Source organism: Cheilinus undulatus, linkage group 4, assembly GCF_018320785.1.
Source record: "Cheilinus undulatus linkage group 4, ASM1832078v1, whole genome shotgun sequence".
Classification (NCBI taxonomy): Eukaryota; Metazoa; Chordata; class Actinopteri; order Labriformes; family Labridae; genus Cheilinus; species Cheilinus undulatus.
This window is the reverse complement of record NC_054868.1, coordinates 49,380,778-49,506,873: the sequence shown is the minus strand read 5'-3', so window position 1 is coordinate 49,506,873 and position 126,096 is coordinate 49,380,778. Positions and strand designations below refer to the sequence as shown.

General features: G+C 38.2%; 7 protein-coding genes across 19 annotated transcripts in view; 3 read left to right on the top strand and 4 right to left on the bottom strand.

Moving 5' to 3' along the window:
* LOC121508393 (cytokine receptor common subunit beta-like) overlaps positions 1-25,841 on the bottom strand; it is a 41,277-nt gene extending 15,436 nt beyond the window's left edge. The window contains exons 1-9 of one of the 8 annotated variants that reach the window (XM_041785216.1): positions 25,560-25,579; positions 25,336-25,387; positions 23,604-23,863; positions 23,441-23,510; positions 22,901-23,113; positions 22,678-22,780; positions 19,252-19,345; positions 19,012-19,102; positions 18,784-18,920 (exon numbers count right to left, since the gene is read on the bottom strand). In XM_041785216.1, the coding sequence (XP_041641150.1) occupies positions 18,784-18,920; positions 19,012-19,102; positions 19,252-19,345; positions 22,678-22,780; positions 22,901-23,003 (528 nt within the window). In that variant the 5' untranslated portion in view covers positions 23,004-23,113; positions 23,441-23,510; positions 23,604-23,863; positions 25,336-25,387; positions 25,560-25,579. Of the gene's footprint in view, positions 1-1,683; positions 1,806-18,783; positions 18,921-19,011; positions 19,103-19,251; positions 19,346-22,677; positions 22,781-22,900; positions 23,114-23,440; positions 23,511-23,603; positions 23,864-25,325; positions 25,514-25,559 lie in introns of those variants that run through there. The other 7 variants (XM_041785214.1, XM_041785211.1, XM_041785213.1 and 4 more) reach the window with 7 other exon arrangements.
* A 3,881-nt stretch (positions 25,842-29,722) lies between these two features.
* On the bottom strand, positions 29,723-36,185 carry LOC121507721 (3-mercaptopyruvate sulfurtransferase-like). The gene is made up of 2 exons (XM_041784038.1): positions 35,467-36,185; positions 29,723-30,170 (listed from the first exon to the last, which is right to left on the bottom strand). Exons 1-2 carry the CDS (start codon positions 36,044-36,046, stop codon positions 29,872-29,874), a joined length of 879 nt encoding a protein of 292 aa, XP_041639972.1. The 5' UTR covers positions 36,047-36,185; the 3' UTR covers positions 29,723-29,871.
* Positions 36,186-36,653: 468 nt separating this feature from the next.
* Positions 36,654-42,816, top strand: rps19bp1 (ribosomal protein S19 binding protein 1). The gene is made up of 4 exons (XM_041785562.1): positions 36,654-36,818; positions 38,041-38,217; positions 38,879-38,976; positions 41,496-42,816. Exons 1-4 carry the CDS (start codon positions 36,764-36,766, stop codon positions 41,640-41,642), a joined length of 477 nt encoding a protein of 158 aa, XP_041641496.1. The 5' UTR covers positions 36,654-36,763; the 3' UTR covers positions 41,643-42,816.
* Positions 42,817-44,482: 1,666 nt separating this feature from the next.
* Positions 44,483-49,195, top strand: atf4a (activating transcription factor 4a). 2 transcript variants are annotated; one of them, XM_041785462.1, is made up of 4 exons: positions 44,483-44,648; positions 45,671-45,841; positions 46,124-46,444; positions 47,472-49,195. In XM_041785462.1, exons 2-4 carry the CDS (start codon positions 45,802-45,804, stop codon positions 48,467-48,469), a joined length of 1,359 nt encoding a protein of 452 aa, XP_041641396.1. In that variant the 5' UTR covers positions 44,483-44,648; positions 45,671-45,801; the 3' UTR covers positions 48,470-49,195. The 2 variants fall into 2 exon arrangements, with proteins under 2 accessions (XP_041641396.1, XP_041641395.1); XM_041785461.1 differs by having other exon boundaries at positions 47,469-49,195.
* Positions 49,196-72,390: 23,195 nt separating this feature from the next.
* LOC121507967 lies at positions 72,391-78,674 on the top strand. Its single transcript, XM_041784399.1, has 3 exons — positions 72,391-72,617; positions 75,137-75,401; positions 75,668-78,674. Exons 1-3 carry the CDS (start codon positions 72,589-72,591, stop codon positions 76,337-76,339), a joined length of 966 nt encoding a protein of 321 aa, XP_041640333.1. The 5' UTR covers positions 72,391-72,588; the 3' UTR covers positions 76,340-78,674.
* Positions 78,675-80,750: 2,076 nt separating this feature from the next.
* On the bottom strand, positions 80,751-82,786 carry LOC121507793 (G-protein coupled receptor 4-like). The gene is made up of 2 exons (XM_041784133.1): positions 82,409-82,786; positions 80,751-81,251 (listed from the first exon to the last, which is right to left on the bottom strand). The coding sequence occupies exons 1-2, from the start codon at positions 82,784-82,786 to the stop codon at positions 80,751-80,753; spliced, it is 879 nt and encodes a 292-aa protein (XP_041640067.1).
* Positions 82,787-98,441: 15,655 nt separating this feature from the next.
* On the bottom strand, positions 98,442-125,723 carry si:dkey-92f12.2 (SUN domain-containing protein 1). Of its 5 annotated transcripts, none has more exons than XM_041786194.1 (17): positions 125,435-125,723; positions 124,314-124,388; positions 110,872-110,980; positions 110,589-110,704; positions 107,863-108,240; positions 107,723-107,782; positions 107,424-107,504; positions 106,770-106,909; positions 103,767-103,817; positions 103,508-103,567; positions 102,609-102,803; positions 102,346-102,483; positions 101,474-101,570; positions 101,104-101,219; positions 100,734-100,907; positions 100,112-100,201; positions 98,442-99,689 (listed from the first exon to the last, which is right to left on the bottom strand). In XM_041786194.1, the coding sequence occupies exons 2-17, from the start codon at positions 124,384-124,386 to the stop codon at positions 99,573-99,575; spliced, it is 1,995 nt and encodes a 664-aa protein (XP_041642128.1). In that variant the 5' UTR covers positions 124,387-124,388; positions 125,435-125,723; the 3' UTR covers positions 98,442-99,572. The 5 variants fall into 5 exon arrangements, with proteins under 5 accessions (XP_041642128.1, XP_041642130.1, XP_041642133.1 ...); XM_041786196.1 differs by lacking the exon at positions 124,314-124,388 and adding an exon at positions 115,629-115,722; XM_041786199.1 differs by lacking the exon at positions 124,314-124,388 and having other exon boundaries at positions 125,375-125,723.
* Between the last annotated feature and the right edge of the window lie 373 nt (positions 125,724-126,096).

Here is a 126,096-nt window from a genome sequence, read left to right as displayed (position 1 = left end):
AATGCTAAGGCTAAAAAAATAGCCCGGCCCACAGGATGTCTCATTGGAGCTAATCCGGCCCCTCACCCTGAATGAGTTTGACACCCCTAATCTAAATTATTCTTAATTTTGTTACCAAACCCAAAGATCCAGAAGGTCTCTTTTTGAAGCAGTTTTTAAGACGGTCACCACCTGTAACTCAGCCATTCTCAACCTTGGGGTCCCAACCCCAACTGGGGTCGTGAGGTGATTTCTGGGGGCCGCCAAATCATTCTTGAAAAACATAAATGCACATACTTAATATTAAATTACATAATTTTAGACAGGGAGTTGTGTTAGTTGTTTACTGATTCATTATTTGTCAAAAATTCATTGTCTCGACTGAGTTTGTACGATCTGATCTGTGCATGGGAGATTCTGTTCAGTGACACACAGTGGAAAAAAAGAAACAAAGAGAAAGAAAAAAAACTCACGCATTGTTGCCTTAGCCGCAGCTGCAGCAAGTTTGCTAGCTACCTGATGAAAAATGAAGCGATAGGCTTCACAGAAAAAGTGTTCCAGCTCAGACCTGGGTCAGCAGCAGCAGAAGAGGTCTCAAGGTAAGTCACCAGAAAGCCTAACAGCAACTCCACCACCTGAGAAACGTAAGGCTCTGGGGCTGACACCAGCTGATATCACCGTTTCGAGTTCCGTAATTATCAGCCCCACTTTTTGAAATATGGCTTTTCATGCATGAGCAGAAACAACACGGAATACCTGCAGTGTGTTTTCATGTTAACAAGCTCTCAGCAACAGAAATGTTTAAAAAATTTCTCCCCACTGTGTTTTCTTAAGGCTTTAATTAGTATGCGTTAATGTTGTTTTCTTTAATTTAAAAGAAAAATAAAGTTTGCATTATTTGTATACATGTTAATTGGCTCAACTACCAGCAATATGATGTGATGTAGCGACCATTGTTGGTCTGTTGGTCACGTTAAAGAGTTATTGTGATGCTGCTACATGTTTCTTAATAAATCCAAAAGCAATTTGCCAAAAAATATTATTGTGCCTTTGGGCAAGATCTGTGTCTCAATAAGAAACTGATAGCTTAAGCTTCTAGACGTCTTATCTTTGCATCATCATTTTCAAGATTAACCATTTTTATCCCCTTTTATTCCCTAAAACCAATGTGTAAATTTTATTTTATTTACATTATCACATGCATTCCTTAAGTTCTATCTGAAGGACAGCCAGTCCATATTGTCCTCCTTTTGATACATCCATAACTGTTATCCACAATCCAATTCATAGTTGCTTCTTATTTTACTTTTTTACAAGCAAAAGACCGCCACAATCACACCGAGCGCTTCTGTTGTAGAGTGAATGACACTCTTTGGCCCGCCCCCGACAACCTGTGAACAACTCGCATGCAGTCATGGAGACGATGGTGATGTCAGCATACAGTGAGCGGTCAGGATCATTCTTGTAGTGTGGCCAGGCTGTCGGCCAAGGCAGGACAAGATTTAGTAGCATAGTCTGGCATGGTGCCATCGTGATCGACCTAAAAAACTGTGTAGTCTAAACCGGCATTAAAAGAAAGCCAATGGAAACAACGGAAACCACAGACCATTTTGTAACAATTCTCACGGGTCTGACTCACTTCAAAAGGAAATGTTGTAATCCATCACTGGCACTGTTTAATCAGAAGTTTGAATCAGAACTCACCCGTCCACTGTCGCTTTATCTTCCCTTGTTGTGTCCCATCCATTCAAATGACCCAGCAGTTCTCCCCATGTCTGTTTACCCGTTCTCAATGTGATCGTAACTCATGTCTCTTCACAGGCCAGATGTGGGTTTGAAAGACGCGCAGAGGAAAGAGAAAAAAAACATGGTTGTTGTGGTTCCCCTCACGTAAGCACTGCTTAATGTCGAGAAGTGTGAAAAGAGGGTAAACCACCTTTCTCACTTAGTTTTTCCTCTGTTCTTCTCAGATGAAACAGAATTGGAAACGTGTGTTTTAAAGCCTTATTGTCTTCTATCACATGTTGACAGATAACAAAAGCATGATTCTTTAAGCCTGTTCTAAGTGTAATTTTCATTTTCCTAGTGAAATGAAATAAGAACACTGATACCAGCTTTACATAGAGCTCAACAGTGTGGATCCAAAATAAAAATCTCATTCCTTTTCTCCATTGTGGATCTATTATAGTCCTCATGTCATAGTCATCAAAGTTAGACTTACCCTGTCCTGAGTGTGAGAACAATGTTGTAACAGCCTCCACTCTTCTTGGAAGCTTTCCACAAGATTTTCGAGTGTTTTTGTTGGAATTTGTGCCCATTTATTTAGAGGTCAGGCTCTGATGTTGGATGAGAAGGGCTGGCTCACAATATCTGTTCTTCTTCCTAAAGGTGCTTGATGGGGTTGAGGTCAGGGCTCTGCGTGGGCCAGTCCAGTTCTTCAACACTGAACTCATCAAACCATGTCTTTATAGTCTTTGCTTTGTGCTCAGGGGCACAGTCATGTTGGAATAGAAAAGGGCCTTCCCTGAACCAAACTCTGGAAAACAGCACAAACCAGTATCCCTCCTCCATCGAACTTCACAGCTGGCTAAATGGAGTCAGGCAGGTAATGTAACCTTGCACCTTAGCATTAATCCTGCTCTCTGATTTTACAAAGTCTTCTGCTTCATAGCTAAGTTGCTGTTGTTCCTAAACGCTTCCACTTTCTAATATTATCACGTACAGATGCCATCTAATGGCATCCATCACAGTGACACCCTTGAATTCCCTGAGCTCTTCAGAACGACCCACCTTAGCATGGCTAGGTGTTTGATTTTATACACCTGTGGAAACAGGCCTGATTAAAACACCTGAAGTTAATAATTAACAGGTGTGCCCAAATACTTTTGTCCACATAGTGTATGTGGGTAGTCATATTCTGTGAAGACCGGCGGTCATGGTATCTGGACATCGACAGAATTCCAGGTAAAGCTGGAGAGTAATACAAGGAAAAGCAAGTTATAAACCAAACTTGTGGAAGTGATGGCGAAGGCTGGGTTCACCAGAATGCCAGACCAAATCATTTAAAAACTCCAGAAATGGGAGAAGGAAGAAAGAAAGACTTGAGCAAAAGTGAGCCATTTTGCCGGTGTTGTGTGTACTTACGCCTGAGTAACGTGGGGTAAAGTCCTCACTTTAGTTCCACTTAAACTGGTGTGAACACAGGGTCAGAATGGAACCAGAGTCAGAACCACATCTGTCTGAAAGAACTATGAGTTCCAGAGATCCTGAGGGAAGTTCGATAGGGACAACCATCGCCAATCAGGGCTGTAATTATGGCTATGCTTTAGGCCAGGGGTTCTCAACCTTTTCAGCCTGCGACCCCCAAAATAAAGGTGCCAGAGACCGGGGACCCCCACTGTACCTGAAGATGGTTGAACACAGCCATGCACATTCAAGAATAGTCATGTGGAGACAAGGCCGCCCATTAGGGGGGAAAAAAGGGAGAGCTTTCTGGGGCGCAGCCAAACTGGGGGCCCACAAAATCATGGTCCATTGTAAAGTTAAGCTTTTGTATTTCATATTTAACCTGAATAATAACCACTCTTATCAAATTTTAACTCATTTGTGTAGTAAAAATGTAAAATGTAAAATGTAAAAAAATGTAAATCCTTTCATTCCAAACAGAATTAAAATACATTAAAAACAGCTAAAATGGGTTAATAATGGCAAAATTGGAAGTTGAAAGTAGATGACACAAATAACAAATAACCTAAAAATGGCAAAAATGGGCATATTAAGTGGTAAAAGGGGGTTCAAAAGTGGCTGAAATGGTGTTAAAGTGGCAAAAATAGATGGAAATTTGGTGAAATGAGATGAAAATTGATATAAACTGACAAAAAAGGGTAAGCAGAGGCAGAAATATTTAAAAACTGGCAAAAATGGGCATATAAAATTGTGAAATTTGACTTAAAAAGCAATAAAAGGGGTTTATAGTGGCAAAATTGGTGTAAAGTGGCAACAGTGTTGTAGCAGACAGGTGATTCCTGCTGCACAGCAGAGCAGTGAGAGGGAGGGGGTGTGGTGCAGCAGAGGAGAGTGTGTTAATTGTAGACACCTGTGAGCTGAGTGAGGAGAAGAAGGGAGACAATGGCTTTCTGGAGGATGGGTGAAAGAGAACAGAAGGAGTGCAAATACCAAACAACTAGTATAAAGAAGTGATATATCTGCTAAAAACTGGCAAAGAGAGCACATAGAAAGTCCAGAGTGGGTGAATAATTAGCCTTTTACTTTGGAGCCTTCTAAATATATGAACCGGAAATCCTGGAGCAGTGTGAGATCCTCTGTGGTGGCACTGAAGTCTTCTGGTGGCCGGATTACCCTCCAGTCTTGGATTGTTAACCTCCTCATCTGACTCAGACTCTTCTAACCACAAGTTTACCCCATTACCTTCCCTCCCACACCTATCTTTCACCTTTTATTTCCCATATACCCGACATTCAAACACATACACCATTTTGGTTTTGGCTGAAGAGGCCTTGACCACTGAACATTGGGTTTTGATTTTGTTTGAACTTGGGGAATATTTTATTTGATTTTGCTGAACTTTTGGGGGAGGGGGGACATTTGAATCATGGACTGTTTGCGCTTGGACTGATGAATCTTGAGAAACTGAAATTATTTTGTTTGTGCTGTGAGGCATTTGAATTCTATTGAACTGTTGGGACGATTTGGGTCATTACCTGAGTGAACTGATTTATGTTGTAAATTGATGAAATGCATGAAGAAATTTGCCTTAACTGAAAGAGTTTGGTTATGGTATTGTTATTCATGTCCTTAAAGGTGTTACCCTGAATTTTGGTTAAAAGAAAGACAAAAGAAGCATAACTGATTGTTGGCCTTCATTCCTTATTATATTATATTTAAGGCCTATTTTCTTTAGGCCTTAAATATCTTTTCTCCACCCTGAGATTTTAAATGATAGACTTAATTGTCTGTCTGGCACCCAGTTAAATTAAAATATTATACATATCTCTGGCCTTTAGTTACATTACAGTGTGATTCAAAAATGTTCTTAGTTTTTTTAAGGCACCTGGAGACCCCCTCTCAGTGTCTTGCGACCCCTAATGGGGTTCAGACCCCAACGTTGAGAACCCCAGATTTAGGCTACTGTAAATCTGAGCTTAGAGCTAGAGGTGTCCTGATCAAATACTGATATCGGATATCGGTCCGATATCAGCAAAAAAACGACTATCGGATTATATTGGATTACGTCTAAAATCTCCGATTTAAGCACCCCGATACAAGCAGTCCATTCCAGACTCCGCTCCAGCACTTCTATCCAGCAGCGCCGCAGGATCCAGCATGTAGAGCAACAACAGCGTGCTTGAGTGCTAACCGGTGCTAACCGCTAACACAGTAGCAAGGAGTAGGAGTGATGTCGGCCGTGTTGCAGTATTTTTCGTTAAAGTCAGATAAAGACGTTGCAGCTGGGTGCAAAACTTGTCATGCACAAATTCCCCGTGGTGGCAAAGAACCGGGGAAGTTTAATACGACCAACCTCATCGGGCATTTGAAGAAGCATCACAAAAAATGAGGATTTTCACAAAACCACGAAGAAACAACAAGGCTCTGGCTCCTTCAGACAACAGACGCTATCCGAAACATTTGGAAAACGTGATAAACTCCCACGGGACGGCAAAAAGGCATTAGCTATAACAGAAAAGATCGAGGACGAGCCCCCGTCAGTGGTGAGTAATGTCGGGATTGAACCTCAAGCCTATTTTTAACCAGTGGGTTACATAAATTTTGACCTTAAACATAAGCATATTCTACAATTGAATAGAATACATCAAACATAAATTAGACAAGCCTGAAAAATGACCTCAATAAATCCAATAAAAACAAATCATACTTTTAAAGTGCAAAATAACAAATTAAGTTCACCTCGGTTATTTTTTACTGCCAGTATATGGTGGGAACAACTGAGGGCAGGGAAAAAAAACACAATATTGTCTATTGTCCAACAGGCTTGTCTAATTTATTTTTGATTTATTCTACTGTAGAATGTGCTTATGTTTAAGGTCAAAATTTATGTTACCCATTGGTTAATAATAAATGGGTCAGTTTTTCTTGTACCTACTGTTGCTGACTTGTTCTCTGAGTAATATCACTTGATCAAGCCTTTTCTAACATTCCATACTACAAAATAAGTAATAAAAGTATGTATGATTCGTGCTGATATCGTATCGGCCGATATCGGTATCGGCCAGTACTCAAGGCTGGAATATCGGTATCGTATCGGAAGTGAAAAAATCTGATCAGGACATCCCTACTTAGAAAAGAATACTGGTAGCCCAGGATAACGATACTACACCGACATCTTGGTGCTTCCAAAGTAAAACAAAGAAGAAAATTAAGTAACTTTCAACAAGCATTGTAAAATTACTGGGTTTTAAGCACTTTCATGTTTGACCTGTAGAATTTAAAACTATAAACACCAAACTGTTAGCCTAGCTTAGCATAAAGACTGAAAACCAGTGGAAAGTTTGCCAAGAAGCCCAAAAAGCACCTCCAAATAACCAGCTCAAATAACTGAACATTAGACCTGAAAACACTTCATATCTCAGCTACAGACAGTGTTTGACACAGCGAATGTTAGCCTAGCTTAGAATTACCACTGGAAACTTGTGGAAATGGTTAGCATAGCTCCATCAAAATTTGAAGAAAAAATGCCAAGAATGCACCTTTAAATACCTGGTCTATAAGGAGATAGTTTGTCATGTGATCTGTACCATAAATTATGAGGCTAGAAACAGAAAAATGCAGATTAGCTGAGAGAAACAGTTAGCATGACTCTACCAAAGGAAGGAAAAAAAAATTTAAAAGCTTAAAAAATGACAACAATGGGTGATATAAGTTGTTTCTAATATCAAAAGTTATCTCAGGAACCACTACCAACAGTAAAGTTTTCCTCTTAACATAATATTTCGTCTGTAAGAGCTGGACTGAGGTCATAGCCCTCTTTCTGTGAAAAGTGCAAAGTTCAAACCGAGCCTTTAAGAGTCAGAGTCAGTTTCCGTTTTAAGTTTGTTTCCTTTAAAGTTAGTCCAGATTTCCTCTGTGTTTCCCCATATGAAAATCCATTCACATCATTTTTTATCCACTTCCTCGAAAGTCCAGCAAAACCCGTGGTGTAATGGTCATGCTTTCTGTGTGTGACTTCACAAGAATCAAACCATATGCTGAGTAAAACTGTTGTAGTGATTTGCTGCTCTCTAGTGGACATTTTGTACCTAACACGTTGATCTGAGTTGTTTGATAATCTGCATAAACCACGCCCCTATTTCTCTATAAAAGGACATCCGTTTGATGCATCAAAACGAAATCGGCGAGAAGGTTTGAAGTTGCGAGGGATAGCCCCAAAAATTAGAGGAAGGAATTTAACAATGGCGGAAATTGAAGTTATCGTGTCAGTGGTGGAGGCAAGGAAAACGACACTTTTTCGAAGTGTTTCCACTGGAGTCTTGATGATAAAAAGAATACCTGATTCAAAATACCACCTGAGGTCTGCAGCGTGGCTCAGGTGAAGAAAAAGTGGTTTGATATCAAGGTGGATTCAAAGAAAAGGATTTCGAGCCAGAGAGGAGGAAGGAAAGAAGGAAACCGGAGGAGAACTCCACAGAGTGAGCCATTGGCTGCAATAATTAGAAACTCATCCATCTCTGGCATATGTCAATGGAACGAGGGTGAAAGTGATGACATTCATCCGTCAGGTTACCTGTAATTATTTATTTGTTTATATTTGGAATTCTTAATCTCTTGCAAATGAGTGAAGTCAATCAGAAAAAAACAACTTTATTTAACTGAAATTGCCAATGCTGACTGCAACAATCAGTTAATCTGTAGGCCCAGATGATGGTGGCGTGTCAGAGTCAAAGTTGTTTTATTTCACTTAAATGCTCTTTTTTTTGTTTTTGGTAAATGAAGTGTTAAATTGAAGATTCAAGATTTTAAGTATATGAACAATGGAAAAGTGTCCATTTCATGGTTATTTAGTACATTTGATCAACTCATTAGCTAATTCCTGGTTTTAATGAGTATCTTTAATCCCTTTATGAATTAATGTAGTGTCAATACACTGTGCATCTTGGGTTAAAGATATGTGTTTAAAGTTTCTGAAAGCTAATCCTTCATTATTTGTGCGTACGCATGGTCTGAGGAGGTTCTAAATTTATTCGCAGAGTAAGAACAAATTAAAGTAAGAACATATTGATGAATCACAGATTTGTGTGTCAAACGTTCGTACGCACAAATTTGTGTGTACGCACTGTTTGTGAATGAGGTCCAATGTTCACATCAAACTTTAGCTGGGAATCAAACATAGCTCTTAAATACTTGTGTGAGTCAACAATCTCAATATCCTTACCATGAATAAAGCTGGCTTTAGGTTTAACACAGTTTCTCTTAAAATCAACAATAAGCTCTTTTGTTTTTGACACATTTTTAAGGTCAAAGAAATTTTCATTACATCGGTCGATAAAAGCAGGAAGGGCGCTACCATGGTCTGACTCTGAACCTTGAAGAAGGGATAAAAGTGCTGTATCATCAGAGAATTTGACCAGGTAGCTACCATCTTTACAAGACCTGCAGCTGTCTGTGTAGAGAATAACAAAGAGGAGACAGAACACAGCCCTGAGGAGAGCCTGTGTTAGACACCAGGACATCAGACATGACTCCATCAACAAAGACCTGCTGTTTCCTATCAGTTAAAAAGTTCACAATCAACAATAAAAACTGATCAGGCAGCTTAAAAAAAAGTGGAAAGGCGGTCATTTAGAATATGTTGTTGCATCTTGTTAAAAGCTGAAGAAAAGTCAGCAAATAAGAGTCTAGCATGTGACTTTGGCTTCTCTAAATGCTTAAAATTTTTTATCTAGAATCAAGACTTTTGCATCCTCCAGTCCTTTACCAGCTTGATAGGCAAACTGTAAAGGGTCAAGATTTCCAAACACCAAGGACACAAGTTCATCGTTTAAAATTCTCTCAAAGGTTTTTGTTACCAACAATGTTAAAGCAACAGGTCTAAAGTCACTCAGTTCTTTCGGATTTTTGGATTTAGGAACAGGGATTAGAAATCTTCCAGGGATTTTCCGTATTACAGGAAACTGGCAATGATCAGCACACATCTGAAAAAGTGGAGAGAAAACTCCACTGAGCTGGTCAGCACGGTAACGAAGAGTGCGACCACAGATAGAATCAGGACCAGCTGCCTTCCTAATATTAGTTTTCTTCAATAATGCTGTCACCTGATCCTGAAATATTACAAAACCACATTGAGGTACAAGAGAGTCTTTCAACATGGTAGGATTGTGAGCGGAGTCAGACCTTTCAAACCGAGAGAAAAAGAGATTAAAAGTGTTTGACAACTCAGCATCAATGACTCCATTAATGCTGATGTGCTGCTTTTTCTCATCAGCATTCTTATTAATAGAAGCCATTGTCTTCATACCTTGCCAGGCTGCTCTAATGTCACCAGTGCTCAACTACATTTCTATTTTATTTTTATAATTAATTTTGGCCCTGGCTATTTCTCTCCTCACCTCTCTGGAGACAGCCTTTTTCTCAAGAGGATTTCCTGTGTAAAAAGTCCATTTCTTTTTTCTTTTGTTATTATTATTATTATTATTAATAATAATAAAAATAATCATTGTTAATTATTACTACAATATTTTTGATATTTTTTATTTTCATTTTAATCAAAATAATAAGTAAATAAGTCAAAATCCTGAGAGAGAAATTTATAGTAAGTTCATTTTGAGATTGGAAGCTCCATGCTAGCTTCTAACAAATTTTTATTACTTAAAACCTTCCAAAATTAAACAACCTCAACCAAGAAAAATAAATTTAATTTATTTTAAAAAATATAATTTTTTTTTTCAGCTTTGTTCTTCAACTGTGAGATGTTCTAACGGTAAGTTTCACTCTCTGCTCCCCTCCTGTGGCCAAAGCCAGGGACTGCAACCACATAAATCAGGATGGCAGCATCAATATAAACCAAGCAGCAACCTCCAGTCCTGAAAAATGAAGCCAATGCGGAAGGGCAAAAAATTGCAATATTGCGAGTGTCCACTTGAAGCTGGCTGCTGGAATACCGGAAGTCCCGCCTGGACACTTGTTAAACAGCCGGTTTTGATACTAGAAATAAACTGGTTTACAGCCTGGTTCAAAATACCAAACGTGTCTCATTAACTAATGTCTTTATATGCTCTCACCGTACGGGGGGTGAATTTTTTTGTATAACAATCGTTTAGATTATATTTATGAAAAACCTCACTGCAGACTGATTGGCGCGCATTTGATTGAACTATACATGCTAAGCTAAAAACAACGGCTATAAAAATCCAGAAAAATTAAATAAAAACACTTCCCAGATTTTTTCTGTACGTAAATGGATGGACAACACTGTAGCATTGTTTGATATTGACCAGGGTATGACGTACTTCTGTATACTGGAAACCAGCTAAACCGGGCCAAGCACACACAGTAACGTCTGATTGGCAGTCATACTGCAGACGGCTGGTGTCACAAAGGGTTTGTCCAGCCCTTTTTACAGTCTATGATAGAAACCTTAAAGCAGATAATACTTTCACTGAAATTTTACACAAGAGGTAATTAAATACATTTAGTAGTAAGGTGGAATTCAAATAGGAAAAGAAAAGAAATCAAATCCCACCATAAATAAGAATGTTATCGTCTACTGAGAAGAGCACTGTTTAGCTGAACATCTTATGCATGTGAGAAACCCAAAACAAAGGAAAATTTGAACAATGTACAGGTCGTAAGAAAAAACCAGGAACCTACAGACCAAAGAATTTGTTAACATTATGAACTGGGAAAAACTGAAGATGAAATCCACTTTCTCCTTATTTACCTACTGTATGAAGCTGTAAGAAATAAATTTTGGAGCCAAATTATAGCAGCAGGATCACATGAAGAAATAATGTGACTATGTCTAGCAGAAGAATCTCATCATATACAACTAGCTGCACGTTTTGTTTCTGACTATCAAGACATTAGAGAGATTAATAAGTTTAATAAGTCTAAAACTTTGTGTTTTTTAGTATTTTATTATTATCAGTATTATTATTGTCAGTTTCATTATTAGCATTTTTTTTTATGTACTCTGATTTGGCAACAAAGGTGTCCACCATTCATGCCATTAACCCATTAAAGCTTGAAAACACAAATTATAGCCAGAAAATTTTTGTTTTTTGGAGCTGAAATGTTCATTTAACTTTCTACTGAAATTCAAAAAATCCAAATTTCCATAAAGTTTGATACTTTAGGTGTTTTCTGGTAACTGATAATCCACTTGAGGGCATTTTTATCATTTATCAGATTGTATTCAGAGGGTTTTTTTGTAATTTATTTATCATATTGATCAGATGGAGGTATCATAAAAGTATGTATCAAAATGATACAACAGGCTTTGAGGGGTTAAAGCATATTTTGAACTTTGAACTTGAACTTTGAACATCAGGGCCCCATTATATTAGTTACATGAGACTTCTGATTACCTAAATCAGTTGACTAATATTGCACTGAGTATATGTTTCTATTTTCATCAGCTCTGTGAGAGTGTCACTCTCTCTTTCTCTCTCTCTCTCTCTCTGTCCTCTGCACCCAAAGAAGGAGAGCGGATAGGGATAAATTGTGCAGACGGGCTCCACCTCTGTGAAGATCAATGTAACACACATCCGGAACTCGTCTCTCTTTTTGGCCCTGCTGTGGTGTGAGAAAGAGGCTCAGCTGATAATTTACCTTGCACCAGATCTTTGGAATAAAGTTTGAATCTGGAACTGAACTTCATCCTCTCTTGTCCTTCTGTCCAACAAAGAACTGACGCTATATCTAACATATGTATGTGCAAGAAGAATACATGTGTGTGAGAGATGAATATATGTATGTTGGAGAAGAATATATGCGTGTGAGAGAAGAATGTATGTATGTGAAAGGTCCAGAATGAATTATGTCTTGCACGGCCCCTCATACGGATCAGACAGCGGCAACCGTAGTGCGCATGTGCTTTTTCAGAAACTGTTGTTTTTCCTGTGTACACAGAGTCAGGCTGTTTTGAAAACCATTCACTCTGGAGCCCAATTCCAAATTGTTCCTTTTTCAGGCACCCAAAACACCAAATATCCATCCATCCATCCCAGTCCAGATGAGACATAAATCCCTCCAGCGAGTCCTTAACCTTGCAAAGCAGATGGATACGCCAGTTTTCATGTTTCTCACTGGCAATCCATCTTGCAAAGCTCCCGTCTGAACCCGGTTAGAAAGTGACAGGACCAATCAGCAACAAGGGGCAGTACTTTCGGGTGTGCCAGAATGCAAGCAGCAACAAGAGGCCGGTGCACTTATGGCGGAAGAGCTTAGCATGGATGCTGTTAAGCGCCAGTTTTATCAGAACTTAATGACATTTCTTCATTAAAAGAAGAACAAAGAACAGCATTGAGTTTGTTTTCTTTTCAAAAAGGACAAAAACCATATACTGACATGTTTACAGTCACCATAGTTCGTGTTATGCAGTTTCATATGGAGTTTATTCCTCGGTAGCTGCACAGCGCACGTCACGTGTTTTGTTGCTCTTTATTATTGTTGTTATTATATTATTATTACTGTTGCAATGTTGCTCTGACGTGATTTTTCATCTGCCAAGTCACTGTTCATGGTGTTAAAAGGTACGCTGATGAAAAATCAGATTTCAAACATGAGTGTTTGAAACTTTAAGTGTCTTCCTTTGGGGAATTGAAAATATGGTCACCCTATTCTAGCAGCTGGAAGTTGGTCAGTCTACTTTGCTTTGTAGTTTACTGAGACCTACAGTATAATCGGATAAAAGGAGCATAAAAGACATCCTTAACTCTTCAATAACATGCTTTTACTTACTTTATTTAACAGATCAGTACAAAAATATCCCACAGAGCAATATAACAAGTATTCTACAGTAAGCACAACAGAATTACACAATGAGGTGATATGATTTATTGCATGAGTTTATTGATATGAATTGTAGGTTATCTGATGTGTCAACAGAGCTAAAATGTAGAATTTAGACCAGAAAAATCAGTTAAAGCAGTTATTCATAACTGTGCATGATCATAAATAAGTGCATGCTATAACACAACCGTCATTGTTAATATATTTTTGTACATCTGTTCTGCTGGTGTGGATGTGAAAATAATAATTCCACCAGAGGTCGCTGTTTCACACGACCGACACAACTCCTACATTGTAGCTCGGTATACCTGCACCCACAAAAACAAAACAAAAATGATGCCCTTTAGGTAGCAAAACTTCTCCACACCAGCTTAAAACAAGTCAAACATGTTTTTTTTTAACATTTGTTCAGAGATTCTTTATTTTCATAAAATAAACATAAAATATGTCAAACGAATTTTTGATTAAAAGATGTTCAACATATTGTCTGAAAATGTATTTCATATAATGTCATGTTTAAAAACACAGTGATAGAAAAGAGATGTAAACAGTTAAGGCAAAGGTCACAGCTGATTTGGGTTTTACATAACATTGCAATTAAAAAAAGAAACTAAGTTAAAGAAAATATTGCAGTAGCCAAGAGGATGCACATCCAAACATCTGTTACATCAAGCCCTGTTCATATGTAAGTAAATTCCTTGGATAGAACCATGGAGTGGTTTAAGCAGACTGGATGTCAGAGACAGATCATAGAACACTCATTACAACCATCCGAGACTTGAGACTTGACTTGGACTCGTTACCAAAGACTTAAGATTTGATTTGGATTCGTGACCAAAGACTTGATACTTGGCTTGGACTCGTGACAGAAGACTTGAGACTTGATTTGGATTTGTGACCAAAGACTCGATACTTGACTTGGACTTGCAAAAAATGACTTGTGTACATCTCTGGTTACAGTTCATGAGGATTGTTTTCTTGGGGATAGCGCCACGAGGAGGGGTTTACCTTTTTCTAGACTTAAATTGACTTTTGACAGATCTCCCAGTAGGCACAGTGAAGGAGACAGAGGGATGAGGCAGCCCAAAAAACTGGTGAGTGAGGTGGTGATTTCAGCCCAAAAGTGTTGTACAGGTGTGCAGTGCCAGAGGGCGTGAAGGTAGGTGTCTTGTGCGTTTTGGGAGCAGCGTGTTCAAGTGTCAGATTATGCTAAACCCACTTTAAACATCCTGTGACCTGTGAAGTGAACTCTGTGGATGATCTTGCATTGTATTAGCCAAATGTTGTTATTGTTACTCATGTAGAAGATGTCTTTGAAAATTTGGTTCCAGAAGTCAGCATTGGGAGTGATGACCAGGTCTTGTTCCCATTTTTGTGATGGTAGTGATGGTGTTGCATCTGAATAAGTGATGGTTTTATATATTTTGGATAGTGTTTTTGTTGTAGAGTTAAATTTGATTAAATTTGTAGCTGGGGGAGGTAAATCTAGATTGATGCATGTAATGTTATTTTTGATTTAAGAGCTGATTTAAGTTGTAGATATTGAAGAAATTGATTCCTCCAATGCTGAACTTTTGGACCAAATCAGGGAATGGCAGAATGGTGTTGTTAGTGAAAATGTGTCCCAAGTGACTGATGCCTTTTTGAATCCATGAGAGAAAGCTGACTGGTTTCTTATTGATGAGAAAGTCCAGGTTATTCCAAATTGGGGTGTATTGTGATGGAATGAGAGTGGAGTTTGAGATTTCATGAAATTTGCAAACTTGCACTGACTTGCTACATGCTCGGAAAGAAATTATTTGTTCAAATTATTCGCAGTCTACTTTATGAACCATTTTGTAATCAGGTTTTTTAAGTCAGGTTTTTCACTTTTAACTTTTGGTATCCTAACCCTTCCCTTAACCCTAACTCTAACCAGAATTTTAATTGGATTTTATTTAGTACGTTTTAGCATGAACTGTATTTCTATCCTTGCAGAGGCAGCACCTCGCAGTAGTGGTCTGTGAGGGGGCGCCTGAGAGATTTGGTCTGCAGCCAGACTGTCAGGTGGGTGTAAGTGGGGTTTGAGAGGCCAGAATTGGTTGAGTCGTAGCAGCCTTGAACTCTAATGTTCTCCAGCAGTACTGCCATTGGCCTGTAGGGGGGCGACAGGATCCACAGGGGAGGCAACCTTCAGTAGATTGAGGAGGGTGAAGGTCGGGCTCAGATGGTTCTGGTGGAAGAAAAGAAGAGCCAAAAGGTGAAAGAGAGAGAGGACAATTGTTACAAATACAGAAGGAAGTAAGGGCATGACTAGACCACTTAGATAGTAATGTCAGAGCTAAGCAATGATGTGCACGAACGTAAAGGTACCAGAAAAAACGGTAGACAGAAATAAGAAAACTTTAAGGTAAAAATAATTAAATAATAGCATTCATGGGTCGAAATTGGCCTAAATGTGTGAGAAGTGGCAAAAGTTGGCAAGAAAAGTGGTGAAAAGGGGTTGTATAGTGGCAAAAAATGGGTTAAAACGGGCACAATTAGTAAAAAAGTGGCAAAAATTAGTTACTACAATGCAAGGAAGGGGCAAAACTGGATAGGAAAAAATATGAAGAGGAAAAAAAGGTGCAAAATGTATCAAAAATGGGTTAAAACTGACAAAAATGTGGCATAAATGGCCAGAAAAACTAGTAAAGAGCAGTCAAAAAGTGGCTAAATGGGTCAAAATTTGATAAAATGTGGTGAAAAGATGCATAAATGAGAAACTCTGGGGAAGAAGATTGCCAAAATGGTTCTGAACAATCAGTCATTGTAGGAGAACGAGGCAGTAGAGTTAAGTTGTACTGTGAGCTTTTTAGCAATGGCTGCCTTCAGTGTAGCTGTAAGCTCATATTATGTAGCTTTAGTATAGTGTCAGTTTTTACCAGAACTGGACCACATTTCTTTATCAAATTATTTTCATGATGAAAAAGATGTTTTTGCCCTTCTGCTGAGCTGTTTCGGCAGGAGTTTGCAATTGTTATGGTTGAGGTTGACTTGTTCTGTAATCTGGTGTAAGCAATGGCTGCCACCACGGTAGCAATTAGCTCGGATGTAGCTGTAAATAAGCATCAGTTTGATCCCCTTCCTCAGCCACATTTCTTTATTGAAACAAGAGCAAAGACCCACACTGAAAGCTTCTCATAACAGAGACAATGTTTTCACGTTTTCCACTAGACATGAACTTTAGCCACCGACATGATTTGCCCTTCAATATGGTAGCACTAGCCTAGCTCAAGTTAGCACTGGAGCCACGTATGTCTGCTACCTCATTTTGTCTTGTCTCTCTAATTGGCACAGAATGGATATGACAGAGTTTAAAAGCCTAGAATAACCAAACAAATTTCTGTTACATTTCACATAAATGCAGATTAAGTTTAAAGTAGTTAATGGTTGTTTAAATGTTTTTGAAAACTGTTAACAGTTTAGCTGTGCTAGATTTTGCTGCAGCACCTGCAGTTTTTGATGGCCCAAACTTTATCATTTCTCTTCACTGATCTAAACACAGAAAGAATAATTAAAGTGTTTTTAAACTCTTTAAATGTTTCTCTTTAAATTTCACTATAATACAAAGCCTAAAAGAAAAAAAAGAAAGTTCAAGAAAAGCTGAATGGGAAATAATTTGCTCATGATTTTAGATTTTTTTTTTTTTTGTATTACAAGTAAGTTAAACATGTGCTCACCAGATGGTTTTGTTTTGATTTAAATATATGACAGCCAGGACAGCAGTGATCACTACTGCGCATACAGCACTGCCAAAGATAACTGCAGAATGATCTGGAAACACAGGACAGATCAGGGTACATCAGTGAAGAGGTACAAAAATGTTTAATCTGTAACAAAGAAAGTTGGGTTTTATCTTAGAAACTTATACGAGGTAAAAACGATGTTAGTTAGAAGTTATATAAGCTCATTTCCAATGATAAATATTAAAGACAAACTTTCTTTTAAAGATGTTTCTATACCTGCTACATTTACCTGTAGTTGGTTTTGTTCGTCTAACAGGTGACACCAGTGATTCAGGAACGCTCCAGTCGCTCCATACTGAATGGAGATTTTTTCCAATTCCCATCACTCGAACCCGGAACTCGTACTTCTCGTCTCGTATCAACCAATCAGCTTGCAGCTTTGTTTCACAGTCCCATTTGCACTTCCTTATCAGATTTTGACTTTTCTGCTGAAAGGCACCCTGGGGAATAAAAAAAAAGGTGGGGGTCACATTCAGGACTTTTCTTCTTTACTGAATTTCCTGAAACCAAACACAACTCTGAAAGTCCACAGGGTCAGGAGGAAAAATGGTGATCCACAATTAAACGATGATGTGATTTACAACTCTAAAAAGGTCGGGACATTGTGTAAACTAGACTCCTTAGACCCATATTTAACTGAAAAAAACCCCCCACAAAGACAAGATATTTAATTTATATAGATATTTTCAGGTGCAGACATTGGAATTTGACACTACAGCATTCACGATACTACCGCATAGGCAGATAGCCCAACTGTTAACAAAAAACATTCCTCACTGTGCAATCATAAAGAATAGTGCAGCACAATTAATCACAATCACAATGTCAGGCTGTGCAATTGCATAATTGCATAAAATGCTTAAAAATTATTTTTGTATGAGGTAGTGCTTGAAAATTTTACAAAAATGCCTGCAGAAAGGTCTCTTAAGTTTACAATCGCGATACTGTTTCATTTTATAGGAGTACCTTTATTTTCTGAAAATGAAAAACTTTAATTTTTTGAAAGCATAAAGGTATTTTGAAAGCAGTCCTTTAAAAAAATCGGGTTTGTTTTGTAATCTACTTGATATTTGCATGTTTTGAATTTTATGTTGTACAGCATCTCTGTGACCCCAAACGGCTAGCTTCAAGAGGAAACACAAGTAAGAGGCTGCGATTTATGGATCAAAAGTTACTTAACTTTTGATAAACTGTGTCACTTGTCATGTTCGACAGCGGTGGTCTGGAAGGCATTTTAACGATCACATTCAGAGAAAAACTGTCCTGCAGCCACCGTTCTTTGCTGCTGCAGTGGGTCCTTTGGTTCTTCTACGCTGCTCTAAACACAGTAGCTTGTGCATGCAGTGTTTGCTGGCAGCGAAGAAGAATTGATTTCCATTTTTTAATGCTAACATTTAGCATTGCCAAACTAAGTAAAATATAAAGTTGAACCAAACAGTACCGGATTGGTGCATAAACTTGTGTACTCACTGATACCAATACCTGCATTTTAAGCAGTATCGAACATATTACCAATGCTGGTATCAGAATCAGAACAACTTTACCATCTTCAGTCCAAAACATCCTCAGAAAATTCAGAGAATCTGGAGAAGTCTCTGCATTTAAGTGGCCAGGCTGAAAATCATCATTAAATGTCTGTGACCTTTGATTTCTGCATTAAAAACCTGCATAATTCTGTTAAAGAATCTACAAAGTCCTCTCAGAACACAACAATCAGTTATAACAATAAGTTGTTGCATCTTCAAATGTTAGTTAAGGCTCCACCATGCAAAGATAAAGTCATATATCAACAACATCCAGAAGCACCACAAGTGAGCCGTGGACTGACAGGTTCAGACTTCAAAGACGATGCAACTACTATACTCCGATGGCCTCCACAGTCACCACATCTCAATCCAATAGATGTTATGTTTCCAAAACCTTGTTGACACTTTTCCAGGAAGAATTAAGGCAGTTCTGAAGGCAAAAAGGGGTCCAACCTGGTACTAGCAAGGTGTACCTAATAAAGTGGCCAGCGAGTGTATATGAAAATAGAGAAGCAATGCATACACACCTCCCATGACTGATCCTTGTGTTTCCACTGCAGCTGGAAGCTGTGCAAACGGATTCTGCTTTTTCTCTTGTTGCCAGGAGGGAACCAGGACACGGTGCTGGAGTTGATTTTTGGTCTTTGTGGAGGATCCAGCTTTACTGCAGTGCCGCACACACAGTTTGATTGAGGTCACACTTAACAGCTCAGAAGGTAAGTTTAAAGTAGGATTGACAATTTGTAGGTACTCACTGTGACAAGCTGGTCTGTGGGAAATACTGGAGACCAAACCCCTCCCTGGGTTACAGATAAGATTGATGGGCACCACAATGAAGCTCTGAAACTGAGAGAATATCAAGGAAAGATGAGAAAAGATTAAATAAAACAAGATACAGTTCACTGTATGGGTTTTATCAGGATGGTTCTGTTTGGATATCAAGTTGCTGATTTTGGGTTAAAAGCCAGGCTACAGCTACTGAGATTTTTACTCACAACTGCTTCATCTTCGAACATCATGGTGCACTTCCTTGGTCCTGGTTTTGAGATGTCCACAGGCTTCAGGTCACAGGAGGAGCTGAAATAAAAACTACAGAAGACAACATTTTTATGTGGTTAATGATACACAAGTGCAATACCAGATATGAGGCAAGTATTGATTTAAAAAATATGTTTTCTTTAACAGAGATTGAGGTGTCTTTTTTTAATGATGATTGAGTGTGTCTATCTGGTCTGTTGAATATGTTTCTGAGAGTGTAGTTTGAATTTTCTTTGTAGTTTATTGCTGGGAGGGCATGTGCAATTTCATTGTATTTATGCAATGACAATAAAGGTTTCTATCTATCTTTGCCTTAGAAATAAAAAAAAGCTGCTGTCCTGCTTAGATCACTTTGAGTTTGGCAATTTAAAATAGTTAATATAAGACTAGAATCAATGCAACCAAAAAGCCAAGCAACAGCAGACTTTTCCCTCACTTAGCTGTAGAGCCTATATCAGACACCACTCACACTACCAAAGTCAGGGGTATATAACCAAGGGGAGGTTGTTTTTATATCCATAAACCACAACATTACAGTTCTACACAGATAAAGACAAAGCAAAACATGGTCTCAAATGGGTGGGAATCCTGGCTCGATATTGTCTATGTACAAAATATTTTCACACAGCTTAAGAAAGGAGGGGATTTCTGAGTCATCCTCTATCTTGGGTCAAGCTGTTACAAACTGCCTGTTTAGCACCAGCTTGCTGGACAGTTGGATGAAAACTGTCTAACAGTGGTGGAAGTATCAATACCAAAGTGTATCAATATTTACAAAGTACTCTTTTGATATCAGTTACTATAACAAAGTACTGACACCAAATAACTACTTTAAAAAAGTCTTGCCTCCACTTCTAGCTGAGTGCTTCCCTGCCTCTCTCCTCCAGACTGTGGGTCTGTTCGAAAAGTCCATTTTGCTTAGGAAGGTTCCTAACTGAGTGAAACGACCCAGAAGTATTTCAGTGTCGGCCATGATAAGGACTGTTCAAATTCTCCAGCTGAAAAGGAAAGGAACTTCATTATTTCCTTTATTATCTCCTTTAGCCTAGGAAACACTGGACCATCCTTTACCAAAGCATAGATGAAAAATGACCCACAATGCTTTGCGTAAACTTCATTTAAAGTGACGTACCTGTTGACCGCTCATCAGAACAAGTGAATAACTTGACTGTAACTTTACTAGCTCCAATTTAAACCGTAAAATTCAGTCAAACTTAAAATCCACCTGATAAACGGAAGGCAGTAGGGAACAGAGAAATATTACAGACATGAAAACTTTGTCATTTAACTTATAACGATTTCATTTCTTCTCATTTCCATTTTATCCAAATAGTAAACCGATCAGTCAGTATTTTAAACTGTATTTGTTTTGCTGTTTTGAAATATTAAAGTAAATGTGGTAAGTTTGTAAATCACAATTAATTAAAGCGATAAAGTTGGCATGTTGCTTTATTGTGAATATTATATCTATCATCATAACTACACAGGGAAGACGCAGTTTATAGAGCTTTTCACAGAATGAGCTGAAAGGAAGACAGAACCAGTAGACTCTGTAATAAAATTAACAGAGATGAGAGAATTAAAGAAAATGGATAGGTAGGGAATAAAACGAAACTATTTAATATCGTTGTGAAATAAAAGGACTTGAATATTATTCATCTAATCGTATTGACTAAGCAGAGAGCTCAGATTAAGAGAAAAGTTTCTGCTGTTCTAGACGTTCACAGTCACAGTTCCTCTTCCTGAAGAGACTTTAGGGTATAAAAATCTTAATGAGCTCATATCTCTGATGTTTTAGCGTTTCATTCGCAGCACATAGCAACACAGAGAACGCACCGATTGGTAGATGCGAATTTTGTAGTCCATCAACGTTAAATTGTAGTTTTTACACACATAACACACGTCATGTCCGGGAAAGTGCAGTCAGATTTCTTAATCACCCCAGTTCTCCTTTCCTATCCTCTTACTCCCACCTTTCCTTAACCCTGTCACATTTTTGTCGGGGTTAAGGAAAAGTGAATAGGAAAGGACTTAGGAGGTAATCTTTTGGACTTTTCAAACGGACCCTGAGTTGCCTTCACTGCTTGTTCCGGTCACATGACTTTGTAGACCAATCAGACATGTCTACCCTACCGTACCATGTGACTTTGGGGACCAATCATACACAAGTATCAAATCTCAGCAGCTTCATTTGCATGTATATGAACTCGGCCATCCTTCTCACTCAATGTGGCCTCCATGTCAATATCAAAATTTTAAGAAAATGTAACAAAAAGGACTCTGAGGCCAAATGTGATTTTGATTTTGAACCTGCATTGCTGCCATTCTTGGCCAGGTCCTCCTTGAAAAAGCGATCTTTGATCTCAATGGGGCTAGCATGGTTTAATGAAGGTTAAATAAAAATAAATAAATAAAAACGTAAATACCACAAAATATATGTAGCTCAAACTTTAGAAACATAAAAAGATAAATATTTCTATGAAAACCTTTGATGACGTGTATTTCTTAAATTCTCTAATTCACTCTTTCTGCATTTTAAAAAAAATAATTTGTAGATATTTTTCTTTTATTTTTCATCTATTTTATTTTTATCTACTTACACAAACTTTTTAATTAAATTAAATTTTATAAATTGAAATCAATTTAAATATTAGTTTTTAAGTTACATTTAATTGAAGCAAATAAATGTCTCAATGATGTGGATACATCATTTTATTTGCCTGAAATGTGTACCTTTTTTTTAAAGATTTAGTTTTAGGCCATTTTACACCTTTATTGGTTAGAGGAAGGACAGTGGATAGACTTGGAAACAGGGAAGAGACGTGGTAAAGAGCTACAGGCCGGATTTGAACCCCGGCTGCACATGGGTAGCGCCTTAAACCACTTGGCCATCTGCACACCCAGAAATGTGTTTCTTTTAAAAGACTGATAGTCCAATATTTTAGTCTTTCTTCAAAAATATCGGTATCAGTAAAATTACATGAAAATGATCGGTATTGTATTAAATCTTAATATATTGGTATCACTAATCCCTACTGTTTAACAGGTATGGGGAGGAATTTCAAAATAAAGCCAAAGCTTAAGACTTTCGATTTGACTGGATATTTGATCAACCATTTATAAAATGAATACATTATTAAATAGTTTCAATTTTGCTCACTTTTACCATATTTAAGTTCTATAAGCCCTGACTTTATATCACTGCAATGATTCAACAGAGCCAAAGCTTAAGTGTATTCAGTACTGAAATAATCTGGTAAGTGCAGCCAACATATTCGTTTCATTTGTCTGAAACTTAATGTTATTTTAGCACACGGTAAATGCCCACTTGCTTCTACTCAGTGAACAAATTCATCAAGATTTAACTGTGTGTGCATCCTTACTCAGGTCCTTTTCTGGCGTATATCGTGCACATTTGGTCAGACTCGTTCATGCTGTTCCACTCACAGGTGAGGGTGTTATTGTAGTTATTATAGCAGGACAGATCTGTGAGAAATAACACAAGCCAGGTCATTTTAAAAGCTTTGATACTGTAGTGATCTTGTGTAACTGTAAACTGATTGTGCAAGATGATAAAAGAGCATAAATTAACAAAACATCACCCACTTTTATCAGGCTGGCTGGGACATGGCTCCTCCTGTTTGACGACACAGGCATGAATCAGTAGGAGAGGAAGAATTAGCAGAATGGTTTTCTTATTTCTCTCCATTTATCCTGGCGTTGATCGTCCTTGTTTTGGTTTTCAAAACAGGTCTACTCAGGTTGAGGTGGGTTTTTCGTGGAGAGTTACAAACTCGTGGCTTCTGTTTTGTTTTTGTTCTGTGAGATAAATGATAAAGATAGATAATAAAGACGTTCACAGCTGTGTGTTTCTCTGTGTCTTTAAATAAAAGTCATGATACGACAAAAAAAAGAGGTGCGAAACCACCAGGAAATGGAAAAAAACAAATGGAAAGTTTCAGATTCTGCCTCAGAGTAGTTCCCTTCACATGCACTGTTAAAACATCTGTTAGATCTATTCAGCAGTGTGTGATAAACCACTGGATTAACCCAAGAATATCCAGGGATAATCCAGCTGTTCTCAACAGGTTGGTCAGAACCAGAAAGGAGGTGGAAAAACTGGAGAAAGTAAACAGAGTAAAACACCTCTGCATCAATCTGGGGCAGCTGTTGAGATGGTCTCAAGTGTTGAGTACCCAGGGGTGCTGATCACTGTCTGCCTCACATGGATCAAAACAAAGACAGCGTCTTAAAGCGATGTTTCCGTACACTGAAAATTCTTATAAACAGACCTCTGTAGTTTTCATACCTTGACAGTTTCGGCTGCACACTGCTGCCTTCCTCAGAAGTGTCACGTGATGTTGCAGTGACGCGTCTGGCCAGCTGATTTATACAGATTTCTTTGGCTCTGTCTTCCTACTTGGAGCAGTAGGATGGAGGAGGAGGCAACATCCTACTGTATTTGATGGTACATGATTATGGTGATTTTGGACCTGTCCCCTGAGCTGTCTAAGTTTTTTAAAGGAGCAGTGGTGGACTCATTCTGGCTTCAGGGAGACGCTGATGTGTCTGAAACATGTTTAGTGAAAGTGAAAAAAAGCATATGATTAATTTTAATAAAAAAGATTAGTGCTGTAATTGTGGATTGTAATTAATTGCGATCAATCTTGACAGCCCTACTTTAAAGCAGGCTTTTATTTATGTTTTTTTCTGTCCAAAACCTGAGACATAACTTGGATAAGATTACTGCACATTGTGGAACTGAAAAAATGGTGAAATTGATGATAAACTGTTCTGGTTCAGACATCCTTGCATCAACCTTGTCAAAATTTGAGCATGCTAAATGTAGCATTACACTCAAAGTCTAGAGTCATAGAGCCACAGAGCGACTGTAGACTTTTGTTGTTCTGCAGAAGAGCATTATGGACACCATGTGGCCTTTTAAATTTTTTCTTTACATTTTTCCCTTCATTTGACTTCCAGAGCTGTATGAACAATAAAAGTGCATGTAGAGCAGAATGAAACTATCTGGGTGTCATAAATCACGGTCTAATGTTACAGAAACTACACCTTAGAAGAAGCCACTGTAAGCAGTGGTAGATGAGGTACCTACACAGTGTTATTACTGGTAGGATGTCATTATCAGATTTGCGTGTTTGAATGAGAGCTGGCTGAAGAAGTGAACATTTTTCAACCCTTCAAGCTCTAAGCTATTTTTAACTGCTTTGTCTCTCCTGGACTTCATGTCTTAAAAAGCTTGTAAAACATCAAGCCTGTGGTGCACAGTCAAGCTGTAAACATGCAAAAAGGAGAGCTGTACCGCGTGCCCTTGTTGTGTGGTAAACTCCAGGTAAAAGCCAGCTGCTCTTGAAGAATGGCTCTTTAAATTGTCGAAAAAAGTGAGATGCCACCATGGCAATCTTCAGGCATTCTCGCTCAAGTCAAGGATAGGTTAAAAAGCCTTTAATGGTTCAGGGCATATCTAATAAAAAATAAAATCACAAAGAAAGCCGACCAGTTGTGACCACACAGGGTCTGCATCAGGGCATGAACAAGACAGACACATGTGAGGTCCATTTAAAGGAATCAAGTGATCTGAGGGCTGAACCAACACCAGCCTGGAGGTGCAATGCTAAAGAGATTCTCAGAATGAATATATAACCCCAATAATTTGTGGGGAAAAAAGCTAATGACAATACCAATGAAGAGTTATAAAAGAGAGTGACAAAAAAAAAAAGAAAAAGAAAATATGCTGTACATGTTAGATATCTACAAATGCAAAATATAAGCTAAATTAATCGAATGGTGCAGGACATAAAATATATATGTATATACATGCACACATACATACATACATATACATATGAGTAACCTATACAACTACACACATATATATAGAACACAGACATAGTGTTTGACACAGCGAGTGTTAGCCTAGCTTTGGAAACCTGTGGAAATGGTTAGCATGGATCTACCAAAATTTGAAGAAAACAAAACAAAACAAACAAACAAAAAAAAGCCAAGAATGCACCTTTAAATACCTGGTCTATAAGGAGATTGTTTGTCATCTGATCCGTAAAATAATTTTTGAAGCTAGAAACAGAAAACTGCAGCTTAGCAAACTGAGAGAAACAGTTAGTATGACTCTACCAAAGAAAGAAAACATACTTTAAAGGCTTTAAAAATGACAATGGGTGATATAAGTTTTTTCTGATATCAAATGTTATCTCAGGAACCACTGCCAACAGTAAAGTTTTCCTCTTACCATAATATCTCCTCTGTAAGAGCTGGACTGAGTTCATAGCCCTCTTTCTGTGTGAAAATGCAAAATTCAAACCGAGCCTTTAAGAGTCAGCAGGCTGAGTCAGTTTCTGTTTTGTTTCTTTAAAAGTTAGTCCAGATTTCCTGTTTGTGTTTCCCTATTTGAAAATCCTTCTACAGAATTTTGTGTCCACTTCCTAAAAAAGTCTAGCAAAAGCCATGGTGAAAAAGTCATGCTTTCTGTGTGACTTCACAAGAACCAAACCATGTGCTATGAGTAAAACTGTTGTGGTGATTTGCTGCCCTCTAGTGGACGTTTTGTACCTAACATGTTGACTTGTGTTTTGTAATATGGATGTAAATTTAACACCTAAATGAACAAAACTTCAGAGTTTTTGCATGCATTCATTACTTGCAGTGTATAATCTTTCTCTGTACAACCATTTCAACACAGTGGCAGATCTCATGTTCACAGCAAGATAAGAGCTATAATGTCTGTAACAGATAACCAGTGTGTCAGTACAGGCCATGATGAGACGGTTACTCCCTCACAGAGGAAGAGAAGACAGAAGGAAAGTAGTCGACTCATTTTCTTTAGAAATAACTTGACTCCAAATATGCCCATTTCAGTTCCAGTGAAGTGTTAGACATGGATTCTGCATCTTTCACTTCCTTTTCAGTTCAAGCTGACTCTTTTATTTCCTTCTTTTTTCTTCTTTCACCTTGTCAGAAAAGTTATGAAAGTTACTTAATTTTGCAGAAGTTCTACAGAAAATTAACAACTCCAATTCCAGAAAAGTTGGGGCGCCATATAAAATGTAAATTAAAACAGAATGCAGTGATTTGCAGATCTCATAAAACCATATTTTATTCATAATAGAACATAAACAACAAAGAAAATGTTGAAACTGAGACATTTAACAGTCATGAAAAAAAGGCTCATGCTGAATGTGATGGCTGCAACACATCTCAATAAAAGTTGCGACTCTGCAGATAAGGGCTAGAGAAGTGAGTGGTAAGTGGCGACTAATTAGGTTAATTGGCAACAGGTCAGTTTCATGACAGAGTGTCTCAGAAATAAAGATGTGCAGAGGTTCACCAATCTTTGAAAAACTTTGTCTAAAAATTGTGGAGCAATATCAGAAAAATGTACCTCAGCATAAAATTGCCAAGGCTTCAAACATTCCACCGTCTACAGTCCACAGAATCACCAAAAGATTCAGAGAATCTGGAGAAATCTCTGTGTGCAAGGGACATGGCTAAAGGCCAATATTGGACGCTTTTGATCTTTGGGACCTTAGGCACAACTGCATTAACAACAGGCATGATTCTGTACTAGAAATCACTGAATAGGATCAGGAACACTTTCAGAAATCACTGTCTGCCAAAACAGTTCCCTGTGCCATCCACAAATGCAAGTTAGAGCTGTATCATCTAAGAGGAAGCCATATGTGAACATAATCCAGAAATGCTGCTGTCTTCCCTGGACAAAAAAGCAAATTTTAAATAGATTAAGGGGAAATGGAAAACTGTACTGTGGTCAGATAAATTAAATTTTTTAAGTATTTTAGGGCACTACGAATGCTGTGTCCTGCAGGCTAAAGAGGAGAGGGACCATTCAGCTTGTTATTAGCACACAGTCCAAAAGCCTGCATCTCTGATGGTAAGGGGTTGCATTAGTGCCTATGGATGGGCAGCTGACACATCTGGAAAGACACTTCCAATGCTAAAAAGTAGGTTAAGAGTAACATATGTTCCTGTCCAGACAAGGACGAGGGGCTTAACTATATTATCAAGACAATGCTAAACCACACACCGCATCCATCACAACAGCATGGCTTCACAGTGGAAGCAGGTGTTGAACTGGCCTGCCTGCAGTCCAGACTTTTACTAATAAAAAACATCTGGAGCATCAGGAGGCAGGATAGATGCAGCAAAGAAGACACAGGGCTGATGAGCAAGAATGGGACAACATTCCTCTCCCAAAACTCTAGCAAATAGTCTCTTCACTTCCCAGACTGTTAGAAAAAGAGAGGATGCCACACAATGGTAAACATGGCTCTGTCCCAGCTTTTCTGAGATGTGTTGCCATGTTCTATTGTAAGTTAAATATGGGTTTATGAGATTTACAAATCATTCTGTTATCTATTTATATTTTACACGGCGCCACAACTTTTTTGGAATTGGGGTTGCACAGTTTCTCTCTCTTTTAATTTGCTAGTTTACAGGCTTGGTGGGGCTCAGAGCAGAGTCGGTTGTCTCTCAGTGGGATGAAGAGTCTTAAGGATGAACCTCAGTTGCTCCCACTTCTGCCTTAGTGACGAGTGAATGTGCATAGATGAGATAAGCTAATACTGATGGACACATTACAGCAGTTATCAGTATATGAGCAGGAGCAAATGGCTGCCTGTGGTCTGTGGTCTCAATCCTGCCAACGATCACCATGTTGATCCATAGGGTCAGGAAACCTAAAAGAACTCAGCTGCAGTTCAGTGACTTCTGAACAGCTGTCTGCAGGAACAGAATCTCAGGCTTAGATATGTAGGGTCTCTCTGAAACAAAACTAACAAAAGAAGGTATTTACAGGGATAAAATATAACTGTTTTCCTCTTTATTTTTTGCATTTATTCAAGTCACATCAACCTGTTAGAGCATTTGTTTTGTGGATGACATCTTTAAAGAGGAGAGCACAATGAAACAGTGTGTGTGTGTTTGTCTTGTGAGTTAGAAAGGCTAATCAGCATTGTTCAGTATCAGCTCACAGGTCTAAAGTCCAACAGTCAAACTCAAAGCACTTTATTACCAGCTTAACTCAACACAGCCCTCAACCTTAAAGGCTTCAAAAAGAAGACCTACATTATCAAATTTAGTTTATTTCCTGGAGTAAGTATGAACATGACATTCCAACTCACCCTTTTATACAGTTTCACTGTTTAAATCCAACAAAGGCTTTATAGCTGTTAAAAAATACAAAAATCCTCTTCATTTGACTGACAGAAAAGTCACTTTGTGATGAATGTATGTTACCTAGATTATCTTTTGATTAAATGTTAAAAAAGAGTTTAAAATCTTGGGAAAGTGACCACAGAACAGGGTGCACAGTGGTACAGTGGGTAACACCGTTGCCTCATAGCAAGAAGGTTTCTTCTTTCTCTGTGCTCCAGCTTCCTCCCACAGTCCAAGAAAATGATCTTTAGTGACTCTAAATTGCCCGGTGGTGTGAGTGTGTATGCTTGAATGTCTGTAAAGCCAGGTGTGCAGTGAGGGAAAGTCATTGTGATTTGTTGTATAGTGCATCGGGGGGCACCAGGGCTAACCACGGCCTAACAAGTTGCACTAATGGATGGATTTCTAGCTTGTTTGATTTTCATCTGAGGACTGCACACACACAACCTAATCCCCAACTTTGTAGCATTTTTTTTCCTTTGTAAACCATCTAGGTGTATTTTAAATCACAATGACAACATCAGAAATGTCTTTTTGATGTGCTTTCCCTGACTATATAAATGAAATAGGCCTACCTCTTGCTGACATGGAATATTTATGCAAGTTGTGGTTGCTGGCAATGCTGCATATGAGTGAGTGAGAGAGATGGTGAGAGCACTTTTGTTGCTGTCTGTTGCTATTTGAGCCATGCAAACCTCCATGTGTGAGACTTTTCAAAAGAAACTGACATTTGTCACAGTCCACCCTGACTTATAACTAATTACATTTACTCAAATCACTGTAACTGTAATTACTGTATTACAGGAACAAAAATTGTTTTATAAAACCATTTTCAATGGGACTGACTTGTGTGCCTTGGAAAAAAAATATGTGACAAAAAGTCTACGATGTGCTTTTATTTTGAAGGATGTTTCCATCTCTTTGCTCCATCACATCTCACGTCCAAAATGCCTAATTTTTTAGAAAAAAACATTTGGATGTGATAGAAAAGTTTAAGTGAGCTGGGTTGCACTTTGTCATTATAGTGCTGGTGGGTGCTGATGCTTCACCACGGAAAACGACTGACCTAGGCAACCTTTTTGTAGATGTATATACTATTGTTGTGATTGCACGTTAAGGAATAATTATTTCACTGTTCAGCAAGAGGTTAGCTTACCAAAGCATGTGAACATGTCTTTTATGCACGGTTAAAACATTCATGACACAGACATGAGACTGGTGTTCATCTCTTCATTTTACTTTTGACATGAAGGAAAAAAAAGAACTTCCCAAGATGTCAAACCTTTCCTTCAAAACACTGGACACACAAAAAAATCTAGCATTTCCTTGTACCAGCTTGAATCCATTCACCTCCTGCCATCCTGAACCGATCACAAGTGTTTCCCTCGTCCTTCAGATATAACATGTTCAGGCACGGCGCGGGTGTACCATTCAGACCACCCTCCGTCGTACACCGACACCCCCGGGTGCCCGCACTCATGGGCTGCCAGCGCCACATGACACGCGGTCACAGCTGAGCCGCACAGGACACAGATTGGACGGCTGAGGTCCACGCCCGCCTGGGCAAACAGAGCCTGGAGCTGCTCCTTTGGTAGGAAGTGACCCGACGGGGACAGGAAGGAGTGGAAGGGGACGCTGATGGAGCGGGGGATGTGGCCGGGCTCTGTGTCTGCCAATCAGAGAAAAAAAAAAACAGAATAATGTAAGTATACCAACATAAAAGTCATATACATATGGTTTTCTATTTTCAGACCACGGCTTTATGTGCTTTGAAGCATACGTTATTGACCTCGTGGGGGCAGTATAGCAGGGTACACATTTACATAACTTCCTGAGACCCTTTATGCACATATGAGGACATTTTTATATTTTTAATTTCCTAGAACAGTATTAAATTCAGCAGCCACTAGAATTTTAGAGATAGGTGTCCAGAATTTCCTTAAAATTTCAAGTGATGTGCTAGAAATGTCTGGACAATTCACTAAATTTTTCAGGAAATTTCTTTAACTTTTTTGGGAATGTGCCTGTGTATTTTGGAGATTTTGATTCATTTATTTTGAGAGGATTAGTTTGCTTTGAATTGTTTCAATATTTGCATGGGTATTTCAGGAATTTATTTGTGCAGTTTTGGAATTTTTCCCACAATTTTCCATAAACTTTTGGGGGAAATCATTCGATTTTTTTGGTGAATTTTAGCAGAATTGTGGGAGGAATTTGCTTATTTACTTGCTTGTAAATCTTTTGGCTTTTTTTTTTTTTTTTTTTTTTTTTAGAAAAGCCTAGCTAGATATTTGGGGAATAACTATTTTGGAGATTTTTATTCTTTTATTTTGAGAAGATTAGTATGCTTTGGATTGTTTCTATATTTTCATGGGTATTTGAGGAATTTATTTGCGCATTTTTTGTTTTTTTTCCCCACAATTTTCCATGAACTTTTGGAGGAAATTATTTGTTTTTTGGGGGGAATTTTAGCAGAATTTTGGGGGGAAATTGCTTATTTGCTTGCTTGTAAATCTTTTGGCTTTTTTTTTTTTTTTTTTTTTTTTAGAAAAGCTTACCTAGATGTTTAGGGAATATTTGAGGGCATTTTGACCTTAGAAATTTTAGGGAATTTAGGGGATTTTTTAATGTTTTGGGAATCTCTATCTAAAAGGGAATCTAGTGGAAATTTAGATCCTATCTGGCCTTAACAAGTTCTTTAGGTCTATCATCAGAACGAGGACTACACTGTACATCTTTGAATGACTGACACTATTTCTGACTGACTGAATGGCCCCCTTGCAACAACATGCTGCAACACACTTGGAATGTATAAACATTTTAAAAAATATGTGATTTTTGAGGTTGTAAAGTAAGATAAGCCTATTCTCTGCATATGCAATGCAGGAATCATTTTTTGGGTGAAAATTACTTCCTGTTCAAAGACGAGACTTAGGTTTTATGCTTACCAGGTCCTACTGGTCCTAAGAAACTATGAGGAACTTAAAACAAATTCCAAGCAAAAGCTTGGATCTCAGAGGATATCACATTAAATGCTGAAATGCTAAATCTGAGCCATTAAAAATTTGTTAAACCTTCACTCCTCTGTGACCACAGGTTAAGTCTGTTTCATCTCTTGCTATTTTTAGTCTTCCACTGAAACCAGTGATACAGAGCTTGTTTGGTCATTATTACTCTTTCCTGAAGATTGCATCTTTCTCTAAAATCTCCTAGCTGAAAGCTGACTCATGATAAAACTTCTTGCAGCTGTGACAAGAGCTGAGTAAAGAGGTCGGAGGGTTCAAGAAGTCTTACATCACTCCAGCTGCAGCAAACTTTCAGCTCAGCTTCTTACAAGTGGAAAAAGAAAAATCTGTACCAACATAAAGCAGAGCAGATGAAGTAAGCTGAGCATCACGGCCATAAACAAGAATAAAGATAGCAGTCAGCAGGAGAAGGAAGCAAGTCTGTGACTTTGAGGCAAGAGTAAAAACAATGAAAAAAACAGCAAACTTTGAACACAAACTGGTCATTTATTTAATTCTCTACAAAGTTAGAAGGGCAACTACACTGTATACAACCCTAATTCCAAAAAAGTTGGGGCACCATGCAAAATTTAAATTAAACAGAATGCAATGATTTGCACATCTCATAAATCTATATTTAATCACAACAGAACACAAACAACATATCAGATGTTGAAACTGAGTAATTTTAACATTTCATGAAACATATTAGCTCATTTTGCATTTGATGGAAGCAACACATCTCAAAAAAATGGGAATGGAGCAATAGTTAATTGGCAACAGGTCAGTAACATACCGTAACTGGGTATAAAAGGGGCATTTAAAAGAGGCAGAGTCTCTTAGAAATGAAGATGAGCAGAGGTTCACCAATCTAAAAGAAACTGCATCTAAAAACAGTGGAAATATTTCAGAAAAATGTTCCTCAATGTAAAATTGCAAAGACTTTGAATATCCCACCATCTACAGAATATGATATCATCAAAAGATTCAGAGAATCTGAAAAATCTCTGTGTGTAAGGGAGAAGGCCAAGGCCAATATTGGACGCTTGTGATCTTTGGGCTCTCAGGCAGCACTGCATTAAAAACTAGCATGATTCTGTACTGAAATCACTGCTCAGGCTCAGGTAAACTTCCTGAAATCACTGTCTGCCATCACAGTTCACTATGTCATCCACAAATGCAGGTTAGAGCTGTATCATGTAAGAGGAAGCCATATGTGAACATGATCCTTTGCTTTCTCCTCTGGGCCAACGCTGATTTAAAATGGACTAAGACAAAAATGGAAAACTGTTCAGTGGTCAGATGAATCAAAATTTGAAATTCTTTTTGGAAACCACAGACCCCAAGTCTTGTTTACTAAAGAGGAGATGAACAGGCATGTTTCTGTGATTTCCAGCACAGATGCATGCTTGTTATAATGTATTGCTGCATGAGAGCCCAAAGATCAGAAACATCCAATATTGACCTTTGGCCTTGTCCCTTGGCACAAAGATTTCTGCTGATTCTCTGAGTATTTAAATCTATTATGTTCTGTAGATGATGGACCATTTTTGGAAATTGTACCACCGTTTTTAGACATAGTTTTCATTGACTGATAAACCTCAACACATCTTTACTTCTGAGAGACTCTGCCTCTCATGTCACTGACCTGTTGCCAATTAACTGAGATGGTTGCAAAACTGTCCTCCAGCCGTTTTTTTATTAGTACCACTTACTTTCCCAGCCCTTTGTTTCCCATCCCTACTTTTTTGAGATGTGTAGCAGCCATCAAATTCAAAACAAGCTAATATGTGTCATGAAGTAGTAAAATGTCTCAGTTTGGACATCTGCTATGTTGTTCATGTTCTATTGTGAATAAAATATGGGTTTATGAGATTTGACAATCACGGCATGCTGTTTTTAAATACATTTACAGAGCATTCCAACTTCTTGGAATCGGGTTATACATAAAAAGTATATATTTCTAGTAGAACTGTAATTTGCTGATAAAACTCACTGCTAAGACTGCTTTGGCAAACAGAAGTGTGGATGGATTCTTTAATTGTTCATCATTTACGGCTTTGTGTATTAGTTCTCATGTCCAGTGTGTCTGCAGGACAATGTGTGTGTAGTTGGGTGTGGCTAAAGTGTAAATAACATGAGATAAGTCACGTATGCTGTGTGAGTGCTATCATCTAACAATGCCTTCTGTAAAGATCCACTTATCTATATGGTCTGACAGTATCTACAGTCTAGACCGTTGATTCCTCTGCAGACGTGTGTGTGAGCATATGGGTCAGTGATTGTTGGTTAAATGCTCAGTTATGCAAGCATGTCATGTATGCCCGCTCCGCGTTCGTGTTTGTGTTGTTCAGTGATTTAGGCCAAGCCCATCTGTGTGTTTGTTCAGGGTAAACTCTGAAAAACGCTGACACACACTGAAGTGGAGCAATGGATCATTACGGTTACAGTTTTTTCAGTGCATGCCTCTACCACGCTGAACACCAGAGTCATGCAAGCATGGATGTACAATATTGGATATTTCTGCTGATATCTGATATGCCGATATTTACAAATTAGTTTGAGCTGATACCAACCTAAAGATTTAGCCCATAAAACACACAATTTAAAGTCTGACATTGTCAGGATAAGGTATGATGAAGAATAAAGATAATACATCAGCTGAAGTAGGTCTGTAAGTCCAGCCTTAAAGTCCACTATCTTATTTGTTCAAACTGCCATCATTTACAGCTAATAAGGGCAGACTTTTACAGCCAAAATTTTAGTTTAAAATATTGGCAGAATTGTTCATATATGCTAATACCTTAATCATACTAAAATTATCATGCCGCCCTTCACGCAAGCAGGCACGTTTATATTTGACTTTACAGTAATTCTATTAATTTTTCTTAAACAAAGGCATTGACACTGACAGCTGTATGGTTTCTCCACTTTTTATAACCTCCCAGTTTTATGTGTAGTGTTTGTTGTCCAGTAACCATGATGCTCAATTAGAATAAAAAAATCAAAAATTCTTTTTTCTGTACTAACAAAAATATGTGCTTTAATATAGTGTTTCTCAACTTGTGGTTTGGGACCCAAAAGTGGGTCGAAGAGCAGTTTTCTGTGGGTCCCGAAAGAAACAGCGGCAAAAGTCTATGAAGAACATGCAGCCATACAATTTATTTAAATCTGTTTTATTGTAATAATGAGTACGTTTAAATGTTTTATCAATATGTAATATGAAATATAACGAGTTTTCATTTCCGTTGAGTTTTTTCTTTCATCTTTATAGTCCCATAACCTTTCTAAATCCAAGTGACAAAACTGCAGCATACATAATCTCAGGTTGTCCTGAACAAAAGGATGTTTAGAGCTTGATTGTGCACTACATGGTTGATGGTTTATAAGCGTTTTAAGACAATAATTCAAGGCGAGGCCAAATTGTTAGAAAAATGGATTAGGGCTTGAAGAGTTAAAGATATAATATGATGAATTTCTGCACTGAAATATACTTACTAATCTAAAAAGCGACCTTTCCTATATTATATATATGCACACAAATTTAAGCATTAAGTTTAAGTGCATTCATTTGGATTTTACAGTTGTGCAGGGAAATGTTTATATCCACTAACACTTGACTTTCAAACTGTTATCCATTGATTCTAAATTGTGCTGATTATATTGCATCCCTTTTCGTAGCAGCTATTACCATAAGCTGTTGATACATTTTTCATCCAGTTGAATAATCACAGTTCCATGTCCATCTACGTAAAGCTTGGCCTGTTTTGGCCCAGTCAAATGTAGAATGATTAAAAAAAAATGTGTGAAGTCGATCATCAACTTCCTATTATGCACACATACTTTCGTCTTAAACTTCTAAAACTGATAGACTGCTTTGCGCTCTTCCCACTGTAGCTACAGTGTGTTAGCTTGACTTGAAAGAGAGAACTGCATTTGCTACAGCTGCAGACTACTCACTGTCTCTGGGTTCAGGGTCCAGTCCTTTGAACCTGCCTGCAGGCCTGGCGTCCACCACCTGGAACTCCTTGGTGTCCAGGTTATCCAGCATATCATCATAGGTCTTGATCCAGGGGCGGTTCAGGGAAGCTTTAAACTCGGCTGGTGCTGGTTTCACATACTGGTCACTCACAGGTCGACCCTCTAGCTCCCAGTTTCTCAGTCCCCCGTTAAGCATAGACACGGACCTGTGCCCGAACACTCGGAACATCCACCAGACACGAGGCGCGGAGAACGCACCAAACTCACTGGCGTCATACACCACGACGTGCGTGTCATTTTCGATTCCTAAATTCCCAACGTAATCTGCAAAAAACTCCTCTGATGGCAGCATGTGGTCCAGGGGAGAGGTTTTATCACAGCACTGGTCAATGTTGAAGAAAGCCGCGCCAGGAATATGTTTCTTTTTGAACTCGCTTTTGGCGTTTCGTCGCAGCTTTGGCAAATACCAAGAGGTGTCCAAGATGCGCATTTTCCCCTGAGCCTTCATGGCCTCTGAGAGCCATTTAGAGGTGAGGACAGCTCTAGCTTGAAGCGCCATGGTGAGAGGTAGACTGGATACAAAGTTTTACTCAAAAGATCGAGCTTATCCCGTGATAAAGGTTGATGGTGGTGGACAGAGCAAGTGAGAGTAACAACAAACACGCCCCCAGTCCACTGTACAACAGCTGGAAGTGAGCTGGAGGCGGGGACGCTCCACACCAATGTGGGAAATTACGGAACAACCTGTGCTTTTTCTGATGAATAAAGTCTCATACATGGGTCTAGTTTATTCTCTCAACACTGGGTTATATTTGGAAAGTTCATATTACCATTCATTGCATATATTTATTTAAAGTGCATAGGCTATCTGCAATATTTAAGTACATATTGTTCAACAACGTTAGGAAAAAAATGACAATAAAAATCAAGCAATATTTAGGTTAGATTCGGTGGATAATTAAATCGTAAACCATATTATATTGCTTATTATTGTTATTACATTTCACGTTATTAATATTACTATTATTATATACAATTGTGTATTATAACAGTATTTTAAGCTGTAATACTCAAAGTATACGAAGTAGGTTTTGCTCCGGAGAAACAAGTTAGCTGGACAGAACTTGACACGTCTTCGCCTGTTTTCCAGTCGGCTGCTTTTAAGTGATACACAGGAAGTCTTTACCGGTTGTTGACAAACTCACATGTTGCTTTCAGGAAACTTCATGTGAATGTAGCTCGTTTTAACCAAACTTTTTGACTTTATTTACTCGTTATGTCGGCGTCGTTGATTAGAAGAGGACTGGAGCTGCTCAGTGATGACATTAAAGGTTAGTGTGGCCCGATAACTCACTGGCTAACAGGGGTTAGCTACATCAGCATTGGCTAACAGGGTCCTCATCTAACCCACTACCATGTTGTTGGAGAATGGGAATTATTTTACTGTTATTTTAATTTTTGGTGCATTTTACCGAATTAGTAGATTACTTTAAGATATATTTAATCACAATTTTTAGCCTAACTAAATAATAAAATAATTATTCATCTGTTTTCATGTAAATCAAGACATTCGTTGACAAGGCTTGAACTACCAACACTACGATAAAATGGAGATTTATTAAAATTTCAATCAAAAACTTGAAATCTTTCAATTTTAGTTTGTCCAGTACAGTTCAATTAAATTAGATTCAAAAGTTTTTCATTTTTGCCTCAAAAATTAATCATTAAATTTAGTCTATTACATCTTTTATATTGCCTATTATATTTAGCCTTCAGAGATGCCTTAATTCTTTGTGGCATAGTTTCAACAAGGTGCTGTAAATATTCCTCAGAGATTTTGGTCCATATTGATAGTATCACACATTTGCTGCAGATTCGTTGGCTGCAGATACATAATGTGAACCTCCTGTTTCACCACATGCCAAAGACACTCTTAAACTGAGATCTGGTGACTGTGGAGGCCATTGGATCACATTGAACTCATTGCCATGTGCAAGAAACCAGATTGAGATCATTTGGTGCATTACCCTGCTGGAAGTAGCCATCAGAAGATGGGTACACTGTGGTCATAAAAGGAGACAGGGTCAGCAACACTACTCAGGTAGCTCTGTGGCATTTAAATTATGCTCAATTGGTACTAAGGGGCCCAAGCATGCCAAGGAAATATCCCCCACACCATAAAACCACCAATACCAGCCTGAGCTATTGGTACAAGGCAGGATGGATCCATGCTGTCATGTTGTTTATGCCAAAATCTGACCCTACCATCTGAATGTTGCAGCTGAAATTGAGACTCATCAGACCATGCAACATTTTCCAGTTTTTTTTATTGTACAATTTTGGTGAGCCTGTGTGACTTGTAGCCTCAGCTTCCCGTTAACTATCCCTTTCAAACTAGACTTAAAAGATTTTTGTCCACATTTTTTATTTCAGTATTAAATAGTGCAAAATTACACATTTTAGAGCCTTAGCCAATATATGACCAAAATAAAAAAGAATTTCCCTGCGCAAATTTAAGCTTGCCTTCTGTCCTTTTTTGTCCTGTGTTGTCAGATGTCAGCAAAGCAAAGAAAAAGAAGCAACAGCAGACTCCCAGCTCGGCCACAGTTATGGAGCTGGTGAGCACCAAGCGGCAGGGAGTCACCAAGCAGGTCAAACGGCTGCAGGGTCGACTCGGACCTGGGAAGAGCAAAGCTACAGTCAAAGACAAGAGGATCAAGTCCGCCGTGGGTCAGTCACAACTCAACATTTGTATGCAAATACGTCCTTCATTAAAAACAGAAATAAAAAGGCCTTATTTAATCAATCTGAAGTTCAATTTTAAGTTGTGTATTTAATCCTTAAAAGAAGGACCATACATCTGTGTAGACAGTTATTTACAATACTGTCTGAAATAAGGTTGTCAGTACTTTTGATGATACATGTTTAAGACAATATCATTATTTATATTGAAACGTACAAGAGTTGAAAAAACATGAGCTCTTTTGTCATATTTTAAACTGGTAGAGATAACGCACTGTGTAATCTGTGCATATACAAAATAATGCTCATGTATTTTCTACAGTTTAGATGATGTGTAGGAGTTTGCCTTTATTTTTTTGGTAATTACAAACCAGAACTAACCCCATATTGGGTGGTGTGGACTTTTTTCTTGTTATGAGGCAGGTATTGATATATTTACCAGATTAGTCACTGGATACGTTTGAAATTCTGCTGCCATGTCAGCCAAAGTCCACAATTACTGCTATGATATACCAGTGTAAACATAATGACTCTGGAATTGTGTAGATTGTAGAATGTGATGTTACTGAAATATTTAGGGCTCACTGAGGCAACCTGTATTATTAAATAGTACCTTCTTGCTCTTACTAACTCTTGTTCTGAATTGCAGAGGAGTTCAGGAAGAAGCAGAGGACGAGCCAGATGAGTGCTAACCTCAAATATTTTATGACGACTGGCTACAAAGCAACAGACTCTGACACCCTGAAGGTGAGAAATGTAGAGAATGCTAACCCGTGACAACTCCCATCAGTAGAGATAGTTTAATTTCTGTTACTATGAGTCTAGTAGATCTCTTTTAAAGTAGCCTCTTTTATTACCAATAACATAAAATCCGGTTTACAAGGTGCACCTCTAATACCAATGTCATCAGCCAAAGGGTTGACTGCATCCTATTTACCTGTGTGACCACAAAACAATTTAAAGGTCACATATTTTACTCCTTTAAGACAAGTTTATATTTGTCTCAGAGGTCCCCAAAACATGTCTGTGACATTTGTTGCTGAAAAAACACTCCAGTATTGGATTTTTGCATGTGAAAAAAATCCCTCTGTTTCAGCCCTGCTCAGAAAGAGCTGTTTCTGTGTCTGTGGCTTTAAATATTAATGAGCTGTCTGACTCCACTCCTGATTACGCCCCTCTCAGGAATTGGATGTGACTTGATGGATGTGGTTCTTCTGATCCTCCTCTCGGCTGCCAGCTGGGAGGAGGTTCAGGAGAGGAGAGCTAGAGGAGGGCAAACCAAACCTGGGGGCTAGGCTAACTCCCCACATGACATCATGAGAGGAAAATCTTAGAATGCCTTGTTCCAGCTCACATTTTTTCAAAAGGTGGAGAAAGAGAGGGGGTTGGATTTTTCTGATTCTTGGGGGGCGGGGGGCAGGGGTGCATATTTTTTCTCGAAAAGCCTGAAAAAGTGTATTTTACATAATATGTGACCTTTAAGATGCTGAATTGTGTGTCATCAAGTCCACAAGTGCGAAAGCCACATACACCATGCACACAACCTGATGCCAGTGTTAATTTTGATGGTTATTTTTAACTTTAGTCTTAGTCTTATTATTGAAATACCTTTTAATTTTAGTCACATTTTTGTAATTTCTAACTAAAATTAAAACAAACTTTAAGTGCAATTTTCATTCATACAAAAATCCTACATTTTAGTCAAATCTTTCAAAAATTTTTCTCTCTGCCTTAATCTGGTGCCAAGTCATATTTCTGTTCTGTGCACCCTGAGGAACCAGGGATCACTCCTTTCTACAGGTCAGAGGCAGAAGGGCTACAGATAACCTCACGTTTTTACAGATTTACCCACAGGGGAAAAATATCATGGATTTTGGAAGTCCACCGAATAACAAATTACATTTTTTTTCTCATCTTGGTCTCCTTGAGGAAAACTAAACTTACTTTTCGTTAGAGTTTTTGTCATCAAAGAGCTGTTTTTAGCTAGTGTTACTTAGGGCTGAATGTTTTGGGAGAATAATCTAATCCCCCCCCCAGTATTGCAATTGCGATTTGATATTTCTTAAGTTCTCCAATAAATCATTCTATATTCTAACCAACACAATATTAGATATAACTAGAGCTGAACAATTTTGAAAAATATGTAATTGTGATGATTTTGACTCATATTGAAAATTGGATAGGAATTTATGTATGTATTGACGGGAGTGATCAATTTATGTCAGTCTCATATTTAATAAGAAAAATGCACAAAAAAGTAGGATTTTTGTAGACTGTCTTAAGCATTACCTGTGGATGATTGCATGAGCTGTAATGCATAATATCTCTGCTGCAAAAAACAAAAAATTTAATTGCTATCTTAAAACTAATTTCAGTTTAAAGAAATATTGCACCTTCTGCAATTTGAAAATTGGAGCAGGCCATATTGGGATTTAATTTTTTGATTGATTGTCCAGCCCTAGTGTTAGTCTAGTGTTTCTCATGGAAAGAAGGTAGCTGACTAACACTTTTAGTCATAGTTTTGGTCAATAAGATTAACACTGCCTAATGCTAGTGAAAATCAGCTCTAGTTATTTAGGTATTGCAAGCAGCTGCTTTCCTTCTCATAATTTGTTGATACATAGCAATGCAGACTACGCTTGTGGGATTGGTGCTACTTTGCAACAGCTTTTCCCCCAGGATTTAATGAAAACATCGGTACATTTTTAAGAAAGTAAACCTTGAGTAGCATCAGTTTGTTCACAGACTCCTCAGGTAAAGATGGCAGGTGACAAATGGAGATGGGAAGCATAGCTTTTAGGCTGTAGGTCTGTACTTTACAAGTCACTGCAGGCTGAGAGCTGAACTGCCATACAAAAGCTAGCTGAAGCACAAATTCCAAATGGTGAAATCAGATGGTGCTAAAAGAACAACAAAGCTGCACCAAAGCTGTGGAATGTTGTGGACTTTGGTGGACGTCATAGTGCAAGATAACAGTTGAAGCCGTTTTTTCTTAATCTCTGCGAGACCCCCAAAACAGACATATCCTACATACCAGTGTAACTTTCATGGTAGAGTTTTGAGTACAACTTGTAAAGAAGGATCAGACTGGTCTTGAAAGAAATCAGGACATTAATGCTTGTTAAAACGCACAACAAAAACAGTTTGTTTTTTATGCTGATTGTTTGAAATCACTCCTCTCTTGTTTTGTAATTCCCAATTCTTCTATTTTATGTGCATTAAGTTTTTTTGTACATGTTGTTAACTCACTTTTTCTGCTCTTGTAGATCCTCAATCACAATACAGGGAGACAGTCCAGAAATCGCCGCGAGCCACAAGTCAAGAAAGCCAAAGAGCCAGAGTCTCTGTTCACTGAGGAGGAGTTCCAGCAATTTCAGAAGGAATATTTTGGAAGAACTGTGGAGGAGAATTAACCATGCTTATTCAAACACATATACACTGCTGTTCATGGATAAAAGTGGATTTCTGGTCTGGATAATTATCTAACATCTGGTTTCCTGTTATCATGTCTCAGCAATGGAAAAAGACCAAGCAGGAGCCTCTGTGGTTGGAAAATGAAGCTAATGTGGATATGCAAACAAAAAAGCATAAAACAGGTTTCCACTTAGGGCTGACTGTAGAAGTACCACAAGTCTAATACACACTTGTGTTAAAACAATGGATTTTACAGCTGAAATAAACTTGTTTACAGACTGGTTCAAAAACAGTTTTCATCAGAATAGTTCATGTCTTTATGGGTGCACACTTTACTAAGGGGGATTTCTTTATTTTATAGCTCATCTGATTTTGTTTTAAGGAGGAGACTAGGGATGCAAGTTATGTCTGCATGCTAGCATATTGGAGCTGTTTGTCAAGATGCTAAACATCCATCTCAGCACTGTCTATTTGTTACTCAGCTGATCCAAAGTTAGTCTTAGACAGAATTTTCAATACCATGACCACAGTGGATTCACTTTGAAAGCCTCCTTTTAGAAACCAAACAGCTGATGTTGCTCAGATTTTGTCGTACACTTCATGAAAAAAAGCCTAAAGGTGGAAATTTTCAGCCAAAGTAACACAAATATGTGATTTTTCTGCTCATTAAATTTTTTAAACTTGAAAGTATGGTGGTGACTGCAGATACATTGATATTAATACAGGGGAAGTGTTGTTTATTTTACTGCCAAGAGTTTCACTTTTAATTGTCACTATTCTTGGTATATTGAGGCCTGAACTTCATACATTAATGAGGTATGGGCTGTATGAGGTACCTAACAGTAGTCGTGGCATTGGCCACCAGTAATCTCAATGAGCATTGCTTCTTTATGAAGGACTTGCTGGTTGTACCGGCCAGGAAGCCAGGCTATACAGTGTAACAGATGCAGCATTGCCAGGTCTTGGTGACAAATTTAACCCAATGGCCAGTAAAACTAGCCCAAAACCAAGGCCAATGCTGAAATTCAACATAAGCCATTAAAACCTGTGCCACACCACATATATTGCTTGTGTAAGAGCAGGTGTGCTGCTTCTGTATGTGGCACGGTGGATCTTCGGTTGTGTGCCCTGCTCTATGTTTTTCCTGCTTCTCTCTTGGTCGATTTAGTTGTATTTGAGGGTAAATAAAGTATTTTATTCTGGTTTGGATATTAAATACACATACACAAGACATCAAAAATGGGTCTGCTCAAAGCGCAGTAAAGAAAAAAATCCTGCAGCAGTTTGTAAAAAGTAGCCCAATGCTGCTGAAAAAGTGTGGGCCTGGCAACCCTGAACAGATGGGTACAGTTTCTCCTGGGATTTAAGTGAGTTTCTTGCAAAAGTGGGCCACAAAACAATGTTGGCTCAAACGTATGCACTATCAAAAAGTTTTGAAGCATTTTACTTTTTATCCAGGAAGCCTCTGTGTTTTTGTTGCAATGCAGGCTTTTGCTACCAATCACGTGCTCTTGCACCTAACCTTTATTTTAGGATTTTTCTTACATCTTTGATTAGTCCTTGTTTTATATTTCTCTCAGACTAACCTAAAAAACTGCTTAAAACAGATTACTGTTAGACTTCATATATTCTTGGTTTATGTGCTACATTCTCAGTTTTCTCCCACATGAAACCTCCTCTACCGTGGCTCTTTAAAGTAGTAATTTAGTCATTTAGATATGTTGAACTTTACATGAGAATATATTTTTAGTCATGATCTGTAGAAATGTGATATCCTGTTGAAATTATGTAAGAAATATGACACTGGTGTGCCTTCAAACACTCGTATGTAACCACCAGGGGGCAGTCAGACTCTGGACTTAGTGACCTGTAGACAAGTTCATTGAGTTTAACTGCAAAAACTTCTCAACAGACGGCACATTTAGTGTAAAAAGAACAGTAAGAAAACATAAATTTGGGGGAATGCATTTTTTAAAGTGCAAGAGGCAGTATAAAGTGTAAGAAGTACGTGCACTTCTCTTTCCTACTATGAAGGTTAGCTGCTAACTTGTGTTCAACCATCTTCAAAATTAACGGCACACTACTAACGAAAGGGAAATGACTATTTCTTCATTTACAAAGCTTTCATCAACGTGGAATTGATGTAATTGATGCGAAAGGAGAATTAGTTTATGAACAATATTTATTCTAAAACGATTTCCAGGATGAAAGATGTTTAAAGAGGTAGAAACAAGAGGAAAACTGCTTTTGACAAATAATTGTATTTACCTCTATTACTTAAAAGACATTTAAAAGCAATAAGTGGCCCAATGGTGTTAATTTGTGTCTATTAAAGTTTTGTTAAAAGTATCTTTCCAACAGGCTATATCTTACGCAATATGTTTTTCAATTAAAAGTGTTTGTACAGAGCTTTTCTCAGTAGTTATCATTTTTATTTACGTTCTTTAAAGTACATGCTTCCTCAATGTTTACATTTTGACTTTGACCTACATTTGCCTCGGGGAGGCACTCGTGTGTGTATGCAAAGCTCCATATGGATCTATTTTTTAGCTACATATTTTGCATCCACCAATCACAAATAAGTATTTGGTGTAGTAAGCACGTCATCTAGCGCGTTTGGGTTTACAAAATTACTACTACCGCCCAGCGACAAGGAACTCTTGTCGTTCTTGCTCGGAAATGTATTTTAATAAACGGGAACTCCTCTCACCCGCGCTGCTATTTACATTGACAACAAACGCCCCCGCGGAGTGATACCCATACACTGTAGAAAGAATTGTGATACCGCGGAGGAATTTTGGTAGCGGTGCTTCGGTCCTTTATATACTTGGGTGACTTTCCCCGCCTGTCTTTCGTTCCGTCAACAGAAGAAAGGATTTCAAACTCCAGGTGGACGCTCTCCAGCGCCAAAATGGCAGCATAAAGGCGTGCGGCGGCTTCACTTGCAGCGGCAAAAAACCGGCAGTGCAACGGCAAAGTGCACTGGCAATTTCTGGCAAAATGGCGTAAGTATTTTAAATTTGTCTTAATACTTCCGTGGTTGCCTGATGTCAATTCATGTTGCCAGACTTGTTGAGTCTTATCAACCTGATTCGGCGTTGCCCTCTCACACATAAGGAAACTAGCACATTTAAAGTGTATCCTGAATTTATTGTGATTGAACGGCGGTGTCAAATTACAAACTGTCAGTTAAAGTAGTACCAACCGGCGCGTGAGGCAGCGTCCTGCCCTGTGTTCAAACAGTAGCGAGCCGTTAATACGGTTTTACCCTGTCCATAACGAAGCCTTCTTGGGCTTCAAAAAATAAGTTATGTAGTTTTATAAAACTGCTGAAATTATTTTTATTATTCTAAAGCATTTTTGGTGTCTTTGTGTATAAAACACTGACAACGTGGCGCCTCCAAAATGGCGCGCACTGTCCTTTTCACTCAGCCCTCGCACAGATGGCTCTGTTGTGAAAATGGCGGTCACCCACCCACATCCCGGCCGTGACTCACTGAGATAGGCGGGGTTACCGGCCAAACTATGACCAAATTAGGAAATGTTATGCCCCGGTGGAGGGCGGAGTGTTTTACCGTCAACGCAGCGTTGACACTGAGTGGAAGGATTAGCCAAAATTAGCCTCCCCTCCCCCCTGTGTTAACAGCTTTAACTACATGAGCATACACCAACAGGAAAGCTGTATTGTTAACATGAAGGTAATTAGGGAGGAAATGTGTGTTTTTTCCATTATGTGTCTAAAACAGGGGGATTGTTTCTGGTTTAAAACTTAGCTCTGCCCATTTAAAGCAGTTGTGCCATAGTGCATCTATCTGGCTGATTCTCATTAGTCTTGTGGTCCCCCTTTATTACAAATAAAAGCAGATTATAACATATCTGGGAGCATTCTGTTGCAGGAAAAATCCAGTTCTTTACTGCCAAACTTGAATATTTTTACCACACTGTCCCTATGTTTTAACCTCATCAGTCTGCATATGATGCACATTTTCTCACCTTAACATGTCTTAAACGGGTGTCTCTATTCCAGGTCTCTCTCGGCAATCACCCTCAGCTTTGCTGCCGTCGACAGCACAATCGAACCGCTCGACTTGCTAACATCATCAGACTCGCCTTTGTATCTCCTCACCCTTTCACGGCTACCACTGACCAGCAGCAGCCATGACACTCGCCTTGGAGGACGTGGAGGCCCTGTGCTTAGGTTGGTGATGTGACAATGACACATGTTCCCAAAGCACCACTTCAGCATTTCTAAGTGACTGTTCACTCAGATAAGGGCTTAAAGCCTTAGTTTTTGCTAAGCACAGTGGTAATAGTAAACTGTATTTATCCTCATTTCGAAGATTACCGAGTTTTGCTGAGGATTGAAAACTTTTGCTGACATTGGATATTTTTGTATGCCTTGTCATAAATCAGGGGTATAATATAAATCTTTGGCAAGTCTGTAAGATCATAAACTCAAAGCCAGCGTCTATGTCTACAGGGTCCTCGTTTCTGATGGCTGACCCCATGGGGCCCCTTCTGGACCAAGATGAAGAAGAAACTCTTTCTCCCTCCTCCTCTCTAGAGGGGAAGGCACCAGCTTCGCCCCCCCTCTCTTTCTCCTCCTACGCCTCTTCCTTGTCTCCCTACCAGACCTTATCGTTCTCACCACTCTCTTCTGCCTCCCCACCTCCCTCTCCTCCTCTTACCCCCTCCCATCCCTCTTTCCTGGGAACCAAGGCCGGAGCGGACTCTCTGTCCCTCCCCTGGCTGGGCGCCAGCGACCTGCTCGATGCCCATATTGGAGCAGACGATGGCAAAGGTGAGTGTGAGTTTGTCTAAGTAATTTGTTGTTGTACTAAGGTATCATGAGGGGTTTGGAAATGTCAGCTTTTTATACATGGGTTTCCCATATATCTTGATTGTTAAGTGCAAAGTCATTTTGCCCTTTTTTAAGGTAGTTCCACATTATGACATTAAATGAGTCAGATTTTAAATGAGGAAAGTAATTGATCATTTGTAAGATACTCATCTAAGAGACTGAAACTTAAAGACTCTAAACAAATTAGTAGGTGTGGACGGTAATAAAGGGCAAACATTAGGTATCACAGGTGTGGCTTTACGTGTGTGGTTACAACTGGCTCAAACTAGTTTTTTTCTGGGTGTCATTTCACAATGCTGTGATTCCCTTTGTGTGATATCCTCTGTAAGGCTGACTGACATTGACATCTTTGTAGTTAGCTGAATTGTGAGACAGTGTCTCAAAAGTTTATTCAGGGTAATGTCAAAAAAGTCAGTTGGTTAAAAACAGCCAAATGTATATGAAAAATTACACAAAGTTATTTTTTTGCAGAAAAAAATAAAAACAAAGCTATGTAAATTATGTAATGTAAATAAATTGATAACCCCTCATTAAGACTAAACAAAACTTACTGTGAACAATGTCAACTGAGCATTAGGTCTGACATACTTTATCATCAACTTCAATTTAAAACATTTGAAAGTATAGTCTTATCCTATTTCTGGTTTGAAAATATATCTGTATATCTTAAGAACTCGGTACATTGTCAGTTTTCACAAACAATCTGTATAAGCAAGTCTTACTCTTGTCTTCTACATGGACAGAAGTCAGTTTAAGTTGATGCTGGAAAAAAACACTAGGATGCTTTTTGGCATTGAGCCTTCAGGAAATTAAAAAATGTAGACTTCCTTACAAGTGCCTGATGATGATGGCATAATCTAAGCTCATGCTTAAGAAACAAGTTGAAGAGAGGTTAATTCTAGGAAGTTAGTCACTGCAGAGTCATGTTGGATTAAATATTAATGATAAAAATCCTCTTTGTCAGCAGATGATGCTTTCGCGGGCCTGGACTGGATGTCAGAGAAAATCGACCTGAGTGAATTTGACCTGGATTCCCTCATTGGCTCCTGCTCATCTGATGAGTCCCCCAGCTCTCCCGAGGATCTCCTAGCCTCCCTCGACTCCCAAATGGATCTGGATCTAGACCCCTATGACACAACCATCCCAGTCCCCAGTAACAGCTTGGAGCTGAGCCTGCCACTGCCCAGCATCCCCGCTCTTCCTCTTGAGCTCCCCCTCCCTGGGGCGACTGAGGCCAAGACGACAGAGTCGGTTCCTTCTCAAGAAGTTGTTATGAAGTCTGAGCCTGCCTCCCCTGTTCCCTCTCCTACTCCCACTTCAGTCTACACGCTGGAGCTGGGGAGTGAAGTGGATGTCCTGGATGCAGAGAAAAACACACCCCTCACAGCCACCATCATTCCAGACCCCAGTGGAAGCCTTCAGACCGGCAGCCCTATTGTGCTCTCCCTGCCCTCCTCTGGCCACATCGTGGTTGTGCTCACCAACAAACAAGAGCCCTCCCTCGTGTCTCTTTCTGATCAGTCCGTTAATATCTCCCCTCCATCGACTGACAGTGACAGCGACTCTGGCATCGAGTCCAGTGCTGGCTCTCCTCCTCGCTTCCCTTCACCTCCTCCAACCCCCTCTCCATCAGCTGGTTCCTCCAGGACCAAACCCTACACAAAACCTGAACCCACTTCGCCCACCACTCCCTCCGCCAAGGTCAAATCTGTGTCTGGTGCGCCCAAAGTGGTTGAGAAGAAGCTGAAGAAGATGGAGCAGAACAAGACTGCTGCAACCCGCTACAGACAGAAGAAGAGGGTGGAGCAGGAGCTGCTCGGCAGCGAGCTGGAAGACCTGGAGAAGAGGAACCACGAGCTAAAGGAGAAGGCAGAGTCCATCAGCAGAGAGATCCAGTACTTGAAAGATCTGATGGAGGAAGTCCGTAAGCACAGGCGAGGGAAGACCAGCTCGGTGGCTCAGTAACCAGTGTGGTGTTACGTTTCTGCTCTAATGCTCGCATGACTTTTCATCATGTTTTGAGAAAAGAATGACATGCGAGTGTGGATGCATGAAACAGGCCAGTGATAGAAAAGAGGGAACAGTTAGATAAGAGAAAAGCCTCTGAAAGTGGAGATTAGTGTAGAGCAGGGGGCTGGGAGGTAGTCTGGTGAAGCATCTGTACATGCTTGTCTCTCAGTCCCCTGCTAGGTCCCAGTAATGTACTTCCTGTCTAAACTAGCAGTACTTTAACCATCAGGCAGGTTGTCTTTGTAGATTAGGCATGCTAATCATGAGTTACTGTAACCCCTGGTAGTGTTGTAGATCTTAACCCTTTACACTCCCAGCATCTTTGGAGACCACACCCAGCTCAGCTTCAATAAATAGTCCTATGTTTGTCAAGTGAGATACCACTTCTACTTGATGTTTCTCTCTCCTTTTTAACCTTCTCACCCCATTTCGACCTTCCTCTTAACAGCTTCAAGTCCAGAAAGGGGCCTCGGCCTATTTAAGAATTCTTGATGTTACACTGTCAACATGGATGTTTTTGTGTATATAGTTTTTTCCTGATCCATTGCTCGCCTATTGTGGCTTTCGTTATTTAATGCTGGATAAATCTGATAGTTGATCTGGTCACTCAGTCTTTTAGTGCAGCTGTTTGGCTTGTAAAAAATGCTCTTTTTCTTTTTCTAATAAATATCTATCTGTAAACATGTGACTCATGACATCTTTATATGTTGCAAGTTAACTGATGCTCTTAATGATTTTATGTATTTGATATCTAATTTATACCAGAAGTTTCAACAATGTGAGGTGCAGCATTTTTTAAAAATGTGTCACTCAAAAAAGGGTCAAATAAAAGTGCTACAATTTGAAATTCAAGGCAAGAAGAAAATCTGAAGCAAAATGATTAACTGACTGCACTTTTTAGATAGCTTTTTGCTCAATTTCAAGAAAGACGAGGAGAAACAATGAGGAAAGTAATGCACCATGCTGCACCAGTATCAGGATTTGATCTTGGAACCAGTCTCACAAGGACTCAAGCCACTCTGTGAGGGTGGCTGCTCTTCCGGCTGAGTTAAACCAGCACCCTGATAAACATTTTTAAAGTCATGTTGACCTGTTTCCCAGACCAGACAAGTATCACATCTCCAAAAATACTATCACGACTACATTAAATGAATGCTGTTACAATCATGTTCTGTATGATAAAAGCAAGCACAAATGAGTTTATTATATTATGGACTTTTGCCTTAAGCTCATCACAAAGGTCTACCTTTTTTATCACAACTGATAATTTAATGCAGACACTCAATGCTCTGCATTTTATACACTTTGACATGCAGTCAGGTGAAACTCAAGCTAGGTAGTAGCTACCCTTACAGCAATCATTGCAAATTCAGTGATGAACACAGTACTTGATTTATTTTGAATTCATGAGAAACATGTTAGAAGTAGCTGAAAGTAGACAAACTGAATTCTGTTGTGCAAATTCTATCACACTTCAAAGTCACTCTTGCAAAGTTGAAAAAAGTCACATTCTTCTCACGCACCAGTGTTTTTTCACAAGTCAAATAATAATGGAAAGATTTGGATGTTAATTGCATACTGTATAAGGGTCAGTGACATGGCATGCATATTTTTTTGTGTCAGATTCTGTTATTTACCTTTGAGAAAAAAAAAATTATGAAGTTCTTCTAATTTCATATTTTTGCATCTCAAACCTGAAAAAAATGTAAGGTGAGATAACCGTCCCAGTAAAATAACAGATTATCAACACTATTAAAAGTGACATAATAGTAGGAAATTCAAATTACAAAATTGTGGCATGATTTTAGGTTTAAGATCTTTAATGTAAACAAATTTTACAAAACATAATCATTTCAAAGTTGGTAAGATCATCATAAACATTTGCCCCTGAATTTGCATGGTCTTAAATGTCAGGGTGGAGCTGTAATCATATTTTTTCTATTCTAAAACAAAGTGATAAAAAAAGATTGTAACATAATTTAGCATCCATTTAACTTCACCTGAGACTCACGGCTAGAGGAAATGGTTTGTAGATCTTTTTAAAGTAAAGATAAAAACATGTCTCCTCAGTCACTGTTAATCTATCCGGATATAAGGAGAAAAGTAAAAAAAATATATGAACACATGGCCCTTTAGGGCTTCCGTACAAAAGCTAATTTTACTTTTATCATATTATTTTTCATCTATGAGTTTATGTAGAGATCAGGGCTGTCCAAAGATTAACAGTTTTATTTGCAATTAATCTCAGGATTTCTACAGTTAATCACGATTAATTACATCCCTCTATCCCATTTTAAAATCAGACTTCTTTGCAACCAAAACTGCTTTTCTGACGTTTTGTTTTTTTCTACTGTGTAATTGACTTCCTGTTTAAATAAAGACCTGCTTAGGGAGACTGAAGATTTCAACATGAGCTGAACCACAGAAAAAGGAACTTATGGATTGTAGAAGAAATAGAAGGTGCAGATGACTTAATTTGACCACTGAGCTGTGAGTTTTTAAAGTGAAATGAGACATTAAGGAGCAGTGGTGGATTTATTTTACATCTCTGTTGCTACAGGGAGACTCTGGCATGGTTTAACCAAAGTGTGCTGTAAACGGCCCAATAAAGCATGAGATTAATCACAATTAAAATAAATAAGTACACTAATTGTGGACTTGCGGTTAATGTGATTAATCTTGACAACCCTAATATAGATACATTGTATTATATCCATTGAAAGTAAAATAGTGGATTTTTCACAGAGAATGTTGATGGTAATTGTAGTTTTCCTTGTTAAAATTGAAGGGGATATTTGATTTAAAAATGTCGGTGACCCCTGTTCAAGATGATGAGCATCTGGCCAGCTTCCATTTTTGCATCAAATCCTGACTCTACGTTTGAATGTTGCTGAGACTCTTCAGACTAGAAAATGCTTTTCCCCGTTTCTGCAGCCCAGTTTTAGTGATCCTGTGTAAACTGTCGCCTCTCTTTCCCGTTGTTTGAGGAGTTAAAGGACTTTGAGGAGTTGACCCTGGTGTGGTTTTCTGCTGCTGTAGCCCCTCTTCTTCAAGTTTTGACATGTTGTGCATTCAGAGATGCTCTCCTGCATACTTCGGTTGTAGTTAGTGCTTTGTTGAGTCAGTGTTGCCTCTATCAGCTCAGATCAATCAGGTCATTCTCCTCTGACCTCAGTGATTCTGACCCAGAGAGCTGCAACTCACTGCATAGTTTCCCCTTTTCTCACAATTCTCTGTAACCCCCAGAGATGGTTGTGCATGAAAAAGCCAGTAGACTACTTCCTCTTGCAGCAACAACCACCTTTCTTCCAAATTCAGATGGTTGGTTTGAACTTCAGCACATTACCTGAATGCCTCACTAGCTGCAATGTGGCTGATTTTTGCATTTGCAAAATGAAGTGGTTGGTGACTGTAAAGGGCAGAAAGAAGAACTTTCCCCCATATCATTCAGCTTTTATTCATATTATACTTGGTGTTAGTGTTTGATGCTGGTGCACAGAATAGTCTATGAGAGAACAAAGCGACCACATCTTAAATTCAAAATTAAACCAATCGATGTTTAAAAGGGAAATTAGTCATAGCAACCACATTCATGGAAACCTCTCTCCTGGTCTTACTCTGAGTTTTGCTCTACTAGTATTTACACGTCTTGTCTTTGAATCATACTGTATCTGTCCTCCAAAGCTTTGTTTGCTGTGATTAAACATTGATGACATTGAGCTGGTTTAAAGGGGCCAGATAGAGGGCGTGAACTCAGGATTAACCCACATAGACCAAAGCATACCTGAGAGTTTCGAAAGGGTTGAAGTTGTAAGATGACAGTGATGAAAACTATGAAGGGAATTATGCTGAATCCAGGAAGTAGTTCAGTATTTTATTTAATAACAGCAGATCAGTCTTAAGGGAGAGTTTAAATCAACAAAAATGTGACTGAGTCCGTGTTAGCATTGCACAATTTAAACTGATTTAACCCAGCAAACACGCAGTCTCAGGTGAAGTCCCTTGTCACTGTCTGGAACTTTTCTATCAGGAAACGAAAGGCAAGAAGGAAAGAGAAGAGAAACATCTGTGCAAATGTTTTATGAGAAGGGCCTTGTAGTTGTGAAACCAGACAACACTCAGCTGTCTCTCACATTTTACAGGTGGGTGTCGGAGAGAGGGGGCTGGTAGGAGATACGACATGAGGAGTAGAGCAACAGATGTCTGTGCAGGCTAGACCTTGAGTGCCATAGATGTGTGTTAGCCAGGCTTTGTGTCCTGTTCAGGGGTGGTTATGAGAATCTGAGGGCCCTCTCCATTTGTATAACAGCAATCATAATGAGGGGGAAACATTTTTTAAGCTTTTCTTTCAGCTAACAAAACCAGGAAACTACAGGTCATACCCAAGTCCTTGTTGTTTAAATTTGCCTATTGGGGTCTAACCCTAATTTGCCTGGTAAGAAGAGATTTCTAGGCTTTTTGGGGTTTTTTATACCTGCTGATGTGGCCAGGTGTTCTGCAGGTGACTTTCTGGACAATCAAACTCTGTTTTGATGCCATTTTATTCACTCTTGAGCCCTATTTATGTTAACAATACATATCATAATCAGTGACTATAATTTCAGACATACCGTTTTTTAATGCACATCCATAATCTCTATTCATAGCTTTCAGTCACATGACCTGCACATGAGTGCACCAGCTGATCATACTCCTGGGCAAGCTAGAAGTCAGAACTGACTTAAAGTTCTACCTGTGCACAAGCTAGACTTTAGCTCTGATTGAGTTACGCCTGTTTGTCACTTCTACACCTCGGGTGGAGCAGGCGGAAGTTTAAAAAGTTGGACTTAACTGATGTATTATCAAGAGAGACCACACAGCGAGGGTCATATGATGTAGGAAACACCACTGAAGGCACAAAGACAAGAAAGACAGAGTCATCTGTGATCAGACTATAATCCTGTAAGTTAAAACTGATAGAAAAGCTTCGTTTTAGCAGACGAGCTCTGCTTAAATAGCAAAATAATGTCTTCTAAATGTGCTCAGAGGTGAGTCAGAGGTGATGTGAGCTGTCAGTGCTATCCTTGCAGGTGCTAATTCCCTCAGTATGCACCTCAGGAGGCTGTCATATTCATCTGTCTAAAGCAAATAGTGACAAGACTCCATGATTCATGACTATGGAGCAGGGCAGACACAAGGGGTGTTTTAATCCCCATAAGAAACGCTTACTTTTTATCAGACAGCATCATGCCAGTTGATGAGAAGTGTTTCTATTGGCTCTGCTTGGTGTACTCGTTGTAAAGTTTAGCCTGGAAGTTGGTTATAACTACACTGGACGTAGGAGATAAGACAGACTATATTACGCCCGGCTCAGTCCCAAAGGCCAAAGAGATCATTGACCACTATGTAGAGCTGCAGCACTATAGATATTTTAATTCTCCATCTCTTTAACCCTCTGAGCCTGATGTTGTTTGTATATGACAAGAAAAGACTCAGGTTATAAAAATGTGAACAACTTTTGACCCATAAATCGTAGCCACTTACTCTTTCTCCCCTGGAAGCCCCCAGTTTTACCATTCTAATGACGCTATCCATGCCTTTGTAGCCATAATGGGGGCTTTTCTAATTGGCCTGGAACTTGGATGACTTTCTAGGGTCTTTAAATATTAAATCCACATCAGTAACTTTGATATTGAATGTCTTTTTAGATCCATTTTTGATCATCTCTGCTGCTAGCTAAGCATTAGCCACCATAATGTTTCCCAAAATGGATGTCACATGGCAGAGTGCTCTGTCATGCTTTGCCAAATGGCTCATGTTTATACACTTAGAAACTGAAGGAAAGGGCCTGAACCTCAATGTCTTATAATGGAGAGAAAGTGAGACAGAGAGCCTGTGATGTGTCCTTCTGTGTCTCTGTGGACAGGAACTGATTTGAATACCGTCTCATAATCAGCCAATATAAAAAGAGCAAGGATGTTTTTGTAAAAATATGAATATTTGAAGACTTTCTGTCACAGAATGATTTTTTTCTAACTTTTTGGTCCCCAACTTGAAAACAAGTTTGTGCAAACGTCTTAGTCATTATTGACTTTTAATTTCAGTTTAGTTTTTCTGTTGTCCTTTTTTTCTGTTGCCCAGGTTGTCATGTAGGAAAGGATGCTAAGAACTTTAATGTGAACCACAGGGTTGATGTTTTACAAGCTTTTTAAGATGATAAGTCCAGGCGAGACAGTGGTTAGAAAATAGCTTACATCACCTGACTACTGTAGAGAAAACTCAGATATTAATCTAAACTGTACGCTGTTTTTCATTATGGATCCTTATCAGCATCTGTGGTACTAATTTATTTATTGGCCAAAACCAGAAAAGTCCACAGATAGGGGAAATTGATCACTGGTTTCCAAAGCCTAAGATGATGGTGTCGCATGTCTTTTATCTAAAGACAAGATATTGGATGTAATTTTTAGCAGAGAAAGGAAAACAGACAAAACAGAATAGCTCTTGATCAACTAAAATTTTGAAACTGAAATCCATTTTATTGCAGCAGCTCTGCTTTGGGTTAAGTTATTATTAAAGTTATGGCATGTTTGGCTGAAAATAAGTCAGTGTAGTCTCCCTGAAAGCGATCCAAACTCAGCTCAATGTGCTGACTACTGTCAAGCAGCTGTGTAAATTTAGTCTTGGCAGTAAAACACACACTCTCCTCCCCTGAAGGATTCCTCAGTAGTGAGGCCTTACCCTCCTGAGAGGACAAAGATAAGAGGAGCTGAAAGCAGAGAGAGAAAGATAATAAAGGCTGCTTTATTATGACTTTCATGTCAGTTACAAAAATTGTTTTGAACACTGAACCCAAAAAAATGCTTTAATGAATAACATGTATTCATACATTGCTTTCTAATGGTCTTGATTCTTAGATTATGAGGCCTTGACAAACATAGGTAGGTTTCAGTTATATAAAAATGATCTTATGACACCATAACAGAGTTGTAGATCAGCAGAAATAATGGCAAAACACCATGGAGGATTTTGGCTTGTTAGGATAAAACTCAACAAGATGTCCATTATGAGGAGTTGAAGTGAGACCAGTTCAGTAATTCCAAATAATAGACTCATTATATTTTAATATCCATCTAAGACTATCATCATTTTAAGAAGATTTTTGTCCAAAACCTGTTTTCACACATTTTTGCAATCAAACTCTAGAAAGTGCTTTGTCATCCTAAAATTACCCAAGAGCTTAACTACTGCACTAAACACTTATATCACAGGATTGTTATGCAATGAAAAAGCTGGTCACTCCTCCAGAAAATAGAACAGATCGAAGATACGACGTGGTGACAGGAAATATTTATAGTATGCTCATCTCCTGAAGTTCTCTGGCTCAGCTGTGAGCCAGAGAGCTAACCACACACTAAGATTCAAAGTCAGCTACGTGCACCCATAAGCTTATGATTTGTATCTAAAACATTTGGATGAGGCTGTTAGGCTGTTGTAGAATCATTGCTTAATGTTTAAAATCAAATGATATGTGCAAAGGGAGAATTTTGGGCCACGCAGCAGTGTCTGAAGGTGGTTTTGCATCAGTGCAAACACAAGCAGCAGAGATCATAAGAGATAGTCTCGAGCATGGTTAATGTGTTTTTGGACATGGCTGCAGGACGTGTGAATGCAACCAGTTCCAGCCATATAAGGACTGACATACTGCCAGTAACATTAGAGTAGAAAAAACTGGATATAATGTCTTCAGCAATAACTAGAAAAGCACTCAGAGAGCGCAGACCTCCACCATTGGCCCTATCTCTCAATAGTAAAGAATCCTTAAAAAAATTCCTGGATCCAGGCGGTGATCCAGCTCAGTCCCAAAATCTAATCAGTTTTTCCTTATGCCATTACCAACATTTCCTGAAAATTTCATCAAAATTCGTTTATAACTTTTTGAGTAATGTTGCTGAAAAACTAACAAACGAACAAACTAACAAACCCTGCCGATCACATAACCTCCTTGGCGGAGGTAAAAATATGAGTAGACGATGGCATGCCAATGCAGAAGTCACGTTTATATTTCTCCAGTATAACAGTCGCTTCAATTATTTTTTTCAGGCACATCAGTGATGCAGAAAGGGTCAAAAATGCATTTGATTTTATTTATTCCTCTATTTCTGATAGTGTCCTGAACATTGCCAGGACTCTTATGAGTGTCTCCTTTCAATAGAGACCAAGATGATGTCTGTATGTTGAAACATTCAGGAGTAGCAGCCTTTTATTTCATGTTTATGGTTACCATGGAAACCAAGGGCTCTTTTTGGAGTCTCATTTGAAACCCCCTGGACTTTTCCTCATAAAACCAGCTATAAAATCTTCATTTTATGTTCTATTGTTATCAAATTTGAATCTGAACTAGCTATGGCTTCATGCTTTAGTCCAGTTGAGTTTTCCAGCTAATACCTCCCAGCTGCAGTCATCTACAGGCCTGTGTTTCACTGTACGAAATAAACAGATTTTGCAGTACCAGTAACAGCTACAGTAAATCTGACTGCTTGGGAAGAAACTTCAGAGCATTACCTTTCTAAACACACCTTGTTTGTGCTAGTACTCCAAATAGTTCTAACCTAACCTTGCATAGCAGATGGTTACACCCATTTCCTTGTTTACCACTGCAAATCCATCTTACAAAGCTCCCGTCTGAACCGTTCGACCCGGTTAGAAAGTGACAGAACCAATCAGCGTGGAGGGGCAGTACTTTTGGTGCTGCCGAGTCGTGACATAAGCAAACAGCAACAAGAGGCCAGTGCCATTATGGCGGAAGACATTAGTGTAAATGCTGCTAAAGCGCCAGTTTTATCAGAACTCTTCATCATTAAAAGAACAAAGAACAGCAGTGAGTTGCTTTCTTTTCAAAAATGACAAAAGTGGTGTACTGACATGTCTACAGTTCCCATGGTTCGCGTTATGCAGTTCTATATGGAGTTTAGTCCTTGGGAGGGGCAGAGCTCCATAGCGGCTACATCACGTGTTTTGTTGCTCTGATTGGCCCGTAAAGATGTGACAGACAGATCGTTCTTTCAGTCACACTCTGAGTTTTTTTTCAAAGGCTCTGCCCTTTCCCAAACACTGTGTATGAGTGGTTTTCCAGATGGTTGTGTCAAACAAATCCATCTGGCATGCCAGGTTAGTTAAAACCCATCATTAACTTTAATTTGGGCAGACCTGGATAGGCATTTTTGACCAATACCCAGAATTTTAAGGGGTTAACAGGGTAAACATTGTTACTATTTTTGCCTCAAGTCATGGGTATCTCTCGGCCAAAATAGAGAGAAAAAATGGTAAAGAACCATATTGACCTTGTTCAGCTGTCCAACATATAGTATTCTGATGTATGCCCACAGAGCAAATAAACAGTACAGTTACACAACTGGTTTGTGCTTTTCAAAGTAGAAGCCAGCTTAAGAGTTTCTGTTGAGAAACTCAGCTCTTTTATACAGAATGCTTTTATTCTGAAATTTTCCAAGCTCAATTATACAATAAAACAAGCCACTTGTTTCGAGGTAAACCTTATGAAGAATGACAGGGCTTTAATAAAGGAGGTTGAAGCAGCGCTGCAGCTGTCACCCAGCAAACACGCACCCCAGCTGAAATGGGCATGGCATTTTTTACAGTGTATTGTCTTTACATCACTGTGTTTTATTTGTCTTTATGAAGAAGCTGCCCCAGGCCACTTGGATTTGACTTCCTTTTTACTGGATTTATAAGGCAATTTTAACTTCTATTATTTTTGTTTTATGCAGTGGTTCTCAGCTGGTCCGGCCTCAGGACCCACCAGTCTGTCTGACGACAGATCACAACCCAAGTTTCCAAACATTTTTCAACAACGCATGTTTAGTTAATTGGATATGTTGCAGTTTGGAGCATGATTGGACCAAAACACCCAATATAAAAAAGAAAAGGGACAAAACAGACAAATTTCATACCCTCTTTTCCCATCATTATGCGTCAACTTTTGCCAATTTTCCAGAGAAGTTGAGAAATTACTTCATTATCATGGGAAAAGTAGCCATTTATTGCAAGAAAAGGAGATAAAGTAGTTAAAATATTGATCAAACATTTAAATTTACCCAATATCACAGTAAAACAGGGTAAAATAAAAGGTATTGTGACATGTCCAATAAGGACTTCAGGATGCCTAGTCGCGACCCACTGAAAACTTCTCTACAACCCACTTTTTGGTCCCGACCCACCAGTTGAGAACCACTGTTTTAACACACAGCCATCCTAATAATAGGGGCTGAAAGGTGGGGATGACCCGGGTTTATCATGTGTCTTAGAAATATGTAGAGCACGCTTCAGGGATCATTCCCATTCACATGAGACATGACCTGAAGAATCTGGGCTAAAGGAAGCTTTACAAGCACGTGGAGTCTGGTTACTGTCCAACAACCTCTGCAACGCAGACCACACAAAGGTTGTTCGGTTCATTTAGGGCATCATCTGAAATAAATTAAAGAGTAGCCAGTTGGTGATTCACAGAGTTGGTTTACAGAAACTTCTTTTGAAGCACATGAACAGATCATGGGTGTGGCGGCTCCAAGCGAAGCAGAAGATTATTCTGGTTTTGTCACATTCCTCTGCAGCCTGGATTAATTGAGATCACGCAGGCTCATTCACTTCAGTGATCCAGCATGGTGCGTCACTTCATGACGGTTTTTTGTCAGCAGTTCCCGATATTTTTATGACAGAGTTTGTCTGAAGTAAAGCACACGAGAGACCACTTTGTAGTCAGAAAGTTTCAAAGAGGCTTCTGTGATGAATCTCAGAAGTTTAACACTTGTGCCTCAGTGTGAAAATTGTTTGTTATTTTTGTGCAAACATGTTTTTGAAAGGGTAGCATAGGTCAACATTGAGCAGACCCTTTAAAGAGGTGTTTTTGGGCCTAAGTGTGTTTTTTGCACAGCTATTTATCATTAATGTGGTCAAAAACTTTTCCTTAAATGCAACTGGAAACTTTATAAAGTCAAAGCAAATTAAAGACAACCAAAAACTGAAGATGCTTCACTTGCACCACAGTAGTGAATTATTGGACTGCATGATTTCCTTTCCTATCATAAGGAATGGCCCAACATTTCCTGTGAAAAAGCAGATAAGAGAGGAAGCACTGAATCTTTTTTTTAGAATTTGACTGCCTCTTATGGCTGCCAGTAGCTTCAGGCGATTTCGCTCAAGACTTTTCCAAAGGAAAAAACTTACAAGTGCACCCTAAGGTTACCTGAATCAATATGAAGGCAAAGTCAGATACACAGCAGAGGAACCCTGGTCCCATAGACCAGGCAGGTTGACATGTAGGCACAGAGATAAGCTAGGCAAATGTGTAAAATAGACAGTGTGATAAGATAGTGTGCACGTGTGCTGGCATAGAACCTGCCTGACTCGGGCAGCAGGTGTAGCAGAGACAGTCAGGTGTAGGGGGAAAGATCTACTGCAGGGTGAAAAGGGAGTGGCTGGGTTTTTACTGACAGTCAGTTAGGGGCAGAGAAACCAGTCAAAGTTCATGAATGGCTTAACTATAATTCATTGTCTACTATCTGGATGCAGTCATAAAGAAATAAACAATTACTAATAGTATTAACAGTCAGTAAAAAGGAAAAGAGATAAGACTTGATAAATCAAGATCTAACAGTTAAATTTACAGCCAATGTGAGGAGCTGTTGTTGGCTATTGAACAGAATGAAATGAATAGTGGTACTGCTATTTAAACACAACACAAAAATGATCATATTAATGTTTTTGAGCTTGAAAGTTGTTGAATGAGTCTGTAAACAGCACACTGTCGACCTTTTTGATTGCAAAGATGCCCTTGTTCTTTATTAAAACAAGGGCAGAGAGCAATACTGAAAGCTTTTCATGATGGATAAGATGTTTTCACTCTTCTCCTGGTCTGCTTTGGCATGGGTTTGCAAACGTCACAGGTGGAGCCTGTTATCCAATGACTGCTACCGTAGTAACTGTTAGCTCGGATGTAGCTGTAGGAAAGCAGCAGTTTAATCCGAACTGGAGCACATTTCTTTTTAAAACGAGAGCAAAGAGCCATGCTGAAAGCTTGTCTTGGCATTGAAGATGTATTTGCATGTCTCCTGACCGGCCTTGACATCTGTTTTATTCACCCAGAAGCTCCGTCATTTACAATCTAAGGCAGCAGTAGCCTGTCAGCTCAAGAGTAACACATGCGTACGTCATTTTGTCTTGTCGCTCTGACTGGCCTGACTTGAATGTTATAGAACATTCTTCCAGTCACCTTCAGAGAATTTTTTAAAAAGTCCTGCCCTACTCACATGCTTTCTATGGGAGCTTTTCCAGATGAATATGAAAAATATCCATGCAGTAGATATATGAAACAGTCTATCTGGCATGTCAGGATTTCTCATGTTTAAGGTAGAATATGCTAAAGTTTTACACTGCATTGTCAATATCAGAGGCTTTCAAGGCTTTTTGCTCACCTAATATCAAACTAAAACTGTAAGGCACACCATATTCACTTTTATACTAAATATCCTTCATAAAACATAGTTGTTGTACAGTTGTAGTCATAATATTTAGTCTTAATTTCCTAATTCCCAAGGCGCACCTACAGTCACCTCAAGGGACACCTGTGTGCTTTACCACAGCATTTTAGAACCAATGCTCTATATTAATCAAAATAAAATTCTCCCATATCTATTTTTCTAAGTGGGCCTATACTAGTGCCGGGTAGTTAATTACGTTTTAACTTCAATTATTATTACAACTTACAACTGTAATTTGTGGTGTGTCTGTGTCGATGTGTATGTGACACCGTTGCTCCAGTTTTCCTAGAAATCTGTCAGACGACTTCTGGGGTGTACTGGTTTGGAACTGAAACCATGAAAAATCATAAAGATTTACAGATTTTCTATCAACCTCCAAAACGTTGCACGAGTATTCAGGGACTTCTGCTGCTTTTCATTTACCTGGGAAGTGGGATGTTAGAGCGGGAATGATGTCACACTTGGATTTAATGTTTTCCGTTTGCTGCTAGCTTGTCGAAGTAAACGTCAGAGTCAGACATCAACCGGACTTTGTTAAAACACGCCCACAGGGGAACGTATTTGAATGAGATGATACACCTTCTCCATGATCCCCGATCAGAGTAAGCTCTTTTAAAGCACTTCTCTGTGCTCATACTAAACAAGATAACACAGGAGATGTGTCGCAAGATGCTGTTAGATTCAGTCACTGAGAAATCCTGGTTCATTTGCTGTTTTGTCAGCTTTAGTGCAGGGGATGATACACAATGGTAAAGTACAGTATATGTAAGTCTATAAGAACCACTGAAACCTTTTCCTTCTTCGAAAAGTCATTTCAACAGTCAACCCTGTAAAACAGTTTAGAATAAACATAAGAGTAGTGTGCGCTCACATGCTTTAGTGCAGTCCTTGGCTTTAATTCAAATTACATTAGGCTACGTGGCTTTCTGGCATTTGGCTCACTGTGAGCTGTAACCTAGTAAGGCTGTAAGGCTATTCATAGTTTGTCTACTGTAAGTCAGTGATAGCCAAGCATCTGACACACTCTAATATTCTCAGCCTGCACTGTTCACAGGGTTATTCCTGGCTAATTTTAACTCTCACTCATGGAGAACTCCAGAGGGATAAAAGTGTAAAACCTCCACCTGTTAATCCTAACATACTTATACATTTGGCTAGAAAACAAAGTGTGCATCATAGAAGTCATTTTTATACGGCATTGAAATGTTTAACCACTTGATATGTTTGTCTTTGCACAGACTTTCTCTGAAAACTCCTCCCTAGACTATCAATTAAACTTCTATAGATTGGACTGTAGCTGTGAAACCACCAAGCACTGGCCTAAGAACCAACTTTGTAGGAATGCCAGTGGTGTTTCTTTGTTTTTCTTTTTCAGTAGTCCTCGTCTCTGTGAAGTGAAATTTTCTCAACTACTCAACTCACCATGAAATTTTGTTTAGGCATTCATTCCAGATGATATTTTTCTCCATGAGTCAGCAGGGCCTTAAGTATCATTTGTCCGTAGGGTTACCTAAGGCCACCCATCAGGGAGGAAAAAGGGGAGAGCTGTCAGGCACCCACTCACATAAGGGGGCCCTTGAAGATTAGCAAAACATAACCCTGAAATTAAGCAATGGTAACTAAATCTTAGCCCTAACAAAATACCCAACCCAAGATACTTAATCAAGCAACATCCTGTACATACTGTATACACTAAAATATGTTTTCAGAAAATCAAGACTGTAGACTGACAAAGTCCATCTGAGCCTTGGAGGAAGGTTCTAGCCAGGAGGCTAGCTCCATCATTGCTGATTCATATGTGTATTAATAAATCAGATCTGATTAGGGCCTTTTATGGGGCCTATAAGGGGCCCAGTAATTTCTGTGTGTGCCTGTGTTTTTCAAAATAAGCTGCAGAACATACTTAGTTATCAGCTATACCTGTACTTTGTTTTTGATGCCAAATAGTTAACTAAAACACACAAAAAAGGGAGAATATAGGACACATTTGAATTTCTAAACTTTATCTAGTCTTTATTTAGTTGTCTTCTTATTCTTAATCAATTGATACCATTTTAAGGAAGCCTTGATAAATGATCAATGCAAGCGTGAATCCACGAGACATAATACATGAATCCATTTAGAGTGGATGTGAGATGATCAGGTATATAAGATGGGCTGAGATGCTGCTGGCTGCTACCGTTAAAGGTCACATGTTATGCAAAATACACTTCTTCAGGCTTTTCTAACAAAAACATGTGCTCCTGACCTGTCCACAATCCCCCCAAGAATCAGAAAATCCATTCCCTCCCACCCTCTCTTTCTTAACCTTTCAGAAAATGTGTGGTAAAACAAGCCATCCTCAGATTTTCCCCTCATGATGTCATGTGTGGAGTTAGTCCCGCCCCCAGGTTTGGATGGCCCTCTGTGCTAGAAAATTCCGTCCTCCTCTCCTGATCCCTCGTCTGAGCTGCCTGCTGAGATGAGGGATCAAGAGAGCCACATCCATTAAGACATATCCATTTCCTGAGAGGGGCGGAGTCAGGGGTGGAGTCGGACAGCTCATTAACATTTAAAGCCACAGACACAGAAACAGCTCATTCTGAGCAGGGCTGAAACAGAGGGGTTTTTTTAGACATTCAAAAATTCAATACTTTATTTTCAGCAACAAACTTCACAGGCATGTTCTGGGGACCTCTGAGACCAATATAAACTTGTCTTATAGGGTTAAATATGTGACCTTTAAGAAGTGATGATTTTATGAGGATGTTTAATGACTCACAGGCAGACAGATCTGGTTGAGATACTTTGAGTAATTTAATCTTTGACTGTAAAATATAAAATGACAATTCAAGTCACCACTGCTCCTTTAATATGTCAGCTCACCTTCTGTTTGAATGTTTTTTTTCTAAACAAAATAATTTATGTCTTTCTGATATGAGATGAGATGCACACATGGCAGCAGTGTAAGGTATTTGGCTAATGACATATTTTATTTTTAGACATGTTTTATTCTAAAGTGGATAAAGCAGACTCCCTACCTGTCCTACAGTGCAGTGTTGATAAAAAGTTTATTTTGGGATACACAGTAACGACTGACTGAGGTGGAAAAAGGAGAAACGAGAAGGGAAGAGGGAAACAGCAGTACATAGTTTAATTCCTGGTTTCATTTGGTGTTAAACTGCATCATTTTTACTGCCTGTTGCTGTTAGTGCTGGCCTTTGTGGATTAGGTGCTATTTGTAATGAGGCTGTTTTGCACCCAAGGGAAACAATTTTCTGCTAACTTTTTTAAATACTTCTGCCTCAGGCCTTGTCCACACAGAGACGAAAACATTATATTTCTGTTTAGTTTTGAAAAAGTTTTCCGTAAACACGGGATCGTTTCAGGAATTGTCAGTGTAAGCACGGAACCACTGAAAACGCTGTAGTATATATGCCAAGCCTGTAAGTGGCGCTGTATCGCTGCCACGGACACGCACCAAAAGAGGGAAGAAGATTACAGAAACTGCCACAAACTTTCTCCTGGTTGCCCTTCTGGTTGTTCTCCGCGGTGGATTTAAGAACATCTGGTGTGTGCATTTCGCGGTGGTGGTAAAGGAGCATTGGATTTTGCTGTAAAAGCCATAACAAGCTCAATAGCTTCTGCAGCATGAACACACCCCTGTAATCCACCATTGTTGTTTTGGTTCGATATGTGCATGCGGGGTAGGTGGCCTACGTTATGTGTGATTTAATCGTTTCAAGAAAGGTGCGGTTGGCTGTCCATACAGAGGCGAAATGATAAGCGTTTACAGATTTGTTCACTCTGGGACCCAGTTTCAGTATCGTTTACAGCCTCCCAAAAATGCCATTTCCATGTGGATGAAGCGCAGATATGAAAAAAAATCTTTTGCGTATACTCCTGAATTCGTCTCCGTGTGGATGGGGCCTCAATGGGGCAGGGCGCTGTTTGCTCGGCTGAGTAATTTACATGCATTTTGTGTCTCGTTAGCATGGATTTCCCTTTTACACATGCTCTGTAGATAAGATGCAATCTTTATTTTGCCTTTTTTGCGGCTAAAAACATGAAAAGCTGCACTATTCTTTAGTCGATCCGCCCCTTAGATGTATGGAGATTATTTTCAAATAGTACTTGGGTTTTAGAGGGTGTTTTTGGGTCTTTATGGGTTAAAGAAAAGCAGAGAGAGAATAAACAAAGACATGAAGATCCTACAAACCCTGCAGTATCTTCCAGCTGAAGTCGAGTATTATGTAAGCACTTATGAGCCTCCCTCAGGGTAGAAGTTAAAATACCTCTAAACATATCTGAAGGAGCGTTTCTAATGTTACAGTACTTTTCATAATGAACAAACAACATTAATGCAAACCCGTAATGCATTGTCATGTTGCTTTTCTCTATGAAGTTGACTTCCCCAGCATTGATCATGTAGGAAGCCCCTTTAATAAATGAGCTGCTGACAATTGACAGACCATTTCAGGACATTTTGTTCCTCACATTTTCTAAAAGTAAACATTTGTCACTGGTCAGGTTGTTTAATGGGAGGATGATACCTGCAATCATGCAGAAGCTGTTTCTATTATTATCATGACGAGCATGTATCAGGACATTTCAGCTACTCAAACACAATAAACAAACAAAATACGCGAGCAATATGACATAAGGAACAAAGCTCTTATTTGACTTTATCTGAATGTATTTTGCTCTGAGAACACGGTGGCCATAAAACTATTTAAAGTTTAACAACTTGTTTGACATTTACAGGAACAATTGCTGAAATGACAGGTGTATGACAGGACACATAATTCTGTGTTCGTGCCGTCTCTGATGGAAAACGGGTGATGACGGAGTTACAGGAGTAAATCCACGTCAGCAGACTTGAACATCAGTGCTGCTGCCGTTTGTCAACATGACCCAGTAAAGCCGGATACTGTCATTAGCATGTGGCTGAGGCTTTAAACAGACATTTAACATGGTACATGTGCTGCTTGTTAGCTAGAGTCAAACAGAGACTCAGAAATGCCACTCATCCTGATTTTTTAACCCTTAAACGACCACTGTGGCAGTATGCAAATGATTTAGAGTTTTTTCCCCTCTCAATTTTATTTATTTCCTCCTTCAGTCAGGGTTTTATGGCTGGGCTGCCATTCCTTTAACACCAGGGCTTGGTTTGAGCATAATAGTTTCTTCCGTTCTATTCAAATATTTAAAACTTTACGCCTCTATACTAACTAGGTACAACTAAATAAATAAAACTGATAAAGAAAAGTTATCAGCTGCTGTCAGCACTCGACATGTATTTTTAGATTGGGTTTTGGTTTTTAATTTGGAAAATGTATATTCTATATTAAGTTTTAACTTTAATTCTAAAATGATACTTCATACATTAATGTGTGACAACTGGTCACACTGACCTCTCCATGAAGGTTGTATTCTAGTTACCACATGGCTTTAGAGAGTGAAAGCTAGGCTCAAAGCAAAGTGAAAATTTCCCTCTTTTTAAAGTGTATTTTGGGTCTTTTTATGCCTTTATTTAGAGAGAAGGGCAGCAGATCGAGTCAGAAATAGAGATGAAAAAGTGGGTTTAGACATGCAGGAAAGAAGCCACAATCCAGACCTGAACCCAGTCGCTTTTAAGATTGTTTGATTGTGAAATGGCCAATCACTTGGACACATTTAGTACATAAAACATCAACGTGAAAATGTACTGAAAGCCTTCTGCCTTCTCACTTGAATGTTTTGTGTCTACATAGACATCATCAGTTCAAATATTTGATATGAACATGATGAAAAAGAGCCCTATTTGGCTAAGTTTCATATCTTTTAGTATGGAGGCCTGGAGGGCAAAAAGACTGACTACTACCATTGGCCGCTACGTGGAGCTGCAGCACACGGTATTTTAGTTTTCTATCTCTTTAAACAAGGCATGTTTACTGTGAGAAAGCGTTCTCAGAAAGACTTTCGTACGCCATGTAAGAAATTTTGCCTAGGAAAACACTCTGAGCTTGTAAAACATAAAAGCAGGGCTGCCAGGCATTTTTCCTGTGGAATGGGCTCTATGCACGGCAGGGGGTGGCGTATTTCCGGTGGAAATAGGGCAGCTTTGCAACTTTCACCCAAAGATACGTGCTAAGCCAAAACGGAATCTAAACCCTCCTATACTGCCTTAATTTGTCCGTTTCGTTGGGTTTTTTGTTTTGATTGTTGTTTGTGTTTACTCTATCATCATCGCTTGGCATCCAAACATGCTAAAATAATGTTTCAAAAACAGGTTAAAAGCACCTCTGGACATTGTTGCTGCGTGCTGCAATGTACATCTTCAGCTAAATTTAACTCGTCATTGACAGTCAGCTCAGGTAACTCATGCAAACAGCAAGTAAACCGCAATGAATTTGCCATCATACACCTTTCTCTTCTCCAGACTGGAAGTGTGGGAGCGGGCTAATGCCAAATGCGGAAGCAGTTCATGCACAGAGCCCATTGGGCTACTTTTTACATACTGCTGCGGGTAGTTTTTTTGTCCAAGGGTCAAGCGGAACTATTTTTGACGTCTTGTGTATGAGTATTTAATCTCCATAGCAGAAGAACATTTTGTATTTACATTCAAATACAACTTTATCAACCATCAGAGAATCAGGAAAATATGATTAGTAAATACAGCATATGAAGTGCATTTTTTTTATTAATCAGAGGGCTATTGAACCCGCAGCGAATAATTTTAGCCCAGTAGCACAAAACATAACTGAGATACAGCAACAGAGCAGCAGCTTCTAGCAGGAGTTCCCCACTTTATCATGTACAAGCCTTTTACATAACAGCCATCATTTCAACAGTAATGATAACCAAGGCCATCATGGTGGCTCCATCCACTTCACAGTCACAACTAGAAAAGCACTCAGAGAGCGCAGACCTCCGCCATTAGCCCTATCTCCTAACAGTGAAGAATCCTTTGAAAACATTCCTGGATCCGGACCGTGATCCGGATCAGTCCAAAAATCTAATCAGTTCTTCCTTATGCCATTTCTGACATTTCCTGAAAGTTTCATCAAAATCCGTCCATACATTTTTGACTTATGTTGTTAACAAACTAACTAACAAACTCCTTGGCGGAGGTAAAAACCAACAGCAGCCCCTTACAATGATAAAAGTTGTGCACTTCTCTGGTTTTGAATGCTGTAGGAAAATTTTATAACATAAGAACTCACCTGGAATTTATATATAGCCTATATATATATATATATATATATATATATATATATATATATATATATGTATGTATGTATGTATGTATGTATGTATATGTATGTATATGTATGTATGTATAAGATAGGAGTGGTCATTTTTAATCAACACAGACATTTCAGGAATAAAGTTCTATTTATTGTAGCTTTAAGGGCAAAAATCCTTTACTACTAAAGTGTAGGTATGTGTTAATTATGCAGAGATTTTCCCTAAATGCCTTAGTCTTTTAAATATTTCTGCACCATAAGTGAAGTTACCAACTCAGTTAGGTCCCTTCTTGACTAACCTTAGTTACCTAAGTTAGAACACCTAGGTTGGCATAAATGTTCAAAATTAAAAGTGGGACTTTGGTGGACGAGGGGACTTCAATGTGCAATAATAAGTTGGAGCCACACAGAATTGTGAGTATAGGAAAGTTTCCACAAGTTATTCAAATATTAAAGTTAATATATTCTCTAATGTTAGATAAAAGCTGTCATATTTACTACCCTCTAGACAAAGTTAGAGATTTATTGCCCTTCTCTGGTGTTTCTCTCTTGGATAAAGTTCCCCAGCAGTATACCTGAGGCTTATCTTCTTATACATTGAGCATCCAGGTGTGCATCTACTTTCTTTCAATTGTAAAAGTATTTTTAAATAGCTAAAACACAGAAGCTGCAACTGAAACCATCAACTTCTTCATAGTGTACAGCAGGAGGAAGCTTTTTTTTGCCATCCAAGAGCTGCTTCCTTTAATGTGTGATGTCACATGACTGCTATGAATAGGTCTGAAAGTCCTGCTGCAGAAGTCAGTGATAATATTGACCCTTTTCTAAATTACAGTCTAAGTCAGGGGCTCTCAACCTTTTAAGCCCGTGAACCCCAAAATAAAGGTGCCAGAGACTGGGGACCCCCACTGTACCTGAAGGTGGTTGAACAGCCATGCACAGTCAAGAATAGTCATGTGCAGACAAGGACCCCCATACGGGGCGATAAAAGAGAGCTTTCAGGGGCTGAGTCATGAAGTCAGCAAAATTATGCTCCATTGATATATTAATCTGTGATAACCACATTTAATTGGATTACCTGAATAATAGCCACTGTTAACAAAGCAAAATTGTGGGTTTTAATGCTTTTGTGCCAGAATATATAGTCATCTTAAAAATGTAAAGCCCTTTTTTTAATCAGTAATAAAATGGGTTAAAGATTATAAAAAAATGGTGTAAGAGGTGGTGAAATGGGATTTTAAAAGAAGCAGAAATGGGTTAAAAGTTGCAAGTATCAATAAAAACTGCAAATAGAAGGGAAAAAAGTGAAAAAAAGGGTTAGGGTGGCAAAAACTGGCATAAAAGCTGGTATAAAGGTTTAACAGTGTCAATATTGGCTTATTAGTGGCAGAAATGGGGGGAAAGGTGGTGAAATTGGATTAAAAAGAGGGGAAAATTTGGTTTAAACTTGCAAAAATGGGCTTGACAAATAGTGAAATATGGTTGAATTGGCAAAAATTAAGTGTAAAGTGAGGTGAAAGCGGGTTAAAAGTAACAATAATGGGTCAGCAGCCATAATATTCGGTGGGAAAAGTGGTTGAAATGTTAAAAAGTGACAAAAGTGTGTTAAAACCAGAAAAACTGTGCAGAAAAGGTGTTGAAATTTGATTAAGAAGTGGCAGAAATGGGAGTAAAAATGTATTGAAAGGGGCAAAATTGTCAAGAAAAAGTGATGTAAACATGTTAGAATTGGGCAAATTTAGTATAAAGTAGCAAAAAAATGAGTAAAAAGAAGCAAAATGGGCTCAATTTGTGTGAAAATATACTTAGTTTCTTAAAGGCACCTGGCAACCCCTTCCCAGTGTCTCCCCAATGTTGAGAACCACTGATCTAAGTAACATGGGGTAGCTATGTCTGGTTGACTCTCCACTAGTTTGGATTACTCCTGAACACCCTGTCTTTAGTCTAACATGTTCCACGAAAGATTTTAACCAGATTTGCTCCAGGCTGATCTGTGTGTGTGTGTGTTCTAGGGCATATAAAGGCGTGAGAGGGAATTTGAGCTACTATACACCATTACTACAACAATGTAACAAACTGAACTTTTGTGCATTGAGATTTAGTCTTGATTTTAGGTGAACTTTGGGCAGAAAAGAACATCCATATTTGTATTTTTACCCTCCAAGAAGTGAACCTGAGAAATGTTATCTATGTTTCTGTCCTCCCGTCCTAAATTTCACCCACTGACCCTCCTCCTGCTCCTTCAGCGTGGGTGAATCACCGGGCCGTTGTTCAGCTGAGACGCTCCGCAGAGGATCTCTGAGCAGCTGAGCTCATTACTGAGGTCATGGGCTGCAGATTAAGAAGACAGATTTACTCCCAGAAAGTGGGACGGCACATTTGTTCACTGTCAGCCAAGTGAGACGCATGCAGAGCAAAGAAACTTGAGAAAAGAGAAAAACCCTGCCTATGGTTGTCAGTTTCTCTAAGAATGTGAATAAAGTTCTAGTTTGCTTAGTATAGCCAGGAGAGACTGGGTTGGCTGTCATGAATAAATTGTTATTTTTTAATTTGCTAATATATTTGTAATGTTTCTTTGGGCAGGATAACTCTTTTATATCTGTATGTTCTTGTGTGTTTAGATGGACTAATACAAGCTTTAAAGAGGAGGAAATAACTGGAGAATAGGGGAACTTGTCCTGGATTCACTTCTACATGTTGCTAGTTTATACCCATTTAGAGTTAAGCTCAGAGTCAGGCTACTTTATAGCAGATAAATCAATTAAACAATGACGTTGTTTTATGTCGACTAAAAGTGAAAGTTTGTGTGCGTTTGGTGACTCATGTAGGGCTACATATTAACCAAAAAATGGGCGGTGAAGATTGGAAACTTGGTCACAGACGTCGGCTCCTGTTAGAACATTTGTGTTGACATTCTGTTGAAACAGGAAGTGAGTAAAACTTCTGAGCACAAGCAGTGATATGAAGATAAGAGGGTTTCCCCACTCTGGTGAAATCAAACACCCACTAAACTTACGGTGAACAAAATGTTAAAACAAGCAAGAGGTTTCAGAGCAGAAGTTGTGTTTAGGTTTAACTTCGAGAATTACCCTCATGTTTGTCTCATTGACTGTCTGCAGCTCAGCAGTGCCCCCTGCTGGAACTTCTTTAGACTTCAACAAAAACGTTGTTTCAAATTGAAAAAAAAAAAAAAAACCCTGTTATTTGTAATTTTCCATATTATATTACTTACTCAAGGCTCATGAGGCTTGAAAGAAAAAAAATCTGAATTTGAAAATATCCCAACTCGTGCCTGAACATCACATGACACCATGAGAGATCAACAGGTCAAAAGACTTTCATGAGCCTGTGTAGACGTTCAGGGGAGTCCTGGTCCTGGTCATGAGCAGTCACTTGATTTCATTTTTTCAGTTTACGAGAATTATATATTTTTAATTGAACCCCACCTGAATCATTAAAAAAATAAGTAGAATATTAATAACACTTAGCTTTTAAAAACATTCTGCTTTATTAATTTCTGTCTCTCATAAGAGTTATAAAATAAGTCTTTTACATAACAAACTATCATCTGGGAGTTGTTTTTTTTTTTTCGCTCCATTTTTTTTTTACTTTTTTTTTTTATTGTCGGATGCTGATACATGATCAAGTACAGACTTTTCCATAAAGTTGTACCGACTTAAAGTTAAGTAAAATAAAGTAAAGTAAAGTAAAGTAAAGTAAAGTAAAGTAAAGTCGTACTTTTATTCATCCCCTGAAGGGGAAATTGACATTTTACACTCTGTTGTTGTTTTTACAAATTCAAATTCATATCTAACACACACTGAGTGTTGGCCCTGCTGTTCCTTAGTAAAGTGCTGCCGTGAGCTGTTGGGGGTTCAGTGCCTTGCTCAAGGGCACATCGACAGTGCTCAGGATGTGATCTCACATAAAAATCACCCTGACATTGTAAATATCCGGACAACATCCTGTAAATTCATCGTAAAATTGAATTAGCTAATAATATGTCCAGCTTTTGACAAGAGACGAAATGTATTCCAGTCCAGCAGCTGGTGCTATTGCCCGGTTGAACTGGTTTCTCCCAAACATCAATGAGTATGAGGACGTAGAAGAAACTGTTGTCAAATGACTGGAAGAAAGTGGCATGCGTTTCTTCTGCAGGAAATAATTTTGAAATGCTTGTGTTTGGCTTCTTTCTGCGCTAACGGATGTGGAAAAGAAAAGCGACTTTCCACGCCTTTCTTGCTGTTTTAGCTTATTACTCAACATTAAACAACGAGCAGAGAGGAGCAGCAAACAGGTCCGTTTTTATCCCCAAACTCTACGTTACTTTATGCTGATTACGAGGTTCATTTGTGCAAGGTAGGTACCGTAAGCCGAGTGTGTCTGAATTATTGTTCTTAATTTTCACTAAAGCAAACCTGCGGACTTTTCTGTGAACAGTTAGTCCAAACTCCACTCTCAAAGTTGGTATTACGGTTTAAAGGGTGACCGTGTTAAGTGACGACTTTCAGTCGAGTGCGGGGAGTTTTTTTCACATCATGTTGATGACAAAAAGTGTCCAAACAAATGCCCCCAGTACATTTTTTCTACATAATAATAATAATTATAATTGTAAGTACAGTGGAATTTATCAGGACACTTTCTGTCTTCTCTCAAACATCCGTTGCGTCCACAACTTTAGGGCGAGAGTCTTCACTTAGCACGGTCTCCCTTTAAACTGTAACACTATCATACAATGACAAAGCTGCCCTTAACAGGAAATCTCTGTTAAAAAAGAAAACAAAAACAGGTTACACCAAAACTAAAGACTGCTCTCTGTTAGTCTGACTCAAAGGAAAGTTGAAATAAATGTGATTTACTCATGTACTTTTCTTCCAGTGACATTTGTGATGACTCGATGTCACATGAGAAAATTTAGTAAAGTAGTATGACAGAACAAATAACTTCTCTATTTAGAGAAATACACCCATAAATAGTTATCCAGCCAAAGTCATCAGCACAATGACACATTGTGCAGTCATACTTTCACAGGGCATTTATTGAAATAACTGGAAAAACTTTTTTTTTTTTTTGAACTTTTGTCACCTAGACATAAATATATATATATATTTTCCCATTATGGTGAAATGCAAGATCAACAAAGTGACCATTTATGGATCCTTGCCCGCAAAAAAAATAAATAAAAAAAATCCATAGTGTGTGCATATTAAAATGTTAGTGGAAAATATAAACAAACAAAGAGTCTAATGAATATTAACTTGTGCATTAAAACAGTTATTTTAATACAAAATATTCTTTTAGTACATGTAATTATTGTTGAGGTATGTTATGAAACCATAAAGAGGAGTCAACATGCTGCTTCTCAGTAAAACTTACACTGCATTCAAAATTATTACGCAAATGATATTTTTCTCTGATTTTCCTAAATAGTCAATACAAATGCAGACAGTATAATTTTCAAGTCGTCAACCGTTTAGAGCATAATTCAAATTTTATTGAACAAACCTCCCAATAATAACTGTTTGTTTTTTGTTTTTTTTTCAAAAATAAAAAAACCTTGAAATGCAGTGTTCCAAATTATTATGCACAAGTAAGAGTCAGAACATTTCGCAGGTTGTAAAGAACTGAAAATTGTCATTTATTGAATTTGCAGCATTAGGAGGTCATATTTACTGAAATCAAAGCTTTTTCAATCAAAAACATTATAACAGGCAAAGTTACATGTTAACATAGGAGCCCTTCTTTGACATCACCTTCACAATTCTTGGATCCATTGAACTTGTGAGTTTTTGGAGAGTTTCTGCTTGAATTTCGTTGCAAGATGTCAGAATATCCTCCCAGAGCTGCAGTTTTGATGTGGACTGCCTCCTACCCTCATAGATCTTTAGCCTGAGGATGCTCCAAAGGTTCTCAATAGGGTTGAGGTCAGGGGAGGATGGGGGCCACACCATGAGTTTCTCTCCTTTTATGCCCATAGCAGCCAATGACACAGAGCTATTTCCACAGTATGAGATTCATGAGATGGTGCATTGTCATGCATGAAGATAATTTTGCTACAGAAGGCATGGTTCTTCTTTTTGTACCATGGAAGAAAGTGGTCGGTCAGAAACTCTGTATCTTTTGCTGAGGTCATCTTCACACCGTAAAGGGGCCTACCAGCTACCAGAGAGAATCACCAGTTTTATCTTATGATTCCAGTGGGAAACCTTAAAAAAATCACAAATATTGAATAACTGATATTTAGCAGTGATGAGGCTCACAGTTAAACTTAACACTGATTTATGCCATTTAAACTGTTATAATGGTGTAAAACTGACTAAAATCACATAGTTTCACTAATTATAGCACTTGTTTTTCTTTATAATTCCACCAGAATCACAACTATTGAACATCTAAATGAGTTAAAAATTAGTAATAGGATTTTTTTTAGTTAATTTCTTGCCTAGTCTGATGGTTGGTTTGTGCCATAAACTAAGGAAGCCAGAAGAGGACATGTGCCCATAAATTCTCTTTTACAATTTTTATCTGTAATACTGAGCATTTTATGTTTTTGGGATCTAGATTTATGTATTATTATCTTAGAATGTCCTGTGATAATGAGTAGTTAAGCAGGATCTTGAGGAAAATACTTAAATCTTATCTTATCTTTAGGGTCTAAAGCGTTAATCATAAAACATGTCTGTGGAAAGAAAAAATATGTCTACCAATGGGAAATAAAAAAACTTTAAGGTTTTGTGTCCTAATTATATGTGGGGATGCTTGATAACTGTTCCTTTAGATTTATTTGAATTGATTAACTGTATTATTAATTTAAAAGGAACAAATGAAGGACTTAAATACTGTTCTATCTAATATCTCCCTCCTCTCCATTCTCACAGAATGTCTTCCACCCTTAGCCGTAACGTCATCTGGGAGTCCGAGGGTCTGGTCGCCTACCTCCATCCCCGGCCCTGGACCCCAGGCTCTGTGATCCTGGAGCGCAGCACCCCTGGCAGCCTGGGAGGCAGCATCTTCCACCTGGAGAAGCAGGAGTTCTTATCGTGGCTGTTAGGGGCGAGAGCTGTTGCAGAGCTGCTGTGTGACAGGCTGGCAGTGCGGAGGTGTGCTCTGGTCAGCAGACCCCATAGAGAAAGACCTGCACAGGTATGTATAACCTTGTATTACCTGAGGATTGGCTGGTTTGCTTCTAAGTAATCTGTATATCAGTTGGTTGATAAATCATCCAGTCAGATGAGTCAAATCATCTTGTGTTATTTCTGATTTCAGAAAAAATATATCACTGTGCAAAGAATATTGCAAATAGATATTGTGTGTTTAATCGGGGACAGCAAATTTTAAAACTTTGACTGCCATGTTAATAACAGACATTTCTCTGAGATTAAAGTATATATTAATCTTAATTTCCGCAGATCTGTGTCCTCCCTCTACATGGTCTTGATGCAGAGTGGCGCCCTCACCTGGCAGGAGAAGAGGAGCACAACGCCCATGACCCTGGGTACTGTACTTCTAAGACTGCTCCAAGATGGAGTGACTCCAGATTGACTGAAATCCAGACTAAGATTAGAGCCAAACTCCCCCAGCCTGACGCCCCACATAATCTGACTTTCCTCGGTGATGATCTGGCTCACCCTGGTCTGTTTTCTCGTATCGTTCGCGGCGAGGAGCAGCAGTGGCGTGTCTGGGAGGATGAGGGTCATGTTGCCTTCCTCACTCCATTTCCAAACTCTCCTGGTTTTACCGTTCTCGTCCCACGCCAACCGTTGACCTCGGATATATTCAGACTTGAAGAATCAGACTATGAAGAGCTGGTGCTGGCAGCCCTGAAGGTGTCGAAGCTCTTAGAGGGAGGGTTAGGTGCCTGGGGGGTAGGACTTATTTTTGAGGGTTTTGAGATTGACTACGCACATGCCAAGTTGATTCCACTGTTCCTACCGCCATCATCAGGGACAGGACAAGATGCCATGAAACCTACAGCACCTCAGTTTTACCAAACTTATCCTGGATATGTGACATCAGAGGATGGACCTGAAGCCAGCCAGGAAAGTTTAAAGGAACTACATGTGAAAATTACTCAGACTTAATGCTGATACCTGAAGGTTGATATTTACTTCAAATCATGAAAGGATCCCCTCTGTTCCTTAAGATACATACAGGGAAAAGTACAAAATTTATACACAAGAAATCTGTATGCCTTCAGTTTTTCTTTGGTATGGATGCTAACTTTCTCCACAAAGCATATGAAGACGTCCATCCATTTTAGTGCTGTACAATCTGCTAATAATGTGCATTTGCAATTATACTGGACAATATTTCAATTCAGGATTGCGATTACATGGTATGCATAAATGTTATCATAAGTCTTCCTGCTTGGTTATCAAGGAATAGGCAGAGAATAACGATGGTTTTGAAGTTTGTAGTTCTCAACCCAACACATGCAAATATTAAGTATAAAAAAACCCTGAAGTTTTTAAAGTACCGCTTTCATGAGCAGTATATCTTTATTATTATAGGCCACAACAGAGAGCACAGACTAGACCTGCCCTCTTTGAAAAGTGTCTGAGATAACTTTGGTTATGAATTGGCACTCTAAAAACAAAGATTGATTGATTTCAAAATAACCCAACTTAAAAAATGTTTTTTTTTTTCTTCTTTGAAAAGTAACGTTACTTCTACAAAGTGCAAATTCATTGGCACCCTTGTAAACTTAAAGGTCTTTCTGGGGGTTTTTTTGTAAACTTTTCAAGCAGTGTTAATTTTGTTGACTGAAACAGCCTCTTTTTCCATGACAAAAACTAGACTAAGGTTAACAGAGATAGATCTGTGATGACTAAAACTGACAAAAAGAAAGTTTAAAAGTTGTGCAGCTCACACTTATTTGAGCAGGTCCTCCTGACAGAAAGCATTTTTTAACAGTTAAGTTCAACAGTCCAGATAGTAAATGTAAACACTGTCAAAGGAATGTTTCAAAAGTTTATTTCTGAAGATAAAGTAATACATTTAGCTTGTGTTCAAAAGGTCAAAACGCAAAGTGAAAACCTCTGTTTTCAAAAATATCGCGTACATGTGGACTTGGCCTTGAGCCAATGAGCCATCAGTGAGTTTAGCTTAGGAAACTTCAAACTTTGTCTAAGAACTAGCTTGTCATTAGAAGGCAATTTGTTGTTTGCTGCTAAAACATTGAAATAATTGGCACAAAACTTTCTGATGACTTGCCTACAGAGTACCACCTGCCAACTTTCTGCCAGCAGTCAGGCTCCACCAACAAAACGTGTCATCACTGCAAAAAGACAAATTGGTCTATAAGTTACTGCACAGTTATACCAACTGAAAAGTCTGCAAGCGGTCATAATCACTGTGTGAACACAGAACTGAGATTGAATACTTGATCCTGTGAAAATTGTTGTAAGCTGCTGAATAATGACTAAATAATCATCCCAATTTTCATAATCAACCTAAAGGTTTTTTTTTTTTTTATTTTGGTCCTATAAAATAAATGTCATGTTACATCTAAGACTGGAAAGACCGGCTTTGAGGTCAGAAACATTTCTATCAGTAATGAATGATGATTAAATTTAGATTACTTCCATTCTTGAATGTTTAAATTGATTTTGAATATCAGTTCTGTCATTATCAGAGTACAGAAAAAAGTTATGAACACCTTTTATACATTCATTTTGTTTTATTCTAAATGAGACCAAAGAAATGTTCATTTATCAGAAGAAAGAAAAGGTACTCCACAGATAAAAGTTACATCACATGCTTTTGCTAAACCACATTCACATCATTTTCTTCATTAAAATAATTTAAAAACAGCTTTAAAGTTACTAGATTCCATTCTCTTTAAGACAACAAAACAGCTGTAGAGCAAAACAATCTTTAAAGCGTGTATTTATCTTCCATTAATAACTGTTTTGTATTTAGTCAGTTAACAGTTTAGCTAATCTGCATGCCCACTCATTAAGCTGATGCTAACTGGTCCCACAGAGGATTCCTAATTATGAGGCTTAATTAATGACTGGATAAATGCTCAATCTGTGCTCTGTAAACCAGTTTTAGCCCCAGGCTGTTATTGAAATGGACACAAACAGACCTGTGAGTTAATGAAGAGGGTTTTTAACAGTCATTACTGTGGAAACAGAAGACAACAAACTCATCTCCTAACATGAATTATCTCTGTTTTTTAAATCTTTGCTGTCAAACTGTAGCAGGCTGCGGCTACTACCAGTTTTTTTAATATATTTTCAGGCTTCTAATCGTACTCCTCAGGTCATCATGGAGTCAGGTAGAGCTCTCTATATTTAGATGATCTTTAATGAATATGAGATTTGTAGTATTAACCACAGCCAGTTAAATGTTCCTTATTTTCTTCTGATCATGTCAACTGTCTGCTTTTACTCTCATAAAGGTAAACTTTGTTGTGATTATCAACATCATAATTATGTAACCTTAACGTTTCATGTATTTCTTTGATCAATAAAAGTATTAAATTAAAATTAAATAAACTTCACTTTGTAATTTGATGCCAAGGCAAAGAACCATTAAAGGAAAAAGAAGGAGGGCGTTAATGCCGGGCTAGTTGGCTTTACTATACTAGAAACATAGCCTGAAAAATATTGATGAAAGCTTTTGTGATGTCCGGGATTTAATTACTGTTTTGATGCTGACCTATGGCAGCCTTCATTTTGAGAATAATGTCATTAGCTATTTCAGCAGTTATATGATCCACATCATTATAATGAGTGGCGGCGCAGTGGTTAGTGCCGTTGCCTCACAGCAAGAAGGTTGCCAGTTCGCTTCCCAGTCAGGGCCTCTCTGTGTGGATTTTGCATGTTCTCTCCGGCTTCCTCCCACCACCAAAAACATGCTTATTAGGTTAGCTGGTGACTCTAGGTTGGCCATAGGTGTGAATGTGAGTGTGCCTGGTTGTCTGTCTCTATATGTCAGCCCTGCGACTGACTGGCGATCAGTCCAGGGTGTACCCCGCCTCTCACCCAATGACAGCTGGGAAAGGCTCCAGAAAGGTTCCAAGAAAATTAGAAAATAAACAACTTGTATTTCTTGCTAACAACATAAATTATTTGTATACTATTTTATAAAAAGTAGAAAATAACTTTGCTGCTCATGTTGCACAGTCATGTTTGAGTTTTAGTGGCCTGGATGGGATAGTGTCACATGACTTCTTCTCTTGGGTTTCCAGCAGGCTATGTGCCCTGTGACATCTGGCTTCCTATCACATGACCACACAGCCAGTAGTTTGTTTTTAAGGGGGGCGGTACATTAGTAGAGAGAGATATACAAGGGGAAATGATTGAAATAATTGACACGGCAGACTTACGTCGGTTAGAGGCTTTAAATGTCGATTTCAATTATTTTTCGATTAATTGCCCAGCTCTAAAACAGGCCTATCTAAATTAGAATTTATTTACCTAAATACACATAAAATCTTACATAGGGAGGGTCCTCTCCACAAACTCAGCCGTCCTGAATTTTTGCGTCTTGCATGTCTCTACGGCACTACAGAAGGGACAAAATAACAGATATGCATTTTTAAAAATTCCACTGGTTGCACAGTTAACACCAGAAGTAAGAATTGTAATCTAGCATTTGACTGTTAATTGTGACTAATATTCCCAATTTTACACACTGCACCTTTAAATTAAAATTAAACAAAGCAGAAGAAAGCAGTAATGCCCGGTGACACAACTGAGGTGGTACAAAACTAACTTCACTTCTCTTAACTCAAGAAACGCTCTATTGCACAGAACATTGTTATGGTAATGATCTGTCACTATTTTTAACCCAGTATAGTGAAATAAAATAATTGTTTCTTGTGTCAAAATTAGCACAAAGCAATGCTAGATCCATTGGCCCACTTAAGGCGATTTTCATTATTTCTTAGCATCAAGCTAACAAACATAGATTACACCCTGATCCTTTTTGTTGGGGCCTCTGATTTTTTTTAAATGCATAACCATTACTGCCAACATGCATGTCTTATAAATTGGCTTTAGATATTGGCTTGAATTTTATAATCTGCAGATAATAAAATCTCCTCTACACACCCAGTTTGAAAAACATATTAGGTGTTCAGTAAAGAAATCTCTAGAACCAGCTATGCCCTTAATATTGGCCCTGAAAAGTTAACTGTGCCGACTAACTTTTTTTAGTTAGTACCATGAAGGCTAGCCTGGTCAGTTCTTTGTTGTGTCTTAATTCCTCATGTATAAAGACATCAACAACTTCTGTTAATCACTGTCTTAAGATATGTTTCATGGCTACTTTAGTTTCTATTCGCTGCTTTTATACATATTAACTTTTTGCCATTAAAAGTTTTCAGTAAAACAGCGAAAAGACAGACCCTTTAGGCAGTGTTTGATCAATAGCAATTTTCATCATTTTAGCTTCTTATGACACATTTCTAAAGTTTTGCAGGGTAAGAATGAGGGTGTATCCTTGGTAAGATTAATTTAGAAGCGGTACATTTTTAAATAATCACACCTTGACATCTTGAGGCTTCTTACTACGCTCCATCTTTGTGATGTAGAGGAGCGGCTCGATGCTACAGCTCAGATCCATGATGGAGAACACGCTGATGCTGATCTGGCAGCGGAACTGCAGGAACGTGTAGTAAGACACGAAGGGCATGAGAGCCACAGGCGGGAGGTAGTTGGCCACGATGATAGCGAGGATGATCAGCACCATCTTGAAGGCTTTTTTCTTCACCGGGTGCATCTCCTCCTTTCCTGCCACAGAACGTCTGAGGACCCAGATGACAGAGATGTTGCAGAAGACCATGACGGCGAACGAAAAGAGGATGACACCGCTGAAGACCTCGTTGACGCTCATGACTCCGAGGAAGCACTTAGTGAAACCGTACGCCAGGATGAGCCCCCAGACCACCACAGAAATGCCGATACGGATCTTGTTGTCCCGTATTCCACTAAACACCACAGGGTGGACCACGGCCATGTAGCGGTCCAGGCAGATACATACCTGAAACAGCAGATCAGTGAAGGTAAGTCATGTTAAAGCAATTCAGGGCAAGAAAAAAATAAGTTTGACAGGAGATAGTTGAATCTTAACACAAACAAAGCAAATTAAACATAATGAATTATTATTCAAAGATATCTTTGCACTTTTGCCTTTTTTTTAGATGGGGCACTGGGTAGTTCAGGATATTAGAGAAAGAGAGAAGGGTATGACAAAGTCAAATTCTCAAAGTCAAATTCAACAGTGTATAGCACTGAAAATGCCACTTCATCACAAAATGGTGATCAAAGCAAGCAATAAGAAGACAGAATTTTAATCTCAAAATGTGGATAAATGTTTGTATTCTCCACAGACCATTGGGCCTGGTTACTTGCATTACTTATCTTGAATAATACTAAACAGGCTAGTGGCTTAACTAGTTGTTAGCTTTTTTACTCTGTTAACTGGTACATGAGGCTGGCAACACACTGGACTAGCTGCTGGCTTGGCTGGATATTAACTTGTGATACAATACTATATGAATAAGAAGAGAAGCAATTAAAAGACAGACAACAAAGCTAATTCTACAGAACGATCAGAGGTATATAAAGTTTGGTATACAGAATAAAGCCTAAAATGTACTAGTATAGTTTTAGAAACAGTTGTGACCAGAAGTTGAGGTTGAAATCCAATTATATTTGTGCACACTTTTACGTTTTGTATTTCAGATCTAGAAGCATATCTTTGAAATTATTGGATTTACTTGAGTTTACCTGTGTGCTTTGAGCTGCACAGGACCCTATCTCGTATACACAAAGGTTGAGAAAGGCATGTTTTTTTCTGTCAAATTTCATAGAAGCACCAAATAATAAAACTAGAAAATCACTTGGAGAGCAAAGACCACCGCCATTAGCCCTATCTCTGAATAATACAGAATACTTTAAAAATTCCTGGATCCAGACAGTGAGCCGGATCACTCCCAAAATCTAATCAGTTCTTCTTTATGCCATTCCTGACATTTTTTGAAAATTTCATCAAAATCTGTCCTTGACTTTTTGAGTTATGTTGCTAACAAACAAACTAACAAACAAACTAACAAATTAAAAACTGTGCCGATCACATAACTTCCTTGGCGGAGATAACTATTCCCCCACTTCAAGTTAAAGCATTCAAAAACTCACGAGAAAGAGCGGTGCTACATCCTTGATCCCATACGCGAACCTCTGAGCGTACCAAATCTGACTGTCGCCCAGCAGAAGCCGGTTCGTCATCTCTATCGGCGTCATCAGACAGAAGTAGGCGTCCAAGATGGCCAGGTTGAAGATGAAGATGTCCGAGGTGGACGAGTCACTTTTCTTACTTGCAATCTGCCAGATGACCAGGATGTTACAGGGTGTCCCCACAGCCAGGTTGAACACCTTGACTCCGAAGTAGAAAATGAAGCCGTAAGGGGCAGCGGCACATACTGGAAACTGGTACCACGGCGGAGGGCCGTGGGGTCCGCCAGTGGTGGTGGAGTTCACAGAGAGGCTAGTTGGGTAAAGAGTGGTGTTGAACATGGTGGAGGAACACGGCTTAAGTCAGTCTTGGATGCCTTGAGAACAAAATAGAAGTCAGTGGTTAATTTTGATGAATAACATTACTGTTTTGATCATTTTGACACATAAAGACTCCATCATAGTGTAAAATATGGTATTTATTTGATAGTCAACCATGTTTAAATCCCTGTATAGAGTAATGAAAGATAAAACCCTACTACAGCTGTGGATCAAGACCAGACCAAGTAATCTTACCTTCAAAAAGTTCAGGTAGTCCTACTTCTCTTCAAAGGATGTAGCACCAGACTATTTGGACGAGGGTTTAATGGTTCACCACAGGGACCATTCCTGTTGTTGGATTGGGCCACACTAAGGTAAAGATGTTTTTTCTTCCAATATTATGTCAAACACGAGTTGTGATTGGACAAAGAAAGGTTTATCTCCAGTGATTGGATGGTTTGGATACACTGGGGCATGTTTTGGTTGATTCTGACTGGGCTTTCTCTTCATATTCTCCAGTGTTTGAGTCATGCATTTGTTATGAGAACCCTCTTTGGCTTCAGGGCATCATAAGTAGGTTTCTTTTTATTATGTAACCTGTAAATGCAACAGAAGGGTAATTATATCCCAGGTATGTTTCTACGGCTCTGCAGCTTAACATTTGCTCTGACTGATGCAACTGAATGCTGTAAGTAAACAGGTGATGCAAGGTCAGGATAAAGGAGAAATCTAATGCAATGTGTTACTAATGTTCCTCAACAGTGGTACAAGGCTGCAGAGTCACGACAAACATCCACTGCCATTAGTTAGATGTTACTAAGAATTAAATTTGAGGAGTTTCATTATGATCTGTTTAGGAAAGAGTTGAATCTGTGCTATTCGGCTCTGTGTTAGATCTGTGCAAAATAACTAACAACTATTATTATAGTGTGCTAATGCTTTTGCACTAAGTCTTAACAATAAATGACTTAAGAATGCAACCCAGGACGTGTAAATGCTGCATACGCTGTAGTTTTTCAGGCCTTGATTACAGTGATATTAACCTTTAATAGGGCACTCAATGAAATACTTGGAAATGCAAAATTTTAACCCTAGAATATTATTGGTGGATATTTTTTTCTTTTAAATTTTTGTCACTTATATTTATTTTTTCATTATTACGGTGCAAAACGAAATCAAAGCTGGTTCAATGGGTTATCTTTAAAGGACAGAAATAGTCTGAACTGCATTATAAAAGTCTGCTCCAAGATGATTGGAGTCCAGCTGAGAGACTTAGCTCTCTGTGAAAGCACTGTGTGGTCCCGAAAGCCAGAGGAATAACAGATCAGCCTGGCCATATTCTCTCCTCTGACTTTTCACTCTCCAGGTTGGGAATGAGATCCTGCCCCAAGTGGAGGAGTTCAAGTATCTTGGGGTCTTGTTCATCAGTGAGGGAAGAATGGAGCAGGAGATTGACAGGCGGATCAGTGCAGTCAGTGTGCGAAATACCCGGCCACAATCGGGGGGTCCACCCTAACTAGTGCTCCAGTATCAGGCTGAAGTCTTACACGGCATGCAGTATACATGACCACAAGTAATGCATACACGCACATTAAACACACATCACCCAGGCTAGCATCATCATCAACAAAGCTGCACACAGCTGCAGTACCACAGCACAACTCTGCTCTGTGACCAAATAGGACACTCGCGCACCCTCTCGTGCGGGCACGTGCTCACACATACACACGCATACGTGCACATATGAACCCAGCCAACCGATGTATGGCGAAATATATATTTCAATATGAAGCACAGCAGGTCTATCACAATCAGTTAATTAAGTCCGGGTTTAATAGATTTTTTTGGAGACCCCAACTCACCGGTAGATGTGCTAGCAGCTGTCTCGCCAGAATTAGCTCGGGATGTCTCTGCTCCATCTTCATCACTGTTTCGGTTTAGTCTTTTAGATGTGAATCCAAAGTTTTCAAGCAAAGAACACTGCTTTCTCTTTGACATATTTAGCTGAATTTAAGCACACTGAGTCCACAATTTCAGGAGAGTAACCAAAGCGGTAAGAAATACACAAGCTGTATGGCAGGGTTACGCGAGGTCATTGTTGCGGAGCATTTGTAACAGTGCCCCCCACGTTTGGAAGCTTTATCAGAGACATTATTCTTCCGTATTCTTATATGTGAATAAATTCTTTACAATGAACTTAATTAAAACAAACATGACGTGCTTTCAAATGGCATTTGTAGTGACAATAGCAAGTGAAAAAAATGACATTATAAATACTTCTCAAGAGACCCCCCAAAATTTTGCAGTTGAGAGTTTCAAGGGGTGTCTTGTGTCAATTAAGGGGTCTCAGACCCCCCTAGACCCCCCGTATTTCGCACAGTGGGTGCAGTGCCTGCAGTGATGTGGTCACACCCGAAGAAAAATAACAGGTACTCTAACTCATTTATCCCTCCTGCTATCAGGCTGCTGAATCCAGAATGCTGAAACTGACTTGTGGTTATAGCACTCTCATGTTTTCTGCTAGTCTGTGGTAAGTTGGGGATGCCGTAGTTGATGAGGTTGACTTTAGATTCTGACCTCATTTGGAGGCAAGACATGACTGGCTTCAATAAACTGTTGACGGTGGTACCCCCAGTTTTATCTTATAATTCCAACAGGAAACAAAAAATTTACAAATACTGAATTAGGTGGATATTAGCAGGGATTGCAATGACACTGATTTACACCATTAAGGTACATTAGTACTGTCATACTGTTGTAAAAACAGACTAAAATCACATATATTTCGTTATTCATACCATTTAATTTTCTTTTTTCTTTCTTTCCACCAGAAAACCTAAAAGAAATCACACCCATTTTAATATTTATACATTCTTTAAATTAGTAAAATTTACCATTGGATCACTTTTTAATTTTTTATTAGACAACTGAGTGCCATAATCCTACATTGTAATGAGTCATTTGTCATGAAAATACCTTTTAGCATGGTGTGTTAGATGAAATGCCTGAGCACAGACACACTTTTAAACATGCATATGATCAAATATGGTGCTTCCATTTTCACGCTAAAATTGCAGTAATTGGAAGAAATCTGACACAGTGACACCTGTCGTGACATTTAGCACAATTGTTACCCTATATAATGTGTGAGTTTCATCATTTTACCATGGTAAGTTATGATGTAAGGGCCATTTGTAATGGACCAGAAGAATTGTAAAACTGCATTTTTCTGTTCTGGTGGAAACAGGAAGTTTGAGATGCTCTGGTGTCACGTTTCAGACATAAGCGCCACACAGAAAAGGAAGTCTTGCCTGGAATTAGTTGAACACTGAGCTCTGGCTTTATTGGAATTATAATGATTGATGGTGAGGGAATAAAATGAAGGAATAAATAAATACAACCTTCAAACAAGTCAAAGCAAGCAACAAATAATAAGCAATGCAGTGATAAATAACAGCATACATAAGACAGCTCTTTTTTTGTGCTTTTGAATTTTTCACCTCATGTAAATTTTGATGTTGTAGCAGTGTGATGTAGCTGTCGCACTCCAAACGGTGCTATCAAATGGTGTAGGTTTTGAATTTCACCACATGGCAAATGGACTTCATAAAGCTTCATAAACATTCCAACATTTAGCTACAACTAGGTACATTTATCAAAAGGAGAATTAAAAATCTCCAGATTGTTTTCAGCCTTGCTTTGTGCCTTTTCAATCCTAAACCTCAAATATTTCGGTGCAGTCAAAGAAAGCCAGCATTTGGAATAATTCTTTTATCATAAATACAAAGAGAAGTTGCATAACAGCAGAACAGGTTGTTCATTTAATGACAGGCAAAGCTGTGGCCGAAGGAGTCAAATCAGTAATATGAAGTCAGTTTCATTAGAGTTGTTGCTCATGCCTCCCTGTATGCCGATGGTGTTATTTCTCTGGTTGACTGCAAAGCAGTCCTAAACATGTAACATTTCATCTACATACATCATACCACAAGGAAATTTAATGTAAAGGTGGCTGTGATTCATCACACGTCAGTTTTAAATGTGGGCATTCAAAAGTTTCTATCAGCATTATCTATTGGTCACTACAGTGAATAACTCTACTATTAAATCCTCAGGTTCACAATATTTACTCATAGATCAGAGCAATTTTTACCATATTTAAGATACTGCAAAGTAGTCTCATCATACAGCAGTGAAAGGCTGCCAGCATCGGAATGCTGACAAATCTTTGGAGAAATTATTTTTCCCTCGCTGTTATTTATCATAAACATGTTTCAAACACACATGGATCCCATGGATAGGTTACCTGACACGCCAGAAAACCGTCAATACTAAGCTTTTGGGAAAGGGCAGAGCCTTTGGAAAAAACTTGGAGTGTGACTGGATGAAGGTTCTGTCTGTCACACCTTTACAGGCCAATCAGAGCAAAAAGACACACAATGTAGCCGCGACCGAGGTGCACGTGCACAGCTACCGAGGAATAACACGAACCATGGCAACTATAGACATGTCAGTACATGCTGTTCTTTGTTCTTCTTTTAACAAAGAAATGTCATCAAGTTCTGATAAAACTGGCGCTTTAGCAGCATCCATGCTGAGCTCTTCTGCCATAATTGCACTGGTCTCTTCTCGTTGCTTGCTTACGTCATAACTCCGCCGCGCCTGAAAGTACTGCCCCTTGTCACTGATTGGTCCTGTCACTTTCTAACCAGGCCCAGACGGTTCAGATGGGAGCTTTGCAAGATGGATTCACCAGTGAAAAACAAGGAAAGGGGCGTATCCATCTGCTTTGCAAGGTTAATGGATAGGCATTAATAGAGAGACTTCAGACAGTCATCTGCATACAGTTGAGCACAATTTTTAAAATTTGGTCTGAGACTTTACACACGGTCAGACCTGTATTCTGCATGATTATAGCCCAACTTTACTATATTAGAGATCTGAGCCTGTTGGCCTTAGAAATCTGGAGTTCCATTTTTGTGCAGTGTGCCATAGTGAACGACAATCAAGAAACATCTGAGACAACTTATGACCTCCAGTTTTATTCCAGTTGCATTCAAGCCTCGACATCCATACAGCCAGATTTAAGAGTGGCTAGTGGGGTTTTCATCCAAATGTATTCCAATGCTTAAATGATTTTTTAGAAATTTGGCAAAAAATAAAGTGATTTTCCATCCCCTACTGTTATGTGAATATTAGGAGCCAAAAGATGGAGGAATAGTTGGTGTTACTCATGAAAAAAAAGGAAACACTGCACAAGAAGAGGGTTTAATGCTGTAATACATTACAGTCCAAAACCAATATCTTTGAAGCTAATGAAAAAAATAAAGGTAAATTATGAAATAAAATTAGCTGAATTCCCACAGAGTTCAGAGTGTTTTTTATAAATCCTCACCGGCACAAGCTGGGATTTTACTTTTATAATGTTTGTTTCCTAGAGACTTGGTATGTTTAGAAGAGGTTGCTGTCCATGCTTAAAGACTATAAAAACAGTGTGTCATGACCACACATTCAATAACATACTATCAAAACAGAGGTGTGCTAGAAATAATAACCTATTTGAATGTGCAGCATTTAGGTGTATTTGCATCATGTTTCCAAGCTAGACAGAGCATACTGAGAGCACCTGGAATTTGATTAATTCGGCATGCAAAGTGGAGACTGTATGATTAAAGTGTATTTAGATGTGACTGCAGACATAACACCAGGACTAAAAGACAGTGATGGGGCATGGTGAGCTCTGGGTGCAAGGACAACAGTAAAAGTGCTTAAATCTTCACCTAACTCACAAAACCTGCAGAGGTAAGTGAAAAAATGTTTATTAAAACATGTTATTACATGTTTATTATTAAGATAGTTAGCATACAAAGAGAAACAGTTTACAGTTATTAGAAAAGGTTGGGAATTCTGACAAAGCACAGCGAGAAAAATGTGTGTAAATATTAGGGCTGAACAACTGGGGAAAATAATCTAATTGCAATTTTTCCCCCAATATTGCGATTGCAATTTAATAAGTGATTATTGTTCCTCATCTCATGCATTTTACAACAAAAACAAGCAATAATTCATTCTATACTATAACCAACACAATATCAGATTAAACTAGGGCAGAACAGTTTTTTAAAAATATTAAATTTTGATGATTTTCTTACTCATTTTGCACATTTGTTATGAACTGTTATATCAAAGGGAATGATCATTTTTATATAATTCTCATATATTTACTAAGAAAAACATACAACATTGAAGAAAACAGGATTTTTAACACTTTTCTAAAAATAGGGCACTAGAATGATTGCAACATATCTAATGCATAACATCTCTGCTGCAAAAAAAAAATCTAAACTGGTATTTTGGGGGCGCAGGTGGCAGAATGGATGGGGCGTGACCCATGTGCGTGGGTGGCCCGGGTTCGGGTCCGGCCTGGGGCCCTTTGCTGCATGTCTCTCCCCGCTCTCTTCCCTGTTTCCGACTCTATCCACTATCCTCTCCTCTATCAAATAAAGGCACAAAATGCCCAAAAATAAACCTTTAAACTGGTATTTTGACACAAATTTCAGGTTAAAGAAATGTTGCACCTTCTGTGATTTGAAAATTGCAGGCCATATTGCGATTTAATGTAATTTGCAAATTATTTCCCAGTCCTAGTACATATTTTATTATTAATAGCTTATTTACATTGGACTCGGCAAGTTTCTGACTCTTGGTATTTTATATCCTAGACCTAACTGGGACAGGTAATGTACCTGCAAAGTCTTAGGTGAAAGCTGTAATGCTTCTTATTTGTCCAAAATAGGTATTTGAGTTTTCAAGTAACTTGAGACCATATTCTAAGTGAAAAAAAAATTAACTGGCATGCAAAAAGCAACAGTAAAACTTGAGGATTTGCATCCAGAAATTGCAATTTCTTAACAGTCATTAATCAAAGCTCATGAGAAAAAATCGAACATATTTTTTGTTTGGTGTTCTCTTGTGGGGACAATTTTTAAAACCTTACATAATAGGAAACTTTGCAGCTAAGATATTTTAAAACAGTATGATACAATGGCACAAAAAATGACATGTCACTATTTTAAAATACAACATGAAACGATACAATATGATGACAAAGTAAGATATAATACAGTGATCGGTGACTTGAGCACTGCATCTGTTGAGAGTTGCATCTGAGTTCATAACTGGAATTAGGTGTCTTAATGAAACAAAAAAATCTAATAGGAAAGACGAGCTGATAGTTCAGTCCTATGTGATTCCCTTTACATTATCTTAGAAGCAAAAATCAAGCTGTTTCTGATGATACAAACTCAAACAGACAGCAGCAGCCCCACTCTTCTCCATCTATACTCCCCTTGGCACCATCAGTACAAAAATCTTTATCATTAAAAACAGAAGATTTCCCTATTTAAATAAAAGAATAGTCTTTAGAATAGCAGGAGATGAACAGGATCCTGTTTCTGCATTGTGCATTTAAGAGCTGCATGATTTAGATGTGCTGTTTTTATTGTGTGCTACATGTGGCAAACTCATTTCCTTAAAAAAGGAATACAACATGGTAGTCTGCAAGAAGGTGAAACCGTTTAAATCGATTTGAACAGGGCCAGCCATAATTACATAGGGCCATCAACATTTCTTGATCCTGTTGCTGTGCCTGGGTTGTACTGGGGGTAAGGTGCAATCAAATAAAGCTTTTTGAGAGAGCACTTAGATTCACTGAGTGGTGCGGATATAACAACTTTGGCTTCACTAACATATCAGGATGATTGCACATTCACATCTGAACAAACTTGAAAAATTATAACCAAATCTGAGGTATGCAAGAAGGGCAAGGGTGCTGCCAGGTTTATTGGGCCTCCTAAAAAGACATCACATTAGGTTCAGACACAAGAAAAGCCCTGATTCACAAACATATTCACCACCATATCTGGAAGACTGAACATCCACTGCTTAACCAACTCCAGTAATCGTAAAATAATCTATGGTCAAACTAATGTAAGAAGGACAGGGGTGCTGCCAGGAGTAATAGGCCCCATGAAAAGACTTCACACTAGGTTTGGACACCAGAAAAGCTCAGATTCACCAACATTTTCCCAGACACATCTAGATGATTGAACATTAACAACTTAACTGACTTAAAATTATAAATTAATCCATGCTCAGATTTGTAGAAGAGGAGCAGGGTGCTGCCAGGAGCAACGGGCCCATGAAAAGAAGTATCACCACAAAAGCCCAGCTACAACAACTTATTCACCAACATATCTGGATAATTAAATAGTCATATCTTAACCACTGGGAGAAATTATAAACTAATCCATGTTCAGACTTATGTAATAAAAGCAGGGGTGCTGTCAGGAGTAATGGGCCCCATGATAAGGCATCACATTAAGTCCCACCACCACCAAAAAAGCCAAGCTTCACCCACATATCTTGATGATTGAACATTCACAGCTGACCAACTTGAAAAATTATGAATTACTCCATGGTCAAACTCATGTAAAAACAGCAGGGGTGCTGTCAGAAGCAATGGGCTCTATGAAAAGACATCACATTTGGCTTAACCTCCTAAGACCCTGCATGCACAAATGAGGACGTTACACCCTAACCTTCTGACACCATAAGAGCAGTTTCTACTGTTAGAATTTTTGAAAAAATTGTCTATACTCTCCACTGAAGTTTGAGTTATTCATTTGAAATACCAGAAGAATCTGCTAACAAATTTCTGGAATTTGCATGTATAATTTTGGGAAAATATCATGGGAAATTTCCAGAATTTTCATGAAAAATCTGGGAGATTTTTGTATATTTTCAGCTTCATGGAAAGTGTTTTTGTATTGACATTTTTGAGGATTCACATAAAAAAATCTGGTTTTGTTTCTGGATATTCAGAAGATTTTTTTTTTTTAATTTTCATTTATTTTGTATCAATTTAGAAAAAAAAATAATTCTAGTTTTTTGCTCATTTTACTTGACTTATTTGGGGAAACTTTGCTTCATTTTTTATTTGGAAACTGGGACATATATTTTTTAATTTTGGGAATTTGAGTTGGAATTGAAATTTGAAATTTCCAGAATTTAATGGAATTTTTAAGGAATAAGTTTGCATATTTGAAGGAATTTTTCATCATTTTTCATGCAATTTTAGGGAATATATCTGACGTTTTGAAGAATTTGCTTTGAGAATTTCTCAGGAAGGTAAATAGAATTTTTGATGAAATTTTTCATTAAAATACAAGCTTTATGATAACATTTCATCGAAACATTTTGAGGATTATTTATCTGTAAGTTTAGTTTTAAGTTTATTAGTTCAGGGTTTTGATATTGGACTTCTTTTTTGATCAAAATTAATTCCTGTTCAAAGTCAAGGCAAACTCATGAGGTCCAAATTATCCCAAATGAGTGAGAGAAAATTAAAATTCATTCCAAACAAAAGCTCAGGTCTCAGGAGGTTAAACACTAGAAAAGCCCAGCTTTTACTGCTGACTGAAAAAGTTTGTTGCTGATCCTTGCATAGATATGCTATCCAACAAAAACAGCATTACAGTTAGGTCCTATGGGCATGCCTACAACTTAAGAAAAACAAAAGATTTCTCATATTAAATACAATATTAAGAAATGGTGATCTACATTATGAAGCACTTAACATTTATTTGGTACTTCTGATCCTTTTAAAAAGAATGGTGAGTATTTAGTTTTGGTTATATTTGCTTAAATGTAGGATGCACTAATGTGTATTTTTCTAACTTTCACTGACCACTGCTGTCAAACACCACCTCTGTCAGGACAGATATACAGTCAAAAAAAGTTCAAAATAAATTTTGAATATACTTCTGGCAAGGGTTAGGCTAGGGGTTTAGGTTGTGGTGGAGTGGTTTAGGAATGAGAGTCAGATCCCTCTCCTTATGGGTGACCTTGTACGTTACCAATATGTTTTTTTTTATAGAAGTCTATAACTTTGGTATTTTGACAATAATTTGTTCTTTCTTTGCAAAAAATGTATCTAGATATAGATCATGTTTCACCAATCAGCCTCAGCTGAATGTTACTTTTAAAAAAGAAAAGATTGTATTAAATTGGTAGTAAGGCCGTCTCATGCTAATAGATTAAGAAATAGTGTCATATTTTTAGTGCCCCTATCAGCCAGAACTTTTCCCTCCCTTATGGCACCCTTAAAGATGAGGCTAATGTTTGACTTGTTTTCAGTCTAACGCCTTTAAAGGTGTAGTATTAGTCAAAGTTTCCTCTCTGTTGACAGACTTGCCTTTTGACATTTCAGCCAGAGTGATGGAAAATCTGAGTGCAAACACCAGTAATCAGATGGACAGAGGCCAAGATGTCAGTGAACTCATCTGGTACTTCCTGCCCACTGTGGTGACGGTGCCGACGCTGGGGTTACCAAGCAATGCTCTGGTCATACGACTCCTCCTGGGTAAACCCGGCATCTGCTCCACCTCAGAGATCTTCACATTCAACCTGGCGCTTTATGACTTCCTGTTCAGCGTCATGGTTGTCCTGGAGTACATCCGACTGCTGTTTGTTCGAACATTGGAGGCAGCTGACTTCCTTGCTTGGGGTTTAAACCAAGCAGGAGGACCGTTGTTGCTCTGCATGTTGAGTGTAGACAGCTACATGGCCGTTTGCCAGCCGCTGGTCTTCCTACGGCTCAAGGATCCCAAACTTCGACTCTCGTTATGCTTGATGGTGGGTGTCATAACTGTTGGTTGTTGTATTCTGGTGAAGATAAAGTCCTTTTTCAAGTGGAAAGTAGTTATGGTGCTTCAGAGCTCCATCATAGTGACCATATCAACCTGCAGCATCCTGATCCTCAAGTCTCTCCACCAAGCCGGGCCCAGTAAGAAAGAAGTCCACCCTGTGAAGAAGCGGGCATTTAAAATAGTACTGACTGCTTTTGTGCTCATCAACGTCCACTATATCCCCCCTGTTATAGAGTACGTACTCAGGGATTATGGTCCTGAGGCTCTCAGGCCCTACTCATTCTTCACCTGTGTGGCCGCCATGGCTCTGTCCATGAGCTGTTTCATTCAGCCACTGAGTTATCTCATCCGGACCAAACAGCTGCCGGATCAGAAGTCTCTGCAACTCTGCTGCTAAGAGAAAACTGTAACAACTGTAAATGGAAAATGACAGTCACAACCTTTTTTCCTACTTTTAACTCAGTCTTGTTCCTTTTTTTGCTAATTTTTTAATCCTAAATCCTTTTTTCCAATTAAGTTGTTGCTGATTTTTGCCACATTTTCAACTTAAAGACAATTTTTGCAACTTTCAACCCCTTCTCAACAACGTCTCCACCAATTTTTGGCACCTTTTTCAACTGTAGGCTCATTTTTGCCACAGTTTTTGTTTTTTTAAATTAATTTTTGACCTCATTCCCCATTTATGCCCATTCTTTTCACTTTAAGCCCATTTTTCCTAACCTGGCACGCAGCCACCTGGATATCCACTCATATACAGCGTTTGAGAAAAGGCAGAGCCTTTGAAAAAAAACTCAGAGGGTGATTGGATGAAGATTCTGTCTGTCACTTCTTTATGGGCCAATCAGAGCTACAAAACACGTGACATAGCTGTTACTGAGTTGTGCCCCTACTGAAGGAGTAAACTCCATATAGAACTGCATATCGTGAACCATGGTGACTGTAGACATGTCAGTACATGACTTTTGTCGTTTTTGAAAAGAAAACAACTCACTGCTGTTCTTTCTTCTTTCAATGAAGAAATGTTATCAAGTTCTGATAAAACTTACACTTCAGCAGCATCCACGCTAATGTCTTCTGCCATAATTCAAACTGGCCTCTTGTTGCTTCTTATTTACGTCACGACTCCAACGCGACCGAAAGTACTGCCCCTCGTCGCTGATTGGTCCTGTCACTTTCTAATTGGGCCAAACAGTTCAGATAGGAGCTATGCAAGATGGATTCATCAGTGAGAAACACATAAACGGGCGAATCCATCTGCCTTACAAGGTTACATTTTTCCCACTTTTTTTTTCAGCATATTTGAACCAGTTTATCTGCCCATCATTGCCTCTTTAACCCATTTATGCCAATTTTAACACTTTCAAACTATTTTCTTGCTTCTTTAAAGTTTTCAACACTTTTCACCTTATTTTTGCATTTCTGTAACCATTTTTTTTCATTTTTAACTCAATTTTGCCACATTTTTGGCTCTTGGAAACATTTTGCTACTTTAAGCCCTATTTTTCTATTTGTAAGAAATTTTGCCAAATTGCTGTAACCAAGTTTTGCCATTTTTACCCCAACTCGCCTCTTTTCACCACTTTTTTTTTAGCCAGTAGTTGCCACTTTTAGTTCATTTTTACATACCTGTAACCCATTTTTGCCATTTTTTCCTATTTTGTATCCTTTTTTTCTCTTTATTTTTTTGGCATCCTTAGGTTTTTGCACATCATGGCCTAGCTGCAAATGCTGATATTTTCCAAATGGTTTAGTGCCCATCCACATTGTTATAATTTTCAAAGAAGGTAATTCTTTTTTAAGAAAAGGAAGTTTACAATTTGTAAAAGGCTATTGTACTTTAGCAAAAATAAATAAAAATCATTTTTGTTGCTTTGATAAGAGTGGTTATTATTCAGGTTAAAGATAAAATGAAGTTGTCACAGATTAACTTTACAATGGACCATGATTTTGCTGACCTCCATGCCCCCCCCACTCGGCTGGGCTGGGAAAGCTCTCCCCTTTATCCCACCTAATAGGTGGCCTTGCCTGGCTATAGCCTTGTTCTCCTCAAGTGAGGATGATTGGTCCGATCAGTTCTCAGACTGGAAACGAATGTTTCAGATTTTTTGGTGGTTCTATCTGAAGAGCGCCATGAAATCCAGACACTTCATCCTTTGCAAGGTAAAAAAAAAAAAAAACAAAACCGGAAATATGAATAACTAACCTGGATAAAGCTGAGAGCATGGTTGCTTGATTATGGCAAAAATAATTATCACAATTATTTTGACAGATATTCTGATCACAATTGATTACCTCAATATCATGATTGTGGGAGGAAACTCCCACTCCCACTAAAATTGAAACTCCATTATTTTCACAGCACTAGTTAAGAGATCACTGGACAACACTCTTGCTCGGTGTCTTTTTGAAACTGTTAAATATGTTCATTTTGGTTGTTCTGAATGAGGAAATTTATCACAGGTGATTTGTTAGGACCTGATAAACCAATAAACATTAATGTTTTAATTACTATATCAGACAAACAGCCCAGTTTGACTCATAAGTAAGCAGTGACATTTGAAAGTTTTATAGAATGCCTCAGGCAGAATGTGAGATAAAAATGTTTATTATTAAAGGAAACGATGAACAATGGCATTGAACACTGTGTGTCTTCAAGCCTTTTTTTAAAAAAACAAAAAGAACAATACATCTTGATATGTAATTAGGGGAATACTTAAACTGTAAATGTGCTGTCTATTTGCATAAAACCTTAAAAACAGTGAGCATTTATGAAAATGACTGTTAGCTTCCTCTGTGAGTTATCGTCACAAATACAAAAGACACAAGCATTAGGACTGTAAAGGCTGCTCAACAGCTTTCATGTGTTTCACCCCTTTAAGTCATATAAAGGAGAGTTACTCTATGTAACTAAGTTGCTCCATGTAGAATGTATAAATAATTTAAAAATGACATCGTAATCACGTTTTAGATTAAACATACCAAAAACGTATCATCAGCACTGCAAATTTAAAATCATGGCTACTGATAATAAAGAAACCTTATAACTGAACTGGAATAAAAGAAAATACAAGAGCAGTACCAAAGTAGAATTATCATTAAATACAAAATATAAAACACAGGTTATAAATTTAGGTAGCCTTCAACATTTTATCAAAATATTTTCTGCTAGCTCATAATTTCTGTCTTACCTTTGTGTGTAGACACAATATCTACATCTACACTAATGGCCACTTTATTAGGTACACGTTCAACTGTTTATTAAACAAAATATTGATCAACCAATCACATCAGTGTGAAAGACAGAGCATGGCTTGGCAACCCAGGTATATTTACGGCCACCCAAGTATATTTTCTGATGTTTGTTCTTTTCTTTATTAATTTTTATTTCTGGATGCACAAAAGAGGCTTCCACTAGTACGCTGGTTCCCAACCTGGAGTAAAGACCACCATGTAATTAGCTGATGTGATGTAAATATTAATAAGCAGATGAACAGGTGTACCTAATGAAGTCATTAGTGAGTGTTTATTACAGAGCTATATATGATAAGCATTAAAGATAGATTTGACCTTGGTTTACCGCTAGTGCACTTCTTAGTAAGAACAAGCCTCTTTTCCCCAACCACCTCCTGTCTCAATGGACTCTACACCACATAGACAGAAAACATGGGCAACCATACCGATGTGCACAGTTTTGTGTGCACAGTCCACATAACATTTGAATTAACAGTCAGCTACTCTGGATTTCAGAGCATGTTAAAGGTAAACTTGATGGATTTTACATGACAAGCTTATTAAAAGAAATTAAAAAATATTGTTAACCTGGTACTCAGTTCTTTATAAATGAATAATCTCATTTAACAAATAAATAACACTTTTTCCTTCTTGTTTACTTAGCGGAGACAAAATGAGACTGCTATGTACAAAGAAGTAGAAACATACTCATCATGGAGTCAAAACGACATCTTTCAGAGAGAATAGAAAAATAGGTTTTCAAGTATTCAAGTACTGACGCAGTACAAAAACTCTAATCTAAGCAAATGTATTTGTCTCAATGCAAGTCAAACATATCTCATCACATTTACTCGACACATCCAGATAAAGATATTATTTCTAGACATAAAAATCCTCCTGCACACTGCCTTATTTGCAATTATCAGCACCTTCTCTCCCTCTCCGTCTCTTTCTGAGAAATTTCGGTCGATGAGAACCCATCACCCAACTAACTGGAGTATGTCAGCACTATAGGTCTCAGGGTCTGGCCCCATTTCTAATGTGCTTTTGAAGGATTATATACAGTGCTGTGAAAAACTATTTGCCCCTTACCTGATTTGTTTTTTTTGTTTGTTTTGGGTTTTTTTTGCATAATTGTCTCATGTGCTCCTGAATTTCTTTAGATGGTGGCATGCTGTGTTGCTTCTTGAGATCTTTTCACTTCCACATCTGGCTGAAATCAGGGCTGGGTGTGGCTAGTCAAACTGAACTCTCCAAATAACATAGGTAACCACAGTTAATTCATGGGCAATTACTTTTTATCACATAGAGCCAGGTAGGTTCGGATGTTTTTCCCTCATAATGAATGAATTAGTATTTTGAATTTACTTGGGTAATCTTTGTCAGATTGAAACTTGTTTTATTTTCCAAAGCATTAAAGTGCAACAAATATGCAAACCCTAGGAAACCAAGAAGTGGTCAAATACTTTTTCACATCACTGTAATATACATTCAGAAAGAAAGAAAATAAATATTATAAATTGGTTGCAACTGTCCCTTTGTCTATCATCTCCCATGTTTTTAAAGGTCACATATTTACCCTTTAAGACAGGTTTATATTGGTCTCAGAGTTTGTTGCTGAAACAAAAACACTCCAGTCTTGGAATTTTGCATGTCTAAAAAAGCCCTCTTTATCAGCCCTGCTCAGAACAGCTCTTTCTGTATCTGTGGTTTTAAATGTTACTGAGCTGTCTGACTCCGCCCATCAGGAGAGGAGGGCAGAAATTTCTTCCAACCTGGGGGCGGTGCTAACTCCCCACATGACATCATGAGGGGAAAATCTGAGAACAGCTTGTTTCTGCCAATGGGGGAAAAAATTTTACTTGTTAGGTGTCTTAAAACAAGATGTTCTATCTGATTCAAAGCATCTTGTGATAAGACACCTAACAAGTGAAATTCAGACATTATTTTTGTTATTTTGACAACTTGAAATAAGATCTCTATCTGGACTTGTCGAGTAAATTTGTTTGATATTTTGGACCAAAGATTGAAGAAAAATACTTGCTTGATTCAAGTTTTTGCAGTGTGTTATAAAAGCTGAGTTTAAACTTCTCATTATTAAATGTAACTGAACAAACAAAAATGATGAAATGATTTTAATACATTCAGTGCTGCCCTCTTCATGATTTCTACGTATTGTTCGTTGTAAAGTTCATCCCATCAGTTGAACATCAGCATCATCCAGGAGGACTGTCCTGTCAGACGTGGCCTTTATCAACCATGTGAGATGACAGGAACATGAAGAGGAAGTGGTGCTTACATTTTTTTTTCTTGTTAATTTTAGATTTTAATTTGAAAATTATTTCCTAACAATTTTTGTCTTAAGAATCTCAGAATTTCCTACTTAATTCTTGTAATTTAAAGTTTTTTTTTTTTTTAAGTTTACCATATAATTGCCTTATTTTATTTTTCTATTCTAACCTTGTTATTTCTTATTTTTTCTGAGATACTTTCCTCTCTCTCAGCTCCACTTCAACAAAGAAACACCTGATAAACAGCAGTAACATTCATTAACAATAAAGGGATAAACTCACTCTGTGGCACTCTTAAATCATCAAAACATAAAGTTTCCAGAACTTCATGCTCAAAATGGTCAATTTTTGGTTATCAGCAAAACATTTACACTTATTTCAGTAAAATTAACTTCTATGGTTTCTGCCTCTTTAATCACAGCAAAACCTGCAGACACAAAGTGGCAGTACACTTAACATTATTTTCAGTAGTATTTGGCCTCAAAACATCACCAAATATATTTTTATTTCATCTATATAGTGTGCATTGCAGGAGTACCCTCTGATACGTCTGAATGAGTCGTCAGTGGATCTGGTTTCTCATGATGAGACGATCTGTCCATGAACTCTGAATCGGTACAGACACGTGTACTCGACATGACCCCAGTTGCTGAGGACGCGCAGCTCCACGTATCGATACACATCGTCACTGGGGCTCTACATGAGAGGAAAGAGGAAAGCAACAGAACAAGAGGAGCAAAAGAGAGGGTTGGAAAATATGAGAGGGGAAAAGCGCAGAAAAGAGTATAATAACAGACATAAGATGACATAAGTTTTCAGCTTTATGACATATGAGAGAAAAAATGTTTTTTTGCCTTTACTATTCCATTTTTGCTATGAACCTATATACTAAAACAATCACTTTGAGGCAGCTGTGTTCTGAATAGAGATTAAAAGTACCTGAAATATTGTGTAGGCCTATGTGGACCCCAAGAGTCCAGATTAATCTGGACAGGCATGTGTACTTGAGGGTTAAAAATTATTGCTCTCTTGGTTTTTAATAATGCTGGTCCTTATGAAAGAGGGTTTGGATCTCCATCCCTACTTATGCCACACCAGTATTGTTGATTTAAACTCACCGGCAGCTTAAACGTCTGTGTTGATTCCCCATGTTCATCGTAGGTGAATGTCCCCAGCAGAGTTCCTTCTTCTGTGTCGTTTTTCATTCCCTGAAATAGTGACGGTGTGTTTTGTTACAATAATGAAGAGCAGAGCAGTTACAGGTCTGAGTCAGAGGTCACATTAACCAAATAGTTTCCGTATTTGATGGAAAGATTAGAACACTGACAGAAAACCAGACGACAATCTGTTATTTTGATCACCAATAATACTAAAGGTAATCTGGCAAACCATTTCATAAATCTCACTAGGGTTGGGATTTTATTAAATCAACAACAACACTGTTGTTAGTGATGATAATATGACTAAGGTTATTAGTTGTGCCTGAACTTTAAAAATATAAAGAAAACATCAACACAGATCAAAGTACTATGAACATAGCGGTCCAGACTTTATTCAGTCATTGCTATTGACTCATCCACAGACCAAACCAGGCTACTTTGACCAAATAGCTAACAAATAGCTAACAGTAATGTATAACTCCATGAAAATGAGAATTTTTCAAACACCATCCATAAAAGTGAAAGAAAAAGTCTGTAACCTCTGCTCTGCATACTGAGTTTCAGGCTGAGAATCACTCACATAGACTTCAAAGTCTTTGGGTGCAGAGTCAATGTTGCCAGTGGGGGAGTTGTAGCGTGGCAGGTGGTCCAGCGTGACATGAGTTATCCTGATGGGATGAGACAGCGAGATCACTAGAGTCCCCTGGACGCCGTGAAACGCCCAGCATTTCCCAGGGAGCAGGACGGGGTAGCCCTAAGGGGGAAGAAGGAGACATGTTTTAGAGTGTCTGTGAAGGTGATACATGGAGTAAAATTTATCTTTAAGAAGGAGAAATGTGAAGAACCAAAGAGACAGAGTAGTTTTCTCAGCATTAGGAGGAGAAATGGATCGAGATAATTAAAAGGATATGAGCAGGTCAGAATAAAAACAACAGAAGAGCATCTCTTACCTGAATAACAGTACGGGGGCTTTCAGACGGGTACCACAGAGGGATTCCAAAAAGAGTCACACAGGCTGAACGGATACGATACGTCTCTGAACACCTGGTGCTGATCACACTGGCACCTGCAGCCCCACGCATAAAAACACATAAAGTAACACAGTGGTATAAAAAGACTCAAATACATCACTGATCTTTTATCCACAAAAACAGGGCTATTTCACACATCAGTTAAAAGCTTCACTGACATTTTTTTCAAGCCTAATTAAGTTAAAATTTTGTTTACCATGCAAAACTTTCACTTATTCTAAAGTCAAATTATGTTCGCATGTCTACAGAGAAAATTCACCATGTCAAATAACAGTAATGTGTGCCTAACCTTGAGTCTCTAGAGCAAAGTCAGCCATTCTATCTGCCATGGGACGTCCACAGTCTGAGGTGCATCCTTTGTCTCTGAACCTCAAAGCATCCTGCTCCTGTTATAAGTACAGCACATGAGAATGAGCATACAAAATCACATGTATAAACAAAAACCTGGATGAAGACTTCTCAGCATTGTATTCTGAAAATATAAATATAAGTAGAACCAAAGACTAAAATAGACCACCACTTTACAGTTGGTCTTAGTCATCTTGCTGAGTTGAACAGCTCGTCAAGTGCACCTTTTCAACTTATTGAGTTTTTCAGAGCACTCTGTCCCAGCACTTTTTGTTTCTGGGTTATGAAAGCTGATTTCCATGTCCCTTAGTAGTACCCATTAGGTCTTTTTTCAGTAGTTTTGTGCTTCCAATATTTGTTTTTATTCAAGGAAAAATCAATTAGATGACATGAAACTATGTAAAGGAACAGGATAACAAAAAACATCTGCTTAATTTAATTAGTTTCCCCTGTGCCATTGTTGTTGACAAAACACAAAAGAAAAAGTGACCAGGAACCTTGGGCCTTGTGATAAAGTTAGTTACTTTAACAAAATAAATAAACAAATAAATAAAAGAAATGTACGAATCTAGGGAGAAATATAGGTATGCTGCCATGTCTGATAGGACGTTTTTGATTCCCCTTGAACCTGATCCAGCTTGGGCCCAATGAGAAGAGCAGAGATCTTTCTCAACCCGGCTTTGGGCTGTGGACCATATCAGGCTTGGGCAGTAAACCTCTACATCCATTGTTCTTATATAAAACATAAATAAAATTCCTCATCAATTCTAATCCTGACTGAAAGAGATCTTTGGAATCTGTTCCTTTACCCACCTTGATGCGGTCAGTGAGCCACGTCTCCATGGCCTGTTTGAGCTCTGGGGTAAGCTGGTTTTGGACAGGGACGGAGCTTGTCTCGGGACAAGGGGCGGGAGGAGGTATCAGCTGAATGGAAGACAACTCCTGGGACAGCTAGAAGAAACAGGAAGTCACATTTCAAACATACAATGTACAGGAAACAGGTCCAGGAGGAAAATAACAAGAATCCTGAAAAGAATGGCTCTGTCAGTTGTGTATGCCTCTATCAGAGTTGTTACCTTGGCATTCTGGGCCTCTAAAGCCTGGATCTTGAGGCTGAGACTGGCAGCAGTGTTGCTGGTGTCTGTTTGGTAATCCACCATCTTCTTGCCCAACCCAGTGACCTCCTGCTCCAGACGCAGACGACTGTTCAAGTCCACAGAATCCAGATTTGCTTTCATGTCCTGAATATCTAGCTGAAGTCTCTCCTTCAACTAAGGGAGAAAGAAATCATATAAAACAAGACTAATGGTGAGAAATGTCAGGCAGTTAAGGTGAGCGTCACACAGATTAGGGCTCTGGAGTGGAAGAGGCTACAGCTAAGGATTCCAGGGGTAAAATGAGTGATAAAAATCCACATAAATAAGGGGACTTATACAAACCCAAATGCACACTCTCTTTCTCACACGTAGGAACAGGTTTCTTAACAGAATAAATGTTCTATCTAAATAAAAGAAAATGCTTCATAAAGTTGTGCATGTTTTTGCAAAAATTATTTTAATCATGACTGGTTTCCAATATAAAATAAATTGACAAAGACAGCTTGAATAACGGACTGCTTTAATGGATTTTACAACATGGTCATCAAAGCCCACCTATAAATTCTAAACATGAAAGTCATGAAATGAATAAAAACTGGATATATTTCTGGGTAGAAGCTTAGTCTTTTAGAGTACTTTAAAAATCACACAGCAAAGCAAGGAAAGCTGCAAGTCCTGCAACCAATGGACTGTTATTCTCTGCAGTTACACATGATCTCCAGTGGATGTCACCCTAGCACATCTACTGGAGGAGCTGTTACTCAGCTTCTACTCTGACATCTAGGGGCAAGACTTTTCAATAGTCACAGCCTTCCTCTCTAAACTATAAAAAAGACAGAACTGAGGAAAGGGAGAATGAAGAATGAATATTCTCCTACCTGGGAAAGAAGGTGTTCCTGCTTCAGCTGTAGTTCCTTCTGTGTTCGCTGCAGCTCTTCCTGCAAACACAGACATGGTTGACTATTTAAAACCATGATGTACTTTTAGGATGTACTTTTACTTTGGAGGCCCCAAAGTTTATTTTGGCACGTCCCTTCCACACCCTTTATTTTGGCACCTTCCTTCCACACCCTTTATTTTGGCACCTTCCTTCCACACCCTTTCTAATAATTTTCAAGCCGATGATTAGCACTTTACCATAAGACCCTGCATCTTTGCTTCCACGGCAGCAGACACAATGGCTGGATCCTGGAGGAAAAACAGATATCATTATAAATACCTTAGAGTAACACAAATGCATATAAACAATCTGAAATTAGAATCTGATTTTATTAGTAGTAGTATTTTTAATTGAATTCATGTCATTATAGTCCTACAATCCCTTTCTCACTGGTTTATGAGCTTCAATTTTTTTTTTCAAATAAGGCAGAATGTGTGAAACCACTAGGTGAAGACTAACAATTGTGCCAAAGTAAGGAGGCGGAGATTTCAGGTAATATTAGTGGTGAGTGTGGTCATTGCATTTGCTTGGTCTGTGACCATGAGAATAAAGTCTATGTTATGGTTTCTTTAGAGACGCAAGCTGAAGTAGACAAATTGGACAAAGGGCATCACCTCTGAAGTTTATGCCTGATCCTGGAGAAGCCTATAGATTCTCTGATTAACATAATGGATGTCTTCCCATCTTTGGTTGAATATTCATGACTATACATCGATTTCTGTTGATTCTCTTTACAGACAAGTCATCAATCCATCCATACGCACCTGTCTTATCAACTGTGGCCTTTACCTGTACTTAGTAAGTGGTTAAATTGCTCTTGGTGTTTTTTTATGCCCACCAGATTGTGGATAGTTGGGGTAGGAACTGCTAAAGCAAACTTCCCTATACCTGCTTTTTTAAAATGAATGTTTCTTAACCCATTCAACCTGTATTCACCCCACTTTTACCACTAAATTATATCTGTTAACATGTCCATGTACTCTGTTTAAGGTAAAATATGTTAATTTTCCACACTGATTATTTCTTAGCCAAAGAAATGATCAATTTATACAGTTATAATACAGGATATGTCACTACATGGCAGCTGACCTACCTAGCGTTGCTAAGTAAACACAGAATGTTACATCAAACATTATAAAGCAGGAACTGGTACAGGAAGTTGCTATTCTGTTTCTCTGTTATTCTTATTTCATGCTGCTTACTCATGATTGACCAAAGCAAAAAGATCCACAGGAAGCTGTTAAAGGATTTACTTAGCTAGAGCAAAGGATGTTACAAGCCATCATTTGAGCCAACAACAATATGCTTTTCCTCAGACTTAAGGTAAGTCAGATAAACCTGAGGAAAAGCATGCTGGCTGAACACATGCCTTGCTGTTGCTGAATAAATCAATCACAAGGAGCTACAAGGAGCTACATGATTGTTTGTTTCGGGATCCAGCACCGACGAATGGATGATCTCTTCTTATTTTGATTTCCACAATCATCCTCTGCCATCATCTGTGTAATCTGTCGCCCCACATACAGCTCCAATTCCTAAAAAAGTTGGAGCACTGTGTAAAGTGTAAATAAAAACAGAATGCAATGATTTGCAAAGTTCACAAACCCATATTTTCTTCAATAGAACATAAACAAAATATCAGATGTAAAATAAATAAAATGTCTCAGAAACTGAGACATTTTATCGTGAATGAAAAATACTAGCTTATTTTAAATTTGATGGCAGCAACACATCTATAAAAATGTCGAAAGGGCCATGTTTACCATTGTGTAGCATTCCCTCTTCTTCTAACAACACTCTATTAACACCTGGGAGGTGAATATTGTCCCATTCTTGTCTGATGTAGGATTTTAGCTGCTCAATAGTCTGGGGTCTTCTCTGTCGGTTTTTATATTTTATGATGCTCCAAATACTTTCTATTAATGAAAGGTGTGGACTGCAAGCCGACCAGTTCAGCACCTGGACTCATCTACCACAAAGACATGCTGTTGTGTTGAGTGCAGTATGTGGTTTAGCATTCTCATGCTGAAACTTCCCTGAAGGGGTGATGTCTGTATGGGAGCATCTGTTGCTTTAACACTTCTGTATACTAATTAGTATTGATAGTGTCTTTCCAGATGTGTAAGCTGCCCACGCCATCGGCACTAATGCATCCCATACCATCAAAGACGCAGGCTTTTGAACTGTGGGCTGATAACAAGCTGGATGATCCCTCACCTCTCCAGTTCACAGGACAGGGTGCCTGTGTTTTCAAAAAAGTATTTCAAATTTCTATTCATCTGACCACAGAACAGTTTTCCATTTTGCCTCAGTCCATTTTGAATGAGCATCAGCCAAGAGAAGACAGCAGCCTTTCTGGATTCTGTTCAGATATGGCTTCTATTTTGTATGATACAGCTTGAGCTTCCCAATTGTACACTGAAGAGCATTTTCCTGAAATAGTTCCACAATTAGAGACAGTTTTTTTGCAGATTGGTGAACCTATATCCATGTTTACTTGTGAAGGACTCTGCCTTTCTAAAATGATCCTTATAGACCTGTTACCAATTAACCTAATAAATTGCAAAATGCTCCTATGTCTGTTTTCCAGTAATACCATTTAATTTTCAAGCTTTGTTTTTTATCCCTTCCAGTTCCTACATTTTAAATGTGCTGCTGCCATCAAAATTTAAAATGAGCTAATATTTTTCATGAAATGGTAAAATGTCTCAGTTTCAACATGTGACATGTTTATATTCTACTGAGAATAAAATGTGGGTTTGTGAGATTTGCAAATCATTGCATTGTGTTTTATTTACATTTTACACAGCGCTCTCACTTTTTGGGAATTGAGGTTGTACCTCTGTAACATGAAAACATACGAGTGACCCAACAACCCCAGATTTTGGTTTTGCATATGGGAAGAACTAAATTACTACCTAACATGTGAGCTCAAGGATAGGTGAGAACTTATCTGACTAATGTCACTAAACTAGTAATGATTTTGGCATGCTGTTTATCTGCAAGATGTCAACAAAATAATGCACAAGTTACTGAACAGGGATGAAGTTTTAGAATCTGATTTCATCTGAAGCTAAATCAAACTTAATCTGACCTCTTCCAATAACCCACTGAAATACATTCAATGAGTCTTTCAACACCCATTAATGAACTTTCAACCTTCCAAACACACAACCAGAGATGAAGATGAGTTGCCCTACCACCACAGGTGTAGGATACACAGTCTTAGGTTGAGACAGAGGTGGAAGAGGTGCAGGGACAACAGGTTGAGGTTTGATTTGTGACGGGGTCTTTGTGACAGACATGCGGGAGATCAACATGGGAAGGAGGAGCCAAATACCTGGAGAAAACAGGAGGAATAGTAGCTTAAGGCAAGCACTCAGGATCAGAGAGACAGTCTTGACAAAGGTAAACATCAGCTGACTTCAGCAAAACCGCTTAAATTAAAGGACCTGACATTCAAAGCTGTATAATGAATGGCGTTTACTGTCACTCATTCGGTCAAACAGGTAAAGGATTTCAAAGGTCAAAATCACAGCACAGGTATAGCTGACCACACAGGGCTGTAGTTAAGTCAGAAACTGATATTTTGGGACAGACTTCACCACTTCTGCTCAACACATTCATGGTAAGTACAGCTAATCAGAGAATAAGAGACTTTTATGGAAGTAGAACTTGTCTGATTTTTTTAAACATGCCATCACTATATGTGAAACAGGCCAGTATCAGTAAAATAACACAGGCTATTAAACATCCAACACGCCTCATAAAGCTGATGTGCCTAGGTGTTCTGATGTGATTTAAATGTGCTGGGTTAAATTTACTAGGATCTGTGAAATGCTGATGTCACTTACATAGTAGGAGAGCGAGGAGGAGGAGGAGGAGGAGGACCAGACCACAAGCCTTCTTCATGTTACAGCTGAATGACCTTTTAGCTGCAGGGATGAGAAGCAAAGATGGATAAGCTGAGTATAATCACATGCATTAGTTAAGAAAACATAAACCTACTGGCATGTGAAAGCAGTATGTATGTTGACATGTGAATGCTGACTGTACAAATCCACTCAACAATGTGAGAAAAACAAGCACAAGCTTTTACACATGCTCAGGCATTTTTAAATCTACACAGAGACAGACACAAAGAAAACCATACCTAAAGCTGTCAGATGTAATATTTTAGAGTGAACTGCAGCAGCCATCAGTGACAATGAGCCTACACAAACACAGGAAACATGGGATTATTACATGCACATGCAATGATTTATACATGCAAACATATGGTTCAGGACTCACCCATCATACTAAAGAAGGCACTGCTGATTCTCCTTCTGTACCCAGCAATGGCATCCTGACTAATACTGTGGCTCCTGCTGGGGCCGCTGGTGACGGCTGTGGGCTTCCTGTGAGTCCCCTCAGAGGATGAGTACCCTGAGCTGTCCACACTGCTCTGGTTCAGGTCCTTGAGGTTTGGTCTGAGGTGTAATCCCGGTCTACTGGAACCATAGAGCCCAGGGGTGTAGGAGCTTGTCTCCGAAGGTGCTGAGGGACAGCATGTAGGTGTCTGACTTCTAGTTGACGTCGGGGTCAGAGCGGGCCGAGGGGTGGCAGAAACAAAGGGTACAGTCCGCATGGTCGTCTGAGTCTGGGTGGTCGAGGGAGAAGGACTCAGACCTGAGAGGCAGAAGAGAGATGAAAAAAGACAACACAGAGATGAAGCAGTCAGCTCTGCACAATTTTTAATCACCATTTCAAAAACATATCTATTTTACCTAAAAAATATACAAATAATAGAGTTAAAATATCTACATTTGATTTTGTGCAAAAATTATTCAAGGAATCATTTTCATTTGAAATCAGCTGGTCTAGTAAACCCCTACATTTGGTATGCAACAATACTGATTAAATCGAATTAATTCAAAGATACAGTATGTAAAATTTTTGCACTGAAATGTCTTTATTAATTTCAAATGAAACCATTCCTATGTTATATATTTTTTATTGAGGTCTTACAGTATCCAACATATTTTTTGAATTTTTCAATGACTGAGAAGTTCTTAATTGTTATAAGTGAAACAGGATGTGTCTTTTTATGGAGGCTGCCATGGGTAGCAAGTTCAATCACCCAAACTTACCTCTGTAACATGGAACCCCCCCCACACACTCTGATTTTCAGTGAGTTCAGACCAGTACTGCCCGGCACAACCAACCTTAGTGGCTTATTCTCAATAATACTTCTTGTATCAAATTGAAGACTCTGATCAATAAAATCGCACATCATAAGGTGCATTTACTAAACAGAAAAAAGTTATGTTTTGTTTTCATTCACATTTCTTGTAAGGAGAGAGGAATGCACTTAAGAGAGCACTTCTGCATTCACACTGGAAGTGATGCTAGATCCCATGCACATCGTTGGACCCCAGAATGCGTACACATTCTTGGACCGTTTCCAGTGTGAATGTGGAAGTACGCCTCTAAGTGCATTTTTCTCTCATTGAATAATGAATCAAAATAAAATGTCAGTTTTCTGTTAAGTACCTTATGAGGTACAGTTTTCTTGAACAGAGTCCTCGATTCAAAACAAGAAGTAAAAAGCAAAGCTGTCTGTTATTGATAATGATGAATAAGAGTAGTCCCCTTATAATAATAGAATTGTTGAAGATGGCTCTGAGGATGGTTAGAAGTCTTTCATCATACTTGCTCGCTCACTCAGGAAGCTGATGGTTGTTATTTGTTTTGCTGCTTTGCTGTTTTAGATCTGACATCATGTGGCCTCTTCATATTAAAGATGTCCTGCCCTTTGTAATAGACTGTCACCCTGGTGAAGGTCTTCTACCAAAATGTCGCAACTTAATGGAAATGAAGCCCGCTTTGAGGAGTGAAAGTCGGAGCCTGACGCCAAACATGTTATGCTGCCATAATAAATGCTTAAACAAACTAAAATGTGATATTACTGGCTGAAATAACTTTTTTTTTTGCAAATTGGACAGTGTTTGCAAGTCTTCTTTGCACCTGTCCAAAGAAACAGATATGCAAACAATTTTTCCACCAAAAATAAATTGTAAGATAACAGTAACTGTCTTACTGGAACTTGTCACCATCTCTTTTTATTATTTTAGATCCACAATACACTTACTGTTCATACTCATTATACTATAACTGCAGCATATCAAATCATATCATATCATATCATATTATATTATATTATATTATATTATATTATATTATAAAGAATATATTACATTGTAAAGTATTGTATTGTATTATTTTATATTAATTATACTATATCATTACTGCACCTTAACTTTTAACTCACAGATACTTTTTTTCTATTATTAATATGCTTATCTGTATATATCTTGTTCCTGTGGACTGTATACAGATATAAAATCCCATTCTTATTGGTCCATTTATGCACAATTTCTGTTCATGTCATACCATTGATGTGTTCATAACTGGCTGCCAATTAGTGTACCATGTCACTTTCTATCAACAGGTTACTTGAATTGCTATTGAATGCACAGAATCTAAGTTGTATATACCACCTGCCCTTTTTTTAAATTTTAGTTACATTTTATTGAGTTTATTTATTTTGATCATTCTTACTCTGATCTATTATATTTTTACCCCCTTTGCTCTATTTGTTTTGTTGAATTTGCCCTCTGGGAATCAATAAAGTATTATCTTATCTCATCTAGTCTCATCTCATTTCCTCTACTTTAAAAGTTTAAAGCCCACAAAATGTTTGTCAACAAATGTCCACAGACACTGTAGCTTCTTCACATGCTGATAGTTCCAGTATATTACAATGTGAAGAGGCTTTATTCAGTGTTTAGAAGCATCTGTGGAATAAACTACATTTAGAGAGACTCACAATGTACCCCTCACTTTGTAATGAATAAAGTCCAAGATAATCCAAAGTGTGCATTTATATATTCTTTTGTAATCAGCCCAACTCTGAGCCAATCAGAATATTCTCCCTTCAGTGTTATTGTAATAATTGGTTGTTGTCTTGTGCCTACCATCATACTGGTCTGCTGTGTCGAGTGGCTCGGGGCTAGAAGATCTAGCATTGCTTTTGGCTTTCGTGGGGGTGCGAGAACCACTCTTGCGGTTCCCCGCCTTTTTCTTGAAAACCCTGAAGAGAAAGAAATGACAAAACACACAACCACACATTTATCATGCAGATGGTACAATACAAAAAAAAAACACTGCTCACTTATGATACAGCTTGCAAATCAGAGCTGCAAAGAATAATACAAGATACACAAGAAAACACACATAGAGATACGTTTTCTTACTCACTTTACAGGGTTTTCCCTGTAGGAAATGTTTGTCACACTGCTGGAATCAGACTCTTCATCTGAATTATAGTAGCCGCCAGAGACCAGGCGAGAACTCCTACGGGACATGGCTGCAAGACGGAATGAAAAATGGCGAGATGTGTTGGAGGGATGCAGTCAGAAAAGCCAAACAGTGCTATTTACAAAACAAGATATCTATTTCAATAAGTTATTGTCCAGGTAAATGTGTGTGTAAATGTGTATGGTATTAAGCATGTAATTAGAAGAGTTGTTCTGTCCATTAAATACTATGTATGAGGATTATTACATTGTGAACATAAAATTTAGAACACTTCACAATCTGTGTTTTTATCAATACCACTACTTTTATTTTTCTATTTCTTGGTGAAAACATACATGAAAATATGTATTTTCTTAAATCTGGTGAAAGATAAGGAAAGTTAAACTCCATGTATTTGTCAGTTATATTTTCTTAATATTGCTTGGGAAAAATAACCTCTTAACCTCCTAGCATTTTCTTGAAGTTAAATTTGAACACATCATGATGTTTAATGTACCTTTGCTTGGTCATTGTCATTTAACTGAACTGACCTTGAACACATCATGGTGTTGTCTTCTGTCGACTTGTTTAATTAACTAGTTAACTAACTTTTATCTTGATATTTCCAACAGGGATTTCAACATTGGATTATTATTTTAACTAACAAGACTTGCTAAATAAAGATATAACCCTTCATAGAAGACGCCATGATAGGCAGTTCTTTTCTTTCTTTTTTTCTAACTGGAGTGCTGTCTACGGCAGTCGTTCACTACCATTTTCCTCAGACCCCCCTTACTTGTATCAAAGAGAAGCTGAGCCCCCCCACCCCAAGAACCACATGAGAAAAATCTGAATTTGAATACACTGTCAAAAATCAACATCTATTTAATTGTTTCATTGATAATACTCTAGGAAAATGGCTCTAAATATATTTTTCTTGCCAAAAGACTATTTTATAAACTACTTATCTAGTCCTTTATCAGGGGCAGCACGGCGGCGCAGTGGTTAGCCTATTGACAACCTCAAAGCAGACCAAGCTGAGATCTTTGCCATTTCCCCCAGGGGGGCTCTGGACCTCAGGTTGGGAATCACTGGTCTTAGATTTGCAATGGATTTGCTTGAATTTGATTCACAGTGCTGATGTGCTTAGAGATCATTCCTGCAGTGTTCATTTTGACAGCTATCTTTAATTTAAGTCTTAGTCTTTTGATCACGTCTTTTAGTTTTAGTCACATTTTAGTCATTTCTACCCTTTTCAGTTTTAGTCTAGTTTTAGTCAATAAAAAATTGAAAACATTTTAGTCTTTACTTTTGGTCCAAGCATTTATTCTGTTGCCTAAATCTGGTACCACGTCATGGCAGTGTGTTCTATGTACCCTGCAAAACCTGGGGTCCCTGCTTTCTACTGCTAAGAGGCAGAAGAAATACAGATGCATTGTTTTTGATCGATTTACCCACAGTGGAGAAATTTCAATTTCCTTTTGTTTAGTGGCATGAACAGATCAGTTGATGCCAAAGCAGTGTAAAAAATAAAAATGCATCAAATATTTATACATATATCACGGACTTTGAATGTCCGACAAAAAATAAATTATATTTTACTGTAGTTTTAGTCATCCTGACAAAAACTAAACTTACTTTTAGTCAGTTTAAGTCATCACAGATCTATTTTTGTTAGTTTTAGTTTAGTTTTTTTTATGGAAAAAAAGGCTGTCGACGCACATCTTTAGTCATAGTTTTTGTCGACGAAATTAACACTGCATTCCTCCTCTCAAGTAGTGATGTACGTCTGTGTAATAGTGATTTCATTTAAATAACACAACTTGACATGAGATACAACTTTATATCATAGTAACCATTAGACTTAAAAGTAAGAAGAATAATGATTGGGTTGATAAATGTTGAAACGGGTCTTAAAAAACTCAGGTTTGGTTCCTTATCTCTATTATTTCTTTCAAAACAATATCAAAGCCCCAGCCTTGTAATGACAGTCGTCTCCATACTATAGGCGAGGTAAAACATGCAGATTAAGGAACATGTTATAGGTTTAAGAGTATTGTTGTAATTATCAGTTACAGAAGGCAGTCAAATGTGTTTCAGTGAAGGAGCTGAAAATGCTAATGCTAAATGCTGGCAGCAATAGCTAAACAACAGTGCTAGTGAACATCCTTCTCCCAGATGCTTTAACATTAACAGTGGTCACAGTCTCAGGTACAACAGTCAGACAGAAACTGAAGTACAAGTGGAAATACTGTAGTAGCAGATCCAGCTCTAAAAGTGTTAGAAGTGGTTGTTAGTCAATGTTATGGTTCAGTAAAAGGTGTTACTGCAGGAGTAAAGGTAGAGTTCAAACAGCCCTCTTTGCACAGTCAGTGATATAGCTGCAAGTCTGACAGATGCTCTCTTGGTTAATCTCAGCAGTCTGTAATCCAACTAATCTACAGAAACCAACCTGCTCCTCACACACTGTCTCAGAGTTACAGAGCAGAAACAAAACACCAAACACACACTGGATGAATTTAAACACAAGCTTAAAGAACTAAGAGACACAATCAGATCACACACAGCATAAAGCTGTGGTGGACAGAAACAGACAACTGCAGCATACCTTAACTGAGCCACCATGCTGTAGGTGCAGAAAAATCTCAGCAATGTCTACACTTAAACACAGGAGGAAAAAGATGAAGAGTAAAAAAAAAATGCTCAAATTCAGCAGCTCTATGTTGTGCTCATGTTTGTTAGACAGCAACCGCCAGGTTTACTTTCAGAAACGCTGCCATCACAGTCATTATGTAACAGGCATCTTAAGATGAGCCCTCTGATTGGTTAGAGCGCTTACAGTGCAGCTGATTAGCATAAAACCACAGCTCACAAGCTTTGGTGTTTGCTGTGCCAACTCCTGTAGCAACAAGGAAACTAAAATCCCCTTACCCCCAAGAATGACTGAAAAAGTCAAGAAAAAACAAAAGTCAAAGATGTATCCGATTACAGCGTCAGCATCTCAAAAAGCCTTTGAGAGTGACAATGATATTTGAGACCAATGCTGTTTAATTCCCTTTTCAAAAGAGAACACAATATTGCATCACTTTAAATATGAGCTAGGGATGTGCAATATTGGACTTTTGCTGATATCTGATACGCAAATATTTACAGATTCATTTAAGCCAATCTCAATACTGACATTCATATATGCAGTTCAGACCTTAAAACTCAGTCGTTAACATGCTCTTTAAGGTTTAAGAATCAATAAAGAAACAAACCCCATTCATTAAAACACAGACCTTATTTCTCAGATTCTATAATTTAAGGAATAAGGATGAACACAGGAGAAGACTTCAGCTGACATACGTCCACAAACTTATTCATACACATGACCAATATTTACAGCAGGTATATGCTGATATTTACTGATATATCAGCTTCAAATAACTTCAGAAATGTTTTTATCTGCTGATATCATGATTGTGTGGATGATATTGTGCATCCCTTCTTTTTTGTCTCCACTGCACAGAGAGGCTGAGTCAAGCAGAGCAAAGCGAGGAGCGGGGAAGGCAGTCTGGTAGTTGCTTTATGTCTGGGGCTTCATTCAAAATGTTCAGGGCTCACAGTGGGCCTCTTTGAGTGTTCTGCACCCTAAGGACCCACGTACAACTGATGGCGCAGTTGTATACTTTGCCGATATTTAAGGATGATATGTGATTTATGCTGCTGAAATGTAAAGCTGATATATAAACTGTAAATATAGACAGATTTTTTTTATATCTTTTATATATCTATTATCTATTTAATCTGTCTATTAATACCAGTATCATCTGTCAATATCATGCATTCCCAATATGAGCCATTGGACAAATATGACAATTCATGTCAAGATGTTGATAGTCTTAATAATAACAGATCTTGATAAATGACTTCTCATTATTGATAGAGTATCTTAAATTCTCTCTAAATGGCCCTAAAACAGTGGCTCTCAAGAGGCCCACCCACTGGGCACACCATCAGATCCTCAAGGAGAAATGCGATCCAAATTTCTGATGTTTTTTCAGATTTTTGCGATTACAAATAGTACAGTTTGGATCTCAGACAGTACAAAAAAGTGACAAAACAAAGTAAGAGGACAAAAAAGCATGTTTTGAAGAGTGTCAAAGACATTTTGGCACATTTTTTCCCCAAGTCACACATTCACAACCACTTTGGGTCAAACCAAGAGTTGAGTACCCCTGCTCAGACATACTGAACCCCTCTGGTCTTATACTTTACTGTGATATATAGTGTTTTAAGGAGTCATAATTGTATCCAAACACTATTTGTTGTTTGATAAGGCCTTAGAATCTAATAAACATCAGTATCAGATGACCATTTTGAGGGCATTAAAAGCCAAAGAGATGATGCCATAAGGATGAATAAACAGAAGAACAAAAATGTTTCTATCTAAAAATGCTGCAAAGGGAATTGATTAGTATCACTTTAAATCAGCTGTCTCCCCTTTTAAACATCTAATAATGTTTGCATGCATTGAAACATTTTGACCATAATTGATTTTCTACCTCACGTAAACCACATTTATGCTACACGTTTCAGCTAACCTGGCCTCTAAAAGTGAGAGCTTAGACAACATGATTTCAAAAGTTTTAACCTTGGCCTATCAACCCTTGATGACAACCTCCTCTGATTCAGTCTCCATAAATCTCTTTCATTTGCATTAAAAATCCACTAACCTTTAGCGAGTGCTTTGTTTTCCATCCTTGTATTTTAGAGCAGAGAATAAGTAATGCTACTGAAAAGAGCGGCAGATGATGACAGAAAGGGAAGCTGTGGCCAAGAGATAGAGACAGGAAGTCAGTACACACGCACAGACAAACCTGCACACCCATGAAGGGCGGTGAGGCTTATTTTAGCTAAATTTGAATATCTAGATTAGAAGAGAATCACACTTGAGGACAGGTTTTTTGTTTGTTTTTGGAAGCATTTATGACAACTCTAGGAAATAAAAAGTGATCAAATATGGTCCAAACATGAATCAGATGTGTCACTAGTATCTAAAGGTAATAATAGCAACATCACACATGACTATGCCTAGCAGCAGTCCATCGCTGTGCACACAAGCAGTCTTTGTTTACTGTTAACAAGGACAACAGTTACACAGGAACATAGTTGTTTCTGCTGCAGCTGCAAACAATTCATAAATGAGATCTTATTTATGAAACCATTCAGCGTATAACCATGCAGCTATATGTGTGAGTGTTTGCTTGGATGTTCAAGTTCTTGTCTCTTCTCTTTAAAGGGGAATTACACCATTTTAAGGACCGTTTTAATATCTAGGGTGGCTTAACTTAATGAATATCACAGAAAGATGTGGAGCAACATTTCCTCTGACTCCTGCCACAGACTTTCTTAATTTAGTCCTTAAGCTATTAAGCAAATATTTTTTATATCTCCCCCTTCCTATGTTGCACTAGAAAGCTAAAATGATACTAAAACACATTTTGAATATTTTCATATGGTAGTAAAAATTATTCACGATGATAGTAAAGCCAAATAAATTGGCTAATGATTCTCTGCACATTTCCCCTCTAAATCTTGGTGCTACTTAGTCATAGAGCAAACACTAGGCTACACTGATGCCACACAGCTCAACCTTCCAGTCACAGTGGCGGGAAAAGTACCTTGTAAAAGTGATTTGAGACAGACAACAGCTCTTATTGAGCCCTGGTCTTTTGCATGATTTGCTTTGAATTTGACAAAACAACGGCATCAGTCAAGAAACCCTATTCAACTCTTTTCCCCATGATTTCATGTAGATTTGGTTGGAGATTTTGAGAAACTGACACATTATGAGGAAATCAATAGTGATGTTCATAGATGTATAATTTTCCATCTGATTTAACACAAATTATAATAGCAATTAGCCGATTAGTCTTAAGCCAAATAAACACATTCTGCAAACCAACTTCACTGTACAACAGTAATACAAGTCACGCCATTATGATGTGAAGCTGGTTTACAGAATGTTGCTAATATTAGCAGTGCTAGAACCACTGACCTTCAATCCTTTTTTGCAGGTTAACATCCACATTCCCGATCTGAATACCGTTACTAAATGTTTCAGTTATACGTGAGTATGACCTGACTTATCCTCTGGACAACTTTATTTCATTTTCAAGGTCAAATCATCCTAAACCATGCGGTTCCTTCAATATGCCGTCAGTGCCCTAGCAGGTAGCATATTGTAAAAGCAAGACAGAAGTCATTAAGAACAACTACAGTGGCTACTAGTGGTGGGTTGCCATGTTTCAATTTAGATGGAGCGTCTGACTGGCATTGTGGTTCTGAACTACTAAAAAAAATATTAAAAATTAGTTCCACCGACCCACGACCCAAAACTTCTGCATACAATGGCTGCCTCTTGCTCTGCAGTGGCATGATTTTGCTTTTTTTTTTTTTGCTTTTTGTTGCCTCAAAAGTTAATTTTTCCTTCTCAATGGAGCTGTTGTAGCTCTGTGACCCACTAATGACCAAATGCTCGTGCTTCATGATGAGATCTGATGTTGATATGGTGATGATATGAGGTCGGGAGTCTGTTCATTGTGTTGTATTTTGAAGGTGACAGGATACTTTGCAAGTTTGGACTGACATGCTCCATGTGGGTTGACACGGTTTGGAAGCAGCCAGTGCCATGAAACAGACCTGCAGCATATCTCCAATGATGCAAAGTGGAGTGGTGTTCCAGGGATGCTCCGGAGCCAGACTGGAGCGCGGGAAGTGGAACTGCTCTGACTGACTAGAGGGGGAGAGATCTGCTCTGCAGTATGATTGTAGTGCAGCTGCTGTATGTGGAAACTGAAGGTAATTCTGGTGCAGATGACAAAGAGATCTGGATTTAACCGTTTAGCTAGCTAAATAAGCACATCCTCATACCAAATGTAGTACTGAAACATACAGACTTAATTCTCTAATCTAATTGCCAGGTTATTCACAACCCTAAAGTGTTTAATATGAATTTACCATAAAATTTTAGTCATTTAATACATTTCCTATTTCTATATTGATTTAGTCAAATTGTCTGCTTATGCAAAACTATGAGATTTAGACTTCACAAAGTACATTTAAGAGATATCTTTAATGCCTAATTTCATAGAAAAAGTTGCTAATTTGTTATTAGATTTTGTTACTGCAGACAAATGTTATCAGATTAAGATCAGGTTGAACTTCTTATCACCCTTAGCATGATTAAACCACTATTTAAAACTAAGTATAGTAGCTATTGCTCTGTGGTGGGTCAGACAATCTAATCTAATCTTTCTCATAACAACATGAATTAACAAATTAGTAGAACCTGTCATATACACTAGTAAGAAGCAGCAACAAGTATCTGAAATATTTTGGCCTCACAGCAACAACAGCCAGTGTTGGTCGAACAAACCTCTTTTTCACACAATTAGCATTCCAGTCTTCACAGCCTGCCTAGAGGCTTTAGCTAAGAGTGTTGGGAAAGGAGCAGTTTGTACAATAATTCCCTCAAATCCTCCCTTCTACTTTAAAAGGCTGAGCTCAGACAAGCTCAGCACTTCTCACCTCCTGAACAAAGCAGCAGCCTCCTTATTAAAGCACAGGTTAAAGCTATTGATCTGCTTTCCCTTTCCTTTCTCTGCCACTCATTTCATGTTCACTTTCTTGACCTATTTCTTCTTTAATATTGTAAAAACGTTTGACCTAATCCTACCTCATGCTGTAGTCTTCCCTCTTGTTTCTGACTTTTATTCCCTCTGACTGATTACATTTTCAACAGTCCATTCAAACTCTTAAATTAGAACGCCCCTTTCTCTGTGGAAATGGTTTCAAGACTTTCAGAGATTTTAAGAGGCTTTTCATTTTAATGCCAAAGGCTTTGTTACTCCTCTGGAAGGCTGCAAGTTAAAGTGGGGAAGAAGTCTGTAAAATCACACCAGAGCAAATTTAAATAGGCAGAAAAAAGTCTTAATGCAGGGGGGTCAAACTCAAGGGCTGGGGGCCAAATCTGGCCAGTGGAAAGATTATATCCGGCCCGCAAGATCAAATCATATTTTTATTGTAACTGGCCCACCACTACGAGGTCTGCAGATTTCCTCCAGTATAAAAATGTAACCTTTAACTTGATTATTTAAAATATCCATAAGCCATAAAAATCTGAATAATTAGTGTTTTTATTTCATATTTTCAATTTTGCATCTCAAGATTACAACTCAAAATGATGATTTTGACTTTTTATTTCATACTTTGACCTTTTCAAGTCATAATTTTGACTTTATATGTCACATTTTTATCTTTTAGATTCCCAATTTTAAATCTTAAGTCATATATTGACCTTTTCAACTCCTTACTTTGTTTTTTTTTCCCATATTTTGACATTTCAAACTCATGATTTCAATTTTTTTCTCATATTTTGACATTTCAAATGAATAATTTTTACCTTCCATATCATATTTAGACCTTTTAGACTCCTGATTTTAAATTCAAGTCATATTTTTAACTTTTAAGTTATCATTTTGAATTCTAGCTCATATTTTGACATTTTCAACTCCTAATTTTGGCTTTTAATCCCATATTTTTAACTATCAGACTCACAATTTAAAAATTTAAATCATATTTTGACATTTAAACTAATGGTTTCAAATTTGATTCCATATTTTGACCTTTCAAACTTATGATTTCAACCTTATCTACACAGAGACATTTGCTACTCTTTCTGTTTTCAACATAAACGTCATAAAATGCATGACATAAATGTCAGTGTCCTAAGCATGTCTGAATAGAAGCCAATGGGCAGGAATGGTTGCTAGCTGAGGTGCTGTTTGCATTTGCTATGCTTGTTTTTTTTTAGGAATCTAACTTATTCTTAAACATAAAATTCCATTATCATTTGCAATATTTTAATGGAAGCTACATTTTTCTACACATGTCTTTGTGATCAAACCACCATAACGCTTTGGCAGGTACAAGATCTCAGGAAGGGGGAATTCAAGCAGAGCTGCAGTTCAGGTCTATAATACACTTTGAACAAAGAGCAGAACAATCCATTCCTGATTGCTATCCTCGTCATTTTTGCTACTGCCATTTAATTGTTTAATTACCCAGATTTAAGACAGTCTTAATAATAATTAGAACAGCACTAATAAACGTATCGGATCTGGCAGTAAAACTATCAGAATGAAACTGCTTGCCCGGTTTCGTCATGGCTGCAGCGCCCACAGGAAGTGGGAGAGAAGCAAAACTTTTGAGTGAAACTGTATCCTAAACACCACTGAGCTGTTTCACTCTTCCTCTTGGTGCCTTACATCCCCCTGCAAGTTTTGAGGGTAGTAAACGCATCTGTAAAATCAGAGAGAAATTGTTTTAGGTGTGCTGGCACTCTTTAATGCAAGTTGAACCCAACCTGGTGACTCAACAGCAGTGTCAACATGAAACCAGCCAAAACACACATGCAACCACATGTGGCACATGAGCCAACAAACTGAACACGCATGCACGTGTGTTTAAAATCTAAAGAAGCAGACATTGTGATGAAGGAGTGGCGTTTGCTCAGGGCAGGGTGGGGCACTGTAACTGGTGCAGTATCGTGACCACCGACACAAAGAGGGCGCAATCACAGAAGAAAAACTGACAAGAGCAGGGTATAAGAGAAAAGGGAAAAAGAAAGACCTAAGAATGGTACAAAAACATTGAAAGGGTGGAGGGAAAGACAGAAAAAAGAGTGAATGGGGGACAAAGAGATGAAATAACAGACAGGGAGGGGTGAGCATGAGAGTAAGTGTAGTTTAAACCCACAGTTGGAAAAATGCATAGACCGCTGTGGGTTTTAAATCCAACCAGTTTTCTTAATGAGTGGAAAATCCAAAGAAAAAAAGTGAAGAGAAAAAAGGCAGAGGACTAAAAGCCTCAGGGAAGACAAAAAAAGGACATGCATTTTTTAAAAGTAGGCAAAGAAAAAAAGAGCAGAAAATGAGTCCTCATCAATCCAAACTGGACTGGTGGCTCAGCGGCCAACTTTAAGGCTCTGTCAGTGAAATATGATTCAGACATACAGAGTAGATGAGTCATCTGTGTGGCATTAGAAAAATCACCCCAAGCTCTTTGTAAAGACAAGGGGAAAACATCAACTACAGGCATTAACCTAAGCAGCTACTTGAAAAGGTCTGTTTACACCAATGTGAACCAGATGTTTACACTTCATTCTCTCAGTGTTTCTCTCTCTCTTTCCTGCTTCAAAAGCTGAGAGGGCTGAAGCAGCGGGACTATGAACATGAGCAAGCTGTAGAGCCTTTGTTGTCTGAGGCCACTCAGCTGTCTGACAATCCCTGCTGGAGAATCCCAGGCAGTCAAGTTGTGCACCAATTCTCTCAAAGATACTGGTTTTAATGTTCAGCTTTCTCTCTGCTGGTGTAGTCAGTTACACTTCCCTCCATAAGTATTAGTACTAGTATTAATACTAATACTAAGTATTAGTATTAAGTAACAGAAAAACAAGTTACTTTCCATTTTTTTATTTTGGTAACAAAAACATAAAAACATAAAAAAGAAAATCATGTGACTCATTGAGAAAGGTGAGCTTTTCAAAATAAAAGCCTCCATGTCTGATAATAGCTGTGTATATAAATATATAAATTAGAGTCGGTGTAAATCTGACAAACACACGATCAGCAAATGCATGCTGTAAAAAGCCTGCTACGTATGGACCTGAATTAAGAATAAAAGATAATTAAAAGGCAATTAAATTACAACCCATTAAATTGCCCGTACGTTTACAATTTAAATTATTTTTCATACCTTGTATAAATAGCATTTTAGCCTATTATAACACTGCAAAACACAATAGATGGCTTTCGGTAAGACATGGAAGCTTTTATTTTGAAATGCTCATCTTTCCCAATGGTCATATGACTTCCTTTTCCCCAAGAATTTTATTAAATGAAGAAAACAAAATAATGGAATTGAAAAAGACAAAAATTGGACCCCGTTTTTAAAAATTTAGTTATTTGTTTTTCCGTTTTTGTGACCAAAATGAAAAAACTGAATAATGGCTTGTTTTCCATTTTTTTCATTTTCGGTCAAGAATGGAAAAACGGCATAATGGCTTGTTTTTTCCATTTTTGGTCAAAAACGATAAAACGGGATTACGAGAATTTCTCCTGTTTTTTCAGTCTGGTTTCAACCAGGAAATGAATCTGCCAGAAAGTACAGAGACCGTTTTGCCTGTGCAAACCCAAAGGTTTTCAGTCTACAGTAAAAAGAAAGGAACTGGGCCCACCGCCCCAAAGATTTTGGAGAGGAGTGTAGGTCTCCTTCAAGTTACTCGGACTATTGTTCCTGACTGAAAATCATTGTTTAGTACGGTGTATATATCAAAAAGTTGTACTAGAACAAATCAACAACAATAAACCTGCTTTTTCGTGAATATAACATCATTACAACCAGTGTTTCAGTGGGTGGACCACCAAGGCACATTCTTAGCCACACAAGTATATTTCCTGACTATTTTTCTTTTGAATGTAAATGCCATCATTGAAGTTTAGAGAGCAATCCCATGAGTAGGTCCCTCCATAAACGCTCCAACTGTGGAGCCAAATCTCACATTAAAATGAAGCTTTGTGCACTATGATTTCAACATTTTTATATTATCTTTATTTCTGCACCTTAGGATGATGGTTGTGTTACACTGCTTTGTCAACAGTAAACCCCACACACAGCTCACCTGCAGTGATTACAGACTATTGAAAGAGAGTATTGTTATCTGAGTATCTATATACAACATCCTGCTGATGAACAGTATCAAAAGAGCAGAAACACAAAATACTCGATGGACAGAATGAGGCAGAGTGGTACGGCCATCCCTGCCTCCAAAGCACAGCGCTATTCTAGGAAGCAATGTTGCACCAAATACTTTTTGGATGCACAGAGGTTTAACACCTGTATTGGTCAATATCAATCCTTTGGATGACCATTAGCTGTCTGCAAATAATGTGGACATGAACTCATGTCAGAAGCAGATGTTTATTTGTTGTGCTGTATCAATTTAATGCAAGCATTAAATGATACAACACAACAGCTGACTCAGAGGAGAGATTTATTATTGGGCAGGAGATGTGATGCACCAAGAGAAGTAATAAAAACCCCTCGGTATTGTCGTTGCCTCTAATTTGTACAATTGTTGCATCTCTTTTCATTTAATGTGCAAGACAAATTTCTTTCAGACATCATTGTGTGAAAAAAATGTAAACCACAGCTGCAATGGGCAATTTTACGGTCAGCTGATATAAATGTATTATCAACTGTTTTGATAATCAGTTTTCATTCAGGCTTCCAATGACATTTTTTTTGCAAATGTGTCAAAAAGTCTGTTTTCAGTCCCTCAAACATGGAAACTTCTTGCATATTATTGATTATACAGCAGCACAAAACATGATAATACCCTGAATTTTGAGGTAGTGAATGACATAATATTCACAATTACTGGCAACAATTCTGGTCTAGCGGTGGGTCACTTAATCCAGATTTTTTTTAGATCCATCAATGCCAAGTTTTTGTTCAACTTTGGTACCACACCACACTTATAACTACCTCTATCTGAATAGAGTACCTCTATTAGAGTACCTCTATTAGTACCTCTATTAATAGACTACCTCTATCTGCAAGAACTTAAAACAAAAGAATTAAAATACTTAGAAGTACCCTGTTCACATATCAACCTCTATCTGAATGACCAGAATTACAGCTGGGTGATATACAAAGTTTTTAATTTATTTTGATATGTTTCAATAGGTTATAGGAGGATATAGGTTAAGACAATACCGCTTGTTTAGTTTATGCTGATGTTGGTGTGAAAATAAAAAGATGTCAGGACTAATGTTCTACAAATAGATTGTTTACAGTAAGAACCACTAACAGGCTTTTGCTAGTTTGATCACAACTTCATCTATTTGCAATATTTAGCCCGAATGGGGCATTACATAATTTCATTTAAGGGACACTTTTATTCAAGGATATTTCTGACGATGGGTTAGTTTGTTTTTATGCCGTTTTTCATGCACATATTAACATTGTGCAGCTGATTGTTAATAAAAGTGTCTGTGTTACAATTAGCCCTTGTGGATTTGCCTGTGAACTGACATTATTTTTTTTCATTCTTAACAGAAAACAAGATAAAATCCAAGATATATATATTGTGTACTGCCATTCAGCGTAAAATGCAGAGGTATGATTTCTGGTCAGTCTTGCCTAAAAACGTCTGTATGCTGATGGACATGTTGTAAAGTAAAAGTAGTCAATCAAACGTGGCAATGTTTCTCATACAGTTTTACACAGAACATCCTTCAAAAATAGATGATGTACATTAATGTCACCAAGATGACACTTAAGCTTAACCTTACTTTTCACGACCCTGACTCCATTGACTGTGCCTTCCTTTCTGATTGTTTCACTGCGGTATGCCCTGACCTCCATAGCTAAATTATAAAGAAAAGAATAAACATTTATCTTAATATTCTAGATCATCAACATTTATTAAAGTAAGAATGAACATGATATTTGCTTACAAAAGTCTTTCCTGCACATTTTTCATGATATTTTGGCAGTAAAGAGCAGACTGTATTGGCTGTAAAAATGGCTGAATGTAGGAATAAGCATGAGGTGTTTCAGGCTCAACAAGTGGATTTAAGTCAGCTTAAGTCAAAACTAATTCTTAAACTTTCAAGTGTTTTTTTTTTACAGGCTTAAGCTTCTTTCTCTGTTCATCCTTAAACTTTATGAGTGTATTGAGGGCTTAAATATTAGGTCTAAAGTACCTTTAGGTATTGAGGATTTGAAAAATCATTTAGCTGATAATCTTGGTATTGGAAAAAATGATTTTGTAAATATCTTGCATCTCTAATATTAGCATGTTACACAAAATCATACCAACTGGTTTTGATACAAAAGATGAAGTGCTACTTTGACAGACAAACGATTAATGCAGGGATACTGCATTTCATTTTAGTATAGCTTTGGAGATTTGACAACTCATATAATAACAATTAAAGTAAAGTGTAACTTATTTCATACCTTAATACAGATTTAGTTGACGTGCCCTCTCTCCTGTTGGCTAGCTAGCTTACTTCAGTGGATTTTAAACAGCTAGCTGTTTATTTGGCTAACCAAACTTTGAAAAAATAAACGTCTACCTAAGTTACACACTTTGAGAGCAACAGTTTCCTGCATCAACTTCTAGCTGAAGTCCTAATGTTTACGTTCAGGGGCCAAATAAGGTAACAAAAAACGCACATTATCGTTTAGATGTAAGCTCTTGATTAAACGTAAATTTCGCATGGCAGCGTACGTTATCAGTTAACAGTTGACGTAATCCATCAACGCAGCAGGTTATCCACTGACACAAACGTCCTAAAACAACACACGCAAGAACTTAAAACAAAAGAATTAAAATACCTAGACGTACCCCGTTCGCATATCGTTGAATATAAGTTGTTGTAGTGTTTTCTTGTTATCCTTAACTTACCTCGTGATGCTGTGAGGACTGTCGCAGTTCAACAAAAACACCACGCCAACCACCAGCCAGGCGGTTAACTGTCAAATCTTCTGTTAGGAAATGATAATCCTCTACAACACCTCACGACCAACGAGCTCCGTTTAAAGAAACATCTCCACTCTGTTTAACTCTGACAGAAAAAGTCCTCCAAAAGCGACTTAATTATTCATATGTTCAAATAAGTGAAGTATGGAGAGCTGTGGCATTAGTGTGGGCAGAGGCGTAGAGACAGACAGACGCGTACTGCTATGACAGCGCGGAGGCTCCGCCGCTACAAATTTTGACAGAAGGATTCAAGCTAACAAAGATATGAACGAAGACTTCCGCTAAAGCTTTACAAAATAAAATTCTTAATTTTGATGACGCTTAACGATACTATATTTTTTTGATTATATGACTATTTAATTATATTTAAAAAATATTTAAATCCTCATTACTGCTACCACTGCTGCTATGATTACAACTCGTACTACGTATAATAATCAAATAGGATTAAAAAAAATGAATCCAGACGGTGCAAAATACTTCATCATTATTATTGTTTTTATTATCATTATTATGTTTTGGTTCTTTCATTGAATCTAGCGCTGAAATGTACTGAAAAGTAAACACACAAGTAATGATAATTATTA

Coding starts and splice junctions, on each gene's coding strand:
- si:dkey-92f12.2 (XM_041786194.1), bottom strand. CDS start 124,386: ATGGAGGTCAGGGCATACCGCAGTGAAACAATCAGAAAGGAAGGCACA. Junction 108,241..110,588: donor CACAGCAGACCAGTATGATG/GTAGGCACAAGA, acceptor TCTGCCTCTCAG/GTCTGAGTCCTTCTCCCTCG. Junction 102,484..102,608: donor TAGAGGCCCAGAATGCCAAG/GTAACAACTCTG, acceptor TGTTTCTTCTAG/CTGTCCCAGGAGTTGTCTTC.
- LOC121507793 (XM_041784133.1), bottom strand. CDS start 82,786: ATGTTCAACACCACTCTTTACCCAACTAGCCTCTCTGTGAACTCCACC. Junction 81,252..82,408: donor ATGTAGCACCGCTCTTTCTC/GTGAGTTTTTGA, acceptor CTGCTGTTTCAG/GTATGTATCTGCCTGGACCG.
- LOC121507967 (XM_041784399.1), top strand. CDS start 72,589: ATGCTGATTACGAGGTTCATTTGTGCAAG. Junction 72,618..75,136: donor ACGAGGTTCATTTGTGCAAG/GTAGGTACCGTA, acceptor CCATTCTCACAG/AATGTCTTCCACCCTTAGCC. Junction 75,402..75,667: donor ATAGAGAAAGACCTGCACAG/GTATGTATAACC, acceptor TAATTTCCGCAG/ATCTGTGTCCTCCCTCTACA.
- rps19bp1 (XM_041785562.1), top strand. CDS start 36,764: ATGTCGGCGTCGTTGATTAGAAGAGGACTGGAGCTGCTCAGTGATGAC. Junction 36,819..38,040: donor GCTCAGTGATGACATTAAAG/GTTAGTGTGGCC, acceptor CTGTGTTGTCAG/ATGTCAGCAAAGCAAAGAAA. Junction 38,218..38,878: donor GAGGATCAAGTCCGCCGTGG/GTCAGTCACAAC, acceptor TCTGAATTGCAG/AGGAGTTCAGGAAGAAGCAG.
- atf4a (XM_041785461.1), top strand. CDS start 45,802: ATGACACTCGCCTTGGAGGACGTGGAGGCCCTGTGCTTAG. Junction 45,842..46,123: donor CGTGGAGGCCCTGTGCTTAG/GTTGGTGATGTG, acceptor CTATGTCTACAG/GGTCCTCGTTTCTGATGGCT. Junction 46,445..47,468: donor TGGAGCAGACGATGGCAAAG/GTGAGTGTGAGT, acceptor CCTCTTTGTCAG/CAGATGATGCTTTCGCGGGC.
- LOC121507721 (XM_041784038.1), bottom strand. CDS start 36,046: ATGGCGCTTCAAGCTAGAGCTGTCCTCACCTCTAAATGGCTCTCAGAG. Junction 30,171..35,466: donor GGACCCTGAACCCAGAGACA/GTGAGTAGTCTG, acceptor TCTGATTGGCAG/ACACAGAGCCCGGCCACATC.